This window comes from Delphinapterus leucas, chromosome 2, assembly GCF_059928025.1.
Source record: "Delphinapterus leucas isolate spDelLeu-1000000601 "Yukka" chromosome 2, BTC_Dleu_Yukka2, whole genome shotgun sequence".
Taxonomy (NCBI): Eukaryota; Metazoa; Chordata; class Mammalia; order Artiodactyla; family Monodontidae; genus Delphinapterus; species Delphinapterus leucas.
The window spans coordinates 42,195,171-42,317,251 of record NC_143130.1 but is presented as its reverse complement, the minus strand read 5'-3'; the positions used below and the strand labels follow the sequence as shown (position 1 = coordinate 42,317,251).

At 47.3% G+C, this 122,081-nt stretch overlaps 2 protein-coding genes and 2 pseudogenes across 3 annotated transcripts; 3 read left to right on the top strand and 1 right to left on the bottom strand.

Moving 5' to 3' along the window:
• The first annotated feature begins 40,542 nt into the window (after positions 1–40,542).
• AEN (apoptosis enhancing nuclease) lies at positions 40,543–55,314 on the top strand. Of its 2 annotated transcripts, XM_022563434.3 has the most exons (4): positions 40,543–40,649; positions 45,757–46,333; positions 48,714–48,914; positions 49,756–55,314. In XM_022563434.3, exons 2-4 carry the CDS (start codon positions 45,821–45,823, stop codon positions 49,990–49,992), a joined length of 951 nt encoding a protein of 316 aa, XP_022419142.1. In that variant the 5' UTR covers positions 40,543–40,649; positions 45,757–45,820; the 3' UTR covers positions 49,993–55,314. The 2 variants fall into 2 exon arrangements, with proteins under 2 accessions (XP_022419142.1, XP_089762944.1); XM_089906818.1 differs by lacking the exon at positions 40,543–40,649 and having other exon boundaries at positions 40,656–46,333.
• A 580-nt stretch (positions 55,315–55,894) lies between these two features.
• On the top strand, positions 55,895–69,453 carry ISG20 (interferon stimulated exonuclease gene 20). Its single transcript, XM_022563432.3, has 4 exons — positions 55,895–56,282; positions 56,578–56,829; positions 67,501–67,701; positions 69,241–69,453. Exons 2-4 carry the CDS (start codon positions 56,602–56,604, stop codon positions 69,325–69,327), a joined length of 516 nt encoding a protein of 171 aa, XP_022419140.1. The 5' UTR covers positions 55,895–56,282; positions 56,578–56,601; the 3' UTR covers positions 69,328–69,453.
• A 3,595-nt stretch (positions 69,454–73,048) lies between these two features.
• LOC149750004 (myeloid-associated differentiation marker-like) lies at positions 73,049–94,197 on the top strand (annotated as a pseudogene).
• LOC149750005 (myeloid-associated differentiation marker-like) lies at positions 78,326–85,789 on the bottom strand (annotated as a pseudogene).
• Positions 94,198–122,081: the final 27,884 nt, after the last annotated feature.

Below are 122,081 nucleotides of genomic sequence, written 5' to 3'. Positions count from 1 at the left end.
TGAAATTTTTCATAACATCAACAACAGCAAAAGCTGAAGCTACCCTGCAGCCTGCCTGGCACTCAAGTATCACTTACCGATTAGCTTACTCTCATGCTTGACCTACAAGAAGAGAGAGGAATGGTAGGAACTCCCTCTCCTGGAATGTACACCTGTACTGCCCTGTCCCTGGCATGCCACTGCATGAGGATGACAGGTGAATGGGGGCCATGCCTTCCCTTCTCTGCTGACTATTGGCCTGTAAGTTTTCCCCAAGAGCTTATTACTTTAAAAAAAAAAAAAGGAGGGAGTTTTGCAGTAAAACTGGTTTAGTTATTTTTATATATATATATTAATTTAGTTGTTTTTTTTTTTTTTTTTTTTTTGCGGTACGCGGGCCTCTCACTATTGTGGCCTCTCCCGTTGTGGAGCACGGGCTCCGGACGCGCAGGCTCAGCGGCCTTGGCTCACGGGCCCAGGCGCTCCACGGCATGTGGGATCCTCCCAGACCAGGGCACGAACCCGTGTCCCCTGCATCGGCAGGCGGACTACCAACCACTGCGCCACCAGGGAAGCCCAGTTATTTATTTATTTATTTTTGGCTGTGTTGGGTCTTTGTTGCTGCGCACAGGCTTTCTCTAGTTGCACCGAGCGGGGGCTACTCTTTGTTGTGGTGCGTGCACTTCTCATTGCGTTGGCTTGTCTTGCTGTGGAGCACGGGCTCTAGGCGCGCGGGCTTCAGTAATTGTGGCATGCGGGCTCAGTAGTTGTGGCTTGCGGGCTCTAGAGCGCAGGCTCAGTAGTTGTGGCGCACGGGCCCAGTTGCTCAGCGCATGTGGGATCTTCCCGGACCAGGGCCCGAACCCGTGTCCCCTACATTGGCAGGCGGATTCCCAACCACTGCGCCACCAGGGAAGTCCAAAACTGGTTTAGTTTTGCAGTGAGACTGGTTCAGTTCAGCCTCAGGTACTTCTTACCTACAAGTTACTTATCTGTACCCCAGTTTCCCCACCTGTAAAATGGGGATAACAATCGTAGTGCCTGTATCATAGGATCAATGGAGAATAAAATTAGTTATTGCACGTAAAGCTCTTAGTACTGCCTGACACATAATTAGCACCCATAAATGTTAACTCATTAATTTGACTCTTACCATGCTGGACTACCTTGTCTTGGAATGTTATGGGTTTGTCTCATCAGTGAGGCTGTAAGCAAGCCCCTTGAGAATTAAGATTATGTTTCATACCCTCATGCTCCCACCTCAGACTGACAGATATAACTTTCCTGTGAATATCAGCTCCATCTTGGGATCCTGCCACTGGCTTATGTGGCTTTGGCAAGTCACTTTTCTCTGCCTGCTTTCCCATCTGTGAAATGGGTGTACGAGGGAGTTAAGGAGTGTGGAAACCACTGTGTTTGTGAAAGACCTAATTTTTACATGAATTTTTAAATCAAGTAAATAATATATGAGTACATTTACACAAACTTTTAATTACACAAATCATACAGGAACACTCTACTCTTGTAAAGCTACAAATAATATAGCAATAGAGTAAAAAGTGAAACTCCTCCACATCTTCAATCCCACCTCTCCCACTGTAGTAAGTGTATATCTATCCTTCCAGGACTTTCTATGCATTATTGTTGTAAATGGATGAACATACAGAGATCTATATATAGGATTTTGCTTCACTTTTTTCTTTCCACATGAATGGATATTGCCTTAATATTGTTTTGTAACTTGCTCCTTCAGTAAACACATTTGTCATTATGTTTTGGAGTTTGTTCTATGTCAGCACATAGATGTCTAATTCATGCACACTATCCCACAGTATGAATGTCCCATGATTTAACTATACTCCTATTTATGGGCATTTAGGTTTCTGGCAGTTTTCACCTTTATAAGCTGCCTCAGTGAATAATCTATATATAACTTTGGACACAAGTATACACATATGACATATATTTAACAGTAAAATTACTAGGTCAAAATTTAGGCATTTAAAAAGTTTTGATAGAGAATGCTAATTACAAAAAGCTTGTACCAATTTGCACTCTTATTTCTCCACATCCTTGCCTACACTCTATATCATCAATCTTTCTTGTTTTTGCCAGTTGCATTAGCAAAAGATGATATTTTGTTGTTTTAACTTGAATTTTCCTGATTACTAATGAGGTTGACTAATTTTTTCAGATGTTTATTAGCCATTTACAGTTTTACTATGAGTTGCCTTTGCATATCCTTTGCCCATTTTTCTACAAGAATATTTTTTCTTATTGATATGTAGGAGCTATTTATATATTCCAGATATTGATCTTTTGTTAGGACTGCAAACATTTTCTTCCTGTCTGAGGCTTGTCTTTAATTTTTAACTTTATTTATAGTGATGTCTTGAAAATGCTCTGACCTTCCACTACTGTTCTTGCTATTTGTCGATTTAATGCAGAGTCTAACTTGGGGAGGGCATCACACTGTGCTTCCTGGAAAATCTGCTAGTGGCACAGGAGGCCTAAGGTTGTCTTTTCTCCCTGCCTTTTCTAGGAAGTGGATGTTGTTTCATTTTTCCAGCTGTTATTGCTATCAGAGTATAATGGGGTTAAAGAGGCATCCAAAGGCAAGACCATGACTGTTTGTGGGTCTTTGCAAGGACTTTGCCTTCAATTTGTAGTGAAATCAAGAGCCGCAGGAAGGCTTTGAGCAGAGGAGTAACATAAGCAGTCTCATGTTTCCGAAGGTTCACTCTGGCTTCCACGGGGAAAGGGGGCTATTAAGAGACAGTCAGGAGGCTACTGCAATGGTCTGGGCAAGAGATGTTGGTAGCCTGGACTGGTGTTATAGAGGTGGAGGTGGTGAGAAGTGGTCAGATTTGGAATATATTCAATATATGAAGATGGAGTAAAGAGGACTTGCCAATGGATTGGATAAGTGGTGTGAGAGAAAGAAAGAGAAGAGGCAAAAATATCCCAAGATATTTGGCCTAAGTAACTGAATACTCTTGTTCAGAAAGTAATAGAATATTTGGATTGGGCTACATTTGAAGTCAGCTCCGTGAGGACAGGGATCATTTCTATTTCGCAGCTACTATTTTGCAGGTCTATGCCTCAGGGGGGCCATTTTCAAGGATACCGGATGCCACTTTCTATTTCCACAGCTCTTCAGCCTGCCTCTCCCAGATGTTCCAGATTCTAATTCCCCACTGCTCCCTCCCATTGCGCTTTCACACTGGGAACAACACTAAGTCCTGAGCCCCCACTGCATCCTCAGGCCCCTGCCTTTTTCTTCCCTCTTGGGAGTCTCCATACACACAGGGTCCCCAAAGGAGTGGGATGATGGAGTGATAGGGAGGGGGCCTGAAGGGCTTGAGAGCATCTCTCCCCTCACTCCAGTCCTTCTGTCGCCCTTCTGCCAAGGCTTTTAGCAACTCTGCTCGCTTTCTGCATTAGCCATGAGAGGAGGAGATGGGCACAAAAGCAGGAAAAGAGGCTCTTGTTCTTTCTCCCCTTCTTGAAGAGGCTGGTGAGCTCCTTCTACCTCTATATTCAGTGGCAGACATTTCTTACCCTGAGTATCACATCACAACCACCACCCCATCATCACCATCATCATCATCATCATCATCATCAATCTTTAGTAAAATAATTGAAATTGGGGACTTCCTTGATGGCTCAGTGGTTAAGAATCCACCTGCCAATGCAGGGGGCATGGGTTCGATCCCTGGTCCGGGAAGATCCCACATGCCGCGGAGCAATTAAGCCTGTGCGCCACAACTACGAGCCTGCGCTCTAGAGCCCGCGAGCCATAACTACCAAAGCCCGCGCACCTAGAGCCCGTGCTCCGTGCAACAAGAGAAGCCACGGCAATGAGAAGCCCACGCACCGCAGCGAAGAGTAGCCCCACTCGCCGCAACTAGAGAAAGCCTGCGCGCAGCAACGAAGACCCAATGCAGCCAAATAAATAAATAAAAAATAATTGAAATTGTCGATGGGACTTCCCTGTTGGCCCAGTGGTTAAGACTGTGCTTCCATTGCAGGGGGCGCGGTTCGATCCCTGGTCGGGGAACTGAGATCCCACAGGCCATGTGGCGTGGCCAAAAAAAAAAAAAAAATGTAATTGTCATTTAGTACATATTTACTGTACACCAGACCCTATACCAGTCATTTCCCTTAGGTGATCTCATTTACTCCCCTGAGTAACCCTGTGTGTTAGGTATTAACCCCGCTTTACGGGTGCAGAAACCGAGACTAAGTTTCACTCGACCCTCTTGTGGAAACCCCACCCAATTCTTGCTTTACAAGGCTCACTTCTTCATATGTCCCTTATTGATATTTGCAAGAAGTGCTCAGTTTCTGCTTACAGTTCCTCAGCCCTCAGATTTCAAATCCAAGTTCTTACCAACTGTTTGAAGACGTACCTTCCCCCCGTGCTCTCGGCTGAATGCTCCCTGACCCACGAATATGTTTGGGCTTTTTTTTTTTTTTTTAATCTTCAGTGAGGCTGCAGCCTTCGATCTTTCTCAGGCATCTTCCCACTGCCTCTTGCACTTATGACTTAGTGCTCAGGAAACTGGATGAATTTTGTTCTGCTCGGTTTGGGGTTGGGGGGAGAGAATAACTTCCAGATTTGGGTCAAGAGGAACATGGCAGCTGCTGTTTGGAGCTTTCACTATTTTACCCATTTCTTACCAAAAATCAATCTCTCTCTCTCTCTCTCTCTCATTCACATGGCAGAGAAGAAAAGTATGGGCTTCAGAATAGATTGATCTGGGTTTAAACAGGCTGTCCCTTGCTGTGTCTGGACTGGGACCCTGGGGAGCGAGAATGGGGCTAAAATCTAGTTCTTACTGGCTCAGCCAAGCTCTGAGACCCTCAGGCCCAGGGACCTCAGCACAGGGCTGCATCAGCAGCTGGGAAAGGAGTGCTTTTTCTCTCTGGTCCGCCCAGAGGACTTGCCTTTTTTGCAATCAATCTGCTCAGAGAGGGAGCCTTGTCCTAATTCACACAAAGATGCCTTATGGTAGCAGCAACAATGGTTCAAATCTCATTTTTACCCTATGCCCTCAGTGTGACTTTAGACAAGTGACTTCACCAATCTGTTCTTGTTCAGCTAATCTTTCTGGAACACTGGCTCTGTGCCAGGTGCTGTTCTGGGTGTGGCAGGACCAAGGTGAATAAGTCATGCTTCTTGCTTCAGAGAAGCCTGCAGTTTAGTCGGAAAGACACTCACAAACAGCTAATTTCGATATGATATAGTGAGCACTCAGTTGGAGGTCTGTGCAGGATAGGTGGATGGACACCTAACCCAGGACTCCAAGGGTAGATGCTACAGAAGATGCTGAAGGAGAGGTGGGGATGGCACTCCAGGCAGTAGGGACCACAGGGGCAAAGGTATGAGATACAAAATACCATAGTGTCTGCAGGCACCAAAGCGCAGTTGGGCGTTACTGAAGCAGAAAGGGTAAGGTAGGCAGGGATCGGGATCGGAAAGAGGGCTAAAGGCCCTGAGGCTCACTTTTCTAATCTCTAAAACCGGGGTAAGAGTATTACCTCCAACAGGTAATACTAGATCCAGTTAGGTATTCAATCAACAATCGCCAAGCAGATTTGAAACTTCCCAAAGACGGTTACTTTGTCTTAAAATCATGGCTAGAGCTACACCTCACCTGGGCACTGTGCTGAGAATAAAGTCTGATTTAAATAAGACTTTTTTTTTTTTTTTTCGGTATGCGGGCCTCTCACTGTTGTGGCCTCTCCCGTTGCGGAGCACAGGCTCCAGACGTGCAGGCTCAACAGCCATGGCTCACGGGCCCAGCCGCTCCATGGCATGTGGGGCACGAACCCGTGTCCCCTGCATCGGCAGGCGGACTCTCAACCACTGCACCACCAGGGAAGCCCAATAAGATGTTTTTGATTGTCTAGCGCCTAGCACATATTAGAGGCCTAATGAATATTTGTTGAGTTAGTGAATGAATGAATGAGTTAAGCCAAAGTTAAAGTCTAGTTCTCTCCTCCTTCTAGATGTACCTGAGATAGGGGGTTGGAGGAAGGTCTCTGGAGAGGCAGGAGAAATGGGAAACACATCAGCCCCTTCCCTTTCCTGTGGAAGCAGCTGCTTCAACCACAGAGAAGAGCCCTCAAACCGGGGGCCCTGGGGGTACCCCAGGGCCACCCTGTTCCACCTTCTCAGGGGCAGGACAGGGGAGGATGGCTGAGGTGTGAGTTTGGGGGTGGAGATGTGCAGGCAGAGCTACTGGAAAACAATTGCTCAAGTTACTTGCTGGAAATGAAAGAAAGAGGCTGGGCGGCCGAGGAGGCAAAGCCCAGGGAACATAAAAAATCTTAGCTGCAGGGGAAAGCACTCTTCTTCCCATGAAGGCAATGAAATTAGAGGTAATTGTGTGACACAGAGATTCGAGAAAACCTAGGGAGGCTAGCAGGTAAGGGGAGCCAGGACTGGATTCGGAGGTGGAACAGCTGGTCCTCCCCTCCAGCACCTGGTAATCGCCCCTCTGTTGTGACGATTGAACAAACAGTCCTTCCTGGCCCCGCACCGGCGCTGTCCTGTAATGGGGGCAGCTGGGACAGGTGGAGGACATAGGTGGCCTGGCCACCCACAAGGCAAGAGCCTCCCCCCAGCCACCACCCCATGCCTGGGGTCTGGGAGCCCACGAATCGTGAGCTGGGACCTGCTTGGGGGCAGAAGGCTAACAGGGGTGGCTAAGCCAGGACTGACCTTCCAACAGCTTGTAGACCACAGGCCACCAGAGGGGCTGGGAGGAACCAAGGAGCAATCTGTGGGGGAGGAACAGGCATCCCGTCCCTCCCTTTCCCTCTCTTGTCCTCCCTTTCACCCACTGAGGATCTGGGTGAGTAACTCACACAGTAAAACTGAAGATGGGGTGCGGAAAGTGCTGGTTAGGGAAGCACCGGGCCATGAGGATACACACAGCAGGCAGTTAGATACACACAGTTAGTCGTTAGTCCCGCTGTCCCTTAGTTAGGAAAGAAGTGATCTCTAACTAGGTCTGGTGCACGGCTGTCGGAGAGAAGGCAGCAGAAGGGGACAGTAGGTGAGAAAGCACAAGGCAAGAGATACCTTCTATTATTTTTATGATTTACATTTTTCACTGTATTTTCACAAACTGAAAACATTATAGGTAAGGGTGAGGACAATGTACCAAGGGGAGGCTGGTTAAACAAAGAACGGAGGAATATTAAGCAGTGATTAAAAGGTCTGGGATGAGTGTTGGCCAGAAAGAATACTTGTGACTGCCGTTAAGCGAGGAAAGCAGTATGTAGATGCTTTCCCCCATTAAAGGGGGAAAAGTTTACATGGATGATAAAAAGTTAGCAAGTTTATACACTTACCTGCTGACAATGGTTATTCCTGGGAGGCATAATGGGGAGAGATTCACTTTCTACTTTATACACATCTTTGGTTTTGAGTTATACTGAGCATGTTTTGTTTTAACAATCAGCAAAATCAGTACAGATGTTTATACTTAAGGCGTTTAAAGTAAAACACAAATAACAGCAAAAAAAAAAAAAACGTAGGTTGAGAAAAATGCTGGGTTTTCAAGCTGCTTATAATCCCCCCTTTTACCCTCAGAACAATGTCATCTGTGGCCAGAGCATCTCAGAGAAGACAAATTATGTTTCCTTCATTCTACAGCCCAGAGACACTGCCTTCTGCTAAGCTCAATTCAGCTTGGAGGAGGGGATAAATCAGGAGTTTGGGATTAAAACATACACATTACTATATATAAAATAATCAACAAGGACCTACTGTATATAGTACAGAGAACTATACTCAATATCTTTTAATAACCTATAATGAAAAAGAATCTGAAAAGGTATATATATATATGAATTACTTTGCTGTACACCTGAAAATAACACAAAATTGTAAATCAACTATATTTCAATAAAAAATTTTTTAAAAATTCAGCTTGATGAGCTCTTTACATGAGCATCTTTCTGTACAGTGCCTGGCTAGGCATTGAGGGTGGGGGGCATGGGAAGGCAACAAGAAGAACAAGATGAGCCCATCCTCACTGTGACTAGAGTATAGGGCTGGGGGAGGAAATTCGGTTAGAAGGAAAAGCATGGAGGTCTTTGGAGGGTCTCCACTGCCTGGACTTGGTCTGCAGAGAGAAGGGCAAGGGGGTGACAGGATTAGCATTGATCCTTAAGAAGATCATTCGGGGAGCTGTGGGAGGACAGACAGGGAGGGTGGGGACAGGTGATGGAAGAGGCTGGGCCATCCTTCCAGGTGATGAGAGCTCAGGCCAAGGGGTATATCCAGGGAGCCCCCCTTATTGACTGGCGGGCTTCTCTTTAAGATTGCAGGCAGGGAACAAGCTGAATCACCCCCTCCCCAGTGCCCAAAAGAAGAGTGTCCTCTAGACCAGCAGTCCTCAACCATGGCTGCCCGATGAACACAACTGGGGAGCTTTAGAAATGCTGAGCCCTGGGTCCCATCCCCAAGTATTCTGATTTAACTGATCCGGGGTGCAGCCTGGGCATGGGGATATTTCAGAGCTTTCAGAGGATTTTAAAGTACAGTGGAGTTTGAGAGCCACTGCTTCAGAGCATCATCGAACACAGCAGGAGCCTCACGGGTCTGTTCCCAGACAAGTTCTCCCACCTCCTCCTGGAACAGATGCCAAGCAGCAGACCACTCTCTTTATCAGACTCTGGTTTTGGAGGTTTTCTGGGGAAGTGACAACTGTGTCTTCAGCGGCGTTGAGAATATTCAGCTACTTTTGTTCAGTATTACCCATGACTTTCTGCCTTTCCGCTGTTGATCCCTCTTCTTGTTTTCCTCATCATTATGCATCTATTTCCTTCTGTCCATCACTGCCTTCACCACGGGATTTAGAGAAGGCAGGAGGAAAGCACATGTGTGCAGGGAGCCACTCTGGCCTGGAGGCTCCTTTTGTCTTTTATGGGAGCAGACGTGAGGGGAAGGATTGTGGCCCTCGGGGCATCCAGCCTCCCCGGTCCCCAGTGGTTGAATACAGGAAAAGGACACCACTTTAGGTATATTCATAAAGAAGCTGGGTTCTGTTCCAAGATGCTGGTGTGGGCATTTGGAACTGGAAACAGATACTTGCAATCTGTAACCAATAACCACAGCAGTTGGATGTGAAGTTGGTCACCCCGTCCATGGGCGAGGCCACCCAGAGTTGCTCTCTTCTCCCCTCCAACCCATCGACAAAACTAAAGGCTGGAAGCCCAGTCCCAGCTCAGGAGGGCAGAGCAGTTAGAGTATGACATCTGGTGATGCCCAAGCCTACCAGCGTGACCAGAGTAAGATCAGTCACCCTCTACTCCAACAGGAATCTCCTCACATAGCCAGCCAGGGAGGGATTTTTGCAGCCCATCCCCCTGCCAGTCCATAAATAGTGAGTTTGAGAGACAGCCAAAGTCATTCTAAGGACCTGGCCAGCAGCCTTTGCAGGGATCTGGTACGATGGGGACAGAATGACAGCCAGCAGCTAAGGACCACTGGATGGCCTTCTGACCAAATGGGGCAGGTTGAAGAGATGGGAGGAGGGGGAGGGAGGAGTGGGGACACTTTTCCCTGCCGCCTTCACAAAACATTACTGTCTGCTGGGGGCTGGGCCCCTCGGAGCATCTGATAAGGTTGTTAAGTCAGCTGGAACACCTGGCCCGCCATCTGGCATTTTCATCCTCCAGACAGGGCCACTCGGGCGTCCTTGCTCACCTTCTCAAGGCCAGTGGGCTGCAGGGGTCCCAAACACCTGCCAGGGAGAATGAAACCCCCAAAGCCCCGAGGGCTGTAAGGCAACACTCTGGGCTCTCAGGTAACACTTCAGGAATACTTCTTTAACTTCGTTAAGAGATGGGGGTTTTTTTAGCAATGATGTGCCCTCTCTGAGGCTCCTGGTAGTTTAAACACAGGTTAATTCTGACCTTGCTGAGATAACAGAGCAGCATGGTTACAGCGTCTGGAAAAGGGAGAATTTAAACAAGGCTGCCTTCTCTCCATATCAGACTAAACGGGAGCTGCAGCTCAGGGACCATTAATCATCTCAAATGCTGGGCTTCAGGATCTTATCTGCTGCTGTACAATTGCCTCATTCCCACCTCTCCTGGGCTCTGGAAACCATAGCATTTGGGGAGAAAACACAGTACCTATGTTAGCAAATCTTATTAGGCTCTAGCTAGTGGCACATGACCCATTAATGTATATACTTAGCTGTTCCAATAGAGTTCTGATATGTGTTAAGAAAAACACAATTGGAGCTGCTGGAAATATTCTGTATGCTGCCTGGGTGATGTTTATACAGATGTATACATATGTAAAGTGTCATCCAGCTGTATGCCTAAATACCCTTTATTCATGTACTCTCTCTATATTATCCCTCTGCTTAAAATTTTAAAAGAAAAAAATCTATTTAAAAAGAAGGGATGGGGCTTCCCTGGTGGCTCAGTGGTTGACAGTCCGCCTGCCGATGCAGGGGACGCGGGTTCGTGCCCCAGTCCGGGAAGATCCCACATGCTGTGGAGCGGCTGGGCCCGTGAGCCATGGCCGCTGAGGCTGCGCGTCCGGAGCCTGTGCTCCACAAAGGGAGAGGCCACAACAGTGAGAGGCCCACGTACCACAAAAAAACAAACAAACAAACAAACAAAAAGAAGGGATGCACAACTGAATGATGCTAAACTCTTAGGTTTAACACCCCCACCCCACAGCCAAGAAGCCCAGGCTGTGCGTGCAGAACTGGAGCCTCAGTGCTTGGATCTCTGCCTGCTGGTGAGGGGTGGGCAGTGGGGGGCAGGGTGGTCAGCAGCAGGGTGAAAAGAGGTGAAATTTGGAGGGGGCATATCCGTATTTGCATCTTGACTCCGCTGTTTCGTAAGTCACTCTGGACAAGTCACTTGGCTCCTCTGTGCCTCAGTTTCCTCACATGTAAAGTGGGGATAACATTGCTTGCATTATCAGTTGTTGTGATGTTCAAAGACCATTAAATGGAAAGCACCTGGCACACAGTAGATGCGCGCTCAATGGTAGCGCTAGTCACAGTGTAACAGTTGGTCCCTCAGGAGCCTGCTTCTCCCGTTTACCTGTTCTTAGGTTGACACACCCAACATCTGAAAGGAACTTTTTTTTTTTTTGGCTGTGTTGGGTCTTCATTGCTGTGCGCGAGCTTTCTCTAGTTGCAGCGAGTGGGCCTACTCTTGTTGCGGTGCGCGGGCTTCTCATTGCGGTGGCTTCTCTTGTTGCAGGGCATGGGCTCTAGGCGCGCGGGTTCGGCAGTTGTGGCACGTGGGCTCAGTAGTTGTGACTCGAGGGCTTAGTTGCTCCACAGCATGTGGGATCTTCCCGGACCAGGGCTCAAACCCGTGTCACCCGCACTGACAGGCGGATTCTTAACCACTGCACCACCAGGGAAGTCCTGAAAGGAACTTTGGTGTCAGTTGGCACCAACTTCTCTGTCTCCACCTCCTCTCATGCACTCCATGACTTTCTGGTGCCTATTCCAACTGTAGAAGTCCTGCTTATAACACTTGACCCATCCCCTGCTCATACTGCCACCTGCTCCAGCAAGAGTGGGTTAATCTTTTCTACTGTCCATCCGAGAGACCACCCAAACCCCACTGCTGTGCTCAATGTCCCCAGCAGCAGCCCTGGCCACATCAGCTGTGGCTCCAACCCTACCTGTGGGTTCAAGAGACATTGGGCTGGGATTCCCGTGGTGGATGAGAAGGAGGCCAACAGCATACCCAGCACTTGCCAATGGAGACCAGAGGGTGTCCGGTTCTTGGGACCCAGGGTGTGGGTGGGACAGAATCAGTGCCCACACACTGAGCTACTTGTAGCCACTCAGGAGTGCAGACCTCTCCAAAGTGAGGTGTCGTGGATGTGCATGGACACATCGAGAGCATTACTCTCCATCTGTGCACATCCGTCCCCAGCAAGCATGCCTATGCTGCAGGGAAGTCATTGCCTCCCCAAGACTAACCTCTCCCTCTACAAACCACGTGATTTTCAAAACCACTCCCCCATAATGGACCCACATTTGTTTCCCTTTCATGCCACCTAGAACAAGACTAATCCCTTATTTGCACTCTCAGATTCGAGATATTTAAAGACAACCATGTCTCCAATTCTCAAAAGGAATCTCCAGATTAAACATGCCCTATTCCTTCAACAGTAGCTCAGACATGAGCCTTGCTATGAACCCCCTTGCTCTATGCCCTGCCCAGGTTCCATCATGGAGGCAGTAAGGGGTAAAATTAAGAAATGATGCCTATTTTCACTCCAGCTCCCAAGTGCCCATGACAGACCCTCCTGTGTGCTCTTTACACCCTTTTTACCATCCTGCACCGTCCCCCCGGCCTCCTCTATGATTGATTCCTGGTTCACACTAATTAGGCCTTGCTCAGACTGTGACAGGAACGAGTGCTTTGCCATTTTCTTTAAGGAAACCATGTGATAGGCCGACCGGCTGTGGTTGCCAGGCAACCTTGATGCTCCTACCGAAAGACAAACTCGAGAGAGCGACAGGGCCAGAGAGCCTAGTTAGCAGCTATTGAACATGAGCCTCCGCTCCACTGAGAGGTGCAAGAAAGGCCTGGCTGGCATTGGCTCCCATTGCTCCAGCTGTCTTTTTATATGTAGTGTGTGTGTGTGTGTGTGTGTGTGTGTGTGTGTGTGTGTGTTGGGGGTGCATATGCAAAGGGAGCTGGGAAAGAATAAAGGAGTGTTAGTCTTTAAGATGGAATCACAATAAAGGATACCATGGCAGGATAATTTATGAAATATCACACTTTATCTGTGTACACTTTAATTTTCCTTTCTGCCTCCTCAATTCTAGTAACTGAGCAGGACTTGTAATTATTTAATCAGAAGAGGACAGAAAGCAGAAACAGCCGATAGGCAAAGACCTTTCCCCTCTGGTAAAATATTAACCCACAGAACAAGGGATAATGTGAGGAGTCTCAGAAGGGGCGGGGGTGGGTGGTAGTGTCTGTCCCTGGGAAGGCCCAGCAGGGTCCTGTTTGGTTTCAATTTCAGGTGAGTCCAGGCACCTGAGCTCCCAACCTCACCAAAGGGTTCCTTAACCCACGTGTAGCTCAGCACCTCATGATGAGAAGTAACCACATGGCAGCCGGCAATGCATGGCTTCAGGCAAACCCGTGTGAGCTGGAGAGGTGCAGAGCGGCCACTTCAATACCTTAGCATCTCCAATGACCCAGAACCTTTGCACAACCCTGATGGTGGGAGAGGAAACAATGACTTAGACTGCATTTCCTTCACACTGAGGCCAGATGGGGACTCAGCAAAGTGGGTTTGATGTAGAGCAATTAAAGCTTTTTAGGTGGGCAACTTGGTAGTATCACACCCAGTAATTTCACTTGTAATAAGAGGTCACATTCATTGTACCTTTAATACATGCCAGGCAATGCTCTAAGGACTCTCCTAGTTACACTCTCACCAGCAATACATGAGACTATGTATGTGTCCCACACACTTGCCATCAGAGAACGTTACTAATCTTTAAAAGTTTTGCCAATCTATTTGCCAACCTATTACTGGGAAAATGGCATCTCATTGTTGTTGTTTTTGTTTGTTTGTTTGTTTTATTCTTTTTTTGAATTTTATTTTATTTTATTTTTATATAGCAGGTTCTTGGGCTTCCGTGGTGGCGCAGTGGTTGAGAATCCGCCTGCTGATGCAGGGGACATGGGTTCGTGCCCCAGTCTGGGAAGATCCCACATGCCGTGGAGAGGCTAGGCCCATGAGCCATGGCCGCTGAGCCTGTGCGTCCAGAGCCTGTGCTCCGCAAAGGGAGAGGCCACAACAGTGAGAGGCCCGTGTACTGCAAAAAAAAAAAAAAAAAAAAGTTATATAGCAGGTTCTTATTAGTTATCCATTTTATACATATTACTGTATATATGTCAATCCCAATCTTTAATATATGTTAACACTGAGTAGTGATCTTTCACTTCTATTTCTGTATTGTTTTCATTTTAACAACAAGGATGCATTTGTGTACTAACTTGTGTGTAAAATTAAAGTAAATAAAAATCATGATTCCTTATGCACTTACAAGCATGACTTTGAAATACATAGAGCAAAAATGGATAGAAGAATAAAGTGAAATCAATAAATCCACATGGTGGAAGGTTTTGACTGTATCAGATACTGGGTAAAAATAAGAGATTTGATAACATAATTAAATTTGATCATATATAAATGTATTATACATGTATGTATATACATAGGTACACACAAAATTCAATAAAAAGGCACACAATACACAGCATATAGGGAACAGTCTCAAAAAATTGACTCTGCCTTAGGCTACAAAGGAAAACTGGACAAATTCTAAAAATCATAAACAGTACACAATCTCTGAACACAATGAAATAATATTCAAGATTAAGAATTCTAAAGGGATAACCAAAATATTAATCTGCCTAGAAAAATTATTTAAATATTCTCCTAAATAATTCTTAGGTTAAGAAAAGAAATCAAATTATAATTTATTTAGAAATGAAAGACAACCAATTGGTTTGAAGATTTAAATGTAAACAAAAACTAGATAAACTATGGTTAATTAAAAAAATAATCTTGGCATAGGAAAGGTCTTTCTAAAAATGACACAAACTTCAGATACCCCAAAAGACTAATATATTCAGCCACTGTAGAATTAAAAAAAAAATTATATGTGGCAAAAGCCACCACAGGCAAAAGCAAATGATAAACTGGGAAACAATATTTGCAACCTATATCACAGACAAAGGAAGAGTTTCCTTATTTGTAAATTTCTCCTATAAACTGTTAAGAATAAAAACTAACATAAATCAAGTATACCTCAATTAAAAAAAAGAATGAAGACCAACAGCCCAAGAGAAAAATGGCCAAAAGATATGTACCAAGAGTTCACAGAAAAGGGAATTTAAGAAATGACTCTTAGGGACTTCCCTGGTGGCACAGTGGTTAAGAATCTGCCTGCCAATGCAGGGGACACGTGTTTGAGCCCTGGCCCAGGAAGATCCCATGTGCTGCAGAGCCACTAAGCCCGTGCGCCACAACTACTGAGCTCACGTGCCACAACTACTGGAGCCCACACACCTAGAGCACGTGCTCCGCAACAAGAGAAGCCACTGCCATGAGAAGCCCGTGCACTGCATCGAAGAGTAGCCCCTCCTGGTCACAACTAGAGAAAGCCCACGTGCAACAACGAAGATCCAACACAGCCAAAAATAAATAAATAAAATTTTTTAAAAAAGAAATGACTCTTAAACCACGTGATGTGGTATTTCATTCCACTTACAATAAAATTAATTGCAAAATCAGACTACATCAAGATATTGAGTTAAAGAAGAAGACATACTGGATAATTACATTTATATAAAATTCAAAAACAGAAAACTAATCAAAGATGTTAAAGATTAGGGTAGTGGTTATCTTGAGGGGTATGGAGCCAAGGATTTGAAAGGGCTCGTGAAATTCTACTTGTTGATCTGGGTGCTATTTTGCAGATGAATTCACTTTGTGAAAATTGGTGGAGCTGATTTGTACACATTTCTGCATGTATGTTAAATGTCAATAAAATTTATTTTAAAATACCACATTGATATAATTTTTCACCTGGAAGTTGGCAAAGATCAAATCATTTGATCTCTGTGTTAATAAGAGTGTGGAAAAGGGAACTCCCTCATATATTGCTAACGGGAGTGCAAATTGATAGCACCTTGATAGGGAGATAACTTATCATTAGTATCTGTGGAAATTATTAATGCACATGCCCTCTACCTAGCATTTCCACCTCCAGAAATTTACCTTACAAATAATACTTGCACCTATATGAATACATAATGCATTGCCATGTCATTGAGAGATCAAAAGATCGAAAGCTCCTAAACATCCATCGTTAGGGGATTAATTAAATAGTCCTTATAATGGAAAACTTACAATGAAATGCTCTGCCACCATTAGCTCTAATGAGGAGACACCTTATGTACTAAGACGGAATGATCTCTGAGGTGTATATTAAGTAAAAATATAAATTAAGGTGCAGAACTGTATGGAAGGTATACTACCATTTGGGTAAAAAATGGGGGAAGGATATAAACAGTGCTCATATATACATAACTATCCCTGGACGGTTAGTCAAGGAACTGATAACATTTGTTGCCTTCAGAGAGCATTTGATGGCTGAAGAACAGGAACAGGATGGAGATTTTTCTTGATATACATAGAAAAAGGCCTGGACAAACACCATTGAACAGACGTTCCCTCTGGGTTGGAAGTGGTACTGAGTGGCAACGATAAAGGGGAACTTTTAAAGTTATACTCTGTAAACTGAATATATTCATGCATTAAAAGTATAATTTTTAAAAGATTGTTTTAAGAAATAATGTGGGGCTTCCCTGGTCGTGCCATGGTTGAGAGTCCGCCTGCCAATGCAGGGGATGCGGGTTCGAGCCCTGGTCTGGGAGGATCCCACATGCCGCGGAGCAACAAAGCCCGTGAGCCACAACTACTGAGCCTGCGCGTCTGGAGCCTGTGCTCCGCAACAAGAGAGGCCGCGACAGTGAGAGGCCCGCGTACCGCGATGAAGAGTGGCCCCCGCTCACTGCAACTAGAGAAAGCCCGCACACAGAAACGAAGACCCAACACAGCCAAAAATAAATTAATTAATTAATTTTTTTAAAAAAGAGAGAAATAATGTGCCTGCAGTAATATTTGTTGCAGACAAGATAGAGGCTAAAATCAGGGGACAAAAGTTTGAGGAGAAACAGATATTAGCATCATCTCAAAGGATCGCTCTAAAGATATTTATCAATTACAAAGGGAAAAATAACTTGATAGTGGAGAAACCTGGCAGACACCACTTTAATGAAGTGATCAAGGTTAACATCGCCAGTAATAAGATAACACCACCTTGTACCCCCTGATATGACACACTGAGAAGAACACAGTATCTCTCCTGTCTTGATAGTCACAGAAGGAGTCCTCACTTCTTTTTGTAGGCCAACTAGGAGGGTGTGTGTGTGTGTTTGACATAAATTGCAAACCTTCAGTTCACCCCTGCGTCTCCTGGAGTCAAAAACTCACAAAGGTCATTGAGCCACCAAGCCTGGAGTAACAAGACATTTTTTACCAAGAGGAAATGTTATTTTAGAATGAAATCCTAGCCAAGGCTGCCAGGGGCTATGGAACACAAACCGATAAAACCAAGGTCCTTGGAGCACTTAATTAGATTTCTACCTGATGATAGGAAAACAATGATTTTATTGAGATTTCCCCAGGAAACAGGTTTCTCCCCATCTAGCTGAAAGGCTGAGATCATTTTAGTAATAATCGTGAGCAGCAGCAGCAGTCAGTCAGCCAGTGCTGGCATCTCCTGTGCATGTTAGTTAACTCATCAATGTCCTTCCCAAGGGCAGGAGAAGATGAGCGGCTCAGAGGCAAGTCTTGCGGACCTTCCTATCTCAAGAATGCTAAGAACTCACTGGTATCCTCTCTCAAATGATTTGCCTCCTAGGCTACACACTGCTTTCGGTTGTCGCCTCTGGCATTTTCCACTAACAGGCTCCCCTGATGGATAGCCCAGCAGACTGCCAAAGGAGTGATTTATGCTCACGTTAAACCCAGGACCTTCTCACCCCCTCCCTGGGGAAAATGCCTTTATCTGCACTACTTAGAACACCCTGGGGAAACATGAAGGGGAAATTGAGTACCATCTCTTCATCTATAACCTAATTCAAAATTAGTGTGTGCTCTAGTTGTAAATCTCAGATTAAGCTGTTCTTAGCTCATTATGTTTTTGCCATTTCATTTTATAACACTAATATCAGCATTAAGCAGAATTTATAGTTTTCAAAGTGCTCTCCTGTGTGTAAGTGTATTTGATGCTCACTAAAATGCTATTAGAGAGAAAAAGAAGGGTCACCAGTTCTATCTGAGTAAAGAGAACCTGTGACACAGAGGTTAAAGGGCTCCCCAAGGTCAAATATCAATTTCTACCATCAAACAACCTTGTGCAAGGATTGTGTCTACTTGTAAAGATAAATTATTCAATATTTCAAAGATATGTAAAATATAGAAAATATAAAAGCCACGTTATCTATCTCCCAGTTTTAACAGCTGTTAACGTATTTCCTTCAGATCCTTTTAAAGAAGAAATAAAATGATACAGATACAGTTATCACCACCCCACTTCCCCACTTCCTCTCTTTCTTGCTAGAAGTCATTGCTGTCCTAAAGTGTTGGTGAAGATATGGGGAAATAGGAATTCTTAGACAGACTGTTATAACCAGACTATTATTAACCAGACTATTATTAGTCTGGTTAATTTTCCAAATTGATGGGTGTGATTGATTGTTATAACTGTTTTAACTTCATTGCCTTCATGACTAGTCAATTTGGGCATCTATCCTAAGTTTATTGGCCATCAGAGTGTCCTTTTCTGTGAATTGCCTGGTTATACCCTTTACTCAATTTTCAATATTTTTATCTTTTTGAATTGATGTATACAAGTTCTTCAGGGATTCTAGATATCAATTCTTTGTTGATGATATGCTTTCCAAACATCTTTTCCCAGTTTCTAGCTTGATTTTAGCTTAGTTTATGTCATTTGCCTCCACTGAAGTTTTAAAGTTTAATGTTATTGAATTTATCTTTTTATTTGTACTTTTTGTATCTTGTTTAAGAAATCATTCACTGTTCTAAGGTCATTCTCCTGTACGTTTTCCTTTTTTTTCTATAAGTTTTTCACAATTTTGTTTTTAATCCTAAATGTAAATTATTTTTGGATATGATATGAGGTTAGAAACTAATTTTATTTTATTTTCCTTATAAATGTTTTCATATAAATGTTTCAATTGTCAAACACCCATAGAACAGTTTCCTGTATTATCCATGGGTCTGTTTTCTGGGCTCTCTAGTCAAGTCTGTCAGCATATTTTAACTTCTCTATGGCTATTCCATCCAGTACTAATTACTGGATGGAATAGTTTTATGATAAACTTTGATATTTCATAGGGAAGTCTCCCTCCTTAATCCTCATAATTCTATTCAATATTCTTGTCTTTTTGTCTTTATATAAATTTTAAGATCAGTTTAAGTTCACACAAGAAATCCCCTTTTTATTAGAACTGTCATAAATTTATAAACTAAGAAAAATTAACATTGTAATGTTATTGTCATAATCCACAAATATGCCATGTCTCTACATTTATTTAGGTCTTCTTTTATGACTTTCAATAAAATTTTAGAATAGGGACTTCCCTGGCGGTCCACTGGTTGGGACTCCACGCTTCCACTGCAGGGGGCAAGGGTTTGATCCCTGGTCAGGGAATTAAGATCCCACATGCCGTGCAGCACGGCCAAATGATTAAAAAATAAAATAAAATAAAATTTTAGAATATCCTCAATAAGTAACACATAATTATTAGATTTATTCCTAGGTACCTAAGAATTTTTCTTGTTATTCTGAATAACTTCATTTATTAAATTACCTTTTTGAGTAAGGTGTTGCTCAGGAATGCTATTGATTTTTTTTTAATTGAGAAATAGTTCACACACCATAAAATTCACCCTTTTAAGATGTCCAATTCAGCAGTTTTTAGCATATTCACAAGGTTTTGCAATTCCAGAATATTTTCATCACCGCAAAAAGAAACACTGCACCATTAGTAGTTACTCCACATTTCCCACTCCCCTTAGTCCCTGGCAGCTGCTACTCTGTTTTTTGTCTCTATGGACTTACCTCCTCTGGAAATAAGTTCATATTAATATAATCATACAGTATGTGGCCTTTTGCATCTGGCTTCTTTCACTTAGCATAGTGTTTTCCAGATCCGTCCATGCTGTAGCATGTATCAGGATTTCAAATAATATTCCACTATTTGGATAGACCACATTTGTTTATTCATTTAGCAGTTGATGGACATTTGGGTTGCTTCCACTTTTTTGCTGTTATGAATAATGCTGCTATGAACATTTTGTTTACAAGTTTTTATGTGAACATGTTTTCAATTACCTTGTGTATGTACCTAAACGTGGAAATGTTGGGTCATATGGTAAATCGAGTTAACATTTTGAAGAACTGCCAAACTGTTTTCCAAAGCAGCTGCACCATTTTACACTCCCACTAACAATGTATGAGGGCTCCAAAATCTCCACATCCTTGCCCGCTCTTGTTCTCAAACGCTATTAAAATTATAGCCATCCTAGGGGGTATATCTCATTGTGGCTTTGATTTGCATTTCCCTAATGGCTAATGATGTTGCATATCTTTTTGTGTGCTTGTTGGACATTTATATATCTTCTTTGGAGAGCTGTATATTCAAATCTTCTGCCCATTTTTTAATTGAGTTGTGTTTTTATTATTGAGTTATAAAAATTCTTTAAGGATCCTAGACCCTTATCACATATGTGATCTGCAAATATTTTCCTCCATTCTGTGGGTTATCTTTCCATTTCTTGGTAGTGTCCTTTGCAACACAAGCGTTTTTAATTTTGATTAAGTTCAATTTATCTATTTTTCCTTTGGTTGCTTGAGCTTTAAGTGTCATATTTTAGAAACATTTGCCTAAGCCACATGGGTTTAAGTTCACAGACTTATACCAATGTTTTGTAGTTTTAGCTCTTACCTTTTCGTCTTTGATCCATTTTGAGTAAATTTTTGTATACTGTGTGAGGTTACAAGTTCAAAATCACACTTTTGCATATAGATATCCAGTTGTCCCACTACCATTTATTAAAGAGACTCTTCTTTACACCATTGAATTATCTTGGCACTGTTGTTGAAAATCAATTGACCATAGACGTATGGATTTATTTCTGGACCTCAACTTTATTCCACTGATCTATGTTTATCCTTATGCCAGTACCATGTAGTCTTAATTAGGGTAGTTTTGCAGTAAGTTTTGAAATTGTGAAGTGTGAGTCCTCCAACTTTGTTCTTCTTTTTCAAGAGTGTTTTGGTTATTCTTGGTCCCTTGAATTCCAATGTGAATTTTAGGAACAGCATGTCAATTTCTGCAAACACAGCAACAAAAAAGAGCAGCTGGAATTTTGATACGGATTGCGTTGCATCTGTAGATCAATTTATGTATATTGTCATTTTAACAATATTAAGTATTCCAATACATGAATATGGGATATTTTCCCACTGATTTAGATGTTTAAATTTCTTGCAGCAATGATTTCTAGTTTTTGAGGTACAAGTCTCACACATCTTTCATTAAATTTATTCCTCACATTCTATTACTTTTGATGCTATTGCAAGTGGAATTGTTTCCTCAATTTCACTTTTAGATTGTTCATTGCTAGAAATAGAACTGATTTTGTATATTGCTAGCCTGCAAATTTGCTGAGTTTGTTTATTAGTTTTAATTGATTTTTGTGGATTCCTTAATAATTTTTCATATAAAAGACTATGTTATCTGCAAATAGAGAAGTTTACTTTTCCCTTTCTAATCCTTTTATTTCTTTGTCTTGCTGAATAGCCCTGAATAGAAATTCCAGTACAATATAGAATATAAGTGGTGAGACCTTACATCTTCATCTTGTTCCTGATCTAAGGAGGAAAACTCTGTCTTTCACCATTAAGTGTGATGTTAGCTATGAGGTTTTTTGGTTTTTTCTTTTGTTTTAAGACACCTTTTATCAGTTTGAGGAAGTTCCTTTCTTTTTTTTTTTTTTTTTTTTTTGCGGTACGCAGGCCTCTCACTGTTGTGGCCTCTCCCATTGCGGGAGCACAGGCTCCAGACGCGCAGGCTCAGCGGCCATGGCTCACGGGCCTAGCCGCTCCGCGGCATGTGGGATCTTCCCGGACCGGGGCATGAACCCGTGTCCCCTGACTCGGCAGGCGGACTCTCAACCACTGTGCCACCAGGGAAGCCCTTGTCACCTCCATTTTTAAAAAAGTATGTAATGCTATAATGGACAATTTTATGCATTTAGATTTTCCTGAAATTAAGATTATTTTATTAGAATAGATCCACAGAAAAATTCCTGGCCCAAAGGGGGTGAATATGTTTATGGATCTTGATACAAGTTGCAAAATTACATTCCCATGAATTTAACCAACTTAAAATCTTCACAAGTTATTAGTGCTCATTTCACCATACACTCTCCAGCATTGGGAAGTAGACATTTTAATTTTTTGTTAACATCATATGTGAAAAATGGTATCCCACATTTTCAAAATTTACATTTCTAGAAGCCCCAGCCCTGATCTGGCAGCAGGTCTAAATGAGGACTGTCAGTTGTCAGCTTGCAGCTGCAGCCTCAGAATGATTTTTGGGGTGTTGGCGGCCTCCACCATGGAGGCTCTACTGGTGTTTGGAGCCTGAACCTAGCTCCACAGGTTTGGAGGGCCCTGCTGCCCAAGGACCACTAACCAGCCGTGTGGCTGATAAGGTCTTGGTGCTCCGGCCGGGTGTCAGGCCTGTGCCTCTGAGGTGGGAGAGCCGAGTTCAGGACACTGGTCTACCAGAGACCCTACAGCTCCATGTAATATCAAATGGCAAAAGCTCTCCCAGAGATCTCCATCTCAACGCTAAGACCCAGCTCCACTCAATGACCAGCAAGCTCCAGTGCTGGACACACTATGCCAAACAACTAGCAAGACAGGAACACAACCCCACACATTAGCAGAGAGGCTGCTTAAAATCATAATAAGGTAACAGACACCCCAAAACACACCACTGGACGCGGTCCTGCCCAGCAGAAAGACAAGATTCAGCCTCATCCACCAGAGCACAGGCACCAGTCCCCTCCACCAGGAAACCTACACAACCCACTGAACCAACCTTAGCCACTGGGGGCAGACACCAAAAACAACGGGAACTACGAACCTGCAGCCTGCGAAAAGGAGACCCCAAACACAGTAAGCTAAGAAAAATGAGAAGACAGAAAAACACACAGCAGATGAAGGAGCAAGGTAAAAACCCACCAGACCAAACAAATGAAGAGGAAATACACACTCTATCTGAAAAAGAATTCAGAGTAATGATAGTAGAGATGATCCAAAATCTTGGAAATAGAATGGAGAAAAAACAAGAAACGTTTAACAAGGACCTAGAAGAACTAAAGAGCAAACAAACAATGATGAACAGCACAATAAGTGAAATTAAAAATTCTCTAGAAAGAATCAATAGCAGAATAACTGAGGCAGAAGAATAGATAAGTGACCTGGAAGATAAAATAGTGGAAATAGCTACCGCAGACCAGAATAAAGAAAAAAGAATGAAAAGAACTGAGAACAGTCTCAGAGACCTCTGGGACAACATTAAATAGACCAACATTCGAATTATAGGAGTCCCAGAAGAAGAAGAGAAAAAGAAAAGGACTGAGAAAATATTTGAAGAGATTATAGTTGAAAACTTCCCTAATATGGGAAAGGAAATAGTCAATCAAGTTCAGGAAACACAGAGAGTCCCATACAGGATAAACAAGGAGAAACACACCAAGACACATATTAATCAAACTATCAAAAATTAAATACAAAGAAAAAAAAATTAAAAGCAGCAAGGGAAAAACAACAAATAACAACAAGGGAATCCCCATAAGGTTAACAGCTGATCTTTCAGCAGAAAGTCTGCAAGCCAGAAAGGAGTAGCAGGACATAGTTACACATGTGTACTAGCCACTTGAGAGCATGTGTGTGTGCGCACATACACACACAACACTGAAAGGTTACTATTTTAGGTGCAAATAAATTGAATAAATTTGGGGTCAAAGAAAAAAATTTACATTTGTATATTAAATAAAGCAGAAATTTTTTCCAAATGTTGGTATAATCGTTGTTTTTCCACTTTTGTAAATTGTCTGTTTAATCCTCTTAACCACTGAATAAATAATTTTGATGATTCACATAAGGGAGACAATTGGGTCTTTCCAGCAGAAAGAGCACTGATAACTCAAGGTGAATTAAGCAGTTTGACCTCTGCTTCTTAATCTATAAAACGGGCAGTTTCTAGAATCAAGAGAGATACACCATGTGAAATGCTTGGTGAATTCTCAAGCATTTTAGAAAGGTAATGAATAGAGAATTAATATTATTACTCTCAATTCATTGACAGCCTAGAGTTCTAAGATTCACAAAGAGAATGGCTCTAAGAAAAATATGCTGGGTGAAGGGGCAAAATCAGGCCAAATGACGAGATGTTGGAGGACACCATGTACTACCTAGAAACCTACCAGGTTCCCACCAAGTGACAGATGCAGAATCTTTTCCCCTACCTAATTTTCCTGAATAAGCTAAAAGTAATCCATATTGGGCAAGATTTGGAGTTGATCTAGTACAAAGTTACCTTGGCTTTCAACGAAAATTTACAGACACTTGGATAGGAGAGCAAGTACGTATAAACAGAAACCTCTTTCTCCTTAGGGGGAATTCTACAGCTAAGGGGGAGAAAAGAAAATCGCCCTTCTCAACTGTTGCATATATTCAAAATGCACATTTAATGACTGTCCCAGTAAGTGTGGCTGTATAAGTGTGAATACCTGAGGCACAGCTATTGATATATGGCTCCGTTGTTGATGGTGGTGAGTTTTGCTGGTTTGTTTGTATGTTGATTGTTTTCATGAGAATTTTTTTTTTTACAGCTACATTTAAACTGCCAGTCAGAAAATGTAAAACATTGTTATATTTAGGTGGTGAGTGATTAAATTTTTTTTCTTCTCCCTATTTTTCTGTATTTTTATTAATGAGATATTTTAGTCCTTAGATTTAGAAATGTAAAGGATGTTCTGTGTGAGCAAATATCTGGGTGATCAATGAAAAACATGATTTTTAAAGTGTTTCCAGATACCTGCATGTTTTGAAATGTGAAAATGGAAGGGGGGTGAAAACAGCCTTATTAGCAGGAAATATGCTGCTCTGTGTGGTCTGGTTGTGGGTAGCACAGTTGTCTGTGTGTCAGTCAAATCTCTGGACCTGCAGGGCACCAGCCAGCCAGTAGTGAAGCAAAAATTTCAGCTTGAGTGAAGCCATTATCAGTTCCTGTCAAACACAGGAGGGCAGAAAACTCACATGAGTGCAGGGCCTGACAGATGACAGTAATGAAATAAGCAGGTGAGGTGGGGACAAAAATATTTCACTTTCCTCTCTACTACTAAAAAAAAAAAAGATAAGGTTGGTGATAAATGGCCTTGGTGACACTGACAAAAATGAGAGGTGGGCCTAGGTTGGACGGGACCCCAGCCCTTCCTATGGGGTCAGTGCTTTTTGGTGTGCACAATGGCAGCTCCCATGTTCAAGAGACACAGAAATCCCAGATTTCTGTGCAAACATTTTCGATCTTGAAGACAAGTACTTCAAATATTTTAAATTCTGTAAGAGCCCAGTAAACACTTTTGTGCCCCATCTGGCACCCTCGGCCACCAGTTCGCGAACCCTAGATCCATGGGTTTTTCTCCGTTGGTTTGGCTGTTTTCTGAAGCAAAAGGGTAAAGTTGGTGTCTCGGTTTATCCTCGTGTACAGGCGAGGATTGGGGCAGGTGGTTCTGTGTCGGCGCTGCCTGGGTGCGCTCGCGCAGGGATGCGCGTGCCTGAAGAGTTGGTGAGAAGGGTGAGCGTTTGCATACTTGAATTCGGGAGAAATAGTCTGCGTGTGGTCAGGCGATCTGGGTTTGATCTGCCAAGGCGCGGCGATATGGGGGAAGTGGGGCTATAGGAATTGTCCCTGTGGAAATGAAGCTTTCTGCGGGATCGCCCTTTGGGAGTATCCTTGGAGTTCGAGGGCCCCTCTTCTGCCCTGCTCAGCTGGGGCAGTGGGACAAGGACCAGGACAGACAGGTGGACCCGGGTCTAGCTCTAGTGCCTGTCCCGTGAGGGTAAAGCTGGCTTGGGCACTTATGCGGGACCCTACTCCAGCATTCAACCCCGGAGGGGCTCGGGATCCCGGAGCCCAACCGCTCCGGAGGAGACAAGGAAAGGCGGTGAGCTCCTGGCCCGCCGCCCTCCACGAGCTGTTGCTATGGCCACAGGGGACTTTTGATGTGAAGTGCGGTGACCCCCCCTTCACTTACCTTCTCTGCCTGCCTTCTGGATGACGTCATGGACGCCCGCGGCCCTGACAGGCCACCTGTGGGTTGATCTCTCTTTAAAGCAGCTGTTCTCCACCGGCCCCCGCAGCCGCAGCGACTTGTGTCATCACCGAGAGGACTATGCCGGGACTCTGGACCTGCCTCTCGTCCTGGCGGAATGGCCACTGCTCCGGACAGCACTGATTACCCGAGAGAGGCAAGTATTCAAGGGATGCTTCACAAATTATCTTCCTCAAAGCCCAACCGCCTCTCCGCCCCTCCCCTTTGCCCCTGATCTGCAGCTCTTGGGGGGAGAAGGGACGAGCCAGCGGCGGCGTGGTGGCTGAGGGGCTTTCTTACAGAAAGAAGTGGAGAGCAGCGGTCTTCCTCCTTGGCCGTGGAGACCCATGCCAGGTAAAGTCCCGACCAGGATCCCCCGTCCGATTCTGTCCCAGGTCGAGGGCTCGGGATTGGAAGAACAGCCGACTGGAACTGAGTGAGGTTCGCGAGGCTGAGTCTGGGGCTGCTTCGGAAGGCCGGAGGAGGGGGCAGTCGGGCTTGGCATCTGCTAAAGGTGTCGAGCCCGCCGCCAAATTCACGAAGAGGAGGGAAGACGGTGAGGGCGCCTGGAAAGCGGGAAGCGGCTCCTAAGCCCGGCACCCGAGCGCTCCTGACGGGGTGCTCGACCAGCTCGAGTTGTGGGGACATCTAGTTCTCGGACCCACTCTCGGGGCGCGCCGAAACCCGGTTTGCCGTTTGTCTGGCTCGGTCCGGCACCCTGTCGGAGATGGGCAGCACCACAGCATCTGGAGTGGGCGCTCTCCGGCCCCAGCCTCCCCAAGCCCACCGCCGCCGCCTGGTCTCCAGCGCTGCTCGCCCTTCAGATTCCGGATGCAGCGGACCTGTTGCGTGCAGAAAAGCGGCGTGGTGAGGTGTTCCAGGCCTCTCCTCCCTGCCTTGCCCTTCACCGCCCGCCACAAGATCTGAGCGCCGGGAGTCCCGGGACTTTGCCTGCAGACTCCCAGAGAGCCCAGTGCTGAAAGAGAAAATGGGAGAACTGCCAGGAGGCAACTGTAGCCATCCCACTGCAAAGGGCTCTTCGTACCCGCTGCGATTGCGGCAAATAATCCCACTAACCCGGAGAGGGAAACGGAGAGGCGCGGGGGATTGAGCCCGAGAGGGAGTCGAGTCCGCTGAAAAAGCGCACCTGGTGCAGACACGTCCGAGTCTCGCCTTTGACCCGGGCGGACGGAGCGCCTGCACTTCAGCTCCCTGCCTCGGGGTTAGAACCGAGCTGCTCAAGGTCCCCAGAGCCCCTCCACGGCGAGTCCAAAGCTCCAGCTTCAGCACCAGACGCTGGACAGCGCCCCGCCGTACTGCGCCCAAGGGTGGGTTCCCGCGGGCTACTCCGCTTCCTAGCTCGTCGCCGCTCGCAGTCTCTCAGATCCCACTCGGAGGAGGCAAGGAGGTGAGACAGGGTTCACCGAGAAATGGATGGGGGGGCATACTCATGTTTCCCGTTTCTCCAGGAGCTTAGGTATCGGATTCTAGGAGGGCATTCTATCTCCCCTCCGCTAAGAGCAGCTGGAATAACTTGGTGCTAAATGCAGGCAGGATGCCCAAAGAGCAAAGACGCGCGCCTGTAAGTGGTGAGCTTAGTTACGCACAAGCGGGAAAGTGGTTCTACCGGGAACCCCAGGCACTGGTGTACTGTGAAAGGTCGCCACATTCAAGTCATGTTCTCTCTACCTCTTCCCCCACCCCGACCCCCGCCCAGCCTCTCTCCCCACAATTTCCATACGCCTTAACACCGGTGAATGAAGGGAAAAGCGTGGGATGGTGGGAGAAGATATTGAGGTCGAGGTAAAAAGCACATTTTATCGGGGTTGCCATAGCTCGGTGTAGACGAAATCTGTCCTAATTGAACATCAAGGTCTGCATTTTTAGCCAAAGGCGCCCAATGTGCCCTTTGTGTGAGGAGCTGAATGACTGTTCGGCCAGGAAGGAAAAAAGCCGCCGAGGGGAAGACGTTATCACAAAAGGGCTAACAGAGGTGGGGGAGGAGGAGAAGGGGACAGGACCCCGGCACTAGAGTGTGGTTACCAGGCAACCAGCCCCAGCCTCTTGTTGCCTTGGTTACAGTGAGTGGAGGGGCTTTGGCCATTGATTATCCGTGAGCACCTTTATTCTTAAAAATATCTGCTGGGAGCCCCTGTTTTCCCCCGTGTGGATGTGAGTCAACAACCGCCCCCGTAAAATCCCTGGGGGTTAAGAGGAAATCCTGGAAGGCAAATTTTTCCTTTGAAGTCAAGGTGCCTGGTGAAGCAGCTACCTTTCCACCACCGCAGTCCTTCCCACCCTCTCCCTTGCCCCCTTCAGAAAGGTGAGCATATCCTACTCTGTCCTTTCTCTGGGATTTACAATTAGGGCTTTTATTTTTTTCATGTGGTCCTTTAGACGCAAGGGCTTCCCCCACCCTGACCCCGCACACTTTGCTTTTCCCCCTTTAAATGAGAAAGACACATTTGTTCTTCATGGATGAACTGGAGGAAGAGCGGCTTTCTCCTGGGTTTGGCAGTGGTTCCTCCCTCCCTCAGCACCTCTCTCATGCTGGAAGGGGTGAATTCTAGATCATCACCTCTTTTCACCTCTTCCCACAGACCACACAGAAAGCACAGATAGGTAGAAACGGGACTCCCTTAGAAAAAGCCACTAGCATCACCAGCCTCAGATTCCTCAAAATTCTCTTTTCTTCCTCTTCAGCTCTGCCTTCATAATTAGGGAATGCAGCACTTAAAGCTTCTAATACTCTGATCTTTTTCATTTCCCTGGATTGACAAACATTGATTCCACTTTTTACCTGTCAGACTTGTCTGCCTGCATTCATTTGTAGTATCTGGGTAGAAAATCATTTTACCCATAATTTTCCCAAGGCAGCTGTAACATTCTCAGAATGATTTAAGGGGAAATCACTAGTAAGTTAATAGAACAACCTGTGTTCTGTGCACTACTTCATCTAGAACACTTCTCAAGGGCCACGAACTTTGTCTTTTCACAACAAAACCTTGTTTTAAACTGAGCTATCACCTGACAATCCAGGAATGGAGGAAATCTCTATTCCAGGCAGTAACTATCATATCTTCATCTTTGTTGCCCTGCATCACAAACACACATATCTTTCCTTTTCACTTTTTCTTCACTCATTGCTAATGTAAAATTTTTAAAAATCATTATAATTTCAGACTATGTTGAAGGCCAAAATTATCCTCCATGGGCTGGCTAGATATAGTTTTGGGGACATTTGCATTAAAATGCTTCTCCTTCACATGTTACTATAGAAACTTCTTTTTAGTCCAGACTAGACAGCTGGTCTGCTTTTTGTACTTTTCTTCCCAAAGAAGTGCCTTCCTTTATGAATTCTCTGGGGCAGCTATCATTGATCACATCAATAATGTCCCATAGCAACAGTGGTTTCTTTTTTCTTTTTTTAAAATTATTATTCCCTTTCTGCTCATTTTCTTTATGGACAAAGGTTTTACTTTCCTTTCAAGAAGAGAACTGAGATCTTATTGGCCAGAAAAGAAGCAGCATTCTTTCATTTGTTGGTGTGTATTGCCTTGTTAACCAATCAGAGGATGCCATTTATCCTTTTCTGACTAGCTAAGTGAGCAGAGTACCCAGAATGATTGAATCTGTGTTAGTACCATCCAGTAGCAAAGGTTGGAACTCAGAGTTCTGAGACCCAGGATCTGCTATTTGCTTTGACTAATCCAGATTGCATTTGACTTGCAATGATGAATTCACTACCTAGTTATTTGTAGCTTACTTGAACACAGCTGGATTACACGTTATTCTATGATTCTTTTTTTTTCAGTTTAAAATATATTATGATCATCTTTCCAAGTCAGTGCAGATTATTGGTATCAGCACACCAGTGGTCCAGGGAGCTTTCTGATTTCCCTTAGAAGTGTAGAATTGGTCCCCACCCTTAGGGATTTGGTGAAAATCTGGGAGGATGAGGATGGGAAGTCAGAAGAGAGAAGAGCTTTGTTACTTATGATGAACAGATATCTCAGCTTTTGGATTCATTCTGTCCAACTTTGGTGTCCCTGGTAGTTTTATTTTTTGTTTTTCTATTTTAATTCTTCACAGCTGCCCTTCTGGCCTGCATTTTCAGTGACAAATAGAAAAGCTGGATGGATGGAGACAATGACCCTCTAATTAGGTGTAAGAGAAGACATAACTTTCCAGAAAGGCTGTGGCAGGTAGGTGGTGGAGATCCCTGGAACTGGAGATTACCCCAGTCTGTCATGGCACTGGAGTTGGGCAGGTCTATTTTTTTCTTTCTCCCTCCACCAAACAGCCCTATTTAAGGATGCTGGCATTAGTCTCCACTTCTCTAAAAGGAAGGGGGCATCAAAGTGCCTTCCCTTCCAAGACAGAAACCGTCTGACAACAGCCTGAGAAATCTTAACGTAAGTACAGACCCCCTTGGTCGATCTTTTCTTGTTTTTGGCTGGAGGGGATGCTGGGAATGGACAGATGCTTGACCATGAGGATGCTATCAAGAGCCATCTCCTTTAGTGACCCAATCTGTGCCAGGGTTTGAGTGGCACCATGACCAGAGTATAAGCCCTTCAATATTAGGGGCTATGTCATGTATACCTTTGATTCCCCGGAGCTTAGTCATGCTTAAAGTAGGGGCCCAGCAAATATTTGAACTGAATCCTACAGGCTAGTGTTAGGACAAGTCCCTCAACTTCCTTTTTATGACAGTGGCAGCTCTAGCCCTGCACCATCCCCCACCCATCTCTTCCAAAAGCTTCTACTCCCTAGCTGTCTTCACAAAAGATAAATGAAGGCTCCGTTAATTGTTTCCATGGTTACATGGAAGTGGCCACACTGAGGATCCCTATCACCCTTACTGTCTGAAGGAAAAAGAGAGGAGGGGTTTGGGATCTTTGTCACAGAGGAAACCATGGAAACAAGCGTTGCTAAGGGGATGGCTCTAAATTCAGAGGAAAGAAACTAGAAGTGGGGAGAGGGAGTTGGTGGGCTCAAGGGCAGGTTATTTTTCAAGGTACATTTCTCTGAGGCTAGAGCAGCCTCTTTCACTTCTTGCATCCTCCCCCAACCCAGACAGAACCCAGAGTTAAAAAATTTTAGAAAACTGGGGCCACTGTCAGGCTCAAGTCCATCTTTATTGGTCCTGCAAGGGAAAAGCCAATGAAAATGGCATTTCTGAACTTTGCCTCTTTGCCAATCAGTTTTGTATGTTATGAGCCAGGCACTGTGCTGGGCACTGGAAAATAGTCATCAGCAAAACAGTCCCTGCTCTCGTGGTGAGCTGATAGCAGGACAGCCACTTGGTGGCTCTAGGGCCAGGTTGCTCACATGGGCTGGATTGGACAGTCCTGCATGGCAGTGTACAGAGGGCTGTCAGGAGTCTCTCCAAACTCTTTTTGTAATACCTATTAGCTTATCTATTACCACCTGAAGTTTACCTGAGAGCTCACTGAGAAAGGCCTGTGTTTCCTGGGAATACCTAGGGCTCTAGCCCCTCTGGTGAACACCTTGCACCTTGGTTAGGCTTGCCTTCTGATATTAGCACTCAGGCCCTTGTCTCTGAAACTATACACCAAGGATGATGAACTAGTCCTCTCTCAACAGTGCCAAAGAGACACGGGTTTTTTTGGTTTTTTTCTTTTAATTTTTTGACTTCACCACGCAGTGTACAGGATCTTAGTTCCCTGACCAGGGATTGAACCCACACACCCTGCAATGGAAGTGCAGAGTCTTAACCACCGAACCGCCAGGGAAGTCCCTATTATTATTATCATTATCATTTTACAAAAAATTAAAGGCAACAAGTCCCTCTTTCTTCTTTGATGGGTTAGCTGGGGGGTGGGAGTCCTCAGCTCCCTGCAGCTTGGAGTTGGAGAGTTAGCACCTCACTAGGGAGTAGAGAGATGGGGGGGGTCTTAACCTCCTGGGGAGGGATACCCCTCTCTTACATCCAGCTGAGAGCTGGGGGGCTGGGCCTCCGAGCTCGGTTCTGCCAGTCTTCTCCATGTCCCCCCTCTAACCTTCAGTTTCTCTGGGCCAGCCCTTCCCCACTCCGGGTGCACAGAACAAGCCCAAGGATGGCGGGCTGGGCTACAGAGGAAGAGTTGTAATTAAAAAGAGAAAGAATTGGGCTTCCCTGGTGGAGCAGTGGTTGAGAGTCCGCCTGCCGATGCAGGGGACGCGGGTTCGTGCCCCGGTCCCGGAGGATCCCACATGCCGTGGAGCGGCTGGGCCCGTGAGCCATGGCCGCTGAGCCTGCGCATCCGGGGCCTGTGCTCCGCAGCGGGAGAGGCCACAACAGTGAGAGGCCACAACAGTGAGAGGCCCGCGTACCGCAAACAAAAAAAAGAGAGAGAGAGAAAGAATTAAAAGCAGCACCAAAAGGGAAGGGTAATTACCCTTCAGCTGCTGCAGAAATACAATTAGGGCCGTGCTCTCTGAGCCGCCAGGATACTGTGGCTTTTGCTAATTATGAAGCGGATATGCCCTGGCAGCACAATTAGAGGCCGGCCAGGCACCGGGGGCCTGGCCTCTCTTCCATCAGTGCCCAGGCCTGGGGAAATTCAGCCCGGAGCCCAGTGCCGGGACTGGCTGGGTGGAGGCGGGGGCGCAGGCCCACAACCGGTGTCCCTTTTCCTCTCCTGCCTATTCTGCTAGGCCCAGCCCCCATCCCCACTTCATTCGGAGCCGTGGTTCAGTAAGCACTGGGTGGATTGTCACCCTGGGCCTTCACCGTGGACTAGGGCGGAGATGGGAAGGGGGAGGCTGGTAGAGAGGGGTCACCGTGACCTGGAGCTCTTCGCTTTTCCCTTCTCCGTGATAGTACAGCGCTTTGTGATTCCCAGAAAAAGGTAGAGAAATGAGCCGCCCGCTGTCTCCCTTTAAAAATAAGATCCCCCTATTATTAAAGGAAATACGTTCATTAGAGAAAATGAAACACTCCAAAGAAAAAGAAAATAATAAAACAATCCCCTCCCCACCCCCCCACCCCCCCCACCCCCTCATCTCCCCATCTCCATCAGAGGCTCCGGAGAACTCTGGGGTGGGGGAGGGGTGGTGGGCTGGTGGGAGGAGGTGACCTTGGGGGTGGGGGCGGGGACACAAGCTGGCCCGGCGGGAGTGTCGGGCTGGCTGAACGCCTGGCCCGAGCGGCGGGTGCGGCCGTGGACCAGCCAGCCCCGTCTGGAAGACTAGTGATTTTGTTGTTGTCTCCCTGCGCTCAACAACAAGTCCCAGTCTGCCGCATGGTGCCGGCCGCCGCAGCGGGGGGGGGGGGGGGGGGGGGGGGCCGCGCCCTTTGTGGCTCTTTCTCCGTGTGTTCTTTCTGTGCCTTCTCTGTCTCCTAGAAAGCACCTCTGGAAACTACCCTGAGCACCACCTTGGGCAGCACACCTCAGGCGGACTCTTCCAGAAACAAGGACAGACTACAGTGTGTGTGAGTGTGTGTGTGTGTGTGTGTGTGTGTGTGGTGGGGTGCGGAGAAGCATGAGGGTGGGAGGGATGGACAGGGTCTCAGTCCTCCGGGAGCGGCGAGCTGCTTCCACATCACTGACAAGGGCAGGGAGAGAGAATCCCCCCGCAGGGGCCCAGGCGTCTAGTTGTCTCTGGCAGGAGAGAGCCAGAGCGTGTGCAGGCACAAAGCGGCATGTACTTATGACCAGGGTGCCTGCGATGTTGGTGCCCTGGCAGCCACCTGGAGGACACGCCTGACCCTGGCCGGCCCGGACCTCACCTTGCCTACCCCAGGGAGGAGAGAGTGGACTTGTGTATATAGAACTTCTTCTTGGCCCCAGAATCTGCCTCCGTGCTGCTGGGCCCAGAGGTGTCGCCAAGGGAAAACTGAGGTGAGAAAGCCCAGTCCCACATCTGAGCCTGGAAACCAGTCCCCCACTATGGCAGAAGCAGTGATCATACAAACCATTTCCCATCCTTTGTCCATGCCTCCGTGTAGGGGGCAACTTACCCTCAGATGGTCACCAAGTTCCAATGGTGAGACTCTCAGTGGGACAAATTTTTCAAGCAGCAAACTCAAATGCCCTCCCCAGTCCTTTCTAAGTATATTCCCACCCTCCTCCTCCACCCTGGAGAAGGAGGCACTCCTGGGGCCCTTGGGCCAGAGAAAGGAAGTGTTGGTCAGCAGCCTCGGGAGGCAAAAAAAAGACTGGGAAAGTGTTTGTTTGTTTGTTTTAGAACACTAACACATCTTACCAATTTAAATTGGGTTGGGAGTTGTACTCCTTTAGGTAACCCTAAAAATGCAACCATTGTTGAGCTCACCCTGCCTCTGCCACTTGCCAGCTGTGTGACCTTTGGCAAGACACTTAACCTCTCTGAACCAATCAGTCCTTCACTTCCACCCAGAGGCTGCTGCTGTCAGTGTCTCAGCTCCTCCAAACTGGCTCTCTCCTTCTCCATTTCCTGCCTCTTAAATTCTCTTTACTCCAATCCTGCCTGAAACCAGTGGGCAGCCAGTCCTATTAGAAATCTCATTCACACTTGAGAAGGCTGCAAATTGGTGTCAGCAGGTGCCTGCCCTTCACTGGAGGAAAGGGGCCTGGATTGGGCAGAAGGGGGCAGAGGTGGGGAACAGGGGAGGAGGGGAGTCAAATCTCTCCCAGGCAGTCCTCAGTATCCAGGGCTGCTATGGAGACAGAAGGGAGAGAGATCCTGCCTCAGCGAAACAAGCATCTAGAGAGGGTAGTGGGGTGCACTCCTGATTTGAGAGATGGACGAGAGTGCCCCTGCTGATATGTAGCAAGGTACAAAATAGAGGGAGCAAGGTACTCCCTGGGGGGTGGGGAGGGAGTCCTGGCTTCAAAGTCAGACACACCCCAGTTCCAATCCTGGCTGCACCACTTACTAGCTGTGTGACATTGAGGCAGTCACTTAACATCTCTGAGCCTCAGATTCTTTAATTGTAAAATGGAATTGATCACGTCTACCTTGCTAGGTTATATGTTAATTAATCAAGAGACGTGCCAATAATATATAATGGCATATGTAAATACTCAACAGTAGTCTCTTTTGCCTCCTCTTTCATAGTTTTTCTTTTCCAGGATCTGGGGTACCCACAAGTCCCCTTCCCTGAAGTAGCAACAAATGAGAACCACCATCTCTCTATTAGTCTCCCACATCGCATAGAAGTTTTATCCCATTTAAACGTTTATCCTTCCCTTCCCCAGATCAGTATCTTGTCCACTTCAGGAGGCTCAATATATATTTAAAGAATGATTATAGACCAAGTGTCCCCGCCCCCACCCCCCTCCTCTTCCCTCCCCACACATCTCTGTTTTAAAAATGCAGAAACCAAGACTTAGGTTGTATGATTTACCTCTAAGTCACTCGGCAAAATAGACAGCTTACTACTTCTTAAAGTAACTTTCTAGGAGTCTCAGAACACAAAATGGTTGGTGATCCAAGGATCAGGCATCTGGAGTCCCCTTACCTCAACTACATCGCCCGGGTTTATGCAGCCAGCAGCCCCATCTGCGGGCGCGTTTCCAGGGATGAGTGGGGAGGCAGCGCCCTCTGATGGATCTTGTAGGTAGCTGCGCCTTAGCGCCCAGTCTCAATCTTGGCTGCAAGCTAGAATCACCTGATAAGCTTTAAAAATCTCCATATTCAGGTCACATTGCAGACCTGTTACATCAGAATCTTGGGGTGTCACCCAAGTGTCAATATTTTTTAAAGCTCCGCAAGCAATTTTAATGTTCAGTCAAGATTGAGCAATAATTACAGATTAATTTTATATGTGAAGAAATTGTAGTGTAGAATGGAAAAAGTTAACGGTGGAGAATAAAATTCCCCTGGGTCAAATCTTGCCAGTTTTCCACAAAAAGTCAGTCATATGAGACTTGACATGGTTCTAAAAATCCTGGAAAATCTCAGGAGTTGGGAGAAGGTATAAAATACTGTAATTGTCTTGATGACAGGCTGTGTCCAGGTAGGTTCAAAGTCACTGTTGGATCAAGAGTGCTAGTAAAGCGGGAATGTGCTTGAATAACATAAGTTATTTACATTGGCTCCCAGGTTGTGTCCGCTTCATACCCTCTAACACATCGGATTTTAAACTTGAGCATGCATGAGGAAGCTGTTAATCTGCTTGTTAAAGCACAGATCGCTGGGCCACACCCACCCCTGAATTTCTGAGTCAGTGGGTCCAACAAATTTCCAAGTGACGCCTAGGCTGCTGGTTTAGGACCACACTTAGAGAATCGCTGCTACAAAAAATGGCCAGATCGACACCCGCCTTCAGGTCTGCACCTGCTCCAGCAACATGGGAATCCCCATAGCATCCCAAATAGTCCTCAAAGCATGCATGCAAGGAAGGCAGAATGGTGCTTCGAGTGTGGCATAATGATTTGTAAGCACAAAACACAGGTCAAGTCCGATGTCTCAAGTGCTTCTGGATTGACAGGGTTGGGGGGGATAGGGTGGGGTCCCTGGGGGCAGGGCTTGGATCATGGGCTTTCCCCCACCAAGCTCCAACTCAAAAGGGTCTGTTATAGAGGAGCCCCAGTCTTTGTGGAAGGAGGAGATAGTTTCATTACAGGAATGGGAAGGTGAAGTCCCTAAAGGTTGGGATTGGAGGTACTGCCATTCACAGTCAAGATGCCAGTATTGGGCCATCCATATTGTATACTTGTGGACCTTCAACTTTTTTGCTTGATAATATTTTCTATCGTAAGTTGTGGTAGTTACAAATGATGTATCGTAAATATTGACATCTTTTTAAAAAATGTGTCTGTAAATGAATGTAGTGGACACATATCAGAGCAATTTGATACTAACATTAACCATTTTAAAAATACATGAAAAAACTCTTACCGTCAATGTTAAATTTTATGAGTCCTATGCTCCTGGAAAGCAGCAATGGTGAAGAAATATCTCCCATCCTTTTGTGTTCCAGCAACTAGTTACTGCAAAGAAACATCCTGCCCCATATGACTGTGAAAAGACTCCAGGATTTCCCCATTGTTTACCTATGACGAGTCCTGGCACGGACACTCCAAATTACCATTCTTTGCCTCATTGATGATTAGCTGAACTGCTGGACCCATGGATCAATTGGAATAAAACACTCATTAACCAAACTTTGGTTAAGCTTCTTTTCTTCCCCTAGGTCCCTGAACTATGGCCCACCCTCAGCCAGAGCCAGTTTACAATCCCTCCTTAATGACCCCTCCAGGGAATAGGCTGGCCTTAGGGTAAAACAATCTCCATATCTAATATCAATTTACTTACCTAATAGGATCTGGGATCTGGTCACTGCCATCTCCATATCCTGTTCTTTCTAGCCCCCTTTACTCCTCCCTATAAAGGAAAACCCTTTTTGCCTACCCTTGAGAACTAGTAGAGCATTTTCTCTATTGCAATAAATATCCCCTCCCAAACACCCACCCCCCTAATCCTTTCAAATAAAGTCTCTCCTTCCTAAATCTAGATTTGTTTTTTATTACATGCAACATTCTTTTTTCTTCTTCAACTTACACTTCCATTCAACTTCCACTATGGAGATTTATCCTAGCATAATCTATTTTCATGCTTGGCAATATTTTCTGGAGAACCTGATCATACTTTAATGTCACAAAATTATGTATATCAATTTGAACTTGTTAACTCTAGAAAAATGTCCTGTGACCCATGAGGTTCCACGTGTTATTTTTTTTCCTGGATTGAGACATTGTTGCTATTATTTCTATTACAAGTGAGCAAATGATAAATATACAGCATTTCATTATATGAGCAATAATCTTTACACATAAAAAGTGAGTCTTAATTAGAAATGCCATTGGAAACACGTCTCTTTAGGAGATAGATGGAGCCAGTTATTTTTCATTAAGTTTATAAATCTGGGGATGAATATCACTTTTTGCAAGAATGGGAAAGAGTTGGGCCTTCTGTTTTGTTTTTATGGATGTAAACACTGATAAAAACATTATTCACATAAAAAGGAGATAGAAGTGGATGGAGTTTTCTCTGACAATGTCAGCTCTTTTCATTTCTGTTAATTATGTAGCCTCAAAAAAATTTTTTTAATGACCCATTAGCTGGCAACATGATTAAATCCTCCTCGGATAATAGCGAAAGCAAAGAATCAGAAACCCACCAGACTTGTAGAAGGGTTTCTTGCCCAGTCCTCAATAATAACCCATATTTCGAGCAATCTTATTGAAACTGATAGGTGTCATTTCAGGTGAGTTCTGAAAAGCCTGGTCCTTTATGTCTCAGCGCAGAAAGAATTCAGCGAGAGGCAAAGTGATAGATAAGAAGTGATTTATTAGAATGGGATGTTTGTGAGGCTTACAAGTGGACAGGCAAGAGGGTGCTACGCCCGAGAACTTAGTGGGAACTTAGATTTATAATCAAAGGGAAAGGGGGGAGGGGGAAAAGACCACTTGCTTCTTCATTCTTTTTTTTTTTTTTTTTTTTGCGGTACGCAGGCCTCTCACTGTTGTGGCCTCTCCAGTTGTGGAGCACAGGCTCCGGACGCACAGGCTCAGCGGCCATGGCTCACGGGCCCAGCCGCTCTGCGGCGGCATGTGGAATCTTCCCGGACCAGGGCACGAACCCGTGTCCCCTGCATCGGCAGGCGGACTCTCAACCACTGTGCCACCAGGGAAGCACCTCTTCTTCATTCTTGAGTAGACGTCATGCTTCCATCATCAACTCCTCGTCCAGGTTGGGCAGGGGAGTTTTTTGTCCCTACATGGTCAAGCCAGGACTTTAAAAATTATTTCAGGTCACTGTACAATGAGCACCTTTCCATACTGAGCTCACTGGGCAGGATGTGGGTCTCATGCCACCATTGTTTTATTGTTTGGGGGCATGTCTCGTGCTTCTGTCACATGGTTTTGTGGCTAGGCAAGCCTGCTTGGTTTTGTGGTTAAGTAAACCTGCTTTCTTGAGTGATCATTAATCTTACTGTGGTCTCCCAAAGCCTCCTAAAGTTCCCTATCTACAATCCCCTAATGGGGTTTCTAAGCTGACTATTTAATTATCCTACTCAATCCCTATCATTATTTTTCTTCTTCCCCAAGACTACTTTTATTTCCCAGGGTAATGCCACAGAGCAAGATTTAGAATGTGTGTGTGTGACTTTCCTTTGTAAAGTGGGAGACAGCTGGTTATAAAAAGGGAGAGGGAAGCTGGACTCCAAGGACTCCAGGTCCATTCCCAGGTGTAGTCCCATGGGAGTTGAGGATCTGGTTACTGACTCTCTTAAAATCCTCCTTGCCCCGAGAGTTGCCTCTGACAGAGTCTCCATGTCTGAAAACAGCTACTCTGCATCCCCTTTCCTTCTGCTCTCTGTCGTCTCAATGTTGCCTCCGAAGGAGCTCTGGAATCTGTCCCAAGATCTTTATCCTCTCTACCACTCTGGCCACCAGGATCTTATCCCACCTGAATGTCCACAACCACCCCAACACCCATGCCTCTTTCTCCAGGCCTGGTCCATTCCTTTCCTACTGCAACCAGAGTGAGCTTCCCCAAACGCAAATCTGCTGGTGAACCAGCTCTGGCTTGAATTCCTTCCAGCTCCCCCAAGCCTTCAGGAATCTGAGTAGAAAGCCTTATCCCTCTAGTGGCCTTCTCCTTTGTCCTGCTTCCCTCAAATCTGTAGCCTGGTCAGAAATAGCCAATTTTTGGAACATGTACCCCTGGCCTTCTGAGTACATTTGCGATGCCACTGCTGCTTGCACAATGGAGCTAGAAGGAATCTGACTGCGTTGGTCTTTGTTTGGACCCTCGCTGTTTTCCCTTAATTTCTTGAAATGTCAATTTCCTTAATCGTAAAACAGAAATAATAGTACACATCTCAAAGGGTTCGTCAGATTAAAGGGGTGTATTGCCTGGCACTCTGTTAATGCTCACATAATAAATGCAAACTCATTGTTATTGTTTTTTATTATTCACGTTGCACTGTTATCTGTTAACCTCTGCTACTGCGCCAAACTATGAACAACTAGAGTCCCCAGCGATTGTTCTTATTCTGTGTATCCCAATGCCAAGCCCATAGTAGGAACTTATTACTTATGAATAAAGTATCGCAAAAGGATAACTGAAAAAGTAGCGCCGAAGGAGCAAACCTGACTTTTAAAAATCTTTTTTTTAGTGGCCATCGTGTATATTATTTCACCGAAACCCCTCGACACCCTAGGAGGTAGGAGTTATTCCTATTCTGCAAATGTGGGTGTGTACTCTGTAAGTCAGCCTGCCTTTAGTGGCACGGAGCTCATAGGAGCCCACATCCCGACCCAGGGAGCGGGATGGATTGGACAAAATTGGGAGCAGAAGTGGGCGATAGGAGGCCACGATCCCCTCCAACCACTTGAAAATTTCCCGCGGGCTGGGCCAGCCTTGGGCACAAACCGCACCCCTCTAGGAGTCCCCGCCCCTTACGCTCCCAAGCGCCAACCCGCAGCGAGCCAGGCTCCCGGCCAATCAGAAGAGGTCTTAGGCGGGCGCTGCGGTTCAGCAAGCCAACAGGCTGGCGGCCGGAGCAGGGCTTGCCCGGGCGTGTTGGAGCTGCAGGTTCTCCGGACGCCACGTGCTGCCGTGAGAAGACTCACTGGGCTTTCAGGTGATTTCGGGGACCATGCTGGGGATCGCAGGGTCGGGTAGGCTGGCGCGACGTGTCCCCGGCCGCAGGGCCCCGCGCGGTGTGTCCGCCCCCGGCTTGTGGCGGGGGACGCCCGGGCGGGCCGGCCCGGCCCGGCTCCCGGGCTCCCCAAAGTGCAGGCCTGGCCCCGGGCGCCGCCTGGCCCCCATCCCGCCCTGCTCGGGGTTCTCGGGCCTGAGTGGGCGGCGCTGGGCGATGGGACTCGGCCTGGTGGGCGTCTGCCCGGCCGCCGCGACCAGTGAGTGACCAATGCCTCAGTCCTTCCCTGGGTGAGGCCGGGCTCCCACACGTCACTCCTCGGAACGCCGGCGCCGGGGGAGATCGTGCAGGGCTCTCCTCTGACTGCTCTCGTCTTGTGAACTTTTTAGTAGCACAGGGGATCTTATCGAGCCAGCTTTTCTCAAATTAGGGAGATTATTAGTATCATGGCAAGGGGATGAGGCCGCGCACTCTTTGAAATACAGATTCCAGGCCCCGTTTCCCCAAATGGCAGTTACGAAGGTGTGGAGAGTAGGCCTGGAAATCAGCCTTTTAAACAGACGTTTAAACAGACTAGGTTGGGGAAGCCCCTAACCTAGTTCAGTGCTGGATTTCATAAACCCTCGTTTTAAGTTAGGAGACAGTGCCTTGGTCCAGTTGATATAGCTCTTTAGGGCCAAAGCAGGGTCTAGAACTGCCCACCTTCCTGATCAGCCAGCAGGTTGGTGGCCCTGAGGCCACTGGGAATTCTGACTTCGAGGTTCCTTTGGGCCTTTGCCCAAAGGCCTGGTGACTGCTGATTCAAAGTGCTGGTTCTGGGTTGGAGAGAGATTTGTTTGCCTCACTGAAATACTTTTATTTGAGCAAAACTTCTCCTGAGCTACCCTGAGCTCCATGTGGGAGCCCAGGATGAGGAAGGTGTCCCCTTGATGATTAATTGTTGGTTCTGACGTGTCAGCTAGGTCAGGGCATGTAGAGAACTGCTTTCATCTCTTGCAGCACAGGGCCAGGGCCACAGAGACCTTTTTTCTCAGGGATCCTAATTTCTGGCTTCTTTGAAACCTTGCCAACAGTGTTAGGGAGGCCACCGACCCTTGTCCTGGCCTCAGCTCCTGACCTGTACGGTCCTTAGCCATCTCAGAGAAGGGAAATGGCCCTCCTCCCCTACAAAAGTCAGTTATTAGTGGGTCTCTGTCTAAGGCCTCCCCATTACTGGGCTGAGACAAATTGAGGTTCTGTATTTGTCAGCCTTAATATGTGACTTGTCAATATGAGGAAGTTGATTACAGTTAAGAGCCCTTTTAAAAAGGAGAAGACTTCTTGGGGAAGGGTTAAGCAAGCAGAGGGAGGAAAAGTCAGGATGGGTCACCGTGCCTCCCCCTGGCCCAGGCATCACCAAATGGCAGTTCATCTCCCCTCCCATTTCTCTTAGCCTCTGCTATTGCTCAGATTCGTATGTTCTCCAGGCCTCTTCCTATATGGCAGTTGTGATCCCCCTCACGCTAAAACTCTAGGGAGATTGGTTCCCATCCACCTCTGGATTAAGCCCAAACTTTTACCACTCTCCAGGAACAGTTCTTTCTCACTGTCCACACTGCACCCATCTCCTCTCCCCTTACCTCCTTGCTTTCCAATTGCTGCACCAAACTCCTTGCTTTCCCACAATGGATGTGCTTTGCCTCCTGGACTTTGTGTCTGTGTTTTTTTCCTGTCTGGATGCCCTTCCCTTCCTGGGCTCCCTGGTAGACCTTTCTGAAACCCTTCAAGGTGTCCCCTCCACTGCTAGGGCTTTTCTAACCTAGCGATTCTGCTTTTTAAATACCTGGCCTGGTGACTCAGGCATGGGTCCTTTGTCCATTGCTCCCATCCTGAGCATACTCTTGTAAGTTCCTGACTATCTCTCTTCCAACCAAACCAGAGTTCCCTGAGGATGTGGTCACTTCCAGCTCTGTAGTCCCCACAGTCTGGCAGATAGCAGGCCTGGTGTCAGCTTCTGGAGAGGATCCGCTCCATGCCAGGTTCCAGGCTGGCTGTAGGGGAAGGGACAGAGACAAACAAAGCTCTCTACCTGCCTTCATAGTGCTCTGAGGTAGGCTGTATGTAACTGTTGACTTTGAAGAGTGCAGTAAATTCTCTGATTGTGCTGCCAGAGCAGAGAGGCGTGAACTTCTTTGCTCCCCAGTTAGACTGTAAATTGTCCGGGGTCAGGGCTACTGTGCCATATTTCAGTGACCTCCCTAGGTGCCTTTGGGGCTCCCTCGCTTGACCCGCCGAGACCAGTATAGGGACACCACCTTGGGGTAGAAAAAGCCACCAGAGTGTGGTGGGCTTCCCAGAGTGCAGGCAGAAGGTGGAGTGGTAAAAAGCGGACAGGGGCAGTTCCTCCAGCCAGGCCTACCTTGTGCCTTACGCCCAAATGGCATCAGGCTGAAGGTGGGCCCCTCTTCCTCAGCCCTGGGGTACTTTTTTCAGGCCTTTGCCCCTAACATGTCCACTGATTCCTCTCCCTTCTACCTGGAGGGCTACTGTTCCACGTTCACGCAGACTTAACCTCTTCAGCCTGTCCTGCTTCCCTGGCACTTCTCACGCAGCCCTTCATACGCCTTCTGCTCCGTTTCTGTCTCTGCAGTGAGACTCAACTCTTGGAGTCCAGGATCTTTCTTTGTAACTCTCTGCCCAGCTCTTGCCACAGTTGGGAACCCAGAGGCCTCAGTGTGACATTGGCCTGTGCAACCCGGAGGATTGTTCCAGAAGGGCTTCCTGGAGGATGTAGAAAGGGTAGGAGGGATGTGAGTGGGAAGGGAGGCAGGAGGAAGGCCTGTGGGTTGGGAGTCCAGGCTGAGGCAGCTCTGGCCTGGGAAGAACTGGTTACCAACCATGAGCAGGGGTCTTCACCTCTGGGGGAAAGGGAGCATATAATACATGCCAGGAGGGAATTCCCCTGTGGTCCAGTGGTTAGGACTCGGCGCTTCCACTACCTTGGCCTGGGTTCAATCCCTGGTTGGGGAACGAAGATCCCGCAAGCCGGGTGGCCATAAATGAATGAATGGATGGATGGATGGCCCGGATTCAATCCCTGGTTGGGGAACTAAGATCCCGTAAGCCACGTGACCAAAAATGAGTGAATGAATGAATAAATAAAATAAAATAAAAAAGCAAATTATTAAAAAGGCAAAAGGGACTTCCCTGGCAGTCCAGTGGTTAAGATTCCGTGCTTCCAATGCAGGGTGTACGGGTTCGATCCCTGGTTGGGGAACTGAGATCCCACATGCCGCTCAGCCAAAATAAATAAATAAATAAAAGGCAAACAATAAAAAGATAAAGTCCTTTAAAATATATATATATATATATATATATATATATGCAGGGAGCATATAATATATACAGTTTAATGGGGATTTGGCCACAATTCAAATATACACTAACCAAGGGAAACTTGGGACATGACACTCCTGACTCCACAGAAAATCCCTTTGTTCCTATTAAGAATAGTTGATTCAGGAGTTAAGGATGAGCAGCTAAATTTTATCCAGATGTACTAGGAAATAGCATTTTCATGAATACAGATGCAATTAAAATTGGTCACCTATAAAGATTTTAAAGGCTACATCAAGGTATATAGTCTTGACTAAAGACAGATTAATGAACCAAATGACTAATAATTAGTATTCTTAATAATAGGGTGGGGGAGGGAAGGATTGGGAGTTTGGGATTAGTAGATGCAAACTATTTTGTATAGCATGGATAAACAAGGTCCTACTGTATAGCACCGGGAACTATATTCAATTTCCTGTGATAAACCATAATGGAAAAGACTGTGAAAAAGAATGTATATATACGTGTAACTGAGTCCCTTTGCTGTACAGCAGAAATTAACAACATTGTAAATAAACTATACTTCAATAGAATTTAAAAAATAAAGCATAATTTTAAAAAATATATGCAGATCCTAGCACACATGGATTGTGCCTTTTTCTCTTCACAAGGGAAGGGTAGCAGGGCCATTTTACACGCAAAGAACCTGAAGTTCAATGGTTAGGTAACTTATACAGAGCTGAGTTAGCCCCTGCTCTGTCTACTTCAAAGCGCTGGTTTTCTGGTGTGTTCAAAACATACCGGCTGACTTAGTACAGCAAACAAGATGAGGTTTTCCAGGCTACATCCTTCACTGTTGGGAAGATGCCGGCCTTATTGCATGGGATTTGCAAACCCATGTGAACAACAAATATTTCCTGTGGCAGTGGTGTGTGACAGCATCTCTTTACAACCCAGCGTTCAGGGATGGAGAGCTTGTGGGAGGTACCACAGGAACCCGCAGCACTATAGGTCAGGGCTTTTTCTGTTTCTCTTTTAGAGTTGAGCTGGTTAACCAGCACACCAGTGCCTGTAGGCTTCAGTGATTAAACTACATGTCCAACTGTATTTAAATGTTTGTAGACAGTGTTGTGATGAATGAATTAGAAGAAAGGCATTTAATAGATTACATCATTTTAGTTAACACATACCAAAAATACAACTATTGTGGCCTTCCTGTGAAATATTTTCTACAGGTTTTGCTGTGGGTCTTGCGTTCACATTTCATAAAGTTTTTGTTTTGTTTTTTTTTTTTTAAATAGGATATCATATATATGCCATTTCTGTAACCTTTATTTTCTCATAGCCATACCTCTAAAATGTTTTGATGCTAATGGTATTGGAGGTAAGCTATGGCTTGGAGGTTGAGAGCATGGATTCTGGGTTCACATCAGCCTTTGTCTATGTATTAATCAGGCAAGTTACTTAACCTCTATGCCTCAGCTTTTGTACCTGTAATATGAGGATAATAATGCTTTGTTCAAGTTGTTGGGAAGATTGAGTGATTCCATGTAAAGTACTTAAAACAGTGGTTTTGCAGGTGGTATCGATTGTATGAGTGCAATTATTATTAACATAGGTCCTTGAGTCCACCTGGGATGCTGAGACAAAGTGTAGGGCTCTGGGGCAGCCTGGCAGGAGAGCACTGCAGGGAGGGAAGAAGAGAGAGGGAGGGGCAGGGCTGGCCTGGGACACTCCTCACCCAGCCCCTCTGCCCTATGTGTTCTCTCCCCAGGCTGCTGCCCTGTAGGCAGATTACCTCCCAGACCTCCCTTGCCCTGAGCGGTGAGCTGATTGGGATGGTGGCCCGGGAAGCTTCTGAGTCTGCCCAGTGCCTGTGCCCTTCCCTGGCCAGCCTGAATGCCAAGGATGTGCTTCGGAGGAAACACAAGAGGAAGAGCCGACAGCACCAGCGGTTTATGGCCCGGAAGGCCTTGCTGCAGGAGTATGGGTTGCGGAACACACCCCCGGAGCCAGGATCCTCCCCAGGCACCGAAGCCGCCAGCAGTGTGAGGCAACGTCCAAGGGCTGAATCTGGAGGTGCCCAAGGCAGCAGAAAGCCCACCCCCAGAGAATCTGCTGGGCCCTTGCCCAGCAAGTGCGTGGCTATCGACTGTGAGATGGTGGGCACAGGACCGCGAGGGCGGGTGAGTGAGCTGGCCCGCTGCTCCGTGGTGAGTTACCACGGCGAGGTCCTCTACGACAAGTACATCCAGCCTGAGATGCCCATCGTGGACTACCGTACTCGCTGGAGCGGCATCACCAGGCAGCACATGCGCAAGGCCATCCCCTTCCAGGTGGCCCAGAAAGAGGTGAGGGCAGGGCTGGGGGCTTGGGGGCAGTGTGATGGGCTGGGAAGAGCAGCCCCGGGCCTGAGTCAACACTTAGCCACTAGAAGCGAGAGACCATTGGGAAGTTACTTAACTTCTCCAAACAGTGGGTTTCCTCTCCATAGAAAAGGGTGAATAGAAATCCTGCCCTACCTGCGTGGAAGGGGTGCTGGGGTGTCCCACGTGATAGTGTTTATGGAGAGGCCGCGCCAACTGTAAGATGCGAAACAGCTTCTTTTCTGTTATGAAAGCACTATGTGTCTGCCTAAAATTTGTAAGGCTCACAGTGCTGTCACCTTCAGGTGTTAAATGTTTTGGTATTTTTTTAATGTTAGTTTTTCATTGCTTTGAAAAAAATTAGTGTTGGGACCACACTGACATGCCAGGAATTCCCAAACATCCTCGAGCATAGGAAACACCTTAATCCTTATTAATGATCTTGGATCCTTGTCCTCAGATCCCTCCATAGAGATTCTGATCCTGCAGGTCTCTAGGCCTTGGGAGGACTCTGAGGTGTGTGTTCCTAAAAACCGTCATACTGTGTAAACTTGCACGATAAAAACCCCAGAGCTGATGGGGAAAAGGGGTTAGGGACACAATGCCCAAAAAACTTCATTAATGACACCCCAAAAATAAAAAGATAGAAACCTAATAACAGTGGGAGCACAGTTTTGCATAGATTGAGTGGTTGAGAAATGCGTAAGTACAGCACTCTGCCTTGAAAAGACCTGGAGCGCTCGGGGAAGTGGGTGTCAGGGGGGTGGCGGCTCGCACTGTGGGAGGGGTTGAGAGAATTACCTGAAGTCAGGAAGTGGGAAGCCAGGTGCGGGCAGCACACTGGTGAACTGTGCTGGCTGGTAGACTTGAAAGGCGTGGGTGCTTTCTGGATTCCCCAGTGGCTCTGCTCAGCTAGGTGATGTTTCTGCATTCACTTTCGCCCTTCTGTTTCTCAAGGGCGAAATTTGCATTATTCTCAAGTCACATCCTAATATATCAACCGTGTTGGAACATTTTGCATTTTCAAACCAAGCGTTGTAGCAGAACTACTTAACATTTCTGGTTTATTCTTGGGATGAGGTGCATTTAGGAAATACTAATATAAGTCATCTTGTGTCTTCCTTTTTCACATAAGATACACCCTAAGGATTTCTTTCAAAAGGTTATTTATCAAGCAGGTTGATCAGGAATAGAAGCAGCAGGAAGGGAGGTAGGTGGTGAACCCTCCAGCTCCCTGTTGCTTCCCTCAGCCTGCCAAGAGCTGGACCACATTGGATCTGCCTGGACTCGGAGCCAGTGTGGAGTGTGCTGGGTGCCTTCCCACCACGTGGCTTGTGTTGGGGTGTGTGTGTGTTATGAGGGGGTGGTGACTAGAGTGGGGTGGCCCGTCCCTACCACTAAAGTCTAAATGCACCTTATCCATATGCCGTGAAGGCTGAGTTTAGCGATAAACCATGCATCACCAGCAGAGGCAGCTGTGGGAGGCTGGTGGCGGGTGATAAGGAGATGCCCGTGGCCCTGGACATGTCCTCCCTAGGGCCTGAGGACGGCGGGAGGCAGGAAAGAGAGGCGCGCATTGTGTAGCTGGTGAGAGCTGAGCCAGAGAGCATGTTTCGAGGGTGAGAAGCGGGAGTCCTGTACAGCAGAGGGGCAAAGGGATAGAATCCTGAAGATAAGGACCGTTCCATTAATGCTGTAAAAGCTGCCGTTGGTGATATGTCTCCACTGCCTGGCACAGTTCTGGGACTTCACCCTGACACCCTCCTGTGTGCTGAGCTGGCACAGAGCATCACTAGTCCAGGCAGACATGGTTCCTGCGTGTTACCATGAGCTCACAGTGGAGGGCAGCCGGACAGGCCACGCGGAGCTGAATGTGTGCTTAGAAAATGTGGTGAATCCCCCGAAGGAGAGAACAGCGGGGGTCCTGATGGCGTTGGGGGAGGCCTGCTGATGTGTAAGCTGAGACCTGCCATGAGAGGAGTTGATGGGGGTGGGGGGTGCTGGGGGGCTGGCGAGGTCTTCCGGGCTGAGAGAGAAGAGCCTGTGCCGGCAGGAAAGAGTGCTTGTATGGGGTCACTTACCCATCCAAGAGCCCCTTAATGCTCACTACCACCCCACCAATGCCGTCGCCAACTTTCCTGTTTTGCAGATGTGGGGGAAGCTTAAACGGCCCCCTGATTATAGCAAGTAGTGAGTAGAGGGTCTGGATTCAAGCTCGGGGCAACTTGGTTGACAGTGGAGCCCGTGGTCACCCCTCTGCGCTGCCTCACTCCAGAGGGGTCCCCACACCCACTGGTCAGGGTGTCAGGATGTGTCTTGTGCCCACCTGACAGTGGGGCCTTCCCGACTCCTCCTCTGTTCACAGATCCTCAAGCTCCTGAAGGGCAAGGTGTTGGTGGGGCACGCCCTGCACAATGACTTCCAGGCCCTCAAGTACATCCACCCTCGGGGCCAGACCCGGGACACCACTTATGTCCCCAGCCTCCTCAGCCAGCCCAGCCTCCACGCCCGGACCCGCGTCTCTCTTAAGGACCTGGCCCTGCAGCTGCTGCACAAGAAAATCCAGGTGCGTGGTGGTGCAGGGGGGCTGGGGGATTAAAAGGCCTGGCCTCCATGCTGGCCTGGCCACAGACAGGCCGTGGGCTGTGCCTCCAGCCTGCCAGTCCCAGTCCTGGGGCTCCCGCATGTCCACACAGCCCTGGGTTTTTTCTCTCCGTCGCCCTCCTTCCCCAGTGCTTTGTGACAGCCAGCCACACCCTCCCGGGCTGCTGTCTTTCAGATCTGTCTCCCACCCAGTTCCTGGCTCTGTCCCCACGCTTGCATGTAGAACCCCATCTCCTGCAGCCTTCGGTCAGGGGCAGCTGATCACTCTTGCTCCTGCTGTGCTTCACATTCATAATTCCATCTGCTCCTCAAGGCTTTGAAGCAGGGATTTTTTTTTTTTAATAAAGTTACTTATTTTATTTATTTATTTTAGGCTGCATTGGGTCTTCGTTGCTGGACGCAGGCTCAGTAGTTGTGGCTCGCGGGATCTAGAGCTCAGGCTCAGTAGTTGTGGCGCATGGGCTTAGTTACTTCGCAGCATGTGGGAATCTTCCCTGACCAGGGCTTGAACCCCTGTCCCCTGTGTTAGCAGGCGGATTCTTAACCACTGTGCCACCAGGGAAGCCCTGAAGCCGGGATTTTTAACCGGGTTTTCTATTTGAGGAAACAGACTTCAAGAAGCTAGGCTTGTGGTACAGCTGGGATTCTAGCGCTTGTCTGTGTGACTAGGACCCATGCCCTTCTCGCTGTACCAGGCTATACACCCGCATTCTGAGAGTATGCATCTCTGGGCCAGGATCCAGCCCGGGCCGCTGGGCTCCCACCAGGGCTACAGGCAGTGATGCGTGGGCTCTCGTCCGCAGGTGGGCCAGCACGGGCACTCATCGGTGGAAGACGCCGTGACGGCCATGGAGCTCTACCGGCTGGTGGAGGTGCAGTGGGAACAGCAGGAGGCCAGCAGCCTCCAACCCCACCCTGAGGACAGAGAGCCCGACAGCAGCACAGACATGGAGCAGTATATGGAGGACCAGTACTGGCCGGAGGACCTGGCCCAGGGCACCAGCAGAGGAACAGGAGAGGCACTGGGCAGAACGGAGTGAGGGAGGGGAAGCTCCACTGGAGAGCGGGGACCAGGAGAGTGGCTGGGGCCGGATGCCACCAGTGTCCCCCAGGGCCTAAAGTGTTGGGACCATCTGCCCACAGCACAGTCCCCGATTCTGTGGTTTTGCTGATGGCACTTTATAGGCACCATGAAAATGGCAGGTGGGCTAGCTGCTTGAGCCTAGCAGGAGTAGGGGATGCGCCAGCAGACTCCCCACCCCCAGGCTGTGCTGTCTAAAGGGATGATCTCTCCCTCCTTGGGGGTGGGTGGGGTGGGTGTCCCTATTCAAGAATTCCCTTGTCTTGCCCCAGTGACCTGGGGTAAAGCTCTCTTCCTGTTGTCACCATCTACCTCTTCCTCCACAGTCATTTTCAGGAGAATAACTACTCCCTGAAGCTACAGAGTTAAGGTCACTCAAGGGTCATTTTGTCCCTTTCTCTCAGGACTGGAACCCTGGTTGTAGCCATCGTAGGAGCTGCCAGGCTACAATGGAATAGCAGAGACCTCAGCTCGTGGGGAGCTGGGTCTTCACTTGCCACCAGAAGTCACCAGGCACTATTCTGGGAGGAGGGAAGGCAGATGAGCTTTGGGTGGAGACTCGCATATGTATTTTGACCCAAGTCAGGCATTCCTCCTGCCCACCCAACGCTAGGCTCTCTTAAGCAAAAGTCTGAGAGACAAGACAGCGGTTTGAATTCTGGGACCTCTGTGCAGAATTGCCCACAGGGATCTTTATTTATTGAGAGCAAGGCCATGGGTCTGTAGGGGAGCAGAGGGCGGGTCCGCTGGGGCCGGGCCGGGCATTGACAGCTGTGCAGCTGTTGCACTCGGGTGGGTGCCCCCAATCACTGGTGGCTGGGTTTTCTCCAGATTTCTAAAAATGTTCTGTGTCAGGATTCATCCCCTACCCCTCTTTCCTTGTTTCCTAAGGGACAGTTTGGGGGTATTGGGGTAACCCGGAGCTCAGGTCACACAGAACCTTTGAGCCCCATCTTTGTTCACTACTCAATAGCTTTGAGACTTAGGCAAGTGTGTGACTTCACTCTTGAGTCTGTTCCCTCATCTGTAAAATGGGGATAATAACACCACCTACCTCACAGGGTTGTTAGGAGGATGAAGTGCTGAGTGCTTGGCCCAGTGCCTGGCGCCTAGTAAGCCGGACTGGCTGTGTTTTCTTTAAGGATCAGTGTTGGGCTTTCCGGGTAACACCTGAACACACCCTCAGGTTGAGTGGCTTTGACCCAGACAGGACTGTCCTCGTGGCTGTTCCAGCAGGTGGGGCACAGGCTGCTGAGGACAACTCAGAGGTTCCGGGCTCTCACCGTTCCCCGTGATGCTTGGATTTCACGTGAGTCTGAGTAAAGCAGCAGGGCCAGGAAGGGAGAGACACTAAAACCATGCAACTGCAAAAGCAGGGCCGCAGATTGCTCTGGGAGCTGGCTGAGTCACTGACCACGCCTCGCCTGGCTCCAGGACTTTGTTCTAGTTTCCTTAAACGTCCGTAGCTGACGCCACACTCACAGTTGAGAAGTAGCTTTGGTTCTTTGGTCTGTGGGTTGAGGAAGGATGGAACTGCTAGCAGTGGGGAGATGTACTGGGTTTAAAATCAGCTTTGTTGTAAAACCTGGAAAAAAACTCAATTGGAAAGTGGGTGAAGTGGGCTTTTCTTTGAATTCTTCAGCTAGGGTGGGAGGGTGGCTTGGGGGAGGGATGGTGGTGATGCTGGGGTGCTGAGTCTTGCTGGCTGCTTTGACCTTTGAGGTGGGCGGCTTTCAAGATGATGCTTTGGGATGTAGCAAGAAAATACTACAGAATTTATAGTTTATTATTTTTTTTCCTTTATTTTTTATAACATCTTTATTGGAGTATAATTGCTTTACAATGGTGTCTTAGTTTCTGCTTTATAACAAAGTGAATCAGCTATACATATGCATATATCCCCATATCTCCTTCCTCTTGCGTCTCCCTGCCACCCTCCCTATCCCACCCCTCTAGATGGTCACAAAGCACCGAGCTGATCTCCCTGTGCTTTTTGGCTGCTTCCCACTATAGTTTATTTTTGAAAATTTTATAACTGCCCTAGTATAGAGCACAAGTTTATTAAACTTCTTTCTCTTTGAAGGTATATACTTACTTTATGTTTAAAAACTTTTTTTAGTTTTAAATATAAAATACACAATATAAAATTTACCATCTTAGCCATTTTTAAGGGTAGAGTTAAGTAGTGTTAAACATATTCACAATGTTGTGCAACCTGTCTCCAGAACTGTATTATTTTGCGAAACTGAAACTCTATACTCATTAAACAATAGCTCCTCATTCCCTCCTCCTTCCAACGGCAACTACCGTTCTTTCTGTTTTTATGAATTTGATTAGGTACCTCATGTAGGTGGAATCCTACAGTATTTGCCTTTTCGTGTCTGGCTTATTTCACTTAACATAATGTCCTCAGAGTTTGTCCCCAAGGTTGTAGTATGTGTCAGAATTTCCTTCCATTTTAAGGCTAAATAATAATTCATTTGTATGTATATGACACCTTTTGTTCATTCATCCATCCAGACATTTGGGTTACTTCTCCCTCTTGGTTATTGTGAGTAATGCTTCTATGTCTCTCCAGGACCCTGCTTTCAATTCTTTTGGGTATACATCCAGAAGTGGGATTGCTGGACCATGGTAATTGTGTTTGTTTATTTATTTATTTTTGGCCGCGCCTTGGCTTGCAGGATCTTAGTTTCCCCCGACCAGGGATTGAACTCCAGCCCACAACAGTGAAAGCTCAAGTCCTAACCACTGGACTGCCAGGGAATTCCCTGTGTTTCATTTTTTTGAGGAATCTCTATACTGTTTTACACAGTGGCTGCACCATTTTACATTCCCACCAACAGTGCACAAGGGTTCTAATTTCTCCATATCCTCACCGACACTTGTTATTTGTGGTCTTTTTGATAATAGTCGTCCTGACAGGTGTGAGGTGATATACCTCGTTGTGGTTTTGATTTGCATTTCCCTGATGATTAGTAATGTTGAGTATCTTTTTCACATATTTATTGGTATATAGTTTAACACATTCTTTTTTATGTTTTAAAAAATGTATCCCAGGGACTTCCCTGGTGGTCCAGTGGTTAAGAATCCTCCTTCCAATGCAGGGGACACGGGTTCAATCCCTGGTTGGGGAACTAAGATCCCACATGCCGCAGGGCAACTAAGCACGCGCGCTGCCACTACTGAGCCCGCACACCTCATCTAAGATCCCGTGTGCTGCAACTAAGACCCGACACAGCCACAAAAAAAAAACAAACAGTATTCCATAGCACAGTTTGACATGTTTTAAGTTGAACCACATTAAATTGCCGATATTTGACTGAGGTGTTTCCATCTGTGGTATATAATTTAGAAATTCACGTACACATTTTAGGGGTACGTGACCAGCTGAGGTTGGAGACAGTTGAGCTGGATTTCAAAGGGCAGGTTGCCTGTAGGGAGAGGTATCTGACCCACCGTTATGATTCATCCATTCGGCCTGTGTCCTATGCTGGGGGTTCAGAGAAGGCCATACAGTGGCAGCCTTCAACCTGCTACAGGCACTGCAGGTGGGCCAACTGGCAGGATGCGTGTCTTGTAAGGCTGAGAGGTTTGCCCTGAATGACTCACTTTCCCCCTTACCCAAGGAAATTTGTGGATTGGTCTGGCCAATGAGTGACACCAATTAAACCTGGGAAGCATCCCCACTAGGAAATCCCCATCCCATCCCCCTGGCTGGGGTCAGGGATTCCTCTCCTAGGCTGTTACTCACCAATGTTTGTGTCCAACCTCAGCGCACAATACATTTGAAAAAATTCAGTGTGATCCAGGCAGGGTTCCAGGTGCAAGTGGGAGGGGGAACAGTAAGTGAACAAGTACAATATGTGGTATCTCAGATGGCATCAATTCTTATAGAAGAAACCTGGGAAGGGGATGAGGGTGTAGTTTTAAATAGAGGCCAAGAAAGGCCTTGGTGGGAGACCTGAGGGAAAGGGAGAAAACTGGATAGATAACCTGGAGGAAGAGCTTTCCAGACTGGCACAGCAAATGCCCAGGCTCTGGGGACAGAGAAGAAGCCAGTGTGCAGGAAGGAGGTGAGAAGGGGGTGCTAATTGAAGGTGTGGGACAGGGGCTGACCTTGTAGCACGACTGTACATCTCCTTGACCTGAAGGCGCAGACCTGATTATACCCCTGCTAACCCTAGGGCTTAGCACGTGATAAATGAATTATGGAAAGACTGATCTCTTCTGAAGGAGTCAACATGTGAACACATGGAAGGCCATCAATTTAGGTCAAAACCTAAAAAAGAGTCTTAGATTGGATAGTGGTGCAAGATGAGATTGGAAAGGCAGGTGGGACAGATGTAAGAGCGTCTTGGGGACTGTGTGGGAGTTGAGGTTTGTTTATTTTTTTTTTTTGGACAGCAGGAAATCACTAGGTTCTTGAGCAAAGTGCCATGACAGTGTAAGAGATTCGATTTTGGAGAACTTAATCTGGTAAGATTTGAAGGATAATTTAGAGCAGGGCATGAAGATGGAGGTAGGGCAGGTGAGGACTGGGGTAGGATGTGGGTAGAAAAGGAGAAATGCAGAGAAGACTGGAAGATGCAGGTTTGGAGTTGACCACGGAGCAGGTTTAGGACCCGTGGGGAAAAGAATCGCAGGGGTGAGTACGTGTTCTGTCTGAGTCCTGAGGTGGCCAGTGGAAGAGAGGGGGTGAGGCCTGTAGTGGGGATGTTGATGTGGGCCGATCACCAGAGGGTGCATGGGGTCCTACGGGGACTGTAGAAACAGAAACCTCCAATTGGATCTTTAGGGGGTTACCTTTTCAATGCATGTTCATTTAAAGTAACGGGAATTTTGCTTCATCTCCCCCTAAATCAGGGTGACAATCCTTTATGCATTTGAGAAACAAAAAATTCCCAGACAGGCTGAATTCAAGAAAAAGTAGCTCATTCAGAATGGGAACCCCAAATAACCTCTTCTAACTCAACTTCCCACCAGTTGAGCAACAAACAGGAACAATGACTTATCCTTTAAACGTACGTCAGTATCTGGTTTTCTTTTTGAGGTCTGTTAAATGAATCTGGATGTCACTTGGTGAAAACACCGAGAACCTGGGGAAATTCCTTTCCAAGCCACAAATCTTTGTGACAACGGGGGGCTGTCAGATTCAGCTCGACAGCTCAAAGCTTGTTCCATATGGATCTGGGGTAGGAGGCAAGATGGGAGCGCTCAACTCACCACAGTATATAGTGGACAATTTCCTCATTAAAGCTGATTCTATTTTTGCCCCGGATGTAACTCATTCATTTATTCAATAAATGTTGAGTGCTCCCTATGTGTTAGGCATTGTTCTAAGGGGTCAAAGTTCTAGCTTGGGAGAGCGTTGCCCCTGGGAAATATGGCCGGGCTGGTGGGGCTCCCTCCAGGCCTGCTTCTCCTTGTCCTCAAAACAGTGTCAGTCCAGCTGGAGGCAGAGCACGTCGAGGGCAGACCAATGACCCTTTCTGAGGCATCCCTGAGCCAATAGGGCTTTACTGGGTCGGCAGTGAGGGCTAGCCCCTCTTGCACCCCAACCTTCTCCTGCCCTTCCCAATCAATAACCTCAGTGTCCCAAGAGCCAGCTCTCCCTGCCCCCATAAAAGACCTCACAGGGGGACTTCCCTGGTGGTCCATTGGTTAAGACTCCATGCGCCCAATGCAGGGGTCTCGGGTTCGATCCCTGGTCAGGGAACTAGATCCCGCATGCCACAACTAAGAGCCTGCATACCACAACAAAGACCTGGTGCAGCCGAATAAATAAATAAATAAATATTAAAAAAAAAAAAAAAAAGACCTCACAGAGTTGTCAGATTGGTGGTGGCCCTGGAAGTTGTGGGACATTCCCTGGGCTCCAGTCCTGGGGATGTTTATTCCCCGGGCAGAGGGTGAGAAATGAAAGACAGATGTTGCAATCCACTCCATGCACATCAGCTGCGTCATCTGAGGAGGGGGAGGGCTTGAGCGATTAGGTGGAGGGCAGGGCCAAAGGGACACCCAGACAAGGAGCCGGCAAGCTTGGTCAATTCTGACTCGGGACACAGCTCCCAAGCCGCCCGAGGAGATGAAGCAGCCCAGTCCACGTGCCCCGCCTCCCGCCCCTGATTTCACTTGATACCAAACCAGAAACTGAAACAGGGTCAGGATTCCCGGCTTGAAGTCAGAGATGAGTCACTGCTAAGAGCAACTGCAGTAGCTGAGAAGGGGCACCGGAGAGGCAGGCCGGTAAGAGTGGGAGACAGGGTGGTGGGTTCAAGGCATTTCTCTGGGGTAGCAGCCAGGGGAGGTGCTGGGAGGGGATATCCTGGTCCTGAGGCTGCTGGGCAGGACCGGAGAGAGGCCCTGGGACTGCCGGCTGAAGAAGCCAGTTGGGGTGGCAAGAGGCCAACTTCCGTCTGTGCCAGGTGGTGTTTGTGACAAAGGGCAGGGCAGAGGGTGTAGGCTGGCTGGGAGGTGGCTGAGGACGCCTGGGGTCTCAGCTGGCCCTCATGTGATGCCCCTCCTGCCGCCCCCTCTCCAGCACATCTGAGGGTCCCGGTGGAACATGGCAAGAGGCACAGATGTGGTGGCCGTGGACTGCGAGATGGTGGGGCTGGGGCCCTTCAGGGAGAGTGGCTTGGCTCGCTGCAGCCTCGTAGACTACCACGGCACCGTGCTCTACGACAAGTTCATCCGGCCTGAGAGCGAGATCACCGACTACAGAACCCCCGTCAGCGGGATCACGGCTCAGAACATGGAGGGGGCCACCCCGTTTGCCGTGGCCAGGCTGGAGGTAAGAGAAGGGCCATATGCCATCCAGGCCAACATACATATACCTCCCCCCCACACACACACATACACACTTCCCCAGCACCTCCCCTGGTTGCCGGAGCTGTGACCTGTGACCCCAGCCATGTCAGATTCCCTGCCACCCATGCGTGGGGAGCACCAGAGCATGAGAAACCCGTTGGTGTGTCCATCACATCCCTGAAGAGGCTTCCTGCCATCAGACAACCGTAGACTCGTGTCTGGGAGCAGCCTTCGGGGCATCTGGTACACCTTGCTGGTCTTACGATGGGGAAGCTGAGTCCTGCCTGCTGTTCCCTGCATACTGATTTGGGGGCTAGATTCCTCCTTCTTTCCTCTATACCAGCTGCCTCTTGGGAGCCCTGTGGGGGAAATGGGGGACGGGTCCTGGGTGGAGGCCCTCACTGGCTGGGCGCTCGGCAGGGCACCCTCCTGGTCCTGAAGGACAGGCCAGCTAGAGTCCACTGAGCTCAGGGAGAGCTTGCTCCCAGACCCACCACAGGCCATCCACTCATAGAGATGGGTGTGGCACACCAAAGTCCCATTCCCTTTCCCTTCAACTTGTTGTGACATCTCCAGGCTACTTTCTGTTTCTCTGAATCACTAGAAGAAAACGAAATTCAATCACTCTAGAAGTGGCACCAGGGTTGGTCATTCATGGGAAGGTGAACTCACCCTGGGGAAGTTCATGAAGAACACAAAGAACTGAGGTTCACCTCAGTCCCACATACTGCACATGTGCCAGGCTCCAGGTGCCGGAGATAAGCCCACAACAATAGCCCCTGTTTTCTGAGCACTGGCTACTCACTGGATGCTCTCCTGAGCTCCATCCAGGAGCTCATGCCTCACAGAACAGTCTGCCAAAAGTGTCTTCAGGAGCTGTTAGCTCAGAGCTAAGAGGGCCAAGTTTGAATCCTGGCTTTGTTCCTTACCTGCTAAGTTACCTTGAGCAAGTTCCTCACCCTCTCTGTACCCCATTTCACCATCTGGAAAAGGAAATGGGGGTGATGACAGCAGCAATCTCACAGGATTATTGTGAGGATTGGAAAAGGGCCTGGAGAGAGTGCCTATATAAGTACTAAAAAACTGTTAGCTGTTAGGATTCTTTCCTTGTTGTCCCCATATTACAGATGAGGAAACTGAGGCTCTCTTGAACTAAACAGTGATTTGGTAGGGCTGCTGAAACAAAGTACCACAAAGTGGGTGGCTTAAACAATAGAAATGTCTTCTCTCACAGTTCTAGAGACTAGTTCTAGAAGTCTCAGATCAAGGTGTCAGCAGGGCTGGTTCCTTCTGAAGGCTGCAAGGGAAAACCTGTTCTGTGTCTCTCTCTTAGCTTCTGACAATTTGCTGGCCATCTTTGATGTTCCTTGGCTTGGAGAAATGTCACCCCAATCTTCGCCTTCATGTTCACATGGCATTCTCCCTGTGTGCATGTCTCACAAATTTCCCCTTTTTATAAGGATATCGGTTGTATTTGTTAGGGACTCAACCTATTCCATTATGACATCCTAACAATAACGTCTGTAATGACCCTATTTCCAAATAAGTCACATTTTGAGGTGGTTGGGGTTAGGATTGCAACAAATGAATTTGAGGGGGAACCCAATTGAACCCATAACACTAAGCAACTCGCACAAGTTCAGATAACTAGAATGTGAAAGGCTCAAAACCTCTAGAGCTTTGTGTCCAGTAGGGTCCCACCAGTTACGGGTGACAGGTGAGCACCTGAAAAGTGGCTGGTCTGTCTGAACTGAGATGTGCTGTAAGTGTAAAATATGCACTGGATTTCAAAGGCTTGAATGAAAAAAGAACCATAAAGTACTTCAATAATTTTAAAATATAGATTATATGTAGAATGGTAGTATTTTATATATTTTTATATATTAGGTTAAATAAAACATTAAAACTAATTTCACCTATTTCTCTTTACCTTTTAAAATATGGCTGGTGATGATTTAAAATTACATATGTGGCTCACGTTATGTTTCTTTCTATTGGACAGCACTGTTCTAGAGGTACTAAGAAGGTACTAAGGAGCCCTGAGGAGGGGGCAGAGTACATCAGGGTGGTCCTGGAAAGGCTCCATGAGGCTGGTGCTATTTGCCAAAGGGGAGGGAGGAGTCTGTGTATGCAACTCAGTGGGCCATAGAGAGCCACTGAAGATTCTTGAGCAATAGCATGGCAGGAAAACCACTGTCAAGAAAACCTGAACGGGGGTGCAGGGGAGATGGATGGGAGTGAGGAAAGAGATGGCAGCAGAGAGAAGAGTTAGAGACCCCAGGGAGCAGTGCCTTAGTCATCAGTAGCATCCAGAGGATCGGAAAGAAGGAAACATTAGGACAGAGGAGAACAAAGGTGAGTCACCGAGAAGGGGAGGGCAACACGAAGAAAGGTGGTGTGCTTTAGGTGCCGATGGGAGACCCAGGGATACTACATGGAGCTGCCCACACTCAGATCCCCACGGAGCAGTCAGGTGGGCGGCTTGGCCCCGTCCCTTCTCCTCCCCGGCCTCCCTCCCCATCCCAGCAGCAGAAAGGGCAGAAGAGAAATGCGATTCCCTGGACGCCCTCCAGCACTGGCCTGGGAGTCAGGACACCTTGGTCCTCATCCAGACTTGGTGCCAAAATGCTTTTGTTTCTCAGTTGGAGATTATGCCGGGCGCTTCCAGTGTGTGACACGGAGTGCCGTCCAGAGTAGGCACTTAACAGCCATTCGAGGAGGGAGGCGGGGATCTAAAGACCGGGCAGCTCTTTGGAACCACATCTGCGGTTCACATTTCCTGCTCTATCACTTACTGGTTTGTGTGACCTTTGGCAAGTTACTGAAACTTTCTGAGCCTGAGTTTTCTCATCAGTGAATGGGGAGTACTAATGCCTCCTTCCTGGCCTTGTGTAGGTTGGGTGTAGTGATGTCGTCTGTATCCCTAAGCACAGTGCCTGGCTCATGGCTGAAGGTCATCAACGTGCCTGTGGAGAGAACAAGGCAGAAAGTCAGATTTTACAACCCGTCCCCTCTCCAGCTTCCCTTGAGAACCTCGGTCTTAGATTCTGGCCCTCGTTTTCTGCCTGCTGCACAATGTATGCTCCCTGCCCCTGTCTTCTACCCTGCTGCCAGAGACACTTCCCCAGGCCTGGCTCAGATCATAGCCCCCGCTCCCATCCCCACCCCCTGGTTCAAGTACCTCCAAGGCTCCCATTGCCTAAGGTCCGGCAACCCAACGTCCATGGTCCTCTGAGTACCACCTACCTACATTTTCTGCCTTCTCTCTCAGCTCAGCCATCGCCCACTGTGCTTCAGACCCAACCCTACTCTCTCCCATCCCCCATCCCTTTCCCTAGAAATACTGCCATTCTGGCAGGCCCAGGCCAGAGGAGTCCTGTGTGAGGCCCTGTCCGACCCCCTCACCCTCCCCACCCACAACTCTAACCCCCTGGGGGTCTCACCCTCCTTGCTATAGCCCACACACTTCCTTTCTTTCTTTGGCCGCGCCGCCTGGCTTTCGGGATCTTAGTTCCCCAACCAGGGATAGAACCCGTGCCCCCTGCAGTGGAAGCACTGAGTCCTAACCACTGGACCTCCAGGGAATTCCCATAGCCCACACACTTTAGAGCTTGCCTAGCCACACACACGGGTCTGTCTAGCTCCACAGCTCCTGCCATGTACTTTATCTGCCCCAGGTTGGATATTGTGCTTTGAACATAGAAGGTGCCCTGAGAATGTTTGTGGGATTGGAGTTGAATTGATTTTCATAATACAAGAGTATCTGGCAGCTGCATGGAAGAGAATTGCCTCTGCCCTCGTGTTGGCCTTTGCTGTCAAGATACAGTAATACACGTACAGCCCAGGGGGTAGGGAGCAAGCACTGTCTTGATTTATTTTTTTTAATTATTTATTTATTTATTTTATTATTTATTACTTATTTTGGCTGCGCTGGATCTTCATCGTGGCATGCGGGATCTTTAGTTGGGGTATGCGGACTTTTAGCAAACTGTCTTTAGACTTGGCTGGATGTAGGTCCAATCCCAGCTCTGCCACCTGATTGCCCTGTGTCCTCCGGCTTGTTGCTAAACCTCTCTGTGCCCCTCAGTAGGATCCTCTGTAACACAGGGGTGATGAAGCAGCACAGGTGTATCCAGCATCATGTCCGGGCCCTGTTCTAAGCACTTTTCATACCCCCACTACCTTTACGCCCCACCACAACCCCGGGAGGTAGTTAACTAGTATCATCACCCCATTTCACAGATGAGCAAACTTAGGCACAAGGTTGAGCAAATTGTCCAAGAAAGGGGTGGAGCAGAGACTCAACTTCTGGCCTGAGGGCTTGCTTTGTGATGTTCTGATCCTGTGATCAAAGTGTGTAAATGCGGGCTGTGAATGCTAAGTGCCTGATGTATGAACAGGTAGTGTCGGCGCAGCATTGGAGTGAAGCTGTGGTATGAGGCAACCGCCATCATCTGTTTTCATGAACGAGGACGCTGAGGCACCTTGACCTCACTCATCACCCACAGTAGTTTAATCCCAAAGACCAGGCTCACAGATCCCAAGCTATGCTGGGGAGCCCCCAAAGGGCAGAAGCCTATTAGCCATTTATCAGACCCCACAAGTCCAGGCGACACCTCTCAGCTAAGCCACCAGCTCACCAGGCATTGGTTTCTTGCAGTCCTTTTTCAAAGGTGGCTCGCCAGCCTGTCTCTTCCTGCAAGTGGGACCGGCTAGCAGTGAGCCATAGACTAGGCCATAGAAGCCAGGCCGGCTCCAGGGAGCCACTGAGGCCCCCAGTCCACCCAGGGCCCATGCAGCCACGAGGCACTAGGATTTTGAGGGGGCTCCCCTCACCCCTTTTCTGTTTTTTAGTTTTTGTAATAGGATGACATTGCTTTTATAATGCAAGGTAACTGCCTTGTTATCTTCTGATGCCTATAGGTCTCACTGTCATCCAGAACGGTGGTTCTCAGTGCACTGTGATTTTGCCCACAAGGGCAAATCCGGAGGCGATATCTGGAAGCATTTAGCAATATCTGGAGGCATTTCTTTTTTTTTTTTTTTTACAGTAAGATCAGATATATTTTTTAAATTTTATTATTATTATTATTTTTTGCGGTACACGGGCCTCTCACTGTTGTGGCCTCTCCCGTTGCGGAGCACAGGCTCCGGACGCGCAGGCTCAGTGGCCATGGCTCACGGGCCCAGCCACTCCGCGGCATGTGGGATCTTCCTGGACCGGGGCACGAACCCGTGTCCCTTGCATTGGCAGGTGGACTCTCAACCACTGTGCCACCAGGGAAGCCCTTATTTTATTTTATTATTTTTATTTTTAACATCTTTATTGGAGTATAATTGTTTACCATGGTGTGTTAGTTTCTGCTTTATAACAAATTGAATCAGTTATACATATACATATGTCCCCATATCTCTTGCATCTCCCTCCCTCCCACCCTCCCTATCCCACCCCTCCAGGAGGTCACAAAGCACCGAGCTGATCTCCCTGTGCTATGCGGCTGCTTCCCACTAGCTATCTATTTTACATTTGGTAGTGTATATATGTCCATGCCACTGTCTCACTTTGTCCCAGCTTATACTTCCCCCTCCCCGTATCTTCAAGTCCATTCTCTAGTAGGTCTGCATTTTTATTCCTGTCTTGCCCCTAGGTTCTTCTGACCATTTTTTTTCTTTTTTTTTTCTTTAGATTCCATATATATGTGTTAGCATATAGTATTTGTTTTTCCCTTTCTGACTTACTTCACTCTGCATGACAGTCTCTAGGTCCATCCACCTCACTACAAATAACTCAGTTTCGTTCCTTTCTATGGCTGAGTAATATTCCATTGTATATATGTGTCACATCTTCTTTATCCATTCATCTATTGATGTACACTTAGGTTGCTTCCATGTCCTGGCTATTGTACATAGAGCTGCAATGAACATTTTGGTACATGACTCTTTTTGAATTATGGTTTTCTCAAGATATATGCCCAGTAGTGGGATTGCTGGGTCGTATGGTAGTTCAATTTTTAGTTTTTTAAGGAAACTCCATACTGTTCTCCATGGTGGCTGTATCAATTTACATTTCCCACCAACAGTGCAGGAGGATTTGGAGGCACTTCTGATTGTCGTAAGTGAGGTGCGGAAGGCTGCTACTGACATCCAGTGGCTTGAGGCCAGGGATGGTACTGAATGAACATCCTGCAATGTACAGGACACACACTCACACCAAAGGAGTACCTGGCCCCAAATGTTAGTTGTCCCAAGGCTGAGAACCCTGTTCTACAGAGAGCCCCACAAATCAGACTGTCAGCACAGGAAGGAACCTGCGAGGAGACCACGGTCCAGAGAGGGGCAGTGACTTGCTAAGGACACACAGCAAGCTGGGCTACAACTCAGTGCTCAGATGCAGGGCTCTCACCTGACAGGTCAATGCTCTTTTAATTCATTTTTTAATCTAACAGTAATTGTCCATAGACTGTAACTCATTTTTGTAAGTAAATGCTCTTTTAATGTTAACCTGGTATGCTGAGTAGCATCCAGCCCATGACTGGGATTGGGGAATGATAATGACACTCTTAGTTTGCAGATAAATAAACTAAATCTTGTGTGGCATCGTGGTTTAGGTGGGAAACAGAAAGGAAGCCACAGTAGCTTGTGAACAGGGACTGGTTTCAGCTGTACCAGTGCTGTAGCCCTTGCCTGGGTTGGAGTGCACTGTCGGGGCCCTGCCACCTGGCAGGTCTCTCTGGGGCTCAGCCAGATGGAGGAGGATGACTTCATCATCCAGGTTTACCCCGGGTAAGCAGACAGAAGCTGGGGGCAGGGGTACCCAGAGAGCTTGGCAGGGGACAGAAGGAAAGAGGGGGACCAGGGTCACTCCTGAAGATGCCAGTAGGGGACCTGGGCCTCCACAAGGGCAACATTCTTCAGAGTCCCTTATAATCACGTCTCCTGGCAGCCAGGAATGAATGAATGGGCAGATGGAAGAATGGATGCATGATGGGAGCAGCGGGCTCTAAGGGGCTGGACAGGCATCCGTGCCGGGATTTCCAAACTTGGCAGATGGGAAGAATACCCTGGAACATTTGCTAATGCACCTCCCCTGGCGATGTTGATTCCGCAGGTCTGGAGTAGCGCCCTGCCCTCTGGATTTCTAACAAGGGTCTCGGGTGATTTTTTTGATCAGGCCTGGGAAATACTTGGACTAGAGGGAAAACACAGTGGAAAGAGAATTCGGGCAGACACCAGGGCCTGTCACTCCTCTGCATGTGACATGGGTACACACCACTGGCACCCCCCTTTCCCTGTTGGTAAGATGGTATGACAATCCCCGCCTCATAGGGGCCATATTCATGATTCAAGAAATCTTCAGTGAGTGCCATCATGGGCCCAGCAGTAGAAATTATTAATTTCCACCCTGAAATTAATAATGCTAATATAATCCCTAGGTTCTCAGTAGGTAGTAATAATAACAACTGTGATAATAGTGACAGGGTCAGGCAGATCTGGACACTGCATCTCAGCAATCAGCTCACCAGCTGTGTGACCTGTGCAAGCCTCTTACCCTCTCTGATCCACAACCCCCTTCACTATAAAATGACACTAAGACACTTCACTATAAAATGACACACTCTTGTTGAGAGGCCCCATGATGAGGTGAGGAAAGTACCTGGCCTAGTGCCAGGCAATGAGAACAGATCGATGCATGTCCCTTTCCCCACACACTCCAGTTCTTTCCAGGAATTTAAGCCTCCCTCCCCTGTGTTTGACACACCCGCCTCATGACACTGATTCAGGGCGGTCCGAAGCCAGCAGGTCACACAGCCCTGAGGCCCCTCCAGCTGGCACCTCCACATCACCCTGGGTTTCCCTCCCAGCCCTGCCACAGAAAGTCCGTGGAGCCTCACGTCGCCAGGCCCTCACCTTACAAATGGGGAAACTGAAGCCCAGAGACCGTCTTCAACTTCCCTGAGACCACATAGCGAGTCGCAGCAGCCTTTCCCTGCCCGGTGCCCGGCATCTTTGTCCTGAAGGGTTGGCATCTCTCTGCTAAACAGACTGTTCTCCTCCTTTCCCTACTTCTTCCTTCCTTCTGCTTGTCCACCTCTTATTTTGTTTGTCTCATGATGAGTCTCATGGTCCTGAATGTACCCCTCTCCCCCCGCCACCACCGGGACCCTGGGGCTCAGGAAGTGATGAATTTCCCAGGAATCTGCCTCACAATGACTCGGCCCTCTTATGCCTGGGACCGGCTGCTGTGGCTGACTCTAGGGTGGCACAGTCCCCTCAGAGCTTTGTGTGAACTGGGCCTGAGTCAGCTCATAGACAGGAAAACAGGCCCCATTGTTCAGAAACATAAAGGATGTCAGCAAGGAAAGGCGTGTGACCCACAGTTGCCCAGCACAGCCACATCCACTGGCCCTGGGCCTCTACCCATCCCCTGTGTGCTGCCAGAGCCCTTTCCTCCACACGTAGGATTCCCCTCAAGCTGCTGCTCTGAGGTCGTGTGCCCTTACTACTCAGGGTGACCCACAGACCAGCAGAATCAGCACCACCTGTTACAAATGCAGAATCCCACATCCAAATCCAGATTTTGGTGAGATTCACCAGGGGATTCCTAAGCCCAAGTGTGACAAGAACTGGTGTCCCTCAGGAGTGGCCCAACTTTATTCTTTGAGTGCTTTCTCCAGTCCCTAGGTTGGGTGAGGGTCTGTCCAGAGGAGGACCCCAAGAAAACCATGGCACCGGTGGGGCAGGCTGGCTACATTACCCATTGACTGTGGATGGACCGACTCTGCCTCCAGTGCCGTGACTGTGGACAGGTCACCTCACTTCTTGGAGCCTTAGCTTCTTTCTGCAAAGTGGCCACAAGGGAGAGCAAATCAAACACCCCATGGGATGTCTGGGGAAGCCACTAGAAGCAGAAGCAGGACACCGGACGGTGTTAGCCATCCAGAGGGCTCCTTCCTCGGGCACAGAGGAAGAGATGAAGGCTGCCGGAGAGCTATCCTAGGGGGGCCTGAGATGCCCATGAGCTGCCCTTCAGCTGGCGCCTGGTACAGCTCGCTCCAAGGTCCCCCTTCCGTCCTCCCCAGTGGCAGCCAAGGGAAGGAAAGGTGACCCACCTGTGTGGCCAATGATTGAGGCTCTCCATAGGGCCACCGTGGGAGAGGAGGTGAGAACGGAGGCCTGGGCATATGTGCAGGGCACAGGACTGGGGCACCCTGAGGGCTGCCCTCTGCAGCTTGGCAGCTGGGCTGGCGGAGGCCTGGAGCAGGCGGCTCTTTCAGCATGATGTGGTGGTGATAAGCTGGCTTTGAGGGCTGGCCCTGCCACGAACTAACCGTGTGACTTGTCCCAGTTATCTAATGATGCTTAGCACGTCACCCCAAAACGTAGTGCTCCAAACAGTGTCAATATTTATGTCGCTCAGGCATCTGCAGTCTGGGCAGGGCTCGGCAGACAGGGACAGCTGGTTGGCTGAGGCACCTGGCAGGCCCGGGATTAGAATCACAGGATGGTTCGCTCACCCACCTGTGCTGTGGCTGGTGCTGGGGCTCCTTGGGCACATCTCCCTACGTCAGGGTGGTCTCCCCAGCATGGTGGCTTCAGGGTAACTCAGGGCTCCCGGGACACCGGCCCCACAGAGAGATCAGAAGTCACACAGCCCAGCCCATATTCAAGGTGAGGGGAATTAGACTCCATCTTTTCTGTGAGGAGTGTCAAGGAATCTGCAAATATTTTAAATTCATCAGAGTCACCTTGAGTAAATTACTCCACTTCTTAGCACTTTAGTTTTTTCAACTGCAAAATTCAGTTAAACACAACCCTCCCTCATAGCTGTATGGGTTTTCTATGGCTGCTGTAACAGAACTGTAGACCGGGTGGTTTAAAAGAACGAAAATTTATTGTCTTACACTTCTGTGGTTCAGAAGTCCGATGTGGGTCTCACTGGGCTGAGATCAAGGTGTCAGTAGGGCCGTGTTCATTTCTGGAGGCTTTGGAGGGGGATCTGTTTCCTTGCCCTTGCCTGCTTCTATGGCTGCCCCTGCTCCGAACTCTCAGCCACTTCCTCCACCTCCATAGCCAGAGGCAGCCTGTCCAGTTCACATGTCAGATCTCTCTGACCTCCACATATAAGGACCTTGGGATTATGCTGGGCCCACCTGGATCATCCAGAAACTCTCCTTATTTTAAGGTCATTTGATTAGCAACCTCAAGTCCATCTGCAACTTTACTTTTCCCTTGCCGTGTAACATGTTCACAGGGCCTGGGGATTAGGGAGTGGGCATCTCTGGGAGGTCAACCCGCCTGCCACAGGAGGGCTATTAAAAGGATTAAACGACATAATGTATGTGATGCACAACGAATGCCTGGCTCATGGCCATTGCTGTCACACAGAAACCACGGAAGGAGTTGGGATGGGCCTTCCGGCATCACTAAACTGTTGAGGGTGAAGGGGCCTGGTCCAGTCTCCTCATTTTATCGATGGTATATATGTTCCAAGCCCAGAGAGGGATGGTGATTTGCTCATAGTCACACAGCAAGTCCAGGAGGACTTTGCTCATAGTCATACAGCTCAGGCCAGCCCCCCGTGATGGCACCAAGTTGCCCCAGACCCACCTGAAGTACCCTGGGTGACGTGTATGGTGCATGTCTTCCTGGCCAGATCCTGCAGCTCCTGAAAGGCAAGCTGGTGGTGGGTCACGACCTGAAGCACGACTTCAAGGCGCTGAAGGAGAACATGAGGAACTACGCCATCTACGACACGACCACGGACAAGCTTCTTTGGCGTGAGGCCGGCCTGCTGTACTGCCGCCGTGTCTCCCTCCGCGTGCTGAGCCAGCGCCTCCTTGGGTGGTGCATCCAGGTGAGGGCCACCCCTTTCCCAGCCTGGGGCCGGACTGCCGGCTCTGGGGGCCTGGCCCTTCCCGCTAGGACTGTAAAGTCTCCCAGTAGCTGCGGAGCAAATATTTGGCCCCAAAGATGCTCAGCCTCCCCTTAGTCCTGAGAGGCTGTGTGAGAGGGTAGGGGTTTCTCCAGGAGGGCAGGGCATTTATGTGAGAGCTGACCCAGGAAGCCCTGGTAGAGTGAGGATGAGCGGCAGGGAAGGGAAGGCACCCAGTCAAGGCGTTTTTGTGTGTTATCAAAATCATGCCAGTTTCCCTGTGGGTAACTGAAGCTTAATCCCCCTGCCTAACTCTGCGAAATGGTGTAGAGCACAGAGCGCAGAGGTATCCAGGAAGCCGCACTATTTACACACACCTCCCTTTAGGCAGGAACTGATGCTGCTCCCGGGGCCCTAATTCCTCAGCACTTGCAGCCACACACAGAGCAGGCCCCCCCAGAGCCCCAGGCAGAAGCCTCTGGAATTGCCCCCCCAGATAGGAAAGCGGCAGATATCCAATGAGGGGGGTTCCAAAAGTGAGAGAGGGACCCTGAGCTCAAACCCACAGGCAAAGCAGTCTCCAGGAGCCGGCAGGCGTGTGCTGGGGCCTAGGAGCTCATCGAGGTGGAAGGGCCCAGGGAGGCGGGCTGGACACTAGGAGCTGCAGCCACACGTGGGCCCTTCCAGCACAGCGGATGTTTATGAAGCACCTGCTCTGGGCCAGGCTGGACCAGAAGCTGAGCACCCGCGTGAGCAAGGCCCAGCCCACCCTTGAGAAACTCGTGGTTGAACAGAGGGTGGCCCGAGACCTGAGCATCAGCACATCTGTGGGGCGTGTCCACAGAGGGGAGGGCAGGTGTCCTGGAGCAGGGACGGAGGACAGGGGGCAGGCAGGACACCAGGTCTGAGTGGAGTGTGACGGGGGCGTCTTAGTGGAGGAGGCAAGAGAGGGGGCGCCGGGGAGGGGAGAGCCCGAGCCCCAGCCTGAGGAGTGGGGGGTGGCTTGGCTGGGGAGCAGGAACGTGTAGGAGACAGGGGATGGGCCTGATGTCGGGCCCCTCTGTTGGGCTTGTGGCACCAGGAACCGAGGACAGAGTGTCAGCACGTGGATTCACTGAAGAGCCCTGTTCATGTGCTGAGCAAGGAGCCCCTTAGAAACATCTGTGTCCACATTCCTCGGTGCCCTGGGGCTCCCTGTGAGAACTGCTTCAGCCCCTCTGGGTCTGAGGCCAAGTCTGCAGTGCCCGGCCCACACCCAGCGGATTGTAAGCGCCTGGAGGGCACAGCCTGGCCCTCAGGATGCTGGATTCTGTGCCTGGCCATGCCTGTGTCTAGTGCTAATGGGTGAAGCCAGGCCTGCTCCAGCCACCTGCTGAGTCCAGGGTGTCAGAGGCCTGGGGAGACTCACCCACTGACCCACTTTAGCCCCGGAAGTCAGGGTGTGAGCAGGGAAGGCCCGGGTCACATGGGCGCCTGGATTCAGCCGCACCCCCAGTCCCCACTCTGTACCTGTGTCTGCAGGACAGCGTGTCGGGACACAACTCGGTGGAAGATGCCAGGGCAACAATGGAGCTCTACCGAATCTCCCGGAGAATTCGAGGACCATGAGGACTGCCCGTCTGGTGGTACTCAGACCCCTCCCCAAGGACTACAGACCTTTGTGTCTTCAAAACAAAAATGCCCTTGTTTTTGGAAAAATATTTTTAGCAATAAAATGGCTCTATATTTTCTCTACTCCCTCGGCTTCTCCTCTTGTCTTTTTCTTTCTTCTCTCTGAGCCGGGTGTTGGTGGACACCACCTAGCACTGAGAAGACAACGAACACTTGAGCCAGGATAGGGACAAGTGTCAATTTCCTTAACGTCTTGAATCCTGTGGGTCCAGGAAGAAGTTCCTGTGACTTAATTAATACCCCTGCCTCAGGGCTTCCCTGGTGGCGTGGTGGTTGAGCATCCGCCTGCTGATGCAGGGAACGCGGGTTTGAGCCCTGGTCCGGGAAAAATCCCACATGCTGCGGACCCATGCACTACAACTACTGAGCCTGTGCTCTAGAGCCCACGAGCCACAACTATTGAGCCCACGTGCCACAACTACTGAAGCCCCTGCTCCTAGAGCCCATGCTCCGCAGCAAGAGGAGCCACTGCAATGAGAAGCCCGCGCGCCTCAACAAAGAGAAGCCCCCCTCACCGCAACTAGAGAAAGCCTGTGCACAGCAACAAAGACCCAATGCAGCCAAAAATAAATAAATAAAACTTAAAACAAAAAACCCCAAATACCCTGCCTCCACCCCCCTTTTCCAGTTGCATTTATTCCTGGGAGCGTGGCATTATTTCCTGGGGGTGACACCCACTCAGAGGTCCATTCATCCCATCTTGAAATTGGTTCCAGGGCACTGGTGAGCTTCCAGGCAAAGGTACAGGAGGAGTGATGGGTGCCACCCCTGGTGACCTTCAGCAAGTCATCCCACCTCTCATTTGTAAAATAAGGAAGCAAAGGTGGTGGACTCTGGAGTCTGTGGGAACTAGGTTGAAATTTGGGTTCTGCCATTTAGTAGCTGTGTGACCTAGGGCCAATTACTTAACCTCTCTGTGCCTCAGTTTCTCCATCTGTAAAGCAGGAACTTCTAACAATTCATAGGGTTCTTGTGAGATGCTGTAACAAAGTGTCCAGGACCATGCCTGTCACAGCTCAAGCAGCCTCCAAATTCGATAACTGGTGATTATCCTGTACACAACCCGGCGTTCTAGGAGAACTGCTGCCCTCTGCTGCAGGGCCTGGCTCTCTAAAGGAAGGGCATGAGTAGGGTATGGAGAGAAGGATCCAAACCAGAGCAGTGACTGTGCAGTAGAATCAGCTGCAGAGTTGTTATTTTAATCCCTGACTGGGTCCTGCTTCGGCTCCACTGAACCAGACTCCCTAGGGGTGGAAGTTAGGGTGGGGGAGTGGGGGTGAGGCAGGCACCTGTTAGTATTTTGACCTTCACAGGTGATTTTGAATCCTACGACATCTGAATCACATGAGGAGCTTTCTCAGCACCCCCCAGTAGCTAAGCACTGTGTTCTCACACTGGACCAAGCACCAGCATCACCTGGAGCCTGCTGAGCCCCATCCCAGAGTTTCTGATTCAGAAGGTCTGGGGTGGAACCCAGGAATCTGCATTCCCAACAAGTACCCTGTTGATGTTCTGCTGCTGGTCCGGGGACCATGCTTTGAGAAGCACTGCCCAAGCGGCAGGTGATTGTGATGTGCAGCCATGGATGAGCCACTGGCCTAAGGGCTGAGCACCACCAGGTGGACACCTGTCATGGATCCAGCCTTGACCCTGCCATCTCCCTTGGCTGCCTGCTCATGCAGAGAGAGGGCCATAGTCCTGCAGGATGTGCCCTAAATAGCCCACTGCATGGGTGAGGGACTCGAGGTGAGGTTAAGAACCTCAGGGATTAAAGTCCAGGCCCATCCGACCCCAAACTCCAGTGCTTTACACTCAGACAGATTTACAATGGCGGTACCTTCCATTTGCACCACTGACTCTGAAAGCCTGGTCTGGGAAGGGTTGGGGAGGTGCACCTTGATCTCTCTGGGTTTTCTCCTGCCCTGTCTCCCATGTTTTAGGGTCATGACCTCTGCTCTTAAGATTAATTAATGAACACTGGAAGCTGCTGGGTGTGGCTGCATGTTTGGCTGTGCGTGGCCACCAAGTGGAGCCCTTGGGCCATCTCGCCCCCAGGCTGCCTTGCAGTCAGAACCGGCGGGGAGGGACACTGGCAGGTGGTGTGAGGGGCTGGGTCTTTAACATGGTTAGGCGGCTGTTCCAGGGACCCTCTAGATGCCCTCGCTCAGCCACTGAGCTGAGGCTCAGAGGGGGCTAGTACAGTGGTACAGCCTGGCCTGGAAGGTGAGCCCAGGCTCCCTGACTCCCAGCCCAAGGTTCCTTCCAGGGCTTCAGGCTTCCTTGAAAGGAGAGGAACAAGGATTCCCAGAGGAAAAGCTTTCCCAAAGGAAATCTCTAACCAGACCTCCTGCTTCTGGCTCTGGGGTTTGGATGCCCCCAGGGGAGAGAAAAGATGGGGAGGCCCCCCTACCTCCCAGGTGGGCCCCGAGGTGAGGGTCAGTCCCCAGAGGGCAGCGTGTGCTGTGGCCCCGGCCCCTCTCCCGGGCTCCCTGCCTCCTGCCCAGCCAGCTTCTCAGCGGAGGGAAGCACAGTCACGTGGGAAGCACATGGGTTGATGCTCTAGAGAGACTCCAGTTTCAGTCAGCAGACCTGGCTTGAGTGTCTCCCTCTGAGCTCAGGGCCCCTGGCCATCAAAGGGGCTGAGAAGGGGACTGAGATCCCATAGGCAGGGTGTCCAGCCCCAGGCTGGGGGTGGTGGGGACCCATAAACAGCAGCATCACCACTGATCCTAATAAAAGGAAGAGCTGCTCCTGCTGCCCCTCTAGACTCCTGACCTACCTGGGTCCCCACCCACCTGGGGTTGATGCCTGCAAATGCTGGGTTTATTCACCGAGGTTGTGAAGGAGGGAAGCAGGGAAGGTGATGTTTGTGACTAGTTCTGTGATAGGTGCTTCAAACACATCACCTTACACTGTCCTCCAGTGACCCTGCCTGGGGCTGGTTTATTTCCCATATTACCTTTAGGAAACCAAGCCTGGCTCCTGAGCCCAAGCTCTGTCCTCCCCAGCAGACCTGCTCCTGGTGGCCCAGAGCAGTTCCTCAGAGAGCAGACCTGGGACACACCCAGGAGCCCTGCTGTTACCTAGTGGCTCTACTCATCCCTGGGCAAGTCTCACCTCAGTCTCCTCCTCTGTAAAATGGGGATATTAGTCCCAACTCCTGTAGCCGTCATGGAAACAAATGGGGCCACGGTGAAATCTGCCCCAGTCTGGTCAGGCATCAGCTGGAATCTCCTCCCCATGAAGACCACTCCCTCCTGGTCTTCTGCCCTCAGATCTGAAAAGCGTAGGTCAGGGTCCGTCCCAGTCAAGAGGGAGAAGGGAGAGCTGGGCTTCTCAGCACCACCTTGCCTTCCAGTCTCTTCTTCCCAATCCCTTTAGCTGCCCCACTGTGCTTCCCCAGGTTAGTGTCCAGTCCCCTTTGCCCCCCAGTCCACCGGTCACCTTCCATCTCCCCCACTGCTGCCGGCATCCTGCCCTGGGCCGTCCTCCTGAGCCAGGGGGAGGGCACACGTCCTTATGTTGTCCCTCATCTCAGCTCACAGAGCACCTGTCCTAGGGACTGTCTCAGCTCTAGGGCAGGAGGCCCCATGTGTGACTCTGCTCCCTGGGTGGAAACAACCCATCCCTGAGACCATGATAGACCCTGGCAGCGTGGCAGCGTGTGGGCGGGGGGGAGGGGTGGGCAGTGGGGGGTCTCGAGCCGGGTGGGGTCCAGATGCCATCTGGCATCACAGTCATTGCCGGGCACTCGTGCCATGTGCTCCCACCTGAGCCCGTGGGAAGGTCCTGCCGCCTCCCTTCCTGCCCCAGGTGGGCCTGCGGGTGAACCTAGAGAGGCGGAGGGCGATGAGTGTGGTCAGGGCTCACAACCCAAATGCCTAAGGGGCCCGTCCGGGAACAAGTGAGTGACCCAGGCCTGATATTTGTCAGAACTAGGAATGCAGGCCCGGCTGCACTGGGCAGTTGCAACTCGGCCCAGCTGACCTTGGCTGTGCAGAAACCCTGGCCCATGGGAACATCTTCAGGGCTGTCTCTGGACCACAGGCCACCAGGTTGAGGCCTGAGCCCTACTCCACCTCCCCCCTACCACCTGACTCCTTTCACCAGGGGGCCATGGACCCTTGGCCTGGATATGTCCAAGGACAGATGATTCACTGTCTCCTAAGCTCTGCTCAGAGGGAGGGCTGAGGTCCCTGATCTATACACACAGGGCTTCCCCACTGAAGCTTCCAACCAGGATAAATCCAGTGTCACCTCTACATGGTGACCTGCCACCCATCTTCACATCATCTTCATGTCTCCCGTCTCAACCCTGAGTCTCCGACTTTCCAGGTTAAACATCCCCAATTTCTTCAATGTTTTCCCTTATGTGGAGCCTGATCAATTTCCCCTCTGCCCCTCCACCCACCCCAAAACTGGCCTCTCCGTCCCTTCTTTGCCCAATTCCCCAGCCCCATTCTCAGTGGATGCTTAACAAACGAGTCAAATAGACACCAGGACTCAGTTGAGCCCAGGGAACCAGCAGTGTCCTCCAGCCCAAGGCTGGCTTTGGAAAGACCTGTACGTTCACGGGGCTCTGGCAGAATGAACTACGACACAGGGACGTGATCACCTCCTGCCCCCTCACCCTGAAGGCATCAAGGGGAATCGGGGACGTTTGGAAAGGACAGTCTAAAGTGGCCCTGACTGTCTGAGCTCACCTGGGTCACCGCTGACTCAGACCTGTTTGCAGCTGGAATGAGGAAGGGATTGGAAAGGGCGCCCGCCCCTCTCAAACCCCGTAGCCTTCCCCTCCTTCCCTCCCTCCTCCACCCACAGCCCAGCCCGAATGGAGAATAGAGCTTCTATGCTCTAACCCCGGCTCTGACTTCTGTTCCCACCTCTCCGTGGAAACCGTTCTCACCAGGTCACCAGTGAGCACCATGTTGGCAACTCAAGGTGTATTTACCTTTTCATCACTAGACCTCTCAGCATAATTCACCTGAGTCAGGAAGCCCTTCTCTGGAGAGACTTTCCTCCTGCTGCTCAGCCTCTCCTCCATCTTTCTCCCCCTCCTTCTCCTCCTCTCCCATCGTCTGAGTGTCTCAGGTCCTCAGGACTTGGGCCTAGACCACCTCTTCTTTGTGTGCCTTCTTGTGCTCATCTAGTCCGATGGCTTTAAGATTCCACTCAGTCGACAAATATTATTGTGCACCGAGTGTGTGCCAGGCACTGTTCTAGGCACTGGACAGACAGCAGAACAGAACCGATTGCTCTGCCCTCATGGAGCTTACACTCTAGTACAGGAGATGGAGAATATGCAAACCATATATATTATATCAGGTCTCTGCGTGATAAATGCCATGAAAAAGGGGAAACAGGTGAAGAGAGAGTTATTGGAGTGTGGAGGGTGGGCAAGGGTGCTATTTATGTGGGTGGGCAGGGCAGGCTGCTCTATTGATGTTACATTTAAGAAGATACTGAATGAAGTGAGTATGATGACAGTTCCCTTATTTGTGCTTCCAGAACTGATCTCTACTGAGATCCAGAGTCATATCCAACTGCCTCCTGATCTCTCCCCCTGGATGTCTCAGGACACCTCACACTCACCATGTCCAATCCCATCTCTTGAATCGCCCTGCCCCCGACAACACACACTGATCCTTCCTCATCTTTCCATCTTGGTCAGTAGCACCACTTTCACAGATGCTCTTCACAGCATACTTGTGAATCCACCCACTCTTCTTCCTCTCTAGAGCCGCCACCTGGTCCAGATCCATCCATCCCCTCACTTGTACTCCTGCCATAAGCTTCTAGCTGATTCCTCTATTTCCATCCTTTCCCGCAATGTGTGCTTTGGAATGAACTCAATCTAAGATAGCTTGGACGGCTTCTCTTAGGATGAAACACAAACTCCAAAGCATCACCACCAAAGCCCTGCCAGCTCTGAGCCCTTTCTACCTCTACAGCCTAATCACTTCCCTCCCTCCAGCCACTGGGAGCTCTTCCAATTCCTCTTTGTCATCTCAGGGCCTTTCCCCTTACATGCCTAACCTGCCCCCCATCCCTGAACTGAGACCAGAGGACAGCCTGGCACATGGTAGTACTCTGCTCAGTCAATGCCACTCTAGATCTCAGTTTCCTCATCCAGAAAATGGAGATAATAGCATCTATGTTCAGACATGAAGGTTCTTGATTTCACGCTGCAGAAAACATCTCTGGTAACTTATGCAGAGAACAACTGTATGAGAAGGATGCTGAGTAGCTTGAAAAATTATTAGGGAGGAACCAGGCTCAGAACAGGCTCAGACCAGGAAGGAGAGGTGCTGGGCAGCCAGGGCACAGCCAAGGGCAGCTGGTTCAGGCACCGTGGCCATTGGAAGCACACACTGGATGCTCCTCTGGGCCCCAGCAGAAGGAATTCTGATCTGACCTGGTGTCTGTCTATCACTTGCTCCTTAGGTGTGTGTCCAGGTCCCGCTTATGTGGCAGGTCAAATATTTACCTGGTCTTTTAAGTTTCTTATTGAGGGTTAGGCCCAGTCTCTCACCAAGACTCACACGGTGGGGACATCTTCAAATATAGTGGGAAGTTCAGGTTCTCAGTGGTTCCGCTCAATGGAGGTGTCCATCACATAAGGCCATGGAGTGTTAGGGGGAGTAAATGGTATATAACATGACCCAGTGACTCTCAAGTATTTCCCCTAAAGGCAGAAGGGATGGAATGTATCCAGGTCAGGCAGTCCAGCCTGGATCTTGAGACTGTAAGCTCATGTAATGTTCATTAAGCAAACACCTCAATGTGCCGGGCCCTCTTCTCAGCACTGGGAATATATCAGTGAACAAAGGAGAAGATACCTCTGCTTGGTGGATCTGTATTCTAGTGTTTATCTTTGAAGCCTCATGTTTCACTTGAAAGTGAATGTAGAGTTTTGCATTTTATTTTGTAACATGGACATAATAACGTACCCATAACATATCAGGGTTTATTTCAATACGACAGTAATGGCTTCCTACTAATGGGCTACTGGCTGTGCTGCCCATTTGCCTGAAGATACAGAAAACTGTGTCTTTATGTGTCTATATCTGAGCACGTTCTTGGTGACACCAAGAGCAAAACTTCAAACGAGTGTATGGGAGGGGAGAAGAGAAAGTTGGGGTGCCAGGGCCCTGTGGGAGGGAGGCAGAGAGTGAGAGAGATGATGGAAGGACCTGGGGCCCTGCCAGCCTCTGCCAGGGTCCAGGAACAGAATATTCTGGAAGCACCTCCTTCTGTCTGCTGCAGCAGAAAGAACCACGGGCTTTCTTTTAAGGGATTCGAACAAGGAATAATCCCAGACTAGCAACAATGTGTTCCTGGGGGCAGTGGTCTGGGCTGATGGGCAGCTGGCCCCGGATCAGCACGGACTTGGACCACTGTGGTCACCATGTGGCCTGAGAGATGGCATGTTGCTGGCAGCAGTGGGCAGTCAGGAGCCCGAGGAGCAGGCGTCCTGCAGCCGGGACAAGGGGAGTGACTTCCCTTGGCAGTAGTGCTAAAAGGGAGTCATTGGTTCTAAGATTTGTTAGGGACAATGTATGGAGGGAAGGAGGCCCAGACGGACACTCCCACGCCATGAGCAGCCTGGTTGCCCATATGGGTGGTTTTGGAGAACTTTGTTTCCTGAGGAAGATCATTCTCCTTCCAGGCAAAGCACTGGAGGGATTTATGGGAAACAGATGCTGGTTGGAGTGGAGGTGAGGGGATGGGCTTGATCTGAGCATCTGCCACCCCCCATCTCACCACCCCTGGTCAGAAGTAGACCCAGAAAAGACCAACTAGGACAAACCCTCACCAGCACAGCCTGGCTCCAGAAGAGACCTCAGATTACAGCTCGCACATTTTGTCAGCTAAGAAAGTCTCCATGAGGGCTTGGGCTGCAGCTGGGCTGTCGATGACACAACAATTATAAGAGGTCACACGTGTCGTGCTCACTGCAGGTCAAGCACCGCCCTGGATTCATTTGTTCTTCCCAGCAGCCCTGTGAACTATGTACTCACTGTGCCCATTTTCACAGGCACGGAGAGGTTAGCTGGCCCAAGATCACACAGGTAGTAAGTGATCGAGCTGGGATTTGAACCCAGGCATGTGGCTTCAGGATCTTAAACCCTGCTTGGTATTAACTTTGTACCTTATACCCAAGAAGAGAGCAGCCAATATTGTTTCAGCACCAGCTACCTTACCATGTGATTTAATAGCTAATTTCATTTCATCTTCAGGGATATTATTATTGTCATTCACATTTTATAGATGATGAAACTGAGACTCAGAGACTACATTGTGTAGTTTGCTCATGGTCACAGAGCAACACCTGACAGAGCCTGGATTTGAATACAAGTCTGTCTCACTACAAATCTCAGCACATAATAAAACCTCAGTAAATGCTGAGCCCTTTCCCTCTTCTCTTGGGTCCAGGAGTCATCTCCTGGCTCCTGTGTGTCCTGGTCTGGCTGCAGTGCCCCACCCAGAGGTCCTGCAGCAGCGCTCCCATCTCAGCCAGAACACTTCCTGTTGGCAAGCCAGCCAGAAAACTCCAGAGAGAGTGTGGAGTCCTTAGACAGGCTGATGAAGCCTTGCCGACTCTCCTGTGACCACCTGCATCTCTACAGGCACCTTCGGACAGAAGCCAGCCGCACAGACAGGGCGACATGGATTGGCAGCCAGCAGCTGGTCCTGAGGAGAGCAGCCAGTAGCCCAAGGCCACAGGACAGAACAGACCCTCTTCTCTCCACTCAGAGGTGGATTGAGGAAAGCCAGCTCCGTGATTTTTCCAAGAAGCTGCTCCAGAGCCAGAGAATGGGAACCTCTCCACCCCGGTTCTGTTCAGTACCTCAGGCTTCAGTCTGGGGCTGGCGTCAGCTGGAGTCATCCCAGCATAGAGGAGGTTATGGCTGGCCAGCTGATGAGGGCTGCCTCTGGCCGCTGCCCCAGGAGACAGCAAGCCCAAGTCAGGCAGGGTGCAAGGAAAGGGCTTGAGGCTTGGGCATAGGGGGGCTTCTCCAACAGCTGTGTATGCTAAAAGGCAGCGGGAGGCCCTGGCCACTCAGCATATGGGCTTGGTGGCCACAGTACCCCCTCCCCAGACCCCTGGGCCCAAGTCACCTCCCATCCCCCTGCCTTTGGAGATAGGCATGTGCGGGCATCTCTTAGCTCCTCCCCCAGCCTGTCCATCAAGGTTGCAGGGAATGTGGAGACCAACTGGCCAACTCTCCTTCCCCTGACCCTTCTTCTCCTAGTGGTATATTTTTCAAACTTAAATTTTATTTTCTTATAATGGTAATATATTTACGTGGCTCAAAATTAAAATGTCCTAAAAAGCCACACATTGAGAAACCTGGCCTCTGCCTGGGGCTCTATCCATTCTCCCCTCAGCTCCCCTCCCCACCCAGGACCAGGTAACTCCTCCACTGCACTCATGGGAGTCCTTCCCGTGCTCCTGATGCAAATCAAGCATATACAGGTATATTTATTTTTATTTCTCCCCCTTTTATTACTTAAAAATAGCATACTAGGCATCATTTTGTATCTTACTGTTTTGAGTAAATATATCCTGGAGATATTTCCTTATCAATATTTGGAGAGCATCCTCTTTTTTCCAGCTGTATAGTACTCCCTATTCTGTCTGTACCTTGATTTATGAACCAGCATCATAAAGATGAGCAATGGTTGTGTCCAATCTTATTTTCAAATGAGATCTTGGGTGGAGTTTGATTCACGCCAGGCTGCTCGGGGTAGAGAAGGTGCTGGGTGAGGCCAACACCCTATTTGCTACCCCACTGCCTCACCAGAACCCTAGTGCTCCAGATCACAATTTTAGACCAATCTGCTCACCTTATGAGTAGGAAACTGAGGCTCAGAGCAGGGACTAGACTCATGTGGTCATGAGTTACCCTGGGGCAGAATTGAACTAGAAACCAGATCTCTTGGGCTCTGCTCTCCAGACTACTCACGGTTCATCCCCAGGGGGACCAGACCAGGGCAGTGGCGCCACCTGACTGGAGTCAGAGCAGATGTGACTGCGGACCCAGCTGTGAACGAACTCCAGATCTGCCTCTCTCTCGCTCTGGCCTTCCAATTCGTCTTTCATTATTTGGAATCAGCCCCTTTGTACTCCCAGCAGGAAAGAGCTCAGGGAAGAGGCAGGGTGAGGAGGGGACCAGGGGTCTCTGGCCCTCCCCTCACATCTTGTAGATGAGGAAACTGACTCACCCAGCAGTGAGTGACCTCCTCAGGGTGACATAGCAGGTTTGTGGCAGAACTAGGGTAGATGGGGCATAAGCCCAGCCTGGAGGATGCTGCTGCCACACTTGTAACAAGCAGCGTGGGGCAGTGGAAAAACAGCCGGCCTGGGAACCAGGAAACCTGTGTCCTGTCTTTGATTCTGCCAGACACAGGGTGACTCTGGACAAGTCCTGCCCTCTCCCTGGGGTCCAGCCGCACCTCCTCTATGGCAAGAGGGTTGGACTAAGCAGAGGACCTTTAAGCTTTCTTTTGAATGCCAAAGTGAGTGGACTAGACCTTGTCTTGGAACTGTGACAAATGACCCTTAACCTCCACCAAAAGGGAAGGATGGAGTAGCCACCCTCATGAACCATGAAGCTTGAGTAATGGGCACCTCAAGTGAGCCCTTTCCTTGGCAATTCTTTTACTAAACCACAGAGGCATTGCTAACCTCCTGGGAAATGAGCTCCCAGGGTTGAGTTCAATTTCATTCAGGAAAATATAAGAATATGAGATTCTTGTACCCAGACTTGGTGAAGTCAATGCATACTTGCTTTTGTGGATTAAAAATTAGTCAATAGTCAACCTAAGAAAGAAATGGAAAATTTTATTCTAGCTAACCTGAGGATTGTAAATGGGGAGACAGTCTCTCAGGAAGCTCTGAGAACTGTTCTGAAGAGGTAAGCTGGGAGGCCAGTATGTATGTGACTTGGGGGAAGGGTTACATGCAACTAAGCACACAGCTTGGTAGAAGGTTACTGTTGTTTGCAAGAAGCAGATATCTTAGTTAATGGTTTTAGTGTTTTTCTAAGTATGAGAAGATGCAAGAAACTAGGTTCATAAAAATTTCTGCTGAAAATGTCTAACTATCTGAGGGTCAGTTCTGCCAGTTTTCCCAGATCACAAAGTGTCTGAATCTGATCTTTGTCCTGAATTCCTTTCAGGGTGGTTTGTAGGGCAGTGACTGCAGTGGCTAATGACTTGATTCTTCTAGAGCTGGGTGGTGGGCAACATTCCTTTTTTTTTTTTTTAATTTAATTAATTTATTTTTTATACAGCAGGTTCTTATTAGTTATCAATTTTATACATATTAGTGTGTGTATGTCAATCCCAACCTCCCAATTCATTCCACCACCACCACCCCTCCACTGCTTTCCCCCCTTAGTGTCCATACATTTGTTCTCTACATCTGTGTCTCTATTTCTGCCTTGCAAACCAGTTCATCTGTACCATTTTTCTAGATTCCACATATATTCGGTAATATATATTTGTTTTTCTCTTTCTGACTTACTTCACTCTGTATGACAGTCTCTAGGTCCATCCACGTCACTACAAATGACCCAATTTCGTTCCTTTTTATGGCTGAATAATATTCCATTGTATATATGTACCACATCTTCTTTTTTTTTTTTTGCAGTACGCGGGCCTCTCACTGTTGTGGCCTCTCCCGTTGCGGAGTACAGGCTCCGGACGCACAGGCTCAGCAACCATGGCTCACAGGCCCAGCCGCTCCGCGGCATGTGGGATCTTCCCGTACTGGGGCATGAACCCGTGTCCCCTGCATCGGCAGGCGGACTCTCAACCACTGCGCCACCAGGGAAGCCCTACCACATCTTCTTTATCCATTCGTCTGTCGGTGGGCATTTAGGTTGCTTGCATGACCTGGCTATTGTAAATAGTGCTGCAATGAACATTGGGGTGCATGTGTCTTTTTGAATTATGGTTTTCTCTGGGTATATGCCCAGTAGTGGGATTGGTGGGTCATATGGTAATTCTATTTTTAGTTTTTTAAGGGACCTCCATAGTGTTCTCCATAGTGGCTGTATCAATTTACATTTGGTGGGCAACATTCTTTATTACACAATCCCCTCCATTTTGGTCTTAATTTCGACCAAGGTTTGCGAGGCATTTCCTGACCATTTTGTCCCAGGAATGCTGATTCCCAGGTTTTCCCAGGATTTCATTGATAGACCAGTCAATGTGCTGTTACTCGTCTAGTCCTGGTAACAGTAGCCAAGTTCCTCTGGACCACGTGCCTTACTAGTCTGTCAGCTCCAGGAAATGGTTCCCTCCTGTTGCTTCTTCCCATATCTAGAGTCACACTATTACAGTCATGGCTCTTATAGACTATACATCAGGTCAATCGTTTCAACTCACCTGGTCATCACTATTTTTATCGGAGACTCAGTCACACATTTGTTAATGCGAGAAAAAATAATCTTGTAAAAAAGGCAGAGTGCAAATAATATAGCCTGTGACATTAATCAGGTCATAAGGAAGTAGTATTATCTTCTAAGGAGTTACATGGCTGGGGCCAGAAAAAGAAAAATTCATCTTTATGGTGGAGCAGGTATTTCTGCCCTTGGGGAGGTCTGGTTAAGGCACAATGCAGATGCACAATGCACACCAGAAGGGAGGGAGGAGGCCCAAATGGGCAGAGAAAATTTTTATGTTGAAATTTTTCTTGTCTTGCCTTAAAATATGAATTTTATTTCATTGCTTCTTAAGATTTTTCTGCCACAGGTATCCCCTCCTGGGAGCACTCCCCCTCCACCCAACCTGCCACTGGGTGAAGATCACATGCTTCACCCCAGGACTGGAGTGAGTGGCAGCAGTGAGGGTCCTTCCCCTGTCTCTCCCCCAGGCCCCTCTGGCCCTGGTGACACAAGGATGCTGGGCTCTGAGCCTCTGTGGATGCGCTTAATCGAGGAAGAAATCTTGGTGTGACTTCCAGGTCACCAGTTACTGCAAAGGCCTGCTGGTCTCAATGCATGTATGCACACAGACACACGCACGTGTGCCCACACACACACAGCATGCACACAGACACACACCTTTAAACAGAGGCATCCAGGAGCTGGCAGTATCCCTTTAAGAGCTAGGGGGACAGGATATTGGACATTCGGGTGGGGCCCAACCTCTCCTTTCCTAAGGCTGGGACACTCTATAGGCTCTGGCTGAGGTGAGGGCAGGAGATGGTGGAATGGTGGCACAGAAAGGGCGGTTTGGGTGAGGAGGGAAATCAGGTGGGCTACCTCTGAGCTCTAGGCAAATTTGAGGCAATTAGGATTTGATGATTTTGTGGGGTTTGTGTTTTTTCTTTCTTTTTCTTTAAATGGTAAAAAAAAAAAAAAGAACATTATGGATTTGGGATAAGGGACAAGTTTTTTTTTTCTATTACTGGAAGAAGGAGCTGATGGGAAACAGAAGTTCTGGGGAATTTTTAAAAAATTATATATATTTTATAGGTCACATTATTCATGAGTCCCAGAGAAGCAGGAAGCAGCAGCAGAAAGCAAGAGGCACAGAGAAACACATTTAAGCAGTGCAGTTTGACTGTGGCCACAGCAAGGCCCACCCCCCCAAGCCACCTGCCCAAGAAAATTTGAAAAGAAGCTTCCCCGTTACAAAAAGAATCACCCAGTAATTTTTGCCCTCCTGACCATCATTTGCCGTCCTGGTCATCATTACTTTTATCGGAGGCTCAGTCACACATTTGTTAATGCAAGAAACAATAATCTTGTAAAAAAGGCCGAGTACAAATAATAGAGCCTGTGACATTAATCAGGTCATAAGTACATAGTGTTATCTTCACCATTTTTCTGAAAAAAGAAAACAAAAATAAAACACCCAGGCTAATATCACCGTTAAGGCTGGCAGTGGCCGTTTTTGTCTCCCCGCAGAGGCAGGACATGCTGTTTTGAACACCGAGGCAGGAGGGCCACATCGCTGCCCCTCACAAACACTGCAGAAGGTTGTCTCCAAGACCCTGTGATTTTTTGCCAGGTCCTTTTTTTGATTCCCCAGAGAGTAGTTGGGTTGGAAGGCATACCAGCTACCTTTAAGGTGGCCTCTAGGCAGTGTGTTTTTGTAAGCCTGGAAAAATTCTAGAGCCAATCTCAGGTGTGGCTGAGCACCAGATGGGGCCTTAGAATCTAGAGGCTTTAATCCTCCCGCCCACTGGAAATTACTGACATCCAGAGTTTTTTTTTTTTAACTTAAAGGGGAGGTGCACTGTACACCCCCCTCCACTGGAAGAACGGAGGCCCAGTGCCTAGCTACCCACCCCACACCCCAAACCCGCACACACACACCCCAACGAAGGCACAGCCAGGGGCACAGGCATGCTTTGGCTGTGAGGCCCCTCTGGAGGCCCAGGGTGTGAACAGCTGCACAGAGGGCTGTGTGATGTGGAGTCAGCACCTTAGGAGGTGGGAGGGGGGTGGTGGGCAGAGGAGGAAGAAGCTCAGGGTCCCGGTGGATCAGAAGAAGGAAAAGGGGAAGAGGCGGTCAGGACACAGGAGACAAGAAAACAAAAATGATCAGAAAAGGGCCAAAAAGCAGAAAATGTAGAAAATAAGAGAGTGAAAAGAGAAAGAGGCAAAACAGGATCTGGGCAACCACACAAAACAGGAAGGAGACAGAGCGGAAGGAGGGAAGGAAACAGAAAAGAGAGCGAGATGAATGGGGAAGGATGTGAGCAGGGAGAGAGGGGACAGGAAGAGGACATCAGAACTCCGTGTAGAAACTTCCAGTTAGAAGAGGAATCTGGAGCCCCTGGGTTGATCCTTAGAACCTACAAAAGCCTCTTGGGCCAAGTATGCCATGTCGGCTGCATAAATCAGCAGGTTGATGGCTGTCATTACCGTCACAGCCAGTCGTTGGTCCCAGATGCACACCAAGGAGGTGAATCTGTCTCTGCAGCTCCCATTGCTGGACCCCTGGGCCTGGACACCAAACTTCTCACTGAACTTGTAGAGAGGCCAGAGGACCAGGCAGTAGTGTAGAAGAAGATGGAGAGCACAGTCTGCCCCAACAGGAAACGTGGAAAGCGGACAGGCAGCTTTTTATCTTTGTCGCGGTCAGATTCCTTCACCGTGAAGTTCATGGCCTCCAGGATGAAGCAGATGGAGTACATGGCCACGTACCACACCAGTGCCAGCTGGTGCTGGTACAGGTAGGGGCTGCTGATAAAGATGAAAATGACACAGGCCACATAGTTCTCCAGGCCCCTGAGCATGCCTGGCAATGTGGGCACACAGATATATCGCCAGGCCAGACACAGACCCAGGCCGCTTCAGTGGCGTAAAGCACAGCAGCCATGCAGGCGAATGTAGTGGCGGCGATGGCGTGGTTCTTGGTGGGGCCTGGAGACAAGAACTGGATGTAGGTGATGCGGAAGATGATGGAGGCTGAGAGGCAGACGACGGCGAAGTAAATGGCGTGGGAATAGAGAAGCCGTCCCAAGAGCAAGGGAGGCAGGACTGGAGCCCACAAAACCCCACCATGAAGATGATGTGGGACACAGTGAAGCAGAAGCACCGATGAACATGCACCGGTTAATTACGTCACCCTTCAGAGTGTCCTCACTGGCCACCAGCCAGAAGGGCACCCAAGTGGAGAGCAGCTGCAGCAGGTGGAGGAAGAAGCCCACGATGGGCACAGAGCCCAGGTCTGAGGATGAGCACGCAGTAATGGTGATGATCAGGCAGGTTACCATCACTGGTGTTGTAACCTTGCTTGTTTTACAACCAAAGCCTTGTGAATAGTTAAACACAGCTCTGGGGTTTGATAGACTGGTTCCTGTTTTGCTTTGCCTGCTTTGCTCTGTCTTTGTTCTTCCTTCTCCAGAAATATATGACCACTGACCCCTAGAACACTGACCCTCTGACCTGGACAATGTAAGGACCAGACTCAAGTTTAAAAGCCAGCAGGGCACCTCGTGGTTAATGTAAAGGTCTCCAAAAGAGAAGAGAAGGGCACCCCCAGCGCGCAGCCTGCAGCCATTTCCTGCTTCCCTTCTTGTATAAATCCGGCTAAAACTTGCATGTAAGGAGTTGGTTCTTTTGCGCAGTAAACCTCCTTCTCCCCTGGCTGCTGGCTTCCTTAAGATAAAGCTACTTTTCTTCTACCCAACACTTATCTCTCAGTGTTGGCTTCTTCAGCGACAGCCGAGCCTGAGCTGGGTGACAATGTTTTGCAGCCAGGCAGGCGTCAGGTCCCCGAGGCTCCGGCCCCTCCACCTCATCCTGGGGTGAGGAGGAGAGTGCAGCTGGGAAGGTCGGGGCGCCAGCTGCTTCTGGCCAGGATCTACAGCCATGTCAGCAGCTGTCGAACTTGTTCGTTTCCGAAACTTTCTCTGTCTTTCCCCACTCCTTGCCGACAGCCTGCTTCTGCTTTCTGTTGAGAGAAGGAAACTGGCCTCTGAAGGAGCAGCCGAGCTCTTGAGTGAGTGCAGGGGTGTGCACCCCGGAGCCCCCTTCCCACCCGTTTGGGCATATTCTTTGCCCTTTGGGACTTTGGGATCAGTTTGGACACCGCGGGTAATGGCTTGTTTATGACTCTGCACCAGTATCTCCCCGAGGGAGAATTTGTTTGTTTGTTTTGAAATCTGTTCTGGGGAGCCAGTGAAATGGGGTCTACATCCGTCCCTTCTAGAAGTCCACTAGGACGTATCTTGGCAGCCTGGCAAAACTGTAGCTATGACCTTATAACCGAGAAAAATAAAACGTTATTTTTAATTTTTTTTATTTTAATGCAGCCTGGCCTATGTATGTTTTCGATTCTGAAGAATGGTGGCCCCTGAATGGGTCTCTAAATTACTCCACTATTTTGTAGTTAGAACTGTTTTGTCAAATATCTGGTAAATGGGAGGAAATTCCATGTGCAGGCCTTCCTGTTACTCCATAATAAGGGTTCTTCCAACAAAGGCACTAATTTAATGCCCTAAAAAAAAAGGGGAAACGGCCCTTAAAAAGGGAAACTACACTGTGAAAAGTCCACCCCCTTTACAGATGGGTCTTTGCAGGCAAGGGAGGAAGAAGAGGGGGTCAGCTTCTTAGGGAATTGAATCCACCCCAGCTGCTGTGGTTCCTCTCCTGAAGCCTGAAGCAGGGGCTGCCCGGGGTCCCTCCCCCCCGGTCTCTGGAAGGAGGAAGAGTTCTAGTGCACGGAGCAGAGCCTCAGTGCCCTCACAGCATGAGGAGGAAATGAGGTCTGAAGTAGTCTGTCCCTTTAAGACCCCACAGGGAGATCAGTTTGGCCACAGTGTGTCCCCTACGGGGGGAGGCAGAGGGGTAGGGGGGTGGATTTCCACTAAGACAGTTCCTTGCGGGAGGTCTGAATGCACAAGGACAGCCAGTTGGCTGTTATTGGTCTTATACTCCGTTTTCCACCTTAGACCTACTAAACTGTAAAAACGCCAATCCTCCATACTGAGATGATCCACAAAAAATGGTGGAGACGTTCATTAGTATTTTTTTCAACTCACTGCCAAACACGGGCTGTTGCACAGGCGTTGGTGACGATTATGTTGACAGCGATGAACGGTACCTTGTTCTAGACAAAGCCCAACACTTGTCTCTCAGTATTTGACTTCTTGATTGATGAGCAGCCGAGCCTGAGTTCAGTAACAGTGCCACAAGCTAAGGGGCCTCCAGAAGCTAAAAGAGGAAAGGAAGGACCTTCCCCTGGGGTGTCAGAGACAGCAAAGCCCTGCTGACAACTTGATTTCAAAAGTCTGGCCTCCAAAGCTGTGAGAGAATAAATTTCTGTTGTTTTAAGCCACAGGCTTGTGATAATTTGTTGCAGTAGCCCTAGGAGAACAAGATTAATTTCCAGCAATGAAAAATATAATCTTTGTCATATTTTTAAAAAGTTTCCAGAAAAGCTTGCCGACCTCCTGCTCTAGAGCATATGGGCACATTGATCCAAGGGACCCCTTGTCATAATCCTGTGGTCCCCCAGTGTCTGAGACTCACAGAGTATGATTCCCTGATTAGAGAAGGGTGGTCAGTCCACAGGAGCTGGGAGGGAAGGAGATAAGTAAAGGAGATGGAGAGGACCAAGGCCCAGTGGAGAGGACCAGCTGCATCTGTTGGGGGATGGTAGAAAAGCACAATGCAGTGTGCATGACATGGTTTCATGATTATAATTGGGGGAAAAAAAATCTACAGATATGCCCTACAAACGTATGCATATATGTACGCACATGTCTAAATATGGTTTCAGAGCACGTGAGATGTGTTGAAGGTTGCATCTGAGGTTGAGGACGTGGATGCTCCCTGGATGGGGGTGTGGACACGCCTGTGAGCAGGCAGGAAGCCTGGTCACGCTGAAGAGGGGAAACTGGGCACATGAGATATGATCAGAGTCCTGCTTTATGTCACGTATACATGAGAATAAGAAAATATAGAAAATACTAAACAGAGATGAAGAATGAAAAACATTATAACGTAAAGGGCATAGAAGCTGCTCAGCTCTAGCCACCCCCCCTTCTAAGGAGCGCAGCGCAGTGACACCAGATCTCCTGACGCTTCAAAAGGAGCTGAAAATCTGGATTTTCATGTGAAATTAAAACCTGCAGCTACCAAACACTTAGAGAAGAAATAATACCGATTTTACACCATCTCTTCCTGAAAACACTGTGAAGGAAAACCAAACACATCCCCAGACCACCTCTAGTACAAACTGGCTTGCAACCCCTGATCTGAAGCAAATCAAGCTTGCATGTGCTAATGTCCAGAGTGGGGTCAGGGCCTTCTGGGTCCTGTTTGAGGGGAACAGGCAGCTGGCATGAACTGAGTGGGCCATGTGCCAGGCCCTCTGATAAGCCCTTCACATTCTTTCAGACACTTAATTGACACAAAGTAGGTATTAAGCCAACTGCACAGATGGGGAAACTGAGACTTTGTTAAGTAACTTGCCCAGGATCATCCAGCTATGAAGTGTCTCCTCCATGCCCCACAGCCTCCCTGTAACTCTGAGTGTCCATCTCCCCTCCTCCTTCCTTCCTTTCTCCCAGCCATGACTTTCTCGTCTCACTGTCTTTCGAGTCCAGCATGCCAGGCTGTTGGGCAGGCTGGGCTCAGCCACATCTTGGATGTGCTCTGACCGGGGCACTATTTCCATGCTCACAGATTAGAATGGAGGAGGGGCTTTGGGGGAAACTCAGGCAAACCTGTTGCTTCACCCGTGGGGGAACTGAGGCCCAGAGAGGGCACATGCCTTACCCAGGGCCACACAGCTGGAACCCCCATGCCTCTCCTCCAAGCCCTCCCTCTGTGGCGTTAAATGCATCCAAATCTGTCATTTAGCCTTAGGTGTAAATCGTAGGGTCAGTTTGGGAAGTAAGTTGGGAACAAACTCGGGGACAGTCAGAGTGACACCCCCAGCCTCCCTTAAATCCAGTGCCTCTTGCCCACACCCCACCCCTGGCAGTGTCCACTGGAAGGCCAGCAGGCTCCAGGGCTCCACTGGCAACTGGGGTTGAAGGAGCCTTGTGAGTCCAGGTAGGTTCTCGGGGTTTGCTCTGTGTTTCTCTTTCCAGCCTCAGCTTTTCCCAGGGTTTACTATCAGCAAAGGTGAAAAGGCCCCTGATGGCAGGAAGCTGGCTGCGGGCTCAGGGTGCTGGCCCTTAAGCCCTGGGGGCGCCTCTTGGCAAAGAGTCCCTTTGAAACAGGGCAGTTGTCCCTGAGGAGGGAGTGGGCCGGGGAGGAGCTCTCAGTCCCCCACACCCTGGGACCCTTGCAGGAGGCCCTGTGTGAGGCAGGACTGCAGCCCTGCTGGCGGGACCGTCTTGGGCAGGTGACCTGGCCGATTCCCTGGTCTCCATGGTCCCTGCCATGCTCGCCACGGGTCCCCTGTCCCAACCCTGAAACCCTTTTAGGCCTCCGTCCTCCCTCTCTCAGTTCCATTCCAGGCGGCCCCTCCTTTATGGGGAAGGTTGGCTCCATGCCTGCATCCCTTCTGGGTCAGAAGACACCTACTGGGCTGCCTCGGGGCCACTCAGACCCCGGAATCCTCCCCAGCTCATCTCCACTCTGCCGCCCCCGCCCCAGTCCCAAGTGCATCCTCAGGGCTGTCACCTGCCAGAGGGCCAGCAGGTGCCTCCTCTTTCAGCTCCTGCCCTTAAAAGGGGGCCTATCATCTGTCCATGCTCCATCCCCTCCCTAGGATGCCCTGAAAGGCTCCACATCAGCATCCAGAAACAACATCCTTGTTCATTTCCAATCCCTCCTTCCCGCCTTGAAAACTGCTAACCAGTCTCCCAGGCCAGAAAAATCCTCGCTCAGGCAGTACTACTCCTAGATCTTTCCAGACTCACACCTGGATGGCAGCTTTGGTACTTAACAGCCAAACATATTATTTTGTTGTTTGGTTCCCCCGTGATGCTCCTTCTTGGAGTAATGCTGGGTTGGTGTCTTCTTTCCCAAATAGGGAAGAGTCACATGTTAAGGCAAAATTTGGCGGGGAGGGGATTCAAAACAGTTCCTACTTCACATATCATCTTGTCCCCACTGCCTTGCTTTCACCCCATGGCTTATCCCTGTTCACCTCTGAAGCTGCCCTCCTCTGGGTGGGGCTGGGTCACCTCAGATGGCAGCTCCTTCTAGTGATGGCTGCAGGGAGGAAAGGCCAGGACATGTGTCTCTTCAGGTTGCTGTGGAAGGAACCCATGGCTCTGAAGGTGTGTCCTGGGTCCCAGAGCCCCGAGCTTTGGTCCTGGGCTACCACCCATGTGCGCTGCTTAAATGCTGGGCTTAGAGAAAACATTCAAACCCACAGCTTTGGCATTTTTATCTGGAGTTCCCACTTTCTAGCCGTGCAACCTTAGGGAAGGCACTTGATACCCCAACAGTCAGTTTTCTTACCTGTAAAATGGGGTCAGCAGTACAATCCACAATCCGTTTTCTGAAACATTTCAGGTCAGATATGATCCAGAATTCAGAATTTTTCAGCTTCAATCATGTAACATGGTGCAGCTACTCTGTAGGACATAACACCCACTGGGGCCTGAAAGCTCCTTTTAATCAAACACGTTAGTATTTCTGCAACTGAACTTTTGAACATTCACACTAAGTGAAATAAGTACAGACCATAAATTGTCTCATGTCTGTTCAGGTCAAATTTTCTTACCAAATGAATTTTTTAAAAGTTCTTTTTCCATTTCAGAGCCTTGAAGCTTTGGGGTTATAGATAATGACCATCCTACCCTGTGTCTCTGTAGATAATGGCACACAGCACAGAGGACCTAAAATGTTCATGGTTTGAGGCCAGACCCAACCAAGCTATGAGGTTTGGGATAAGACAAGTCTACTGACAAGGCCAAGGGTGATAGGTGGGGCGAACCATTCTGGAGTGGCTGTGCTGTTACCCGAGTGTCTGAGTCAGTGGTTCAAACCCCGCACATCCTGAGCCTCAGCCACCACAGACTCCTGAGCCGTTTCCCGGTGTCTGACTTAATCAGCTTCTGGAGCCGGATCTTTCTCTGGTGGGTTCTCAGTGAAGACCCCTGCTGTACTGGTGACGGTGACCTGAGTGACCATGTGCTTGTCCTCAGGTCTGGGCTCCATGACCATCATGGGCTTCTTCCTCTGCCTGGGGCAGCTGCTCTCCACCTGTGTGCCCTTCTTGCTGGTGGCCAGTGAAGACACTCTGAAGGGGGACATAGGTAACTGGTCCATGTTTGTCTGATGCTTCTGCTTCACCGTGACCCTCATCATCCTTATAATTAATTATGTGTATTCCAGTCCCACTTCCCCCGGCCGTTGGGATGTTTTTCTCTATTCCTTTGCCTATTACTTTCCCTTTGTCTGCCTCTCAGCCTCCATCATTTCTGGCATCACCTAAATCCAATACTTGCCTCAGGGCCCCGCCCAAAATCATGCCATCACTGCCACTGCATTCTCAGGCATGGCTTCTATGCTTCATGCCACCGAAGTGGCCTGGGTCTGTGTCCGGCCTGGCGATATGTACTGATTTCTGCCCAATTTGGGAGGTGTGATCAGGAGGCTGGAGAACTATGTGGCCTTTGTCATCTTTGGCTTCATCAGTAACACTGACTTGTACCTGCACCAGCCAGCCCTGATATGGCGTGTGGCCGTGTACTCTATCTGCTTCATCCTGGGGGCCGTGAACTTCATTGTGAACGGGTGTGACTGCGACAATGAAAAAATGCTGCCCATCCCCTACCCCAGTTTCCTGATGGAGCAGACTGTGCTCTCCGTTCTCCTTTACAGTACTGCCTGGTCCTCTGGCCGCTCTACCAGTTTGACGAGAATTTTGGCGGGCAGGCCCAGTGGTCCAGGGATGTGAGCTGCAGTGATGAGCTCCGCCCAACACTGTGCATCTGGGACCAACGACTGGCTGTGGCCATCTTGACCACCTTGAACCTGCTAGCTTACGTGGCTGACAGCATGTACATGGCCTTGTATTTTGTAGGGTGAGGCTCTGCCCATTCCTCTTCTTAAGAGAAGTTTCATTACCATCAGAAGTTTCATGACATCCTCAGATGTCCTCATCCTGTCCCCTCTCTCCCTGCTCACATCCTTCCCCAATCATCTCACTCTCTTTTCTGTTTCCTTCCCTCCTTTTCCTCTGTCTTCTTCCTGATTTGTGTGGTTGCCCACATTCTGTTTTGCCTCTTTCACTTTCCATTCTCTTCTTTTTTACATTTTCTGCTCTCTGTCTCTTTCTGGTTGTGCTTTGTTTTCTTTTCTACCTGTTTCCCTACTACCTCTTCCCCTTCCTTCCACCGGGACCCTGAGCTTCTTCCTTCTTTGCCCACCGCCCCCCTCCCACCTCCTAAGGTGCTGACTCCACATCACACAGCCCTCTGTGCAGCTGTTCACACCCTGGGCCTCCGGAGGGGCCTCACAGCCAAAGCATGCCTGTGCCCGTGGCTGTGCTTTAGTTGGTGTGTGTATGTGTGTGTGTGTGTGTGTGTGTGTGTGTGTGTTTGGGGTGTGGGGTGGGTAGCTAGGGATTTGAACCCCTTTATCCCAGTGGAAGGGGATATACAGTGTACCTCTCCTTAGAATTAAAATAATATCTCTGGAGGTCAATAATTTCTAGGGGCAGGAGGATTAAAGCAGATAGCCTGGGTCCTGAGGTCCCACCTGGTGCTCAGCCCCACCTGAGATTGGCTCCAGAATTTTTGCAGGCTTACTTAAACCCACCACCTAGAGGGCATCTTAGAGGAAGAGAGGGGTGAATGCCTTCCACCCCAACTACTATCTGTGTATCCAAGTAGGAGCTGGCAGAGAACTGCACCGACTTGAAGACAACCGTCTGCAGTGTTTGTGAGGGGCAGCGATGTGGCCCTCCTGCCTCAGTGTTCAAAACAGCATGTCCTGCCTCTGAGGGGACAAAAAAATTGGCCACTGCCAGCCTTATAGCTGATGTTATCTTGTTTTTTTGTTTTTTTTCCGGTTAAGAGGTCACAAATTACTGGGTGGCCTTATTCTGAAGGAAAGTTCCTTTTCATTTTATTTTTGGTGGAGTGGTTTGAATGGGGTGGAGACTGCTGCTTCCATAGTCAAAGAAACTGCAGTGACTGCGTGTGGCGCACACATGTGTGTTTCTGTGTGCCAGTTGCTTCCTGCTGCTGCTTCCTGCTTCTCTGGGACTCATGAATAATGGCATCTATATAAATGTGCATAATTTAAAAAAACTTCCTGGAGCTTCTGGTCCCCATCAGCCCCTGTTGTCAATCACGGAGAGAAGCTTTGTCCCTTCTACCACATCTATAATGTTAGTTTTTAAACCTTTTAAAGATAAAAGTAAGAAAACCCACAAAATCCACAGATCCTAATCGCCCCAAATTTGCCTATAGCTCAGCCGCTGCCAAGCAGATTTCCCTCCTCACCCAAAGCACCCTCTCAAGGCACCCCTCCCTCAGTCTCTCCTCCACCATGCCCCACCCCTCCAGCCTGCCCACCATCACCTCAGCCAAATCCTAGGCAATGGCCCAGCCTTAGGAAAGCAGAGGTGCACCCCACCCCAATGCCCAGTATCTGGTACCCTAGCTCTTAAAGGAGCCCTGCCAGCTCCTGGGGCCTCTCTTTAAAGGTGTGTGTTGGCGTGCATGCTGAGTGTGTGTGCGTGTGCCTCTGTGCTCCTGTGCATTGAGACCAGAAGCCCCTTACAGTAACTGGTGGTCAGAAACGCATCACAAGCCTTCTTCCTCTCTTACTCCCAGCCAGGATGTTCAGAACTCAGCATCCTTGTGTCACCAGGGCCAGAGGGGTCAGGCAAGCAGAGCTCTGGGGGAGAGGCAGGGGAAGGACCCCCTTCCCCAAATGCTGCCACTCACTCCAGTCCTGGGGTGAAGCATGAGTTCTTCACCCAGTGGCAGGTTGGGTGGATGGGGAGTGCTCCGAGGAGGTGATCCCCACGGCAAGAAAATCTTAAGAAATAATGAAGTAAAATTGCTATTTTAAGGAAAATTTGCTATTTAAATTTTAAATAAAATTTGCTATTTAACCAATGAGAGACTAGCTCTAGGTGTTTGGACAGGCACATGTCACTCTAATTTCACATCAGGAAGAAGAATTAACCAAAGGCTCAGCCTGCTGCCCCAGAACCAGAATAGGGCCTGAAGCAATCCTGCGGTTTTGCGGCCAGCTCCCAAAAAAGCGAGTTGAAAAATGGAGCTCAGGGGCACTGCAATTCACAAACCTGCAGGGTTATAAAGGATAACTATGGGGCTTCCCTGGTGGCGCAGTGGTTGAGAGTCCGCCTGCCGATGCAGGGGACACGGGTTTGTGCCCCAGTCTGGGAAGATCCCACAAGCCGCGGAGCGGCTGGGCCCGTGAGCCATGGCCACTGAGCCTGCGCGTCTGGAGCCTGTGCTCCGCAACGGGAGAGGCCACAACAGTGAGAGGCCCGCGTACCGCAAAAAAAACTATGGTGCAAAAATATATTGAGGTAGGGCAACGAAGAGGATTTCAAAGCAATGCAGAATTTCAGGAAACAGTTTTCAAGAGGTAGATGGGACTCGCCTTTAAAGCACAGGAAAAGCGGCAGAACTTCGACAATGATGCAGTTGACCAAAAAGGGCGTATGCGTTTTTTCCTGAATATATTCAGAAAAAACACATACGCCCTTTTTGGCCAACCAAACAAGTGGACAATCAAATCAGCACTACAAAGAAGTCTCACTTCACATCTGTCAAAAGGGCCATCCTGAAAAAGTGTAAAAACCAGAAACGCAGGACAGGCTGTGGAGAAAAGGGAGCCTTGTTACGCTGATGGGCGGGATGTAATTGCCAGTGGCCCCTCTGGAGAAGTGTATGGTGTTTCCTGAAACATCTTAGGATGGGACCTAAGGCTCTACGTGGGTCTGAGAGGCTTGGTGAGGATGGGACAGCAAATGCAGCCCTTTTAGAGTAATACTGCCTGGTCCCCATGGGTCCCATATCTCCAGGTGCAGGGGAACCTTCCTACAGCTTAAACATGAATGGGACATCCAGAGGATGCTACACCGTCTGTTTGGGAAGAGTTTCGAAAAGTCACCTCATCTCCACTTCTCCTGGTATTTGGGTTCCCCTCTCCAGCTCCTTTCCTTAGAGTCTCCCCACTTTGGGAAGGCAGCACACTCAACAGCCAGTTTTGCACAGCTTGGAATTTTAAGGGTGAAGAAGGGGAAGGGGGGGATGGAATGAGACACAAGCCCTAGATGTTTGGACAGGCATATGCCACTCTAGTTTCCTAACCTGGAAGAAGAATTTCCCTATCCTTCAGGTGCCCCAGTAACCGGAATGGGTCGGTAGAAATCCTGCCCCTTTGTGGCTGCTTCCCTAAACAACAAGTTGAAACCGGTGCTCAGGGGCACTGCAATTCACAAACATGCAGGGTTGTAATTGACACCTCTAATGGAGTCATTTCTTGAGCCAAGTATTCGTAAAGGCCTTGCAAGCAAGGCAAAATTGCAGGAAAGGGATTTCAAGAGGTAGTTTGTACTCGCCATTAAAGCACATGCAAAGCTGCTGAACATCGCCAATGATGCAGTTGGCCAAAAAGGCCATATGCGTTATTCCTTAATATATTCAGGAAAAACCCTTACTCCATATTTGCCCAACAAAACAGGTGGGCAATGTAAATTAATACTACAAAGAGGTATCACTTCGCACCAGTCAGAATGGCCAACCTCACAAAGTGTAAAACCTGAAATGCAGGGTGTAGAGAAAAGGGAACCCTGAGGGCTTCCCTGGTGGCACAGTGGTTGAGAGTCTGCCTGCCAATCCAGGGGATACGGGTTCGTGCCCCGGTCCGGGAAGATCCCACATGCCTCAAAGTGGCTGAGCCTGCGCATCTGGAGCCTGTGCTCCGCAACGGGAGAGGCCACAACAGTGAGAGGCCCGCGTACAGCAAAAAAAAAAAAAAAGGGAACCCTGAGAAGCTGATGGTGGGAATGTAAATTGCTAACAGCCACTGGGGAGAAGTGGGTGGTGATTCCTTAAAAATCTGAAAACAGAGATTCAGAGCATATGGCGCTTCCACTCCTGGGCCTGTATCTTGGAAAAAAAATAAATTGACAGGACCCAGGCACTCCAAAATTTATGCAGCCCTGTTTACAAGAGCCTCTACTTGGAAGCTACCTAAACGTCCTTGGAAGGAAGACTGGGTAAAGAAATTATGGTAGATATGTACAATGGAATATTACTCAGCCATGAAATGAATGAAACAAGGCCATTTGCAGCCACTCGGAAGGACCTAGATACATTCATACTAAGTGTCATAAATCAGACAATGATAAATGTCATATGATATTACTTATCGGTGGAATCTAACAATTGATACAAAGGTACTATCTTACAACACAGAAACAGAGTCCCAGACTTAGAACACAAACCTATGGTTACCAAACTGGAAAGCTGTGTTGGAGGCATAAATCATGAGGTTGGAGTTAGTATATACATATTTACAGAGGGAAAACTTGTAATCAACATGGACCTGCTGTAGAGCACTTGGAACTCTTCTCAACACCCTTTAGTAACCACAATGGGAAAATAATTCCAAAAAGAAGATATAGTCATCTCTGTATAAATGAATCATGTTGGTGTATATCAAAAACGAACACAAGATGGTAAATCAACTATACTCCATTATAAATTTAAAATTAAATTACAGAAAAGAAAAATGATCACTAAATTCGTTTAGTCGTGGTGAACGTGCTAGTGTCACATCCCTGGACACAGACCCAATTTGGTCCCAAGGCTGGACTACTGAGGGCCTGAGGACCTCGGGAGGATATGCCAGCTAATTTGCCCCCCTTGAACATGTAGTACCTGGTCCCCCTGCATGGGATCACATTCTCCAGATCTAAGTGTGCCCTCATACTACTAAATCAACCCTCTGACACCCAAAGGATGGTGGACTCTCTGGGCTAGATGACATTTGCAAAATCACCTGGTCTCAACATATCCTGGTGTTTGGGTTCCAACCTCCCGACTCCTTCATTAGGGTCATCCCTCTCTGCACAACAGCACCCTCAACAGGTGATTTTGTAGGGATTTATACTTGTTTGGGGGATGAAGGGTAAGGGGGAAGAAGGAATGGGACAGAAGCCCTTACATGTTTGGTCAGGCACATTTCACTCTAATTTAAAATCCAGGAACAGGACTTTCCCTACATCTAAGGTTGTGTCAGTAACCAGAGAGGGATGGTAGAAATCCTGCCACCTTCTGTTTCCCATGACAACAACTCTAAAACTGGACCTTATAGGCACTTCATATTCACAATGCCTGGGGAGCTGTAAATGACAACAGCCCTCAAAAAATGTCTTGGGGTAGGTAATCGAAATAGACTTCAAAACAAGGCAACCTTTCAATAACCCTTTTTCAAGGGGTAAATTTTACTCACACTGTTCAAAGAAAAAAAAACCCACATATGGAGATGCTCACCATTGCTTTATGTTAGACAAATGCAAATCAGATATACAAAGAAGTATCACCTGGAACCACTCAGAATAGCCATCATCACAATGTCTATGAACAAGAAATGCTTCAGAGGGTGTGGAAAAAAGAGAAACCTACTACTTATTTATTTATTTTTTAATCTGCGTTGGGTCTTCGTTGCTGCGCGCGGCTTTTCTCTAGTTGCATTGGCAGGCAAATTCTTAACCACTGCATCACCAGGGAAGTCCCAGAATCGCAGTCTCCCTTTTAATATACCTTAAGCCCAAAGAATCCATGGAAAATTGTTACAGAAAATAAGACAATAAAATATTGTAAGGACTATAACAGAAGCATATAGTACACAGTTCATATAGACACATCCCAAGCAGTTACAAAGTATATTAAAAGGGAGGCTGCAATTTTAAAAGAATAAGATAAATTATACCCACAAACTCCCAATCTTTCCTGAAACGTTGCAATCTGAAACACTATTGTAGGAAGCAGAAGATTCCAGGAGACATTCTACAAATGAAGGACTCTAAACCCTGTGGTTGGATAAGGAATTCTGGAAGGAAGGTATCCTCACCCAAGGAGAGCAGGTTCCTATACTTCTCTAACGTCACATCCCTGTACAATTCCCAATGATCTTGGTCCAGGTATTGTCACCCCTCTTGATAGAAATCTATGACCATATCCTGTAATGTCAGCAGTCCCTGAAATTAAAAGTACACATGCCATGTGGCCACGGGAAGAGTTCATAATGTGACCCACGAAGAAAATAGCAAGTTAAGAGAACTGGTTTTAATTTAGAAGAGTGTCTTCAATTATCCAGTAATATATATATATATATATATTTTTTTTTTTTTTTTACAAAGTAACTATCTCTACCTTATTTCTAACTACAAGAAAAGAGTATAGGGATTCCCTGGTGGTGCAGTGGTTGAGAATCTGCCTGCCAATGAAGGGGACACGGTTTCGAGACCTGGTCTGTGAAGACCCCACATGCCACGGGGCAACTGGGCCCGTGAGCCACAACTACTGAGCCTGTGCGTCTGGAGCCTGTGCTCCGCAGCAAGAGAGGACGCGACAGTGAGAGGCCCGCGCACCACGATGAAGAGTGTCCCCTGCTCGCTGCAACTAGAGAAAGCCCTCGCACAGAAAGGAAGACCCAACACAGCCAAAAATAAATAAAGAAATTTATTTAAAAGAAAAGAAAAGAAAAGAGTATGGCATGTGATCCACAAAACCAGTATAGAGACTATACTTATCTGGAAAAGAAATGATAAAATGATGGTTTCAACACAGGCATATGCATTTTTGAGTGTCTTATTTATATCAAACTGGATAAAATGTGTGTATTTCTCAGACAGAAAAGACATGTCGAGGTAGAAATGTACGTTTCAACTATTCATGGGTACACAGGTACACTGGGGAGATTGTAAAAGTGCAGATTCTGATTCAGCAGGTCCGGTGGGCGTGAGTTCTATTTTTTTAACAAGCTCATTTTTAACTAGTGATGCCACAGTCTCTGATTCATTAACGACAATTGTGAATAGCAGAGACATAATTAGAAAGGTAAAAATTCATATTTAATTTTGAACATAAAGTGTTTTATCTGTTTTACACCTTTAATGGGATAGTAAGCACAGCTGCAACAATCACCTGAGAATATTTATTATAGACCGTGTATCTTTCTAACTTTTTTTGTGTAGGATTCCAGGAAAAAGGCCTGGGCTGCGGCCGCAGTGGGCGGGGCCCCCAGGCCGGCCGCCCCTCCAGGACCCCCGACGGGGCCCTGTGCTCCTGGCGACTCCCTCCCCCGGCGACCCCCTCCCTCCCGGAAGGCCTCGGGCCAGAGCGGTCCCAGCCCCTGCGCCCAGAACAGAGCCCGCGTTTCCGCAGAGCTGGAACTCCCGGCTCGGAGTCTCTTCCCTCCGCCGTCACGGAACTGCCCCGGATCCCGAGGGGAGGGCCGCCTCACTGAGGCTGCCGGCTCTGGAGGGGCCCCGGCGGCCGAAGCCGCGACAGACGTGGGGACGGCGGGCCGGGTAAGTGGGCGCCGAACCTCCGCCTGGTCCGGTGCCCGGGCGGCAGCGCAAGACCAGCTTCTGAGGGGCAGGGGTTCGCTGCCACCTGCCGCTGCTGTGTAGAAAGAGCTGCCCCCAGCGTCTGGTCCCGGGGAACTTCGGTCCCTCCTCTCGCCCCTGCCCTCGGCCTGGCTTGCGGGGCCTGGGGGGCGTGGGGAGGAGGTCGGCCTGAGCGTCCTGAGGGGAAACGGGGCAAGGGAGGCGCAGGGTCCGGCTGCAGCGTCAGCGCCTCTCCTCCCGACTGCGGGGAAAGCGGCTGAAAACTCCTCCCGAGGATCGCAGGCCCCTTATTCAGCCGAGTCCCTCTGCGCTCCTTCCTCCCTGAGCTAAAGTACAGGGGGGAGCGGACAGGGCAGGGGACTGGCGCACGTAATGGGGAACATCAAAAGGTGATTGTTAACTAAGGAAAACCAGCTCTCCCAAGGTGAGGAATGTAGCGCTTTTCTTTGTATGGGAAGATGCAAGAGTCTGGGCTCACTGAAATCCTTCCTTTGATATGCACCTCAGCTCTCTGGGGCCTGCATTCTGTATTTGCATAACCTGAGATCCTCAGGGCGCGCCGGCTCACCTTGGAGGGCTGCAAGTGCTGATGCCTGTGACATCCTTTGTTTACTGAGATAGCAAGAAATATTCCATTTCTCACAGGCTTGAGGGGCAGACGGTGAAAAAGAGTCGGAGAATCTCACTCAGCATGTACTTTGGTTTACATATAGATAATATTTATACTTAACTGTGCTAATAGAGGTTCTCAAGTCCAATCAACTTGTACTACTGCCCTCTATGTATTAATTTCATCAATATCGTAAGATAAATGCCTATAGAATTGTCTTAATCCAGTTAAATAGGATAATGATTTTTAAAGGAAACAATAGAAATATAACAACAAAACCTTTACCACTCAAGGCTGGATCTGGAACAACCTAAATAAATGTTCCATTGTTAAAATATTGAAAGATGTGTTCAATAGAAATATCAACAAAAATGACAAATAATAAGGGCAGCAGAATGTTGAAATGTTCTATCTTTATCATTAAAGTGGCAGAAAATCACTTATTAGTAGGCACTGGGGGCAGAAGATGCCTGATTTTATATCTTTGTCATATTTGTGCAGTTGTTTCGACAAGTAACTTAAAGACAAAATGGAAAAACAAGGAGGTTTGTGCCTGAGATCATGTTGATGTGAAACCAGGGATGGCCATCTTGTGTCAGGTGAGTTAAGTTTACCTGGCAGGTAGACCGCAGAGCTCCTGGGAAGCAAGGGTTGGAATTTTTCTGCTGGGTGCCCCTTAGGTTCTGTGACTTGATTGATTGTGAGTCATGTTTTGGGAAACACCTGATCACAGGAAAAGGGTGGGAATAGAGTGATTTGGGGAGCAGCTAACAACATTCATCACGGCTCACGGCCTGAATGAATTTTAAAGAAACAGGAAAACAAATGCTTCTTATGGAATCAGAATGTGAGGGCTGGACAATCCCACAAAATGAGGAACACCTGTCCCATTTTCCAGATGAGAAAACAGAGGCCCAGCAAGTTGAAATCCCTCACCCAAGTTGCACCTGTCTCTCCTCCCCACTACATGGTTCATGAAAGCAGGACTCTTCCTGTCTTCATCACTGCTGAACCCCAAAAAGGGCCAGGCATCTAGCAGCCACTCCAAAAATTTTGGTTGACTGTAGGAACAATGCTATTTCTTTCTTTCTCACTCTTATTCAGGATTGTGCCAAGAACTCCGCAGGTTGCAATGTTATTCGATAAATGTAAATATTAATTGAGTTTTGTTGTGATGAGGACTTAGGCTTTGAAGGTAACACACTTGGTTCAGATCTTGGTTCTGCCACTCAATGGCTGTTTGGCTTTGGGTAAATTACTAAACCTCTCTGAGATTATTTCCTCCTTTGTAAAGTGGGGATAAATCTATCTGAGCCAGCAGAGCACCTGCATGAGAGATGTGCACTAAATATTGGTCTTTCTCACTCTCCCACGCCATCTCTCTGTTCTTCCCAGAGAAGTTGTACAGAAGGATATAGTACTTAAAAAAAAATTTTATTTATTTATTTTTGGCTGCGTTGGGTCTTCGTTGCTACATGCAGGCTTTCTCTAGTTGCGGCGACCGGGGTCTACTCTGTCGCAGCGTGTGGGCTTCTCATTGCGGTGGCTTCTCTTGCTGCGCTTGTTGTGGAGCACCGGCTCTAGGTGCGCGGGCTTCAGTAATTGTGGCCTGCAGCCTCCGTAGTTGTGGCACATGGGCTTAGCTGCTCCGCGGCATGTGGGATCTTCCCTGACCAGGGCTCGAACCCATGTCCCCTGCGTTGGCAGGCAGATTCTTAACCACTGTGCCAGGGAAGTCCAATATAGTACTTTATAAAGAGGGGTTTTAATTTATTTCAGATAGTGTACATTTTTCTTGTAGAAAAGTTTATTCCACTATAGAAACATTAACATGCAATACCACTACAAATGCAGTATTCTATGGGTTAGATATTATCAGTAAATTTTATAAGTAATTGGGCAAATGCCAAAGCACTAGGTACTGGGGAGTAAGAAGACTCAAATCTGGGGTGCCACCACCCCAATTTCAAGAGCAGCGTGTGTTTTTCAAATCCATATTTCATCTGGTCTTTGTTTCTCATCCATCCTCTGTGTCTGCCTTTCTCAAGAAGGCTCAGTTCCTCCACTTTCACACCCTCCCGGCTGGCTGTGCCCCAGCTCCCGTCCTGGAACCTCTGCACGCCTGCGTGTGCCTGCTCTCCCTGTGCATCACCAGATTTGCCAGGGAGCTGCTGTATCGTGCACTGCTTGCTGTACCCCAGAGTGCCTAGACCGTTCTGGTACATGAAGTACACCCTCATCACCATGTGTGCACGCCCATCCCCTTACCTTATATCCTGACTCTAAGCTAGGCTTGGGGGTGACTACAGTGTGCATTCAGCTATGTTAGGTGCTGGGATTAAAGTGAAGTTCCCAACTTTTGAAGTTGCAGGCTTGAGGGGCACACAGTGATTTAAAGTCGGGTCACCTGACTTAAAGTGGGGGGGGGGCTGATTGATTGAAAGCCAAGGAAGCTGACTTAAATCCTGCATCCCTCAGCTGCAGGACGAGACCAACTCTGGCGGTGCACGGGTTCGTTCCAAGCCAGCACTGCTCTTCAGGAAGAGCTTCCAGTAGCGCCTTAGTGCAGGGGGACTTGGTCCGTTGTCTTGCCCCTGCCCTCAGAGGGGGGCCACCTGCTCTTATGGAGGAGAATCAGGGAGCGGGAAGTGCAGAGTGCCGGCTGTAGTTGCAGCACCCCTTGTCTGATGTCAGGGAAGGGTGTGGGGCTGTGTGGTGTCCTGGGGCTGGACTCACCAGGTGGGACTCAGCCTCTCAGCCTCCTAACCTCACCCCACACACCCCACAAGAGTTTCCAATAATATGTAATTGCACTTTAGGTTCTCGGTCTTCAAATTCATACCCAGGCTCCCAGGTCCCTTGATTCAGCCAATTCCTCTATGCTCTTTCTTCTATTAGATACAGTCCCAGAGGGAGGGGCTGGGGGATGGGACTGGAGGGACCCCGGCAGCACTGGCCTCAGCTGACTGAATACATCCGGGGCTTGTGCTATCACACATGTGCGAGGACCCTTAAGGCAGAATCGAGGGGGCCAGTTAGAGGCAGTCCTTGCTGCCTCAAGTGAGTATGGATCACCGTCGGGTGGGGAGCACGCTGAGCCCTGAGAAGTACTGTTAGGAGGATGTGTTCCTCCCTCGGCTTCAAGGACGTGGGTGGGCTTCAGGGCTCCAGTTCCTCTCCAGGCCTCCAGGTCCGACTGTACCCCAGCGGCCTTGCAGACCTGGCTCCCTGTCCCAGAACTTGCCAGGCTCCAGGAAGAATCCAGACTGCAGAGATGGTGCCTGAGTGCTCCAGCTTAAGAAGTGCTGTCCCTGGGGACCCAACAGTGGAGGGTGGAAGGGTGCAGGGAGTAGGGGGGTGGGGTAGGGAAGGGTGGCTGCCCTGGGAGACGTTGAGAGAGAAATATCGCCCCCCACACCCCCTGCCCCCTGCAACTGACCCATTGCTGCCATAGGATCTCAGGGCCTTTTAGTCAGAGATGCCTCTGCTTCTTTACTCCTGTGTTCAAAACTATGCAAAACCAACTCTTCATCCTCTTGCTTCCTTGCCAGGACTTTTAAAGCACTGTTCTTTTGAAGCCCTCGTTCCCTAAACTGCAGTTTGGACCTGTCCCAGCTATTTAAAAGTGTCTTCCATAAACTGAGACTAAATCCTACTCTTTTGGAAAAATGACCTTCACTTCAGAGGAGATCGTCTTTTCTGCCCATTCCTTCCTTCTACTGCCCTCTTAAGAACCCCTGTGCTCAAAGAGCTTGGTGATTTATTTTTTGCTTGATGTCAAAAAGAAACCTTCCCCATGCACCCCAAAAATCTTTCCTGGAACATAGGTGTTTCAAAACCATAACAGTGTTTTTCAGTTAGTATACACTGGATAGACTGCCTAGCAATCCCTCCAAGAGCCAGAGGTGAGCAACACCTTTACTTATTTGATTTGATGCCCTTCAAGTTTAGGAAGGTCTCATTCTTATGACCCAGCAGATAAGACAGAGCCCTGGATGGCTGTGGCTGTGATTAGATAACTTCTGGTGATTTTATTTCCCTTACTGAGCTGCTGCTTCTAGGTTAAATTCATTTTATTACTTGTCCATTTTTAAAGCAAGACTGACAAAGTCACTGTAATAGGTCAGGAGTCTGAGCTCAGGGTTGGTCAAAGGTACTCACAGGGAGGAAGGTGGATAAAAATAGGTGGATAAAACAGGAGGGTTGACAAGTACAGCCAGGACACCCGTGTTCACCGTGCATACTAATAAAAGCCAGAATCTCCTCATTTATCTCTGGTGGGAAGTTGTGATGGTTTCACAGGATCAAACACAAATCATATTCAAACTAGGGGATTCCCTGAGCATAAAAGGAAGTATCCATCCCTAGCAGGAGTCGATGCAGAGGAATAAAGACGCAGATGTAGAGAACAGACTTGAGGACACAGGGAGGGGAAAGGGTAAGCTGGGATGAAGTGAGAGAGTGGCATAGACATATATACACTACCAAAGGTGAAACAGATAGCTAGTGGGAAGGAGCTGCATATAGCACAGGGAGATCAGCTCAGTGCTTAGTGACCACCTAGAAGGATGGGATAGGGAGGGTGGGAGGGAGGGGCGGGGATATGGGGATATATGTATACAAATAGCTGATTCACTTTGTTATACAGCAGAAGCTAACACAACATGTTAAAGCAATTATACTCCAATAAAGATGTTAACAACAACAAAAAAGAACCCCAAAAAACTAAGTCAATCAAGCCAACAGAGACATTGTACGTGTTTACATTTCAAGAAATCCACAAGAGAATCCTTTATTCTGTATGCAATGAATGGTCCATTCGAAAAGAAAAATATTTTCTAAAATGTTGTTTTTCCATTTATTGTTCAGAGCATCATTTTTAATGCCTCTGCATTCCTTACTATTCAAAGCCAAGCCATGTGAGTTACAGGGAAGCAGCTGAGTGATTTAAAGTTGGGTCATGTGATTTAAAAACCAGTGGCAGTTGATTGATTTAAATCCCGGTCATATGACATGAGGAGGGGGTGCTAAAAACTGCTTTTTCATCTCTGGCTCAGAATATCATATCTCCCTTGGTTTTTCTTATGATTTAGAAAACTTGAGCTGTCTCTCCTTGGAATCATCAGGAGAAAAATACAGTATTTCGGGTTCATTCTTGAAACCAACTTCTCACTGTTAAGGTGTATTGACTAAAAGATCTTCCTTCTTCAAGAGAGTCCAAACCTCTGTAAGACACCTCATTGTAATTGGAAAAAAAAGAAGAATGAAATCAGGCCAGCAGCTGCAGGAGGCCAAGGCAGCCCCCAGGACTAGGGAAGGAGGAGGAGGAAGGGCTGAGAGTTGCCATTAGAGCAGACAACCTCCAGAGGGCGCTGAAGCACCGGCAGAGACCACCTGCCACTCCCAGTTTGGCACTCCAGGGTCAGATTTGGGTTTGGAGATGGGGTTGCTGTAACCCCAAGGAGGTGAGCAGAGAGGAGGAGTTGATTACCGGTCTCCTCTGACTCTCTGGCGCAAATTGCCTGGCTTCTCAGGGGGCACAGAGTTTGCTTTCAGCAACTGATGGGGCACTTCCAGGCTGGTCGGGTTGCCCAGTGGCCCGACAGGCTGACAGGCTGACTGTGGTGTGACTGCCCTTTGTTTCTCCAGAATCTGTACATCAGGAGGTGCATTGTTGCGGGAGCCCATTCACCACCACCGGCCCCCCCCGCCCCACCAAGGGGGGTGGCACCTTCCCTGGCTGTACCCTATGATCACCAGGTACTTGAAATGAATGCAAGTTTTTTGCCTTCAAGGAAAAGCTCACATAACCGCTTCTGCCTCATAATGTGTGGGATTTACTATAATGGAAGGACAAATTCACCTGTTGGTCTCCATGTAGGAGTTTATTTTGCATGTATCCCTCGTACATGAGGAGATAGCAGAGGTTTATTTTTGTTACTGTGTGTGTAGTTGTGGCAGAGGATGTAGGTATGGTGATTTGAAGCCCTCAAAGAAATATTCTCAGAACTCTCAAGACTTCTCTTGATTGGAACCGAAAGAGACCTGGAAAAGGAGGAAAAGAAAAGGAGGGAGAAGGAATGACTCTTTCTCAGTAAATTCACCTTCCTGGTTGATTGTTCTGTCTTCTCATTTCTTAACTTCTATGTATGTCTAATAGAATAATGTAGAAAGGCTGATTTTTATGCTTTAAAAGATTTTACATAACAAAGAAACTAGAAGTGGCTAACAGAACTTATTCAAATCAATTTTACATAGAGACTTTGATATTAAATTTGTATACTAAAATGGGTTAATCCAAATTTTCTCTTTCTTTTTGAGTGAATATTTGTAACATATTTTTGTAGATAATAATTTATCCTAGATATACAAAATTGTGAGAATGGGTACCATTTTTCACCACTTAAATGATTTCTTTTAAATGAATTGTACACTTTAAATGCCAATGTTGTGTCTTACATGTTGTTTTTTAATTCCTTGATTTCCAAAACTTGTGTTAATTGATTTCTATCTAATAATCAGTGTCTCCCCTTTATTGTGTCTTACTTTATATTTGATTGATCTATAGTTAATTTACATTATTATATTAGTTTCAGAGGTACAACATAGTGATTCATAAATGTTTAGGTTCTTCTCCATTTATACTTATTATAAAAGAGTGGCTCTATTCCCCATGCTATACAGTACATCACTGTAGATTATTGATTTTATACATAGTGCATTATACCTCAGAATCTCCTACCACTATTTTGCTCTTCCACCCTGTCTCTCCCTGCTGGTAACCACTAGTCTGTTCTTTAATCTGTGAGTCTATTTTTTTTTTGTATTCAATTTTTTAGATGCCACATGTAAGTGATAACCTACCATGCTTGTTTTCTCTGTGGCTTATTTTACTAAGCATAATACCCTCCAAGTCCATCCATGTTCTTGCAAATGGCAAAATTTCATTTTTTGCTGAAGTCATCATAAAAAATCTTTTTTATCCCCTAACCTATTGATGAACACTTAGTTTGACTCTACATCATGGCTGTGACAAATACACTGTTATGAACATTGGTGTGCATTTATTTTTTTGAAATAGTGTTTTTGTTTTCTTCTGATATACCCAAGAGTGAAATTGCTGGATATTATGGTAGTTCTATTTTTAATTTTTTTGTGAAACCTCCATTCTGCTTTCCACAATAGCTGCACTACTTCACATTCACATCAGGAGTGTACAAGAGTTTCCCTTTCTCCACATCCTCACTAACCTTTGTTATTTGTGATCTTTTTGATGACAGCCATTCTGACTAGAGTGATGTGATATATCTCATAGTTATGACTTGCATTTTATTGCTCATTAGCTATGTTTAGCATCTTTGTGAGTTCTGGCTGTCTATCTGTATTTTTTCCTTGGGAAAATGTCTATTTAGGTCTTCTCATTTTTTTAAAAAAGATTTTGGATGTTGTTCTGATATTGAGTTGTATGTGCTGTTTCTGTAGTTTAGATATGAACCCTTGCTTGGTCACCTTTTTGGTGTTAACCTCTTATCATGTGCAAATATTGTCTCTCCTTCAGCAGGTTGTCTTTTCATTTTGTCTTTGGTTTCCTTTGCTGTGCAAGATCTTTTAAGTTTAGTGAGGTCCCATTTGTTTATTTTTGCTTTTGTTTCATTTGCCTTAGTAGACTGAACCTAAAACTGTTGCTATCATTTATGTTGAAGAATGTTCTGTATTTTCCTCTAGGGGTTTTATGGTCCTACATTTAGGTCTTTATTCAGTTTTGCATTTATTTTATATATGGTGTACTAAAATACTCTAATTTTGTTCTTTTCCATGTAGCTGACCAGTTTTCCCAGTACCACGTATTGAAGAGACAGTTTTTTCTCCGTATTGCCTGCTTTGTCATAAATCAATTAAATACAAATGTGTGGGCTTATTTCTGGGATCTATATTCTATTCCAGTGATCTTTGTGTCTGTTTTTGCTCCGGTACGATTCTCTTTGATTACTGTCGCTTTGCAGTATAATCTGAAGTCAAGGTGCGTGGTGCCTCCAGGTCTGTTCTTTCTCAAGATTCTTTGGCTATTTGGGGTCTTTGTGTTTCTATACAAATTTTAAAATTACTTTTTCAAGTTCTGTGAAAATGCTTTGGTATTCTGATAGGGATTGCATTAAATCTGTAGATTGTCTTTGGTAGTATGTTTATTTTAACAGTATTAATTCTTCCAGTCCATGCACCTGCTATATTTTCCCATCTTTTTCTGTTGCCTTCAACTTCTTTCACCAATGGCTGATAGATTTCTGAGTACAAGTCTTTTACCTGCTTAGGTGTGTTTGTTCCTAGGTATCTTATTCTTTTCGGTGTGATTGCATATGGTATTGTTTTCTTAATTTTTTTCTTTCTGACAGCTTTGAGTTTTGTTTTTTCTTCTTTTTCTAATTCCTTCAAGTGTAATGTTAGGTTGTTTATTTGATATTTTTCTTGTTTCCTAAGAATAAGCTTGTATCACTATAGCTTCCCCCTGTGAACTGCGTTGGCTGTGTCCCATAGATTTTGGATCATTGTGTGTTCATTTTCATTTGTCTTGGGTATTTTTAGAATCCCTCTTTAATTTCTTCAGTGTTCCTTTCTTCCCCTTTTATTCCCTTCATCTGTGATGTGAGGACTATCTTTAATATTATGTTTGGATTTCTTTCAGTTTTGTGTGTGTGTGTGTGTGTGTGTGTGTGTGTGTGTGATTATTTAAGTTGCTGAGCTCTTAATTTCACATGGACACTCACAACCCTGCGTTGTTACTCTGCTCCCCCAGTTACTGAATTTGACCTTATATTTTACATCTACTTGTTTTGTGTGTCCCTTAACTTCTTACTGTGACTATAGGTGATTTTATTACTGTTTTCTTTCATCCTTCCTGTTAGCTGTGTACATGGTTGATTTACTGCCTTTGTTGAATATTTACCTTATCCAATGAGGTTTTTCCTTTAGTGAGTTTCCTTTCCTAATTTTTATGTTTCAGTCGTGGCCTTTTCTTTTTCACTTAGAAAAGCCCCTTTAAGATTTCTCATAAAGCTGGTTTGGCGATGCTGAGCTCTTTTAGTTTTGCTTCTCTGTAAAACTTTAGATCTCACCGTCAAATCTGAAGGAGAGCCTTGCTGGGTAGAGCATTTTTGGTTATAGGCTTTTCCCTTTCATGACTTTAAGTATACCATGTCACTCCCTTCTGGCATGCAGAGGTTATCCTGAGAAGTCAGCTGATAACTTTATGCAAGTTCCCATGTTTGTAACTTGTTGCTTTTCCTTTGCTCCTTTTAATAGTGTCTTTTTATCTTTATTTTTTTGCCATTTTAATTACAATGAGTCTTGGTGTGGTCCTCTTTGGGTTGATCCTGTTTTGGCCTTACTGTGTTTACTGGACTTGGATGTCTGTTTTCTTTCCCAGGTTATGGAAGTTTTCAGCTCTTATGTCTTCAGGTATGTCCTACACTGCTTTCTCTTTCCTTTTTGCTTCTGGGACCAGTATAATGCAAATATCAGTACACTTGATGTTGTTTCACAAGTCTGTTCAACTTTCCTCATTTCATTTTAATCTATTGTTTTACCGTTCATCTTCAGTGATTGCCAGTACTCTGTCCTTCAGTTTTCTGATTCATTCCTCTGTATCATTTAGTCTACAGTAGTTTCCTTTTAGTGTATTTTTTTTTTTTTTTTTTTTTTTGCAGTACGTGGGCCTGTCCCTGTTGTGGCCTCCCGCTATTGTGGCCTCTCACGTTGCGGAGCACAGGCTCCGGACGCGCAGGCTCAGCGGCCATGGCCCACGGGCCCATGGGCCCAGCTGTTCCGTGGCATGTGGGATCTTCCCAGACCGTGGCACGAACCCGTGTCCCCTGCATCGGCAGGCGGACTCTCAATCACTGCGCCACCAGGGAAGCCCCTTTTTTAGTGTATTTTTCATTTCAGTTATTGTATTCCTCATCTCTGTTTTGTTGTTCTTTAATGGTCTCTTTTTTCAAACATTCTAACTTCTTGCTCTGGTCATCCGTTCTTCTCCTGAGTTCTTTGATCATCTTTACAGTCATTACCTTGAACTCTTTGTTGAGGAGATTGGCTATCTCCACTTCACTTAGATCTTCTTCTGAGTTCTTATCTTGTTCCTTCATTTGGATCGTGTTTCTGTGTCACTTCATTTTTCTTAACTTGCTGTTTTTATTGCTATGTATGTAGTAGGCTCGTTACAGTTCCTGACCTTGGAGAAGTGGCCTTTTGTAGGAGGGGTCCTATGTGTCCCAGCAGCCCACTGTTCCCTGGTCACCAGAGCTATATGTTCTAGGTGTACCCCCTATGTGGGCTGCTTGGGCTCTTCTGTTGCGGTGGGCTGACTACTGTGGGTGGTCTGGTAGGCTTGGCTGCCCCCCGAGTGCTTGTTTACCAGACTCTGCCTAGTATGGAGGCTGTCTGTGCTGCTTGGTGAGGCTAAATCATAAGGCAGCTGGCTGCACAACTCTGGGGGACACCAAATCTAGTGCTGGTTTACTTATGGGTAGAATTGCAGTCCAGGTGATATCAGGGCTACTGCGCAGTCACTGGTTCTGGGGCTATGCTGGCTACTGGGAGGAAGACACAGGTCCTGAGTTCTGGCTGCAGGGCCCAGGAGTCGCAGAGTTGGTGTTGGATCACTGTCCCTGACACAGCTCTCTGCAGGGTCTGGGGTATCCCTAATCTTGTGTTGGCATTCTGATGGGCAGGGTCAGGACCCGGCTGAGTCCATGGCTGCTTCTGGCCTGCAGGTGAGTGTTCTGGTCACGCAGGCAGCTGGGCTGTGGTATTCCTGGAGCTGGTGTGTGCCTGTTGGTGTATGAGGCTGATCCCACTGCTAGAGCCGGTTTGCTGTTGGGTAGGTCCAAGCTCCATCCAGTCCCTGTGCAGTAATCACCTGCCGACGGTTAGGCTGATTCCAAGGCCAGAGCAGGCTCACTTGTCAGAGGGGCCAGGGACTCTGGGGCTGGTGCCTGTCCACTGAGGTGTGGAGGCTGGTCCCGGGGCTTTTGGTGGCTGGGCCCATGTCCAGGGGCAGGTGTGCATTGAGAGGGTCTGAAGGCAGCCTGTTTGCTGGTGGATGGGGCTATGCCCCTGCTCAGTTAGTTGCTTGGCCTGCAGCATCCTAGTACTTTTGTCTATAGCCTGGTGGAAATGGGTAGGGCTAGGTCCTGAGGCTAAAAAGATAGAGGGAGGATTCTGAAATTATGCTTGCTGGTACCTGTGGCCACGTGGTAGAAGGAGCTCCCCCAAATGGCTGCTGCCGGTGTCTATGTCCCTGAGGCTGTGCTGTAGTTGCCTCTTGCCTCTCTGGGAGACTCTCCAAGATCAGGAGGTAGGTGTGACACAGAATCCTTTCAAATGACTGCTTCTGTTCTGATTCTTGGGTCATGTGGGATTTTGTGAGCATCTTTTTTATTTTTTATTTTTTTGCGGTACGCAGGCCTCTCACCCTTATGGCCTCTCCCGTTGCGGAGCACAGGCTCCAGACGCGCACGCTCAGCGGCCATGGCTCACGGTCCCAGCCGCTCCGCGGCATGTGGGATCTTCCCGGACCGGGGCACGAACCCGCGTCCCCTGCATCAGCAGGCGGACTCTCAACCACTGCGCCACCAGGGAAGCCCTGTGAGCATCTTTTAAGTGTGGAATCTCTATTTCCCACAACCCTCTGGCTCTCTGGAAAATAAGCACTACTGGTCTTCAAAGCCCAACTTTCTTGGAACTCTTCTTTCCAGCAGAGGAACCCTGGGCTTGGGAGCCTGATATTGGGTTCATACCCCTTGCTACCTGGGAGCACCTCAGAAATTGTAATTATTCTCCCATTTGTGGGCCACCCACCTGGTGCTATGGGTCTTGACTCTATTGAGATTTTGCCCTTCCTTCCTGTCTTGTCGAGGTGCCTTCCTTATGTCTTTAGCTGTAAAACATCTTTTATGGTAGGTCCCGGCCTTTTTCATCAATTGCTGTTCTGTAAACAGTTGTGACTTTGGTGTGCCCATGAGAGGCATCAAGCTCTGGGTCTTTGAATGCTACCATCTTGGACAATCTCTCCACTTCATTCTTAAATCATATTATTTAATTTTTCTTAGTATCTTATTTGATTAGCGACAGTTTGAAATTTATTATCACTCATGTTTACTTCTCCTGTTTTAAAAAATTGAATAGTGCATTCATTCATTTTGAAATGAAGGTAGTGACCTGTGAATTTCCATACCTCAAAAATGAAGGATAGGACAAAAGCCTTTTCTACCTGTGTTACCCTCAAACTCTGCACCCCACCCCAGCCTGGGGATTAACCTCTTGCACCCATGCTCACCTTCTGTTTTTGGACCGTTAACCATCACTGCATCTGTATGTGTGTTGACAAAGTGAACTCTAGTCTTTCCAGTTTTTGTGTTTTGTTTTTTGGACTAGGGAACAGTCCTACTATGAATGTATATTTACTGGTCTGCTGAAGTTCATATATAAACCTGTCAAGCACATTACCAGAATTGGAATTGCTTGTATATACACTTTGATAAATTTTAGAGACAGTGGTAGAACAGAAGTAAATTGTATTTCAAATCCCACAATATTCTCACACCGTGAAAACCCTTCCCTTTTTAATATATTTGTGTGTAGTTTATCTTTATGCCCATACTATATTTCCCAGAGATGGGTAACTGTTATGTTTCTTGCTAGCACATTTACTGTATTGTTCAAAGTCAGGCATTTAGTGGTTTAACATGATCATATTTCCATGAACTTGCAAATACAAGATCTTCTCTCACACTGTCTTTTACTCCCTGCTGTTTTATATTGCCCTCCTAATTCTCAGTCCTGGTCTTTCTTTATGTTCTTCATCAACCTGGATAGGTTATACTATTTTCTCCCTTATTCAAGACCAATAGAATAGAATAGAACACCCAGAAATAAACCCTGATATATGGCCAAATGATTTTTGACAAGTTTCCACGACTTTTCAAAGTAGAAAGGATAGTATTTTCAACAAATGGTGCTGAGAAGTCTTGTTGTCAACATGCAAAAGAAGGAAGATGGACCCTTACCTAACATCATATGCACAAATTAATGAAAACGTATCAAGAAACTAAATATAAGACCTAATAAAATAAAAAGTCTTAGAAGAAGACACAGGACAGGAGCTTCATGACATTGGATTTGGCAGTGTTTTCCTCAATATGCAACGAAGGAACAACAAAGGTACAGCTAACAAAAAAATAAACAATTTGCAGTACATAATTTAAAAAAATGTGTATCAAAGAAATGTAAACAGAATAAAATGGCAACCCACAAGATGGGAGAAAATATTTGAAAGCCATCTATCTGACAAGATATTTCTATTCAGAATATACAGAGAACTCCTACAACTCAACAAAAAGCAAACACCCTGATTCAAAAATGGATAAAAGACTTGAATCGATGGTTCTTCAAAAAGATGTACAAATGACTAAGCACTTGAATAGATGCTCCATATCACTAAATGCATGTTTATATATTTGTGTGCATGCATACACACACAAGCACACACACACATACACAAGCAGAAAACAAGTATTGGTGAGGATGTGAGGGAGTTGGAAGCATTGTGCTATGTCAGTGGGAATGTAGAATGATGCAGCTGCTTTGAAAAACATTATGCCCTTTTTTCAGATATTGAAAAATAGAATTACTACATGATCCAGGAATTTTACTATGAGGTATATCCAAAGGAATTGAAATCAGGGTCTTAAAGAAATATTTGTACTCCAGTGTTTAGAGCAGTAATAATCACAGTAGCTAAAATATGAAAGCAACCTAAGCGTTCATCCACTAGTTCCTGGATAAGCAAAGTGTGGTATACCCATATAATACAATATTATTCAGTGTTAAGAAGGAAAAGATCTAGGAATATGCTGCAACATGGATGAATCTTGAGGAAATTTAGCCACTAAAATGCCATTTTTGTGACTTTTAGTGAGTCATAACTATACAACTACTTATTTCAATTATATGGGATACTTAGTGTAGTCAAAACCATAGAAATTGGCAGGGTAATGATGCTTTTCAGGTGGTTATGGACCAAAAGGGAAAGTTATGTTTAAAGGATATAGAGTTACAGTTTTAAAATGTAGAAAAGAATTAGAAAGATAAATGGTGATTTTCATCGCCCAATAACATGAATGTATTTAATATCACTGAACGGTGCACTTTATAATAATTAGCATGTTATATTTTATGTTATTTGATTTTACTAACATACAAAATTGGGAAAGAATGTAATATCAGGAAAGGGAGCGGCCCTGGGATAGAGCAGAGAGTAATCAGAAGGGTGAGACACTGCATATGTTGAAGAAGAAGAGCTGAGAGTCTTCATTGGCCAGAAGAGACTTTATAAAAAAGAAAAATAAAATTACTCTGAGGGTGTATTAAATAGATATCTGTGGGTGTACTGCTATCTCCCATGGGTTATCTTAAAGAGTCTTTAATAAAGTCCATAAGGCTTGCTGAGGCTTTTTTAAAGACTGGATTCCCTAGGAGATAATTAGAGGGTGGTACTTAAGTCTATGTCTAGGTTGACAGATTTTGCTGGGAGGATGAACCTGAGAACAGTGGAGGTCCTGAGAGTGTAAGTACATGGAAATTAGAAAAAAATAATAAAGGGAATTAGGAAAACTTTGGACTTCGAAGGTCATGTATTCCTGAGTCAGACCTGAGGTTTCTAAGGAGTTATATACACAGTTGCTCTTTGGATTGCTTGTTGATAAAGATCAGTGGAAAAACTAGAGTTGTTTCCAGTGTAGGTAAGATATAATGAGAGGATGGAGGTGGAAAGTAGGGAGGCCCAGAGAAAAGTGGGAAGGTCATATTGGACCAAGATGGGGGTAATATCCAGCATAACAGATAGTAGGGCAGAGTATGGATTCATCTTTTTTAATTTTGGCTCCCCACCTCATCCTTAATAATTCTTTGGGAATATTCCATTGCTCTGTGATGCAGGTACAGAATTCGAGTGAGGAGACTACACCCTCAGTGTCCAGATGTCTGAGTCCTCAGTGTGCTTCAAGTGATGGAGAACTATTGCTTCTTTATGAGAAGAGTTAGTACCTCGTAGCTAAGCTTAAGCTGGAGCTTATGCAATATTGATTGCATTTTATATATACTGTTGACATGGAGGTTCCTCCTCCTCTTTTCGTGACCATTATGAAATGAATCTATATTTCTCAATATTTGGGTATATCAGATAAATACATTAAGTAAAGGAATCTTATATATTGCTCCCTGCATAGTTTGCTCTTTCTTGTTTCTCTTTTACCTTTACTAAATTAGCACAGGGAGAGACCTTGAAATGTTCTAATCAGGAGAGATTAGAACATCATATTTCTAGAGAGGTTGGTTGGATAGAGCAGGGGTCCCAGTGAGAATCAAAGCTTCTGTTTCTACTTGGAAGTGTACCTATATAGAGTAGAGGGCTCCAGGAAATATCCTAGAATATTGCAATATCCCTGCGGGAGATCATTAAGAGAGGCAGGATCTGGTACCAGATCAGTGTACTATGACATGTTTGTCAGTCATCTGATGTGAGATTCTCAGAGCCAATCCCATGTGGTAGGGCTGAGTGCAGAGTGATGAAGGACCTGTGAAAGCCTCTGATTGCATGTTAAAGATGAAGCTCTGATTTTGGGGAGAATTTACTTACCTGACTGAATGTCACCCTTCTGTGGGGATGAGATTCTGTGCTTTTCCTCTCTTGATGACCACTGACTGAAAATCATTAGAGAATCATGTCTAGAAAGCATTCTTTATTTAATTTCTTAAAGAAGAAAACATTGTTCTCCACTTTCAAATTGAGGATCAAGGGGAATGACATCAGTGAAAATGTCAGAGTAGGGAGCTCTGGCTTGTGTCCATCGCCAGAAACACTGACATATGTGGTAAAACCTGTCAGAATGATCTTATCAACATATGTAAGTTTTCTTTTCTTTTTCGCCCTGTAGATTTATCTTTCATTGAAACTTAACTTACTACAGGATGTGGAGAAGAAACAGGGAAGTAGAAACTGTATTTCCTGATGAGAGAATCACTAAGTCACATGAGCTGTTCTGAGCTATGTCTTACTCACCGTGACTGTAATTAAGACAAACAAACAAACATAGCACTTTTTTTTTAAGTCAGTTCTGACATTTCCTCGTTAAAGACAAGGTAACAGATACAGACTTAGATCTACGAGAATTGAGCAAAATTTTGATTGTACCTGTGTTGAATATATGAGCATGACCTTCTACAAATCTTCATTATACTTATTGCCACAACTGACGAATTCCCTTTTTCCACTCCTGATATGTTGCGTGTAAGGAATGCATAGGTCACTAACCCCAGCTGGTCACAGGTAAACTCTGCCACATGGATTACTGCATGTTTTCCTGCTGAAAGACCCTACATTCTCGAGTATCATGCCTGCAGAGTATCTGGGCTCTTCTTTTTTCTGGATAAAGGTTAGATAATCACCTAAATTTATGAGAAATATATAAATTGTATTTGCATATTCTTCAGGTTTTTATTTATCCATTCTCTTTCAAGTCCTAAGTGCAAATATTAAGGTGATTTCCAAGAGGGTGGTAAATAAGACAGCTACATTTATGCTCCAAAATTAGCAATAAAGCATAATACAATTGTAAATGCTTTAATGTGTGATTAATATGTAGATACTTATGTAAATGCAATTTTAGTAATGCTTTGTGGAGAGCTTCAGAATCTAGGTATTAAAAAAAAAGAAGGAGTTCTTGAAACTCTCAGGGAATTATAGAGAAGTCTTTGTGTCTATAAATATCAATCTGAAATAATGCATATTCTCAGAAATAAACTAGGCATAAAATTGTAGGAAAAAACCTCATGAAATGAAAGAGCATGTGATGGCCATACAAGAAAAAGAATATTCTCAGAGAATAATGAACAGTGTGGAGTCCAGCAGAAGGGTAATACAGATTCAGAGAGTAATACTTTGGAGAGCCTAATTATGAGTTCCTCATATTTCATCTTTGGAGAGACGGTAGTCATTTGAAATATGATGTTATAAGATGACGTTAACATACTTAAATACTTTCGCTTAGAAATGGCCACTTAGAACCAGAATAAATGAAAGAGAGCACAAAATTATGTTTCTGTTGATTTTTGAAGGTCTCAAGTGAGTGCTGATAATTTAAAAATACATGATGTCTTTCACTGCAAAGTAAAGGAGCTGTTACAGTGGAGGATTCCTGGACTGAATGTCAATATTATGACATAGTATGAGTGTGTTTCGTGTTTGGTAATTGCAATCATTGTTGCTTTTGTTGTGGTCATCTATTTACAATGCTTGGTGTCAGTTGATTATCTCTTGTAAAAATAAAATACAGTCTGTGTGTGTGTGAAAAAAGCATACATGATGTCTTGATAAAGTTGTATGGAATTTGAGATCTGGAAAAAAGCATTTCTTTTCTGTAATGCTAGGATGCTCATTGGACATTTTTGCAAGAAAGAGATTTCAGGATGCAAATCTCGTGTCTCTAAGGTGGGAAGTCAGTTCATGGCGGAACATTCTATTAAACTTGTGTGAGTGGAGAAATATTTCTTTGGAAGGAAGAGGTCACAAATCCCTTTTTAACAGTTAGTGGTTTATAGTATACCAAATGAGCAAAATGGCTATTTCTGAACTTTAGAAAAAAATAATATAGTTTTTATGCATTTATATTTATGAATATCAAAAATTCTTTGTTTTGAAAAACAATGTAATCAATTTGACATAATTCATATATATTGAACCTGTGATACACACACACAATAAAACTTACATTCAAAAAATCTTTTGCACTTAAGAAATATTTTCAAGTGTAGTTGATTTACAATGTTGTGGGTTTTTTTTTTTAACATCTTTATTGGGGTATAATTGCTTTACAATGGTGTGTTAGTTTCTGCTTTATAACAAAGTGAATCAGTTATACATATACATATGTTCCCATATCTCTTCCCTCTTGCGTCTCCCTCCCTCCCACCCTCCCTATCCCACCCCTTCAGGCGGTCACGAAGTACCGAGCCGATATCCCTGTGCCATGCGGCTGCTTCCCTCAGCCATAAAAAGAACCGAAATTGAGCTATTTGTAATGAGGTGGATAGACCTAGAGTCTGTCATACAGAGTGAAGTAAGTCAGAAAGAGAAAGACAAATACCGTATGCTAACACATATATACGGAATTTAAGAAAAAAAATGTCATGAAGAACCTAGGGGTAAGACAGGAATAAAGACACAGACCTACTGGAGAACGGACTTGAGGATATGGGGAGGGGGAAGGGTGAGCTGTGACAGGGCGAGAGAGAGGCATGGGTTTTTTAAATACATGTTTATAGGAGTATAATTGCCTTGTAACACTGTATTCGTTTTTGCTTTACAACAAAGTGAATCACCTATATGTATACATATATCCCCATATCCCCCCCTCTTGAGCCTCCCTCCCACACTCCCTATCCTACCCCTGTGGGGGACATAAAGCACCAAGCTGATCTCCCTGTGCTATGCCGCAGCTTACCACTAGCTCTTTTACATTTGGTAGTGTATATATGTCAGTGCTACTCTCTCACTACATCCCCGTCTCCCCTTCCGCCCTGTGTCCTTAAGTCCGTTCTCTACATCTGTGTCTTTATTGCTGCCCTGTCACTAGGTTCGTCAGTACCATTTTTCTAGATTCCATATATATGTGTGCGCGTACGGTATTTGTTTTTCTCTTTCTGACTTACTTCACTCTGTATGACAGACTCTAGGTCCAACCACCTCACTACAAATAACTCAATTTTGTTCCTTTTTATGGCTGAGTAATACTCCATTGTATATATGGGCCACATCTTCTTTATATATTCACCTGTCGATGGACATTTAGGTTGCTTCTATGTCCTGGCTATTGTAAATAGTGCTACAGTGAACATTGTGGTACATGTATCTTTTTGAATTATGGTTTTCTCAGGGTATATGCCCAGTAGTGGGATTGCAGGGTCATATGGTAGTTTTATTTTTAGCTTTTAAGGAACCTCCATACTGTTCTCCATAGTGGCTGTATCAGTTTACATTCCTACCAACAGTGCAGGAGGATTCCTTTCTTTCCACACCCTCTGCAGCCTTTATACAATGTTGTATTAATTTCTGCTGTGCAGCAAAGTGATTCAGTTTATATATATATATATATATATATATATTCTTTTCCATTATGGTTTATCACAGGATATTGAATATAGTTTCCTCTGCTATACAGTAGGTCTTTGTGGTTTGTCCATCCTATGTAGAATAGTTTGCTTCTGCTATTCCAAAACTTCCAATCTGTCCTTCACTCTCTCCTTGACAACCACAACTCTGTTTTCTATATCTGTGTGTTTGTTTCTGTTTTGCTGACATGTTCATTTGTGTCCTGTTTTCGATTCCACATATAAGTGATATTATATGGTATTTGTCTTTCTCTTTCTGACTTACTTCACTTAGTATCATTATCTCTAGGTCCATCCATGTTGCTGCAAATGGCATTATTTCATTCTTTTTTATGTCTGGGTAATATCTATTGTATACGTATACCACACCTTCTTTATACATTCATTTTTCAATGAACATTTAGGTTGTTTCCACGTCTTGGCTATTATAAATAGTGCTGCTATGAACATAGGGTTTTATGTATCTTTTTGAATTATAGTTTTGTCTAGATACATGTCCACAAGTGGGATTGCTAGATCATATGGCAACTCTCTTTATAGTTTTTTTGAGGAACCTCCATACTGTTTTCCATAGTGGCTGCACCAACTTACATGGCCACCAACAGTGTAGAAGGGTTCCCTTTTCTCCATACCCCATCCAGCATTTGTTAATTGTAGATTTTTTTAATGATGGCCATTCTGATCAGTGAGAAGTGATACCTCATTGTAATTTGGATTTGCATTTCTCTAATAATTAGTGATGATGAGCATCTTTTCATGTGCCTCTTGGCTATCTGTATGTCTTCTTTGGAGAATTGTTTATTTAGGTCTTCTACCCATTTTTCCATTGAGTTATTTGTTATTTTGTTATTGATTTGTATGAGCTGTTTGTATAGTTTGGAAATTAAGCCCTTGTCAGTCTCATCATTTGCTAATATTTTCTCCCAGTCCATAGGTTGTATTTTCATTTTGATTATGGTTTCCTTTGCTGTGCAACAGTTTATAAGTTTGATTAGTTCCTGTTTCTTTTTTGCTTTTACAGTAAGTCCCCTACATATGAACAAGTTCTGTTCCAAGAGTGCGTTTGTAAGTCCAATTTGTTTGTAAGTCCAACAAAGCTAGCCTAGGTACCCAACTTACACAGTCGGCTATATGGTATTGTACCGTAATAGGTTTATAATACTCTTCACACAAACAATACATAAAAAACAAACACAAAAATAAAGAAAACATTTTTAATCTTACAGTACAGTATCTTGAAAAGTACAGTAATACAGTACAACAGCTGGGATACTCGGGCTGGCATCGAGGGAACAGGCGGGAAGAGTTACTGATTAGAGGAGGGAGAGGAGGTGGGAGAAGGTAGAGGTGAAGGATTATCAGCAGTAGGAGACAGAGGGCAAGCTGCAATTTCACTCATACCTGACATTGATGGCACAGGTTCTGGTTCCTTGCTGGATTTAATTCTATCTACCCTCTTGAAAAAATGATCCATTGATGTCTGGGTAGTAGCTCTTTTTTTCTCATCATAGATGACAAGGTAGCACTGGATTTCATTCTGAATGGCTGCTGCCACCTTTGGGTACCAGTCTAGGTTCGGGTCTTGTGCCTCAAAAACTAACAGTGCTTCCTCAAAGAAGATTCCCTTGCCATTTTCTGTGTCGTGAATCTCTTCAGTTCTTCAGTTACTTCTTCTTCCTCCTGTCCCTCTTCATCCTTTCTCTGGGCCTCCAATTCCATCAGTAAGCTCCTCATGTTGCACAGCAAGGAGTTCAATGAAATCGTCCTCTTGCAGATCTAGCTTCAGCTTCTCGCTGAGGGTCACTACATTGCTGAAGACCTCCTCGGACTTCTGATCTACCTTCTCAAATCCATGAAAATCATGAACAAACTGTGGGCAAAGTTTTTTCCAAACCCCATTCATGGTGACCACCATACCCTCACACCATGCAAAGTCAATGTTTTTGTGGTCTTGTAGATGTTATAGTCCTTCCAAAGTTGTCCCTAAGTTGTTCCTGTTTTGTCACTTACCTTTACTGCCTGACAAAAAGTGTGACATAAATAATATTTCTTGAAAGTCGCTCTAACTCCCTGGTCCATAGGTTGGATGAGCAACGTAGTATTCGGTGACAGATGCACTACTTTGACGTTGGGATGCAAGTCATCCATGGATGGGGGGTGGCCCAGAGCATTGTCGAGCAGCAAAAGAATGTTTTGCTGGAACGTCCTTCTCCAAGCAATATTTCTCTACATCTGGGATAAAGTGGTGGCACGTGGAACATGGCCTGTGTAATCCAGGATTTCGAGTTACGCTTCCACACAAGAGGAAGAGAGCCCTTGGCTATGTTTTTAAGGGTTCTTGGGTTCTCTGAATGATAAACTAAGAGAGGCTTCAGCTTCAATTCACCGGAAGCATTGCCACCAAACAACAGTTAGCCTATCCTTTGCTGCTTTACAGCCCGGAATCAACTTTTTCTCCTTACTGATGTAACTTCGGTCTGGCATCCTCTTCCAGTACAGTTGTGTCTCATCTACATTAAAAACCTGGTTGGGTAAATACACACCATCATCAATAATTTCTCAAAGTGTTTATGGAAGTTCCTGGACAGCTACCCTGTCTGCACTTGCTGCCTCTCCACTTACTTTTACATTGTTAAGGTTGGCTCTAGCCTTAAACCGATGAAACCAGCCATGGCTGGCATTAAAAGATGTGCCCTCTGATTCTTTGCCGTGTTTTTTCTTCAAGTCTTCATAAAGGCTTTTAGATTTCTCTTGAATCATCATTAAGCTGAGCAGGACTCAGCGCTGATGTTGATCCTGCATCCGCACACTGAGAAGTTTCTCCATCTCCTCCATCACTTTTCCATGCTTC

Bases quoted from the DNA above. Each gene is read 5' to 3' on its own strand.
- AEN (XM_089906818.1), top strand. From the start codon at position 45,620: ATGCTGAGACAAAGTGTAGGGCTCTGGGGCAGCCTGGCAGGAGAGCAC. The intron at 46,334-48,713 runs GTGAGGGCAGGG...CTCTGTTCACAG, and splicing joins TCCAGGTGGCCCAGAAAGAG to ATCCTCAAGCTCCTGAAGGG. The intron at 48,915-49,755 runs GTGCGTGGTGGT...TCTCGTCCGCAG, and splicing joins TGCTGCACAAGAAAATCCAG to GTGGGCCAGCACGGGCACTC.
- ISG20 (XM_022563432.3), top strand. From the start codon at position 56,602: ATGGCAAGAGGCACAGATGTGGTGGCCGTGGACTGCGAGATGGTGGGG. The intron at 56,830-67,500 runs GTAAGAGAAGGG...CTTCCTGGCCAG, and splicing joins TTGCCGTGGCCAGGCTGGAG to ATCCTGCAGCTCCTGAAAGG. The intron at 67,702-69,240 runs GTGAGGGCCACC...CTGTGTCTGCAG, and splicing joins TCCTTGGGTGGTGCATCCAG to GACAGCGTGTCGGGACACAA.